Here is a 144,179-nt window from a genome sequence, read left to right as displayed (position 1 = left end):
GTCTGCTCTTATGATAGGTATATATGTGGGTCATCAGGGAGTTACGCGAGCAGTATACCCGCTCGCAGATGACGCATCTGTACTCCTCCTGTCGCTCGGCGTGCTTGTCGGCAACGTGGCGTTTCAGGGATGCTTTGCTGCATAGCACCTTGCCGCACAGCTGGCAGGTGAACAGCTTCTTCGCTGACTGGGTGTTCAGAGAGTTCAAGGTCAGCCCCGTCATAGAGGTGAGCACTGAAACACAACAATGCACCTCATGCAGCTGCAACCCCCACACTTAAACCCTATCTCATATCAAAGGATGACGCAAGCGATAAACTCTTTCTCTCTGTTCATCACCGTCCTCTTTTTCCCCATTCTTTCTTCCTGCTCTCCAACATTTTCCTCTTTCTTTCTTTCTTAAATTCGTCCCTTGTTATTTTCAATCTCTCTTTCTCCCTCGCTCGTTCTCTGTTCGCCCGTGCTCGTATTCTCCTAAACGACGCGGTAAGTTCAATAACGGGTAAGTAAAACGTGGAACGCTGTCAGATGAAAATGGATATCGCGCGTATTAGGTGGGCTCGTTTCTTTCACGAGGATGGAAAATGTAAAAAACACGTAAAAACGAATCCGATCGTTATACCGAAAGATAAATCTCGGAAAAGTCCTTTCTTCGATGGTGTCTTTTCAAATCTCGGCCCCGTCTCTCTCTCTCTCTCTTTCTCTCTCTCTCTCTCGCTCGCTCTCTCGGTCGCCCTTTCTCTCTGTCTCTCTCTCTCTCTCTCACTCATTCTTTCTTTCTACACGTTATTGTCGCGTTTTTACAAATTATTCACGGATCAGTTCTAGCTGACGCATTGTACGGAAAAGATTGTCAGAATTCAACGTTTCTTTTAGATTTTTTAAAACGTGCCTCCTTACATGATTCGCGCAACTTTTCAACAATCGCATCAACGTCTCTGCGATGCGATCACCTTCACGATCCTTCGTATTTCCGCGTACCTCGTGACCCTCGTTGGCATTCTATGGAAGTCCCGGCCTCGACCCACCCTATCGTGCGCGCGATGCCGTTCATTTTAAACGTCGCGGGATTAAACGGGACCAAGATTCGAAAAGGAAAAACAAGACGGAAAGGAAAACGAAGTGAAACGAACCCGGAGTGCACATTCGATATAGCGAAAGAAAGGGGGGTGGCTCTGGGGGTGTGGAAACTCTTCCGACGACGTTTCAAAATGGCTGGTCGCCTTTCGGGGGAGCGAAGTAAGAACTTTCAATGGCAGTTTTTTCTTCGAACCGCTGACGAACCCACCGCGAAACTAAAGCCTTCAACGAGGGTTAAGACGTACGCGCGCATACAGAGAAACAAGTAGAATGACTCCGTGTCTCTTCAGCCCTGTTGGCATTCCGGCCGTCTCCTTTGTGACTTTATGCATTTACGGCGTATGCAATTCAGATAAGAAGATAGAGATGCAACGAACGAACGGACTGGTGGACGAACGAACGAACGAACGAACGAACGAGCAAGCGGGCGAGCCAGTGAGGGGTAGATTTAGAAAGAGAAAAAGAAAAAAATAGGGACGGAGAAAGAAAATGTATATACTGTACTGTACTGTACTGTACTATACTATACTATACTATACTATACGGTTTGAAGAACGAAACGAAGCACAGACACGGAAACGAATTAAGCGTTAATATAAGAAGGCGCGCGGTTCATTTGTAATGGCCGCGTGCTCGTTAATTAAAAGAGATCCGGTCAGACGGAGTCACTGGTGAAGCGTTGTGCGCGATGCAACCTATGCGCGTATGGCTATATAATACAAATACCGTATCTGCCTTTTTTTTTTCTTCCTTCGCCCTTTAGCCATCGAACGCGAATGGAGGCGAGGCCAACCCCTTCGTTCAATGCCTTTGGCTGGAAAAAGCTTTTTATCCAATTTCTCGAGCTACGTCTCGTTAAACTTCAAGCAAAAGAAATTGTGAACAGCCTCACTGATGAGGTCGGTCGGAGGATTTCGATGGAAGAGAGATCGTGAAACGTATTCGTACACACGTACACGCGCACGCAATCGTGCACACATATTCACACGTACGCATACGCACAAAAGACGCTCGTACAGAGCGATAGAAAAGAAGGGAATAATACGGGAGAAGGTTGTGTGTGACGTAGATAAACAGAGAACGGGTTGTACAAAAGTTGCGTAGGCAGTCCTTTTTGTCCGATCTAAAGTATATATAAAAATATATATATATATATATATATATAAACACTCTCCAATCATTCTAGACAGATATGTACGTACGTATAACGTATGCTTCGTTAAGGGTCACGCCTTCTGCGTGAAACTTGACGGACGTGAGGAATTAAATAAAATTTAAAAAAATGTAAAAAAAAAACGAGAAGAGAAATAATAGGAGACGACGAGAAGGAAACACTGAGCATTCTGGGTGACACTTAAAGCATGCAATTCGAAGTAAACGTAATAAATGCGTGAGCCTGGCGAGCGGCGTGGCGGCTTAATCGTTCTCTTTCCTTTTTTTTTTTCTTTTTGCATACTGTGAATGGCCCTCGTTTCTCTCACGGTCTCGATCTTGTTCAAATGGATCGAGAATGCGCGTCGCCTCTTAGATTGCCTTTTGGCTCCAACATCTATACTGTGGTGCTGTCGTGTTCTCTTTTGCCACGATGGAAAAATGCGAAAAGTTTTGTGTTCTGACTTCCGAGGAAATCAACGTTTCGCAGGAGAACAAAGGCACGCGTGGTTTTCCTCGTTCGAGAAACCCTTTTTCGACCCTTTCCGCTGCTGAAGAATCGTTCTTACTTCGATCTCCACACACGACCATGCGCCGTCTGCGATATTTCCGAAGCGAGACGGCCGTTCACGTACGATTACGTTCGTACGTTCACGTGCCACGTGAAAAGAGGATCGACGAAAATGCGTGAACGGAATCGGACCCGCGATTTATCGAACGATCGTTGCCAAACGATCGGTAGAATTCCGGTTCGTGTCGGTTTTCCCATTGATACAGGCTCGAACGTTCAAATGTCGTAACTTACCTTCCAGCTGAAAGAAAGAGGCGTGACACAATGCGTATCGTTTAACAGGTTCAGGTGCGGAACACGAACGGGGTTAAAGGAGTGAATGTACCTGTCTGCAGGCATGAGACCGTTGTTATCGGTTTTGTCACTTTTCGAGGATGTGATAGGTGACTAAAAACGAAGAAAAAGAAAAAAGAGAATACAAGCGAATTATTAAACCAAATAGTACATTTCATATTATATAAAAAAATGTGGTGAAAATATATTAAGATGCATTTGACATTGCTTAAAAATAAAAATAATAATAATAACTATAATTATAATAATATAATAATATTAATAATAGTCATCAATAAATATATATTATAACCAGAACACCTTGGCAGATAACAAATAATAAGCAAGCACGGTAACGCTCGACATTATTTCGCTTAAGAAGAAACGATTTGTACCCGAAACGGAGTCGTTACCGGAAAGAATTCAGCCTTTTTTTTTTTATTCCATGTTCCCCGGATGTTTTTCATGATGTTTCGAGCCTATGGCACCGGTTGTGTTTTATTTCTCAATACAATTTTACATATCTGACGAATTTCGAATAAGCTCGTTTTTTCTCAGTGCTTTGCTGCTTCTTTCTTCGCTCTATTCCTCGTTCTCTCTCTCTCTCTCTCTCTATCTCTCTTTCTTTCTCTCTCTCTCTCTCTCTCTCCCTCTCCCCATTCTTCCTCTCATACTCGGAATACTCTCTATAACTCGGAATTACAAAATAATTCTATTCAACGGTATCGCGATGTGTATCGTTCTCGCACAGGTAATGATATCGTCGATGGTATATGTCTGCTCAGTATCCGTGGGTGATCGCTAATTTAACTCTATCGTAGGGTAATTGAACGAAATTACGGCTTACGTTATTATTTAAGAAAGCTTGTTGTACGAAACTGCTGCTTGCTCTCATGTCTGTATTGTATAATAGCTGCTTGCGTTAAAAACAGTACAAAAAACTCAGAGAAAAAAAAAAAGAACATTGTAAGATCCTACGGTCGCTATTGCATAAGTCTACGGGATAATAATTACAAGAAATAAAAAAAAGATACAGAACCTAGACGTGTGTGTAACTATGTATATAAATGTGCCTCTTACCCATGACCATAATTAAACAGTAGTAGTGTCTGTGCGCTAAAAGCCTAACGTGTAAAAAAAAAAAAGAACAAAAAACGAGAAGCGAACGAAGGAAACGTGGATATGTCAGATACAGAAGCGATAATAAAAATAAAAAAAAAAAAAAAAGATGGAACTGTGTGTGTCCTGCCAACGAATGAATATTAAAATACGCGTTGCGCCGATTCTGTTACATATGTACCGCTTTTCCCATTCACTCATTCATTTCTCAGTTGATTCGAACTGCTGCGGTGCCCTGCCAATCTGATCGCGTTCATGCTTTCCCTCTAACCGTGTTATAACTTAGAAATTAGATACTTTTAATTAACATTTGTTTGGTAACATCAGTCAAGAAACGTTTAAGATCAGTCCAATGTAGAGTCGACTAATTAGAACGATAAAAAAAAAAAAAAATAGAAGAAAAAAAAGAAAAAAAAAGAAAAAAAGGAAAAAAAGAAAAAAGATAAATCAGTCCAATTCAGTCTGAGACTAAAGCGTGTCGCGGATGGCGTTCGGATGGCTAACTACGATGATAGCAATCAGGTACGCGTCTCGAGTTTGTCCCCGGTGTCTCAGCTTTTCGAATTCGTCGTCGAACATTTTTCGTCTCTTCTACTACGTTTTCGTGAAACTCCATCCCTCGTCTACGCCCCTTCGATGAAAGAAGGGGCTGAAACAGCAGACGTTGCCAAGCGCGACACGTTCAATTCAACAATTCAGTCTTTCGAGGTTCGAAATCGGCTTCGAACGATTCATTTTGCACTGGCCAATCGTTAAAATTAGTAAGGAAGCACCTTCGCTCCTTGTCTTTGCGCGGGTTTCGCAAGGCCAACTACAGAGCGCGAATTCCGAGAACGGCGTGTATTATTCCCAACGGGTGACTTCGCGAGCCGTCGGTATATAATCATAAATTATTTAAAACCACAGTAGCACGGTCTCTTCATAACGCGTTAACGTAGAGCGAAATTAAACGAATGATAAACAAAAAAAAAAAAAAAAAAAAAAGAAAAAAAAGAGAAAGAAAATACTCAAATAAACTTCTACTAATATATAATTTGCAGTTAAATATTCATTCAATTTATATTAATTTCATTAATAATTTATTATTCTCATAATATAGCGCCGACCGCGGATCGGAGGGCGAAATATATATTCCGCAATTATATTTGGCCATTTTTACAGTAGTCACAAATCAATTTCTTTGAATAAATCTACTAGTTTAAATATTATCAATATCAGTTCTTTCCCCAGTACTGACTACTATAAAATTGTGTTCGTTACTCTCGTAATTTAAAGCTTCGTTCTTCCTCATTTCCTCTTTCCAACCAAACAAAGAAACACCACACTCTTTCCCGACATCGTTCCTTATTCCCCCACTCATTTGTTTGCATAAGAAAATGCTCGGCGTCGAACGTACTTTCGGAACACTGAAGAAAATTTGCTAAAGCGATTTCCCATTTTTTTTTTCTTTCTTTCTTTTTTGTTCTCGCACTTTCCATCTCGCGTCCATCTCATTCGTCGTTGAACCTCACCATCAGTCGTAGAAACGGAAATCACGAGTGTATACCACGCCGAAAATACGAACGACGCGGACCACTTAACAGAATATAACCTAATTTAAATTATCATAGCCTATCTAACGATGTACAAGTGTTGTCTTCGTGTTTAACGTGTATTCCATGTTCATCGATAAGTATATGTATATGTATATCCAGCTGTCTATGTCAGTCTGTATATGTCTCGAGTGTTTGCGCTCTCTGTGTGTGTGTCTCTGTGTATGTCTGGCTATGTCTCACGCCGTTTGTACAATGATGCACAGTGGTAAGTTGTAAAATATATCGTATGTGTCTATGTGTGCTCTGCGAATTATTTTGCGATCGATCCTCTACAAACGTCGACGCACGACGGGATCTAGTCTGTCTATATGTTTATCGTTCAGGACCCCTCGAATCCTTCCTGACGCGCGAATTATCGTTTCAGACGATGTACTCATTGGGTACACGGGTTTCACTTTTTTCCACGAAACTCTCAGCTTTTCCTGATCGTGCGTTTTATCTTCCATGATGTCGCTGAGACTCTGTTTATGAGATCGTAACGAAATGGAAATAAGAAAGGTGGAAGGAAACGACGTAAAAAAGCATCGAACGTTACCGAATGATCGACAAAATATGTATCTGAACGATCTCGTGATCATCAGGAAGTCCTCGCGAGATGGCTTATCAAAGTTCTACTAAAATATAGGTATATGCTATGTAGTCGGTTATATGTATATATGGCTATTATCGTTTAGTATATAAGTAACCTGTCAGTGTTAGTGGACCGTGTTTCCTCATTTCTCATCCCTTCCCCTATCTGAAAACCGAAGAGGTGTTTAAATTCGCGACACGGTTTCTGCCGCCTGGAAACGTTTCCCATGAAACGGTGTCGTCATCGCGGCGCCCCTTCTCCTCCAACCCTGTCATCCCCCCTCGTCTTTCCTCCGTTGACGCGCGTCTTGCCGCGATAACGCAAGAAAAAGAAAAAAGAAGAAGAAAATTCGAAAGGTGCGAGTAAGAAAGTGGACGACGTAGGCACGGAGCGGAGAAGTGGCAAAGAATCAAGTGTATGCAAATGAACGTGCCAAGGCCGCGAGGGTGAAACACGCCTTCCTTTCCTGCTTTCCTCGTCCCTCTTCTTCTTTTGAGTATTGCGAGTATAGAAAAAAGTCTCGAGAATGATTCGAAAACACGATGATATCCGATATCAGCGAATTGTGTGTCGAGATGACGCGCGACTTTACGGAACGTACGATGAAAACGAAAACATAGAATAATTAAGAAGAAGAAACGAGTGGTGTGTGTTGCGGTGATGAAAGATTTAACAGCGAAAAAGGAAAGTGAAATTAACGTTCGATGCTAACGACCACGACAACGATGAATAATAGTAATAAAAATGCAACTATAATCGTCCGTATATAATAGTCATAAAAAATAATAATATTTAATAAGATAAGGTACTTTACGTAAAGCCCGGTATATAGTATTTAAATGAATATGTGTCTGTGTGCAAGGTACCCCTCTAAAGCATTTTAATATGGAATGAATATATTAAGATAAAATATATATATTATATTATATTATATCAATATATCTCCTGTCTCTCAGTGTCCGTCGCGGAACGAGGACGAAATTCGTCGCAGAGGAGAACGTACGTACACGGTCCCCTCCACCACGGGTACCCTGCCACTGCGTAACTTTTTTGTCATTTTTGTTTACTTTTTACAACCGTGTTACCATGCGATCGTTATCGATCCGCGACGGAGGTTCCCCACTTGTGCTTCATCCGCGCGCATTTCCCCTGCCCTCCCCCCAAAACTAATTATTCCGCCCCTCTGTATCTCTCCCTCAACAACTAAACAATTAAAAATTCTCGAGTCTTCTGATTAATCAATATTTCGTTTACAGTCTTGTCGAAACGTTTCGGACGTTTCCGCCTAAAAGTTAGTTGGACGATGGTGTCTCCGACACCTGGAAGTATCTTTTCTTTTCTTTTTTTTTTTTTTTTTTTTCTTTTTGTTTCATTTCTCTCCCATTCCTTTGTTGCATTACATAAATCTAACTACTGTATAGCCTGCGATTAAGCCGTGTATCGGTACAGAATGTCGTTTAAGCGCGTCTCGAAGGCGAGTCGCGCGAAAGGACGTTGCACTGAACATTTGCCGTGTGATCGGCCCGTTCACGGGAATCTAAACGATTCGCGTTTGACTGGACGAGCCGACGATTCTGCGAAGCCGCCGATATCCTTCGAATCATCGCCAACGTACGCCCAGACTTCGTTTTTCATCGCGAAACCCTCGGTCAGTCGGCTGACCAACTCGCTTTCGTTAGGCTCTCGGGCGATTCGAAAGTTTCACACAAGTATCGTAGAAAGATCCGGAGAGTTACGCGGTATAAAAGTAGACGAAAATAACTATGCGATTTATACTAATTTTTCTGCACCACTACGCGCTGTAGAACATACACGATCACCGTCGTCCCCCAATTTCCTTCCAAGACTCCGCGATATAGAAATTGTAAAACTGATCAGGGAAAACGGCAAACCCGAAGTGTCGTCGTGGCAATCGTTTTAGATTCGTCGAACGTGCGTTGAAGATGACTCGAATCGATGAAAACGGGCATTCGCAACGCTGAAACAACGAGCAAAGCCTCGACTGCGGACGGGACGCGTTCGGAAGGTTGATTCTCTCACAAGCTTCCGCGACTATATCGATGAAAAAGATTCGTTTCGATTCTTCATCGAGCAACCGAGGAATCCTTTCGTATAATGAGAATCGCGACGATGCGCGATAATCTCACTTCGTAAAACGCTTAGCCCTAACAAATTGATAACACGTTAGTCCGGCCAAAGATGGAGGCCAAAATTTTCTGATTTTGTACGTTTCATCGTTCGGCCGTACAAAATCTCGCCCGGAGAAGTTCAACATTGGAACTCGGTGAAAATATATCGACACGTGTCGTCCCGTAAGGTGTGCACTCGACTGCCATGTTGGAATAACAATCGCCACGTTCATCATGTTCGTCTGGAAGCACTGATTTTCTGTTTCTACGAAGTCAGTCTCTTTCGATTTCCATGATATATCTCTCTCTTCGCAATACCGACGTTTCTCGGTCTCGCTCCATCCACGAAAAAGCAGCGTGCGCTCGTCGCGAACAGCATGCACGCGCGAAGTTAAAACTCTACTACGTTACACTTTCGTCTCCACCGACGTATCGCCATTTTCTCGACCGATTAAAAACTATCGACGCGAGATCACGTTACTGGTCCCATGTATCGCAAACGTTAACAGACAAATCGCCGAACTAACGAACACGTCGTCGTGACGACTAACCAATCGATAATAATTAACAACTAACAACAATTCCATTTATTCGCGCGGCTTACAGCCGCGAACGACGAAAAAAGGGACAATAACAAAGGCAACGGTAACGCGCGTTTTCGAACAGACGCGGAAAGGAAAGAAAAATGAGAAGAACAATCGCGATCCTTCGAGCGGCCATGCTGTCGACAAGTTGATCGTTCTCATTCCTTGGAGCCCCCACAACGTCGTCCATTGGCACCGTTTTTTTCCTTCCCTCGTGCTTTTTCTGTCTTTCTACTAAGCTCGTTTTACAGTGTTCCTCGGCACGATGCGAGCATAACGCGACGATAACCGGCTCTATTTCTGCCTACGATGGTAGATGCTCTTGTGATTGTTCAGACTGTTGAGCGTCCTGAACACCTTGTGGCAGAGAGCGCAGACCGCGCTATTCAGGGGCTGAAAGTGTTGCTGCTCTTTGTGCCGTTTGAGGGTGAGCTTCGTGGAAAGGGTTTTACCGCAAACGTCGCAGGTATAGCATACACCCGGTGGCAGCAGTGGATTGCCGTGTAACGGGTGCGATAATCTCATCGCGAGAATCGCCGACGGTGGGCCTGCTGGACCGTCACCGACCGATTTATTATTATTATTATTTTTTTCCATTTTTCGCAAACGAACGAAAGGGAAATGCCGATTGTTTTTTTTTTTCGTCGTTGTTGTTGTTAATCGTTATAGTTATATAGAGAATTAGCATTCAAGTGAATAGGCGATCGAAGGTTAGACAGAGATGGAAATGAAAAAAATTAAAAAAAAGCAGCGTGATACGAGAAAGAGTTAAATAGAATTTTTTTTTTTTTTTTAAGCAAAGAATGAGAGAAATGGCAAAGAAACAGTGAAAGAGCGAATAAAGTAATAAGTAATAATGTAGAGTTACGGAAGAATTAAGAGAGAAACAGAGAAATATATATATATATTTATAGAGAGAGAGAGAGAGAGAGAGACCAAGCACCATTGTCCGTTATAAATATCGACACCCAATTAAAAAGAAAAGATATTTTCCGTTACGAACCAATATTTGTGGCGTAGGAGGAGGCACACGGAGAGCCACGTGTGTGGATGGACCCCCAGCGCAAATCCGTGTTCGTGAAGGTAGCGGGTAGGTACACACAGAACAATGACGAACCAGAGCCGAACGTATAGCCGAGCGAGCGGGACCGGGAACAAACAAGAACAAAGATACGACTGCCATTAATATCACTGGACAAGATTAGTGTACGCTGATGGTATTCTTTAATGCGCAGGGCCGGGGGTTGATGAGGGTGGTAATGTGTGATCGGTAAGGCTAAATGCGGAATTCGTTGGCGTTCGTACGAGGTATGTAAGGTTGAAAATTAGGTAACATCAGAGGAAAACGAGTAGGAAAGTGAAAAGATCGAAGATCAAATGTATATTCGGGCTATTTGGATGGTATTTGCGTAGGATGGTAAATGCAATTTGATGGTAAAAAGGTGACAGATTGGAGGATACACGATAAGGAAATACAGATGCATCGAGGGGCCGCCGATTTGCACGTGGTGGCAGCTATTTCGTGGGTTGTTCAACCTCCGGCCACGAGAACATTTAATTTAATTGCGGCCGCTCGAAATTCTTTTTCTCCTTTTCCGTATGATCGTACCGATCGTAGAGAGAAAGGTAGCTCGTGGCTCTGGTTTGTCATTGACCATAGGTAACGCGACGACCGAAGGATCGTCGCCACCGGAAGTCGGGATTCTCTACGAATCTCGAGGCACGGTTATCGATGCGCGTGCACGTTCCTGCGCGGCCCTGAGCCGTGACTGAGTCGAGGTCTCCGCTGCATTCTCCGAAGCGTTTTCTTTCTCGCTCATAACATTCCTTTCCTGTACGTTCAATGGCCATATACGCGAAACAATCGAAGGTGAAAACCTCGACAATATTTGCGACGACGCGACGACGCGACGACGATACTCATTGTCAGCTCTATACTCTTTTGTCGTGTCGTATCGTGTCGCGTCCCGTCGTACCGCGTCGTGGAATGCAACGGAGAGGCATCTCGCATCTTTCTAGGTGGAGAAAGCGAAAGGAAGAAACACGACGGCGATTTGTTGTCACCAAGCCGAAGGACACGAGAAAAAGCTCCTCGTGTTCGTTCTAGGGCAAAGAAAGATGGAAGTAACGGCGAATACAGGCGGAGCAGAGCTGGCGCGCGTCCTCGGGACTGGCACATAACGGCGTATTCACGACGGTCTGACCCTCGGTGCTGTGGAGCGTGAACGCGTACCCATTGACTCGGGGACGGCCACGAGGCACCTCGGGCGGCGAATATACGTGTCACGGGGTCTGGGGCTTACGTAGTACGGTGGGGTATGCGTGTATATGGGTCGGCCGGAAGCGCACGCAGGGCAACGAGGTGTAACGCGGCCAAACAAAACACAGAAAAGAAAATATAAAACGCAGCCGAGGTTGCATAATAAAGCCGCGAAGGTTAACGAGACGCACGACGTTACCCGCGTGCACCTTTCTCCGATACGTGAAAAATAACAGGGGGCCGCTCTCTCTCAGCGTACAAAAAAGAAACATTTTATTCATATAAATAATCATGGATAAATTCGAAGAATAATATCAATATAATAATAATTATCATTCATTATCGTAATGCAATAGTAATAAAGATAACAGATCGTCGACGATAAGTTCATTCGAAAATCTGATTAATCATAGTTACGAAACGAGAAAACAAGGATACGATAAGCGTATACGTGTGTGAGTACTATTGGACGTACGCTATCCCCGAAAACCCGATAAGAGAACAATAATAATTAAAAAAAAAAAAAAAAAGAAGAAACAAGGAGAAGTAACAATATTAGAGACTAAAAAGAGAAGAGAACAGAGTATGTATCGTATATGTGCGTGTGTGTACGTATTTATAAACTTCTATATATTCGTGTAATTACGTTCGTATCGATAAATTCAGATATAAAAGACTTTCTTATTTACATGAATACGTACGCACGCGCCCTCTACGGCGTCTATTTTCGTTTCAACAGAATTTATATGTACATTCTACGTAATAGGCGACGCAGTCTTCGTCAAGAATATTCTACGATCGAAGTCGATGTTTTTTTGCGCCAGCTTCGATTCCTTTCGAAGGGTGAATAAAAAACGCGAGAGCTATCACAATTTTCATCTCGATATCGCAGTCGCAAAATAACAAAAAGGTAACCATTAGATAGAATTCTCGCGATAACAATAATCGTCGAAAAATCCCCAAAAAAGGAAAAAAAGAGACAAACGAAGTATATTAAAAATACAAACGCGTACCTTTCTAACAGAAAAACGAGAAAAAAAAAAAAAGAAACCCATCCGAGCGATCGATGAAACACGTCTCGAACGTAGAATAAATTAAGATTAATACTAAATTGTAACCGCGAACGATGCCACCGTTGCGTTGAACCAATCGAAATCGACCGAGCGAAATGCAACCGCTAATTTAGCAATCGACATTGATTGTCTCGACGGAATTGTTCTCCGTGGTGAATAACGCGCGTGATGTCGATACACATCGTTCTTGTTGTTTCCGGTACCGTTACAATTTCCCAAAAATTTCGGCGCACGTGTGCAACATGGGCGGGGGGAAGGAACGAAAAAAGCGTTTCGGTAATTTTCATTGCACCACATCCCGTAAGAACGGTATATTAAGTAACTTTCCTTTGGCTGCACCTTAAGGTACCTCTACACGTATTTCGATCGTCACATTCGTCGCTCTCTTGTTAAAGAAGACAGGTAAGAATCGCGTGCGAGCGGAGCAAAAGGAGCAAGGTCGTTCGTTGCTGTTCTCAGCCAGTTCCTTCTTCTCGTTCACGAGTCTGGACGGGAAAAGGGATGAGAGAGAAAGAGAGAGACAGAGAAAGATAGAGAAAGAGAGAGAGAGAGAGAGAGAGAGAATGAGAGAGTGAGAGAGAGAGTGAGAAAGACGGAAATAGGATGAAAGGAGACGGGCGACCGCGCGTCTAATACCTCGTCAACGTTCTATACGTAGGATAAGCGAAGAACATTACGATCATTAACTTACGTTACATATTATTAACTTATATATAATATATTTTCACGTTTTTGTACTGCGACTTTCCTCGTAACATCGTGCCAGGCGATACTCGCGCGACTACCCCCGATAACCACCCCTCGTAAACTAAGTAATACAAAAAAAGACTGAAAGGGGACGCTTTTCATCTTTCCTTCTTCTTCTTGCGAAACGGAATAGTTAAATAAAGAAGATCGAAACAACGAGAGAATTCACTCACGAATATGGAAATCCTGACGTTCCGAATCGTTTCTGCTCGACCCGAGCACCTACCTACTTATATACACTCAACGTAACATTTATATGTATATGTATATATATATATATCTCTTTGTAACCTTAGTAGAAAAATTAAACTTCTCGCGCGATTCAAGTGCTTCGAGGTCTAGCTTCATTTTATGTATCTTTTTTACGCTTTTTGTTCATTTTTTTTCTTTTCTTTTTAGTCTATTTAATTTAAAATATTCGTCCGCTCGAACGAAAATACGAGAAACTATAATAATAACAGTATCGCCTACTATCACAAGATCTTTCCCGCGACCCGAATACAAAGACGACATTTCCCTCGACATACAGCTCCCACTTCGTGGAGGAGACAAATGCGAGATCAATGATCCACGGTAGCGCTAGAGAACGTATGCAAAAATCGACAGCCTATCGTAAGTAAATATCATATCTCGTAATGAAAGGAACGGGACGCGTCTAGCAATCCTACGACGATATTGCCATGAAACCGATAACGTAAATTGGACCAGTGTGTAGAGGAGATTCTTTAACGACTCGTTTACGACGTGTGTGTACGTTAAACGTTAGCCGACGAATGTTTTAAACTCTCGTTCTGACGATGTACTATGATCGTCGCACACGTGAAACACTGGCACCGTTCTCGATCCCTAAATTCTCGATATATGTCGAAGAACGAATATCGAGAGACAGAGAGATCCAGAGGACCAAGAAATCCATCGAAGGTTTCATGGACCTCCGGCTCTCGTTTATCCCAGTCGTGACTGTTGTTGCTGTTGATCCTGGTGTTGTTGTTGCGGTTGTTGTTGCTGAGAGGTAACTCTGTCCGAGTGTTCTCTCTGCTCTCTCTCCCGTTCGCGCATCTGTTCCATCTCCTTGCGTTGCTGCTCGTTCTTGCTGTGTTGCCGATGATAGATGCTCTTGTGGTTCCGGAGGCTGTTCAGGCTCGAGTAAACCCGCTTGCAGATGTTACAGATCGGTTCCTTGCTGGGCCTGGTGTGCACGTTCTGTATGTGCCGCCTCAACCGCGTTAGGGAGGTCAGGATTTTGTTGCAAGGCTCGCATCGAAACTCATCGGACGCGCCGCTGCCGGCCAACTGACCTGGCGGCAGAACCAGACACAGGGGTTACTTTTGGTTTTGTGCTCGAACGTCAGGTCGGACGTAGGTCGGACACGTTAACACGGAACGAGGAAACCCGTTCCCCTCCGCTCTAGAGTCCTCTCTCTAGTCACACACATCGCGTGTCCCGCGATCCTCGTCAATTGTTCTCTTTCACTCTTACACCACCATCTACCACCTTTTTTCCGAGCCGAGAGAGAGAGAGAGAATTCGTGCGCCCTTCTCGATTAGTCGCGCACATTGCACCGTCACCCGACCAAGCCGTGCTCAAACTGTCTTTTTTTTTTTTATTTTTTTATGTTTGTCAATATTTTTGCGTTACTTTGGAACCACGTAATTATGCTTGCAGGTGCTACCCAGCATCTTCATCGTACGCCCATTCTACTTTTCATCGTTTCGTTATTACATTTTTATTGGACTTTTTACTTTTGTTACACACATACATAGTGGTACGGCGTGCGTGCTTTCCGGGGAAAGTACCTTCTGCTAGCGCGTCGTCTTACCATTGTCACCGTTTTCTACTTCGTCCATTCGTTCTTTTCGACGCGTGTCTTCCGGCGCAAATTCCTCGAAGCAGCCGCTTTCGTCGCGTCTTCAAAAACTCTAGGAAATAACTAGAAGAACGTTTTCAAAGATCCCTTCCGATGCGGTTACTACGTCGTCACGTGCAACTGGAAACAAATATTGGAACGAGATCGCTCGTTTGAAAATTTCGTGTTAACTGTGAACCGCGTCGTTACACGATGACAATGGCCACGACTAGATTGCAGAAGGCTCTTTGCCGTATCGGAAGGCAGCGTGTGCCGTACCGTTTTTCATCATTCATCGTTGTGCTCTTTTATTTTGTTTTTTTTTTTCTTACTTTTTTTTTAGCGCATTACGATAGTAGAGTGCAAGCAATTCCAAGATTCCAGTGAACGATCGTGAGCGATGACGTTAGTGTTTTCAGAGCACCAGAGATGTATCCATGTCGATGCGTATTATTTACAGCAAGACAGAGCAGAGTAGATCTTGTAGGTATACGTGTGTGGATATATATATACAAGAGTGTGATATTTGGTCTAACGGAATGATGCGATGAAGCGAACGTTTGGTTATAATATTGATCTCTGTTTCAGCGTAACGTATGATTCGCGAACGAGCAGAAGTCCTATCAGAGGGGTCGAGCTTCTTAACGACTCAGCGTTACATGCCACGGGTTGGTAATTATCAGTGAAACAACAATATTTCATTCCATCGAATTCTCCTTTATTTTCTCAATTCATTTCTAACGACATTCACGCTATTACTATGGGGCGACAGTTACGTTTCGCGCGGTTTACCTTAGCGTAACTACGATTCCGCGAGCGATCGATTCGTGTTGGCGGTGTATAACGTGGCAAGCGACGACGACGACGTTGATCGTGTCAGCGAGACATACTATAGAAAATGAACGGTAGCGATCGTGAGTCCGTGCATGAGAAAGGCGCAGAGACGAGGCGAGGGGTGGCGGACGGAACGATACGAGAAACGATACGAGAAAACGAGTCTCTCAACCGTATCGGTACCGAAAAATTGTTTTTCAAGGCTCGTAGATAGATGGGTTATAGTCCAATCGACCGATAAATAGATTCGTCCTTGGTTCGAGCGTTTCGCGAGATACCAGCCTCGCGTTTCGTGCGAAAAACCACTCTGCCGGCAAAAATTCGAACCGACGACGTGTTCGCGACTCTATTCTGGCTCGATCGAGAGAAATTGCACAGCCACGCGATACGCCCATCGATAAATATACCAGCAGCTAATCGATGGGAAAACGCTACAAGGTCGACTTTATCGTCGGCACGGCGATGAACTACCCTTTTGGCTGGATCTCTGGGGTAGATGAGGAAGAGCACAGTCGTACCACAGGAGAGTGGTATCGATTTTACCGTGGAAAGACACTCGCTCGAGCCATGAACTTGGCACGAAACTAGTCCAGATGGCGGAACTTATTATTCGAAGGGTGCGCGCGTAACGCGACACGATCGACTCTGGCAAGGAGGAACAGGACGTTCCGCGTGAATTCTTTGAGGTAACACGTATGCATAGGTTTCGATTCGCGACTCTCTTTGGCGTGCATCGAGGTAACTCGTTTTACGATCAGAAGACTAGGATTAATATTATCTCGGTAACGCAAACGTTTCAAACGAAACGAAATAACGCGACTACTCGATCAACGTGGTACTTATAAAATTATGTAAACGATGGTCGAACGTCTCTTTGCTTTCTCATGCAACGAGAAACGACGATTAATCGCGTTCCAGAAGGTCGTACGGTTCTGCCGTATTCTCTTCTCTTGATTCCGCGTTTCTTCGTGCGTAGATCTCTCGGGGCAAGACGGAACCTCGACGCAAATTCGGTCACTAAACCATGGATGTCGGTCAATACGTGACCTCGCATTGTTCCTCGTGTTCCTTTCGCTCTTTTCTCGCGTGGTACTGGCTCTTGTGACTGACCAGACTGTTTCTCGACTTGTAGCTTCTACCGCATTGGTCGCAGGAGAGCGACTGCGGTACGTAAAAATGCGTGTCCGCCAAGTGCCTCTGAAGAGACCACGCACGAGAGAAAGTCTTCTGGCAGAAGCTACAGTAAGTGCCGGTGATCGAGCGGCTCGAGTATTTAAGTTCCTGCTCGACCTGAGTTCTGGAGGCGTCGCGAAGTTTCGACGCCGGTTGCATGTTACCATTCTGCGTTAGCCAACGAAGATCGGCAAACGGGACAGTTTCGTTCAACGTCGTCCTTGGTTGCTGGTGTTGCCTGTTGTTGTTGTTATTGTTACCATTCTGCTGACGCGTCTGCTGACCATTAGCATTGTTGGCCGAGCCTCGATCCGATTGCAGATCGATCTGCTCGTTGAGCAGACAGGACTCGAGCTCGTCTATCTTGGGCGACAGAGGTTCCGACTTGAGCACGATCTGCATCTGATCGTTAATGTCGTCTAAGAGATCGATAATGGGCAGTTCCTGGTGCTGTTGGTGCCCCTGCATCATCTCGCACTGACTAGTTGCCGTACTTTGGCTCGATTGGCCGGTTTGCCGTTGACCGTCTCCGTTGGTAGCGGACTGCCAACCCCCGTCCTCCTCGGCGACCTCCCGGTCTGCAACCAAAGAGGAGGGGGCTGAGTCCATCGAGATGTCAAGCGAGATGTTCACGCCGATCGATTACCAGCGGATTCACGAGCGCGACGATCATCGTCGGTTTGCATGGCAAGAAAACCGCGACCGAGAGATCACAAAACGGATGGCAAGAGAGGGATGACGCGCGCGCGACAGGCCAAAGAAAAGAAGAAATCAAGAGAAACGCGGCTCGTTTCCCGACTAAACGGATGCGGACGCTGTTAATCGTTCGCCGGCTAAAAGGAGGCAAGAATCGTAGCGGAGTATCGCGAGCAACACGAAGACGAAGAACTGTGTAAAGAGAGCGAGAAAGAGCGATCGGGGAAGAAGGGCGAAAGGAGGGTTGAAAGGTGGACTAACGGAGCTGAGGAAGGTAGGGCGAGTGTACATTCATCGTCTCATAAAAGCCAGTATAACGTCCGCGAGGATGAGATGTCGATACAACGAGAGAGCAGCAGTAGTAATAGGAGTAAGAGTAAGAGTAAGAGCAGGAGCAGGAACATAACGGCGATGCTTCTTCTTTGCGGGATTTTACCCAGCCGGTTACCTTAGCAACGGAACCCCCCACGTACGACGCTCCTTCCCCCGTTTTTCCGTGGTGCCGGGAAGGGGATATATACCTAGGATGCGTATTATTCTTAATAACCCCCGTATGCCGTTGCGCTGTATTATGACTGATGTTGACTCTAAGCGCGGAGAGCCACGGCGATCGATAGCTCGCTACCACCGCGACTATGAGAAACAGGGAGAGAGAGAGAGAGGAAGAAAGAGAGAATATACTACGACTAAGGGAGGGCCAAGGGGTTGTAAAGAGGAGAGAGAGAAAGGTGAAGGAGGATAGGGCCGAGGGATCGGCGGGGAGAGAAAAATCTAAGTAGCTTCCGGATTGGTTACGCGAGTCTTACGAACTTTTGAAAGAGTTACGTGGACAGTGGTGGGGACGAAGACGGGGGTTGCGAAGCGAGGAGGCCGCCAGGAAGAACTACCCTCTCCTCGACCGCGGCCCTTTTTTCATCCGATGCGGTTGCGCGTTTCACGAAATCAGTGCGATCAAACGATAAGTCTTTTCGGATATCGGATCCTATTTAGTCACGGAGAAACGAACTTCCTCTACGTGAACGAAAAGGACGAAGAAACGCACCATCTCGCGACAGTTAACGGGACGTTGTCGGAAAATTTCACGTCTCCGAAGAATTTAGGAAATTCATCGAACAGACAGAAGAGATATTCCTTTACGTCGCGGTCTAGTTTCTATGTAAAGAGAGCGCGGTCGCGTCTTTCTACAAGGCGACGAATTGCACGGAACGTTGATCGAACTCGGTACCGATAAGAGGAGAGCGGCGGAGAGGAGGCGGCACGAACGCACCAAGCCAATTTCTTCGCGAGAGATACGTTCTCGCACACTGCTGGGCACTAGCGGCGAGGCACGAAACTAAAGTGTCTCAATGAATTAAGCACCGCGACCAAGTAGCCTTCACCTTGTCTTCGAACCGTGGTGTTACGCCTCTGCCACGGATCGCGAGAGTCGTCACGATACGTAAACGAGTTTCGCCGAATTTTCAATTCCCCCCGCGAACAAATACTCGGGTGAAAATTCGTCCTGCGAGTCTGTCGTCGACCGTGTAACCGGTTCTTCGCCTTCCTCTCCCCTATTACGTAACTCGCGCGAATTTGCAAAAAGTCAATGTCGAATTTATCGAGGGAAAGGTCAGAGATGCATCCGAGAGATGCGATGAGTTCGATCCGACGATCGGTCGAGAAACGGAGAAATTTGTCGGAAGAAGCGTATCGTTTTGGAAAGTGTTGCAGAAAAAAAAAAGATCCGAGCCATGACAGCAAATGATATAGAGCGAAAGTGTAAACGCCCCCTCTCTCCCTCTCTCTTTCTTTCTCTCTGTCTCTCTTTCTGGCTCTCCTTCCCCTGTCTGGCCCGTTCCTAGCCCCCCTGTCATCCCATACTCTCTCGTTCTCTGTCGTACACTCGTCTTCGTCACACCCGCGCTCACTGTTGCGCAGTTTTCGAGGTCACCTCAAGTTCATCATCGATAATAGCACAAGGCGAAAACAAGCAGCTAGACCTGGGCGTCCCCGATAAGTACATACTACAGATAAAAAATTCCATCGGATTTGGTTCAGAACGAACTTTCGTTTGGCCTTGGGAGGCGCCGCGTACGCGGCCGAAAGTAAATTGCCAACGCGGATCGTTGGCTACCGAAACGAACGACAAGAGGCAGAGAGGAAAGGAGACGGCCTGAAGGAAGAGAGAGAACGAGCGAGATGAGTAAGTATCGAGTAAATAGACGTATGCAAGGCGGACTCGCGGACGTCACGTAAGCAAGAGACAGACTTTCGCACACCATCGGAATCGACAACGTCGACAGATGGCAGCATGAATTCCGTGTTTCGCAAACAGGCCATTAACAAACGTTACGTAACCCGAAATTTCTTTCCTTGGCTACTATGTAGTTTGCCGATTCGATCGAATATGAAACGCCCTGCCTTGTTCCCCTTCCCGTTCTTCGGGCCACGTCGATCGCTTCCTACGAGGTGACGAAGCAAGGATTCTATTCGAAAAACGCGAACAACAAAAATCCTACGTGTAAAATCCTTCGAGCTGTGGAACAGTCGATGCGCGTTCCGACGAACCGTCGTTTTCATTATCGAAACATCGGAATACCAAAATATATATACGTGCAAACTAAAGAAACTGTTTGCTCTACATTCTACTTTTTATAACATTTTTATAACGCTCCATCGATTAAATCCAAGCCTGTTAAATTTCGTATCACGCGATAGTACTTTCGTACGACCGCGAACATTCGCATACGACGGAGATGAAATCTGTTGAAAGGAACACTCGAGTACTTCGATATTTTTTGCGGCCATCGTATGCCTGATTTTGTTCCAATTCGCCGAAACGGCGGTTCGTCGGGACACGCGTTCGTTGCAACTGCAGCCTAAGTCGTACGTCGAGCATTTCGCGGGACCGAGCGGAGCGTGAACCATCGCTTTCGTGCGAAGAATTCGGTCGGCCATTAAAAAAGGCCGAAGGAAAAACGAGGCGAGGAAGAATACGTGGCGGAGCGCGGTATGTCCGGCACTGAGAACGTCCCGTGAAATAAATATTTGCTCGATGCGCTGCAACGCGCCCTCTGATACAAAGAGACAGAGAAAGAGGATAAAGTGCTCGACTCCAGAGCTCGGCACCCGCTATTTTTATGCGGCCGGGTTTTACAACAGGTTACCGCGGATGCAGGCGTTCGCGGAAAAGAGCAGAAAACGAGAGAAAATAAAGGAAGAAAAAAAAGGGGGGATGAGGAAGGCGGGGGTGAGAGAAAAGGGAGGGAGGTGGAGAAAAGGGAATCGTGACGGTGGCGGGACCGTGGCGGCAGTCCCGCTACCAACACCGCTACGTATCGGCTTTTTAAACAATTTTAGTGGCGAGCGGGAAACGGGCTAAGAATATCTAGGCCCGGGGAAAGAATTTCTCCTCTCTTTGCGATAATGACATCGAAACCGGCCGAGAAACGCGGGCATAGACGCGCGCGGAGAGAAAGGAGCAGAATGAATAGATTTAAAATTAGACCGCGATAAACGCATCTTTCTCCGAGTGTCGGTCGCTCTATGCAAAACTTCTCTCTCGGGCATACGCTTTAAATAAATGACAACGAAATATATTGTACGCGCGCGTATAAAATGTTATATACAAGAGATGCTCGCGAATCGTACAACGACCTGCCTTTGGAAAAAAAAAATAAACGCATCGATCAGGTCGCACAATTATTTTAATTTCAAATGTTACGGCGCGAAATTCATCGTTTCGGACAGCAAAAAAAAAAAAAAAAAAAAAAAAGAAAAAGAAGAAAGAGGAGAGACAGACACAGTGTGAAAGGTTAACGCGATCGATCGCATAATTTTCATTGTTTCGCACGGTTTCCTCTCTCGTCGATCTATAAAACCGTGCATTCATAACGACATTATCGATGTAGCAGAAATGACCGTATACCAGAAAGTTCGAGAGCAAAATTCGTTTGGGAATTTTTTTCCGACGGCCTCGACGAATCTGCCTAGAAACACGCGGACCGCCATATGCTCGCAGCCGGCTCTGCGCGGAATAAAAAGATCTTAACCGTGTGAGTACAGAAGAGAGGCGAAGGAACAAAGAAACTCGCGCTCTCGTCTAAGGCTGATCGCTCGACAAGTGGTCGTACGTTGTACTTTCTATCTGGCACGATTGTTTTTTACGTAACCAGCCATTACGAATTAAAGATGATTAAGGAACGGGCGCTGTGCGCGACATTTACAAGACTAAAATTTCACTTTATCTATGTGTCGAAATGATAACGCGTTTTCTAAATTGATCTACGAAACTTCTAGACCTTGATCTTTTCCCCCGATTAACTTACACGATGTTGTTTCATATGTCGAAACTATTCCTATTATCGCTGGAACTATCAATATTATCAAAAATCTATTATCGTAAAACAGCATCGATCGTCGAAACGAACAAGCGGAATAAAATACTCAATATAATCTAACGTAGAAACAAACAGCTATAAAATCGAGTCAGGTGTGCCGTGTGTTCTTCCGTTTTAATTTTAACGCAAACTCGCACCGTTCGGTTGCCGGTCGTTTAACAAACGAAACGGAGTAGGTGGAAAGTTTCGCGGGACCGACGACCCTGCAACTATCTCTCGGCTGTTGGACGGCTGAAACCTTGCCAAAATCACGTCGCTGCAGTTCGTTCGGTCGAGCAAGAAAAAAAATTGTCCGTCGCGAGCGAGCATACGCGCGATAGATAGGAACCGACAAGCCTTAGCCGAGATAAAAACTGCGAAAAAACAAACAAGCATTCGTCTCGTACGCTGCAAGTGACCGATTAGGGAGGCGTGCTTGGCTAGAAATTTTTCAACGGAGAAATTTTCGCGGCCAAGAACGTTGCGCGCTATCATTTTTAACGGCACGTCCAAACAACTCGTCTATTCTTGCGTCGAAACGACGTAACGTTCTCTGCTTATTCGCTGCGCTTTGTTGTCTCGCGAGTGCAGCAAACCGAAATGTACAGAATTGAAAAGAGTAAAAAAAAAAAAAAAAAAAAGAAAAAAAATATAGAAAAGAAGAGGGAGATGACTTTCTGAAAAGAACGGACTGACGATCACGTCGAGAGAAAATACGCTGTGTTAGGCTCCGGGTCGAACAGCTTCGCGAACCAGCCACGTATAATTTAATGCGTCTAATGATTCGCACTGCGCCGCAAGAACGTGAGTGGCGTACCAAGGTCGTCGTATTTTTAGTTAGGCCAATGTTTAGTTGGCCACGTTGGTCGGAGATAGAGGGACCTTGAATTTTGCGGATAACATCTGTGGTCTTATCGACGGCCCCTGATAACTTTTTCAGTACTAACCTAGTATAAGCCAGTCGTTCAAATATTAATCGAGGAGGCGGGCGAAGCCGCACCTGAATTTACTTAACGACACTGTTAGAACGCATTTAAGACCTTCTCCTCTGACGATCGCGAAACCCAAGACGATGTATCCCCCATGATCGACGATATTTTTTTGTTTTCGTTTGTTTTCTCGTTCAGATTGCGCGGCTCTCGAAACTTTGGGTATTTAAGCATTTACGATCGTGGTACCTCTGCGATCGTCGTTCGTTCGTCTCCATGGCGAAGAAAAAAAAAAAAATAAATAAAATAAGAAAAAGGCTACGTTTGTCTAATCTAGCAGATAATGCATCTTGCTATGAAAACGAGAACGCTTCGTATTCCTTCGGCAAAGTCGAGAGTACGTTGAAACGTTTACCGTTATTAAGCGAGTTTACCGTTAACCCCCGCCCCAGCGAGCGCGTTCGCTCCACGACCCCCCAAATATGCATAGCGTACAAGCGTGACGTACAGTAAAAAGAGAGCAAATTGTCCGTCCCAGCGAGTGAGAAAAAATGGCCAATAAGTCGGTAGATATACCGTAATGACGTTACCATATGGTACACGCACGTCAGAGTCAAATGTCTCTCGAATAATATAAAAGAGTGTGACAAAATTGGACGACCTATCACATCCTCTTTCGTAATTGGAAACGAACAAGCTGCAAAGTGTCTCGTGACGATGTGTTTCACGATTATAATTACGTACAATTACGGTGTAATTGCAAACTTTTCAAATTGGTAATACACGATAACGTCTGTAAAATATATAATGATAAAAGAAAAATATATTTTATAATTACGTTGCTCGATATATACACATATATATATATGGTAATATGCGTATATGTTTACATGTGTAAAGAACATATAGATATATATGTATATATGTATAATATTCGTAAATATAAAATTATAAGCAATGTCATAATGCTGTCGTATCGGCGATATCGCGGCAGCGGCGTGTTTTCCGTTAACAAACGTTAATGGGACGACAACACTGATACAAAACTTAACGATGATTTGGACAATACGAGCACGGCACGTATACATATATATGTATATACATATACATGTATGTATGTATATATATATATATATATATATATATAGAACGAAAGATCAATCGTCGATAAAAGTGACATTTGACGCGATTCGCGAAACTCAAAGTATTAATAAATCGGTAATACTTTGGCAAATTTCTTCGAGGATTTATTAGGTGTACACAAAGAGAACAGTCTGTCGCTGCATCGTTACTCATTAACTTCTTCTGTACTTTCTTTTGCCTTCTCTTTTTTTTTTTTTGTTTTAGATCTTTTTCTTTCATTTTCTACTCTTTTATCGTTTCTTTCTATGAAGAGGGGTCTTTTCGATCTTACTTTCTCTTTTTTTTTTCATTAAACATGGTAGAGATTGCGGCAGATACTTTGTACAGTGATGCCAAACAGTGATGGTTTCTTTCATCGCTTTGTGCCAATTAGAATGATCGTAGCGAATTCGACGAGTCGAAAGAACGAATGTATCTGCTGTTCTTTGCCTGTAGTCATCCGCGGAGAGCGTCTCCGCTCTATAAAACGTATCGGTCGCGTGTAATCGCGGCATGTTTCGTTCTAACCTGGAGATACTGGGAGCAAACGAGGCGCGCGATTTAAACGGATTTGCTCCCGGTTTGATTCGATCGAATGGCCGAACGTTTATCCGTTCTTCTCCGAATTTTCTGAGCAAACGTCGAAAGATGAAAGGCGAAGCACAGTTAAAAGAAAAAAAAAGAAGTAAAAACGGATGATAGGTGAGCAGATAAATCCCTTCTAACGTCGCGAATTCGTTGATAACCGCGGGAACGTTATGACATCATGAAATGCAAATGCAAGGTAAATGGTATCATTTAAGTAATGATGATATCAATGATTTTTGTAACGCATGCCAATTAGAAGAAGTTTTAATCGTCCAAGCAGACAGTAGTGCTCTTTCACCGCAACCAAATAAAAAAAAAATATATATATGTATGTATATATATAATATGTATAATCATTCTTATAATTCGTGATTTGTTAGTGTTTGATATAACTGCACAAGTCTTTTAGTTACTTTATATTAGAGCGAACCGCTACACCGCAGACAAATGCGGCCACGATGTATCGACTGTCGATAGAAAATAATGGAACAGCATAGAAATGCCCTGTGAAAAATCAACAGAAATCAAAGGTTCGAGTCAACCCCAAACAGGATCGTGCGTGACAGATTTCCAGAACGACCATACGAACGACGATCTATGTATATATGTACACGGGGTGGGGGTTGTTCACTTCTCTGTCGAGTCCTCGATCGTTGATATTCTAATGATTTTTACTAGGGCAGAGCTAATAGTAAATATTCTTACCTTGCGAAGTTCCTGCCAAGTCCGGTGGTTGCAACCCGTGGCCCAATCCTGGAAATTTCACTATCGTCACACGTAGCAACGAACGTTCTTTCGCACTATCGACCGAACAACGGCCTGTACGCAACATCGCAATTAACAGAGACTCGATGGAAAGAATCTTCTATAATCGTCTTCTAAAACTACTTTACGTATAAGGGGGAAAAATATGAAAGGAAGGATAAAGAAAGAATAGAAAAAAAAGGAAAGGTGTGAAATAAGTCGGTGTCCTGTCGAGTTTCGAACGGAGAAACCAAAATAGGCGAAAATTACAGGAGGGAAAACTATAAAAGGCAATGCAAACGGGGTTAAAAGAAAATCGTGCTCGATACGTGTGTGAAGGGTAGACGATGAAAATTGGTCAATGCGTACAGGCCTAGTAGAAACGCGAATGACGTACGTACCTGACAATGGTGTATGCTCCGTGGCTAGCGCCGCCATACTGAAATTAAAGCTTCCAGGCGTGGGGAAGATTTTCGTTTCGGACAAAAAATTCGGGGTGGACGTGTGTTCGGATTCGGCCTCGTGCTCGTTACTGCTGGCCGACGCGGGTGGCCGGTCCGACGCCGCAGCTCCAGAATCCGACGAGTCTTCGTTGTTGCCTCCGTTACCGCTGTTACCACCTGTCAGCTCCAACGGCTCGCACTTGATGTTGTCTTCCAGGGGGCTGTTCTCCTCGTGCACGCCGTTACCCTCGACCTTGCTCGACAGATGGTTGTTCTTCACCATCGAGAAATCCGTGGGAGTAGCGTCGTTGTTGTTGAGAGGCGGCGACGGCACCCTCGGCTTCTTCGCCGACTCATCGTGCGGATCCGGTGTTCGTCTCTCGTTCCTGCGTATCTGCGCTCGACGTAGCAATTGCTGCACGGTCGTCGGTGTCGGGGTTACTGGTGTGGGCGGGGAACCACCCCGGGGGAAACTCTCTTCTGATTTTTCGTGAAAGGGAAGGTGGTTACCACCGGCAGCCAACGCGCGTACATGGGATAGCTGCAATTAAAAAAGAAAAAAGAAAAAAAAACAGAAGTAACGAAAAGGAGCATCATGTTCGCCGGTAAAACGGTGACGGGTTGTAAGGTTGAAAGAGGAAAGTGTAATCAAGGGAAGAGATCGTCGACGAAGAAAATACTCGATATATTGCTCGACGGTACCGCGCATGCCCGCCAGAACACGATCACGATTGCTCGCTTTCTATTTGTAACGCAATCTGGTTATCTTTGTTTGCTTGACCTAGGACAATTATGGATTGGAATCAAGATGGATACACATTCTGCACCGAGATAAGGTGTTCTTTAGTTAAAAGTCACGTCTCTATCAGAGATAACATTCAAAGCATAATCAATTTGCGAGGTACCGAGGCTCGATATTACTCGGATATTACATATGGCCGATGGGTTGCTGTGTGTTCCACGAACGCTAGAGAAGAAAATAGCAAGGGGAAACGATCGGTGGAATGCTTACCTCGTCCCTGTCTGTTTGGTCGGCCTGTTGCGTAAGTCCCGATACCCTGAGGACTTCGGCAGTCTTCAAAAAACTGCTAAGGGAACGCTGATGCACGTTCACTTCCCCGTGATAGATGAACTCCACCAAAGCGTGCAAGTCGCTGAACGCTACGTCTTGAAGTACTATCACCGGGTGTTTACACGGTGTGCTCTGCAAAAGGGCAAGCAAGGAGGAAAAGAAGAGACATTTTCTTGCGATGGTTACACATTGACGTTGCACTCGATACATCGCTGGTACGGTGACAATAAAGAACGTAGATTCACAGGATGGATCGGCGCAAAATCGCGGGACACAGGATGAGATACGATGTCTATGTCTTACCTTGAGCAATTCTCTAAAATAGGGACTGCATGCGGAAAGTACGACGCGGTGCGCTTTGAGGCTTTTGCCATCGCAGGCCAATGTGACGTCCACAAAATCTTCATCGTCCCTTAAGTTTTCAAACGCCGACGTTATACTGCTTTGGTAATTGTTCCATCGCAGACAAAAGTGTTGCGTATCTACCATCGTTATATCTATTCACCTATAATCAGAAATAATGTACGCTATTTAAACCAGCGAAAGCTCGACACTTATCTTATCGCTTAATAAAATATGCCTTGGCTGGCCGAGTCTCGACCAAGCAACATTTTATAACGCGAAATCTAAGGAGATTGGTCCGATTCGAGATGCGCGCTAGCCTTACGAATATGTGCACCAACGTCGGCCAGGAAACAAAATTCGAATGCTGAAACTTTCTAGTTGTGCACGATAAATCGCGAGTCGATAAGTCTGCAAGTCGATAATTTTTGATAACCGTTATTTCGAAATAAAAAGCACTGTTGCAACAAATAAATAGGTATGTCGCGAGCGAGAATCGCGCCTCGATCTAAACATCTTTCTAAAATGAATACGTACGATTCAGACGAAATAGAGGGAGAGAGAGGAGAGACAGATAGAGAAAAATTCATCTATCCGTAAAAGGATGAGCAAAGATTACATAATATTTCGGTATCGACTGATATTTAACCAGTGTGTTTACCATAGGTGTGGCATTAGAACAGATGTTAATTTCCTTACACTTCTCGGAGCCACGAAAACTTATATAACTGGCGAATTAATACGCAGATTCGTTTAATAGGGACGAGATGGACCAGAGATGTCGTGCACGAACATATGTTATTAATTCGAATGGAATGAAAATACGGGAACGTAAACGTTCCCGTTGCCGCGCGTGAGCTGTAAAACGACACTTTGAAGTTTTGCGGTATTTTTACGTGGCACCGAGGAGAACGCGAACGACCAGAGAGAAAGAGAAAAAGAGAGAAAAAGAGAGAGAGAGAGAAGAAAAGAGAAAGAGAAAGAGTCTAGCGTACCTATATTCCGAAAAGTCAAAACGGTCTTTGCGGATCTCGCGTGCAAACGGGAATATGTATGTGTATCATCGACGCGTTTCGCTGGGCGAAACCGTGCGAAACGAGAAAAAATAAAATATCGTCTGTACGACGTCGAGAGTAGAAGAATAAGAATTAAAGAGTGCATGGCGTAAAAATAGAAGCGAAGGATTACACTACTTTTTATTTGCACCATACAAGAAAATTAGGTCGCCAAGCTGGAGTGAAGCCAGAACATACGATTAAATAATTCTCTTCGCCACTTATAAAAGCGCAAGCATTAAATGTATGCTGATAGTGTTATCTTAGCAAAATGATAAAAAAAAAGATCTTAAAACAAATTTACAGTGCTCGTTGCCCGCGCCGTATGTGTGTGGTGTATCGCCATGACAAAAGCTTCGATATAGAACGGAATTAATGATGGTCGATTGTTTTTTTTTTCTTCTGTATTCTATAACGCGTTATTACGATAAGAAGAAGTATGGATACCGTATACTATTTTACAACGTTTCCGTTGATAATCGTATCGCTGATTCGAAAGGTATTTTTGCGTTGGTCGACTCGCCACTTCGAAGAAATAGTAATTAAAGTACACACGGTCGCGCACAATAGAAACCGTACACCGACAAACCGGTAAATAATATTATCCCGCAATATTTTGGATACGCTCCAAACGATTATCGCCGCTAAAGCAAAAAAAGAAGCGAATAATTCCTTCTTCTTTTTCTTTTTCTGTTTTTCTTTTCTTTTTTTTTTTTTTTTCTCGCAGATACACGTTTATCATAAAGCCCGGCGCGGCGGTGCGATTCGGAAACTGTTTTTAGACTTTTTAAGTTCGCTATCGCACACTGCTAAATTTATATGTGACGAATTCGAGATAAGTTTCGCAGTGAAAATCCTCGCAGCAATTTTGACGATAGAACCCGACTGGGACGCACGCCGATCTAGGCGAAAACACCGACAAAAGAAACTTATTTACTGCATTACGATACACAAGGCACGCGTATTTTCTTTCTGAAAAAAAAAAAAAAGAAAACAAAACACCATAACATTTTTTAACGTTTCTTAGGGTTGAACCGAGTGCCACGATTATCGGGAATTATTCACGAGAAGGCGATCGATCGAGGATCGACGCGCACAAGCACATTTTTCGAAAACTGTCAAACGATCGCGGCAGTAGAATCGAAACCGTGGATCAAAGTGAGAAGAGGATAAGACCGGTGCACGTTATACGATACCTTTTCCTCAGCGATCGCGGCTAAACGGCAGTTACGCTTTTCGTATTTCTAAGGCACATTCACCACACATTATCCAGAAAGTAATCACAGTTCGAAGAAAGTAGATGCGTTATCGCGAAAGCACACCTATCACTCGTCATGCCGCGTAAGCTAATGACCGAAACAATGAGCCGAATTGAAACGCTCTGCGTTTTATCTGCACAACGCCACCTCGCAAAAAAGTGCGCACTTCACAAGTTCGCGAAAAAGTCCCCTACACACGGCCACTAGTGCTGCTTCGTCGTGGCGGAAAGTCATTCTCGACGGACGGGTCCGGAATCGACGCCGGTCCACGACGCGATAGCGTCGTTGTGTTCATTCCTCGCGCTCGATCTTCGACGAGCACGAGCAAAATCTGCGATTGGCAGAGAGATTATCGATCGATTAATTTAATCGGCGAGGACGCGTGCGAAACGTGATCGAGTTGACAAGACGGTCGCGCGTCAAATGATCGAGGAAGGCGTAATTTAGCCGGCGGGTAAGAATGCCGGAAGAAACGAAAGAGGCGGATAATAGGAAGAAAAAGAGGAAGGAAGAAAGGAAGAGAGGAAGGAAGGAAGAAAGGAAGGAAGGAAGGAAGGAAGGAAAGAAGGAAGGAAGAAAAGATGGAAATGAAAAGACAGAAAGAAAGACGAGAAAGAAGAGGAGAGCGAAGGAGGGCGCGGGGGAGGAGCGGCGTGCGGTTTCGCGCGTGCCACGACGCGTACACCGGACAAAAGAGGGAGAAAAAAATGTCAAAGGAGAGACAGATAGCGCGTTAGCCGTCTCTCGTTCCCTGATTTCAACGGGCAGAGAATGGCGATTCGTCGATGCTGACCGAGGAAATCGGCAAGGATCACATGTCGCGCACCGTCACAGAGCAAAAGCAACGAACGAAGGAACGAACGTGTGCGTCCAAACGGAGAAAGAGAGACACGTAGAATAGAAGAACCGCGAGTTGTTGGAAAAGCGGAAACGTCACGATCTTCGGGAGGAGCACGTTGGAGCGCACAGCAGTCCACCGGTGGCCTCTTTCTCCGTCACATACCGTGCGAACTAACCCCCGAAACGTCACGTCACGACTGTGCAGCTGTGTGCCTTCGTCGACGCGGGCGTACGTCGCGGCGCGGCAGCGAGGCCGCACGAAAACGTACGAAAAGCCGGCGATCGCCGGTACGACGAGCGAGAACGACCGACAAGAGGGAGAAAGAGGTATCGTCTGACGAAGAAAGACGTCCAGAGAGACACACATACACACGTATTAGCGTAGGGAGGCACACACAGACAGGCACATGAACGGATGGACAGACGGACAGATGGACAGAGTGACACACAGGCAGAGAGGGACAAGAAGAAGCGGGAGGAAAAAAGAGAGCGGGAGGACGAGCTGAGAAAAGATAGGACGGAGGCGTCGGGCAGATTTGGTCGGGAATCGCCAAGTACGCGAGAAGAACGCGTCTCGAATTTTTGCCACCGATAACGCTCTCTTTGCCATACCTACGGCGAATGAGTTTTCTATCGATGTACAAAGTAGAAGAGATCGTGCACGCGTATTCGCGGCCGAGGAAAGGTGACGAGGTTTACCTTGCGGCACTTGTCGTGTTAGACACGTCGCTCACGTGCGTTCCGTTCCTCCTGCCCCTCTTTGCTCGCGATTCAGAAGCGCATCCTTCGAGCGCAGGCTGCGCCGCTTTTTCACGCGCTCCGCTCCGCGCTTCCTCGCAGGCTGCCGCGTCGAAAAAGCAGCCTCGAAGCGTAGCGACACACGTGTCCCTTGGGTACGATCGCGAGGTCCGCTGCGTGTTATCTCAAAACCGGTGAGCGGAGAGAATCGGCCGTGAAAGTCGGCAACGATGACAACGGCGACGACTACGATGATGATAGTTGCGGTCGCGCGCGGCAGCGACAATAGCGGTATAGCGCGCGTTGCCTAAAAAGCAACCACTCTTTTCTCTTTTTCTCCTGGTGTCTCACTCGGTCGCGCCGCGCCACACACACGCGCTCGCGTTCGATCTGTGCGAAGACGAGAGGAGAGAAGAGGGTTGTGCCGCGAGAGGATAGGCCTTCAGGCAGCGAGACACGAGGGGAGAAGTCTGGAGCTCTGCTCGGCGATACAACGCCCAAGCAGTGGCACACTACGCGCGCGGGTCGACGTCGTCGCGGAAAGAAAGAAATAAAGAGACAGAAAAGGAGAGAAAGAAATAATATTGGGAGCAGCGAGAAGAGAGAAAGGGACGAAGAACGAGGGGGAGGGGAGGTGTATCGCGTCTTTTAATCCATCATCGTTTTCTCTGTCCGGTTGGCTCGTGTGCCGTAAATCGTTCCCGCGAAATACGAAAACACCGGCAACGCGGCTGTCAGAGGCGGCGATCTCGCGGCAACGCGCGGGAATTTCGAACCGGCTCTCGCACGCACGACCCACCTAGCCACGTGTTTCTCTGTTCGGGATGCAGGCAGCCACCGTGACGCAAATTGCCGCGCGCTTCACTCCGGAATGCGAAGCCTCTCTCGCCGCTACGTTCCACCGAGACACCACCACCACCTCCACCACCACCACCACCACCAGCCAGCATCAACCACCACTACTACTACCACCGGAGCCCGAGCGTGTAACCCGCGCGCGTGGATTCGCGGATGATCGCGGATGATCGCGGAGACACACCAACCGTTGACACGTCGTGGAACAAAGTCACTGTCACGGCGGCGCAACACGTTCCGCGAGCGCGTTTCGAAGAGGGAGGTGGAGCTCTCGTGCGAGTACGAGGGTGGAGTGACGGAGACAAAAAGAAGCGACAGAGAGAGGAGGGAAAAAAAGTAAGGTGTGCGTAACGTAACGTAACGCAAGGTAACGTGCCGCGTCGTGCCGTGTCGTGTCGTGTCGTGTCACGACGACACCACGAGCTGAGAAGCACCGAGAGTACGGCTGCAGCTCCGAAGTCTGGTTAGAACTAGCGCAGGGGGGAGGGGGGAATGTCGCCCGCCGACCGCCGTTATTCTTTATCGGAGCATGAGACATCTGTCGTAATAAGTGCGGACTAAAAAATAGTGCGTACGCAGAGAGAGAGAAAGAGAGGGAATGAGAAGAGAGTAACGGAGAAAAGAGCCCGGTGCCTCGATGGTGGGGAGAGCTTTATGCCTGTGGTCGCATCGGCCGTGCCTCCTCTTTCACCCCGCTGTACCCTTGCCCAGCCCACCTCTTTTCTCTTCTCTTCTTCTCTCCTCTCCTCTCCGATTCGCTCGCTCCTTCGCAACCCCCCTCACTCCATTTTTCTCTCTTCGTCGCACTCACGACTCCCCTCCTCCCCCCCTCGGTTTCTCTTCCACGGGCTCACCCCACTTTACCCGTTAGCCCACGAGACGAAAATGCGCAAAGCTAACGACTTCCAATTAAAAGCGCTGGAGCTGGAATTTTAAAGGCGCCACCACTGCCTACTTCGGTTCGCGCGCTTTGGCTACACCGGATTATCGTGGATAGACCGCCGCGCCGCCACGCCGCCGCCCCGACTATCCGCTTCCGACTTCCCCGATACCATCGTCCTAATCGTCATCGCCGCGGTTGCAGTTTCCTGACCGCTTATCGAAATTTCCTCGAAATACGCATCCGATCATCCTATGAAATTCCCGAAAGATTCGATATCCTCTCTGCTCGTCGCGATTCGCGTTGTTGCCCTTGTTACCTCGCTCGCCGATCGCACCGCAAACATCGAACGAAAACGCCTATCGAGTTTCCCCGTAATCGTTCACCGATACGTATGATACTTTAACGAGGGACAACGCTTACTCTCCGTCGACTAGATAGTCTAGCCATCCATCTATTCGGCAGCCGGCCTGTCTCGCGATCCCTCCTGCCATCCTGCTCCTGCTAAGCTCGCGCCCGCAGCTACTATCCCCTCCGCCGGCACCGTAGGCGACCCCACTCGATTCGCCCCTCAAAAAATCATTACGCCCTTCCGCGGGCTGCGCATGAACGCGGTTTTAATTCGCTACTAGAAAAGTAAAATGTAAACGCCGTTGGATGAGAGGGACGAGGAGGAGGGGGTGGGCCGAATGGGAGTTGGTGCGGGCTTAGGAAGGACGAGGGGACGAGAGAGCGAGGAAACGGGCGAAAAGGGCGGAGGGGCCGACGAGAGAAAGACAGAGAGAAAAAGAGGAGGGTAAAAGCTGAAGGAAAAAGCGAACTACGGAGCGAGATAGTACGAGAAAGATATAGCGGAGCGAAAGAGAAGAGAGCGAAGTTTCGCGGACGTAGTCGAGGACGAGGCGAACGAGGACGAGGAACGCGACGACTGTGAGAGCGCGACGTAGGACAGATCCTTTTTCCACTGCCGCGGCGGAAAGAGGAGGATCGGAAGAGAGAGGACGACGGAAAGATAGAGAGGGAGTCGGGAGAGCGGAGGATACGCTCCCCTACTTCTCTAGGGGTTCCATTGTAATATTTATTGATTGGATTCCTAGGAGCCAAAGCTGAGGGCTGTGGCACCTATACTTCGACTAGATTGCCTAGAAATGTTTCCGTACGCTCGGCGAGAAAGCCCGTTTTCCCGATTCTCTGCGTTTTCTTCGCTCGAGTCAGCCGGTTCGGAGAAACGTTCCACTGACCTTGGTCGAATAATTCACGGCAAATAGCCGTGAGCGGGATGCGGCTCCATCGGTTACCGAATAAATTCCATCCGTGAAAAGGACGCGCTCTCGATTGTTAATTTCCACCTCTGGCAAACAAAAAATCGAAAAAAAAAAAGAAAAAAACAAACACGTGGGAAAAAAATCGCGCGCACGTAGACGTTAATCCTTTTATACCGAAATTGATTCAGTGGCAAAATCTATCTAAATAAAACGCGTTTATCCTATCGCGTTAAATCGTGTCTGAAAAAAAAAATCGACTAGCCAAACAAAATGAATCGTGGCCCGCGGTCTATTTTCCCGAATAAAGTAGCTCCGCTGAAAGAACAGCACGTTTCTCGCCGGATATTTCATTTTTTCTTAAAGGCCGATCGCACGGACCAACGGAAACCGGGCCAAACGCCAAATAACGAGCGAACGATCCAGAGAAAAAGGCCCGGTAAACCACGTCGACGTTATTCTCATTCAACGATGCGCCATTGAAGCAAACGAGTACATCGCCTTTTTCATCCCCTCCACGATCTATCGGTGAACGATACGTCGAACGTTGTTTCCTGCGGAACACAGGAGTCCATGAGTCAGTTGGCCTTGAACGCGTATATTCAGGATACCGCGCGTCGTTCTTCCATCGCGTACACGACGGCTACACGCTTTCGCGTTAGTAAAATCGAGGTTACGCCTGAAAAATTAATGAACTCGGCGCGAGAGAAAACATAAGGAAACGCCGATAAATAACGGTGGCGCGTGCTGCGAGATCGTTTGCGCGCTAACGAACGCGTGATGTGTTCAGTCGTTTGCCGTGAAGAGAAGCGTCGCCGCGTTAAACGCTGAATCGCAGTAAACGTCGACCGTGGATAATGCATAATAACGAGGAACGTAAACCGGCGCGCTCGCGCGCTCCATCGCTTGGTCGGACGAGCGAGGTCGGGTGTTGTAGTTTGCTCGACCGAAACGTAGGGAAAATGCAGATGTTTCGACCGGTCCTTCGTGGCCACGTACACACAGTTTCGCAGCTCCACCTGCGTTAGATTCGATCGCGTGATACACGATCCTCTCTTTGTCTCGCGAACGAAAGCCTTTACGGTGTGTGCAACCTTGCAGGTGCGCGCGAATTTCGAGGACGGTTTCCGAAGAAGAAAAAAAAAATCTCCTTTCCCACGTTCGGAATCGATAGAATTCTGGAATTATTTATGCCGACCCCGATTCGCGTTACGTATCTTTAAATATGCAGAGGTCAATATTTTTAGCAAGATTCGCCCGTTTCAGCAGCGCAAATCCGATAATTGGGTCGAAATCAGAGGATGACTCGATTCCTATCGAGAACGGCGAACCGTTGCGTATGTCACCTGGTGATGTGTGCCGTTGTTCCGAGTTCAAGGCTACCCATCGCGGAACACTGGACCAAGACATTCCTACCCTGTAACCGCCCCTACCGTCCCACCTTTCTTTCCCTCCATACCAGTTCACTCACACGCATTACCAACTCCCCACCAGCCTACGTCACGCGTCTGCTTCTCCATCGACTACCCCTCTCTGACCCCACACCCTCGCCGTTTAAGTAACGAGGTCTACGAAATCATGATGCTCTGTCGTCTTGCCCCTGCGAGATATTGTTCCATGAAAAAAACATTCGTCGATCGGCCGAAGAAAATATATATTTCATACAAGAGGACTATTTTAGACTTTGGAAAGAACCGCCGGATAATCGAATCCTTTGTACTTGATAGAGCTACGCGGTTCAACGTTTACGACCAACGTTGCTCAGAATTTTTCCCCGATATCCTTCCCCGCCGATAGCAACAGAGAGCACATCGAGAGACTGCTCTCCGCGTTCTGCCTTTTAAACGGATCGCTTTGTCGCGGCGATTCAGTCGGTCGCCAGCGAAGATCTCGATGTTCCGCGATTAACCCTGCACCGTTAGACCAATTAACGAAGGGCAAAGACAAAAAAAAAAAAAAAAGAAAAAGAAACCAGCAAAGAAGAAAAAAGAAAAAAACAGGAAAGAGAAAGTCATTTGTTCGTGCTCGTGGTGCCTGGTACACGAGGAAGCCTCAAAAGCGCCCTTTTCGGCAGGTTTGAACCCCGGTGTGCTCATTAACCCGGCGCACCTGCCAGTTAACGCGCTTGCCAACAACCGGCGCATGAATTCGTCCCAATAGACAGAAACTGCAGCGATAAAGAATATCATCCTCTTTAGGCACGACCGTACATGCGTCCTAAATGCACTCTACACACGCGAGGCTTTCGTGGGGGGTGAGGTAGGTAGCAGGGCAAGAATATGCGGGGTCTAGCCTTTTTCTCTCTTTCTCCCTCTCTCTCTCTTGTTCCCTTTCTCTGTGTGGGACTGCATCGTACGTACCCTCTCCACCTTTTTCCTTTCTCTCTTCTCCTCCCCTTCCACCCACCCTGCCCCCCGGTTCCCTCCTTTCCATCACCTCCCTCGTTCCTCATCCCTCGTCTCTCGCTAGTGTATTTCGTTCGAACCGGTACCCTTTCCCTCCCTCCTACTGCATTCGCAAACATTTGGTGGCCGTTGACCTCGAACGGGCTAATCCGCCGGCAGCCAAACAACCAATTATTTCTTTTCATCGGTATAGTCGTGCTGGCCGATACACCGTGAAACGTGGGAATGTGTTAGGAGCCGACGATGCCATCGCCGCGTCAGGTGAGAATTGCTCGGTCAATTTCCTGCGATTCTACCTACCTCGGATTCGTTTATAGACAGACACGTTCGAAAAGCGACAAGTATTTAAAAGATTAACGACAGACCCTGGTTACTCGACAATGCACATACGGATTAGTTACGTATACGTGTACCGTTGATAGTTTATTTTGCAACGTCATTGCATCCCGACACGGATGTTCAATGGTACGGTATCTATAGCTTCGTACGAGGTGTTAAGAGCGATTAGCAAAAAAAAGTAGCAACGAAGAGTCGAGAAGAATCGAGGAGAATCGAGGAGAAACGTGGAGAATCACGGAGAATGGAAGAACGCCACGCGCCAGAAAGGGAGGCACATTTCCCTGTCTGCCTAGTAATAGACGCGCGCTACTTGCACCGCGGCCTAGTGCGTGTCTATTCCGATACTGTCCTCTTCCACTGCAACTACGGTTAACTATTGCTGCACTCGCGCTACTGCAGTCGGCGCCGATAGCTGCGTCATTACTTCCACTGTTCGTACGGCGCATCTCTAAAACCGCGTACTCTAACGATTCCAATTTAACTCGAGAGTACTTATTTAAAACTGCATTATCTCCAAGAGATGATTCCTATTCGTACTACTTCGATAGATCCTCCAGTGCATTGTTTGCATTCTGGAAAACTCGGCTTAAAATGGTTTTCGCTAAAAATACCGCGGCTTCGCGGGTCAGGTCGAAATGAAATCCGTCCATTCTTTTTCGAATCAAGGCTAACTAGTCGAGCGATACAAAATTTGCGCTCAAGACGTGTTACTTTTCCCAGGTTGTCCCCGGCTCCGATTTGCCGACCCACTTTTCCACCGCGCGATTAATTGAGACACGATGATCCAACGAATATTTCTGTCAGCGCTTAAAAATACGGAAAATAGGTCACCGCCTGTATTTTTAATTATACCGCAGACGACTACGTAGACGATGTATCCGTCAGCATCCGTGATCCTTTTTGATTCTCGGCTCGATCGAACCCGCGACCAGAGAACAACGAGACCCATTCGATTTAAGGGATCGCAAAAACGCGAGATCGGTTTCCATGGAATCCCGGAAGCGTGTCAGCTTCTCTCGAACGGATCGGGGAAGAATGGTCAGAGGGAACGGGGTTTCGGGCCGAAAGCAGTTCTTGCACCTTCGCCGGGACCGTTATTCTTCGAGGCGTCGGCCATTGAAGCACTCCGGAGAGAAAGGGCCAGGAGACGCGAACTTTTTCTTCGGGTCGTTCTGTAAATGGCGCGCGTTCAACTGCCAAGCAACGACTCGCTGACAAAACGCGGCGAATAGGCCAACCGACGAGGCAAACCGCGCGACCGTGACATTTTTTTCATCGAGGCGGTTGTGGGTGCGCGCAAGTGCACACATGTGCGTGTGGCACAGGACGAAACAAAGAAGCAACGAAAGAACCGCATACGACCGTTCGCATAAATACCCGGTGGTGACTCTCTCTCTCTCTTTCTCTCTCTGTTCATCTCTCACTCTCTCTCTCTCTCTCTCTCTCTCGTTCGCTATACCCTCGTCGATATAACTTTGAACGGTCGCGTGAGACATATGATTCGTCACGATCAGCTGTGGCCACACGAATTTTAAGGTGTCGCGGACTCAGCGGAACCATTGTTTCCCTCTAACTCGCCGGCTGTCAGTTACAATACGCGATGGATACTGTTATACCGTAATGATATGCGCGCAGCGCTAATTAATCGGGATTCCATGCGACATCCGGCCGCCTTTACGCGGAAAGAATTTCTACCGGTGAAACGTAGAACTGACGCGTCAACCTTGACGCGTGTGTGTTTGATTTTTGCCAAACTTTTCCGTCTGACTGGCAGCGGCGTCGATGTTTTTTTGTCGACAGGCGCCCCGAAAAAATCGACGCTTAAAAACCGACACGCTGCAACGACACGGTTTCGATACTGAAAGTCGATGGACTCGATGGTTCGGTGTTTTGAAATTCAAATTTTTTTCCATACTTGAGTCGGCTACACGGTGGACGCGCGTCCGCGAAGAATCGACGCGTTCTTTTTCCTTTCCTAATCGCTCGTTTCGACGAGTATAAAGTTCATTCTCGTCGGTTGCCAGATCAACGCGTACATTCAAATGCATGTATATTCGCGAACGTCTCGCCAGTGCTTCTCATAATGGGCAGTGTTTCTCTGTAATGTACGCGCTAGGAGACTGGACGGAGGCTCCGTGATGAATTTCAATGAGCAGCCACGCGAAATGCATAGTTGCCTAGCAGCAGAATCTGGCCGCGATAAGATACAACGCAGACACTCTTCCCCGCCCGATCGTTTTTTAGAATCGTATAATCGAATAATCGTGTATTTTTAATCTGCTCGTAAAAAAAGGAAAAAAACTTCTCTCCGTAGATAAAGAAATGCAATCGACAGATCGGAGAATTAAAAGAAACGAAAATTATAAACTACAAACCGCCGTGTATTTGAATAATCGTGTACAATTCCCGGACGAGGATCGTAAATCGCGAGGCAAAGGCCGCCGTTAAATCCTCGCCGAGGTTATTCTAGCATCCGGTTCGCCTAAATAACGTATTCAAGCCGGAGTCTAATTTCACAGATAACACACAGCCGTCGTGTAATCTAGTTACTAGGCGTCTAATCTAATCGGTCGATTCGGATTATGTGCATGCATACCTGCGCGTAGACAGTGTGCGTGCGAGTACTGTCGAGGCGAAAAATTTCGATCGGTTCCTTGGCTTCGACCATGATTCGTCTTTATCCGAACGAACGTAGCAGAGTGTGCGTCGTTCGTTAAATCTAATTAGATGCTCCTTTTTATTTAAGAAAACAAAAAAAAGGAAAAAAGAGGAAAAGGAAAAGAAAACGCCTTCTAACCTGAACGATCTCGTATTTGCGAGAGCGTCGCGTCTTTGACGACTTGCGACTTTGTCACCATCCACGATTACCCCGGCATACGAGAAGGAGATTCTTCGTCTTCTCCTCCCTTCTATGACGGCAGCAATTAAACGTTTATTTTCGCGAGCTACGAAAGCCGGCCTTTATCTCGTCGCGTATTGTTTCGTCCCGATTATCACGGCGGGAAATCTCAACGCGTAATAATCGCTATCTCTGCTCCGTAATTCGTCCTCGATAGAATATAAATCGACGCGGAACGCGACCGTGTTTCCTCGACTTCCTGTTTCGTAATATCTATCGCGGCCAACCCTGTACACGCTGCTTATTCTCTCGGTAAACTTGGTAAACTATAGACAACGACGATCGATTGCGGATCGCCTAACCGCATATCGATGTACAGAGACGAATCGGAGTCGGGGCAGGACGACGAAACGGAACGAAACGCACGACGGTGAATTGTTGCGGTGAAACGAGGATGTAGGTAAGCGCGACGATGCTGTCTTTGGTCGAGATATAGTTTCGCGCTGGAACTCGACCAGAGAGAAAACGGGAGAGCCGGAGAAGAGAAAGGGAGGAATAACGGGTGCGAGGAACGAGCGGTACCCTCCGCCGTTCAAGGAGAATAAACCGTTATCGGAGGATATACCCTTTTCCAGGTGCAGGTGCCCGCCAAGAAAATCAAGAACGCGTTATCGCCACGGTGGATCGCGAACAACCTCGACGCTATTATAATTTTATCCGGAACTAATTCACGTTTCCAGCGTATACACAGACTGCGCTCGATGCCTGTCGAAAGTGGAAAAGTTGGGTAGAAACTAAAGGTATTCTCGTGCGGTAGCACGAGAAAGAACGAAGAGCAACAGATACCACAGTGGATGAAGTCGATCGAGTACCGGTTTTGCTCTGGGGGCAAGCGAGTCGAGCGACGTTACCCTGCCGTGAAGCGAAAACCAGGCCAATTGCAAATTGCGGGTGTAAGCAGCGATATCGCGTAGCGTTTAGCAACGACAGATTACTTGTCCCGATGCGTTATTGTTTCACGAGCGGACGAAAGGGGTTAGAGGGACGAGAAAGTGTAGATTATTCGAGCGAGCAAAAGTGTGTCGTTAGATCGGTGAGAATAAACTCGTCGAAGCGGGAAACAGCGTTTCGAAATGGCGCGAAGTGGTACACGCTAAACGAAGCATTTTGCCGACTCATCGAACGTCTCGTTTCGAACTAGCGGCGGCGGGTTGCTTAAAAATGGCATCGAGTGCACGGTCGTTCGTTGGATTGGTGAAAAAATCCGATGCTCGTTTGCGGGACGAGCTCGTTGAAAAGGCGGTTTTGCCGATAGAACGACTAGTGTGCCACCGTGGTTCCTTCTCTCGTATTTTGCGTCGCATGAGTTTTGCACGCATTTATACGCGCCCGCGCGTGTCTATATACGTGCATGTGTGGCTGCGACAAAGAGTGCGTAAGCTGGCGAGTGCGTGCGAGCACGGCTATGTACGCAGCCAGGAGAGAGCACCTGGGCATCTATGCGTCATTGTGGACGATAAAAAAAGCCGTAAGGCTGGCATAACGCAAGGAGAACGTCGACAAAACAGCGACGCGAGAGACTAGTAAAGCTGGTTTGTCTTTTCCCTCTTTTCTACGGCCGCTCCAAGTACGCCACAATAGCGATCGTCGACGCGTTCTCTTTCGACTGTTTTTGGTTCGCTCTGTCGTCCACCGATCTCTTTCGGAAAGAAGACATTCTATCGAAAGTATTTTAGGAGCTTAACCGCGAGAAACGCGGTCCTTCGATGACATATCTCTGTATCTGTATCGCGAAAATAATTTTCAAGGCGAGGAGGAGGAGACCCGAAAGGCGAAAGAAAGGAAACTAAAGAGAGACGGTAAACGACAGTTTGAACGTTCGTGTAGCATCGTCGAAGTCTGTGCAGATCTAAAAGAACGGAATACGAAAAAAGGACGGGTATCCTTCTAGCGAGGACAAATTCGATGAGCTCGTAGGCGAGCGCCGAGAAACCTTCAAGGCTCCTGGATCATGGTTCCAAACTCACGTTCAAGGATCAGCTTTGTACAGAGGAATTTTTATTGGCTTCGTCTGACGCGCGCATAATATACGCGTGCAAGTGACTCGGTGAATTTTTTTTCAGAAGCCGCGTTCAGCGCGGTTCACCGCCGAGGGAGCGAAAGAGAGAGCAAACGAGATACGCTTTTTTATTTTTTACCACGTTTTGCCTCCCCTCGCCTCGTTCTCTCTCTCCTTCCCTCTGGTAGCTCCATCCCTCTCTCGGTTTCTCTCCACTCTCGTCACCCTCGCGTTTCCTTCTTCTTTCCCCGCTGCTCGTTCGGTATCGCGAGATCTATTTATACCTAGTCGGTCGGTGTTTTCAACTTGCAGCGGCATCGTGTAACAAACGCGCGTCGCTCGTAAAAATAGGGGATCTGCACGATACGTTGCACGTACAAGAGTGAAGAGGAGATGGGAAAAAGAGAGAGAGAGAGAGAGGGAGAGACCGACAGAGACAGACTGACAGACGGACAGAGAGAGAGACAGACGAAGACGGACGAAGGAGAAAGAGAGAGGAGGAGCGGGAAAGAGCGAGAGAATTCGTGAAGCGTCCGGAGAGTCGTGCGTAGGGTCGAAACGACATCGTGAGAGCGCACCTCCATCGAGGTTCCTCTCTTTCGACGTTGCAGAGAAATCGAGGAGAGGCGGAAAAGAGGAGGACGAGCTGTGGCAGCATCAGCAACGACAGCAAAAGGAGGAGGATCGAGATCCGCGACGTCGATTCGATGGTCGAGTAAAAGGGAACCACGTAACGCGACGACGTGCGATCGTAGAGACTCGCGTGGCTCTCTAGATCGACGTGACCTTGCGGATGAACGCTGGATTTCCTAGTACGATGATTTTCGTTCGTTTTTCCTAATACATGGTGGCGAGAAGCAACAGAGAGCCCGATAGCGTGCACCGTAAAAGCGAATGATCGCCGCGATCGCGCACGACCAACTCCGCTTTAATTGAATCTGGCCAACGGGTTGGCGATTGCTTTCCGCTCGCGCGCACACGGTAAAGAGAGAGAAGGAGAGCATCGTATTACGAGACGTGGAATTTTTCGTGAATGAACATCGGAGAAAAAGAGAGGAAGGAAAACGAGCGAGTAGAACGGAAAAGAGACGACGAGGTGTGGCGGAGTGCGAGATGGAAAGAGAGGATAAGAGAACGAGAGGGAGAGCGGTCGGTACGCAGGAGCGACTAGGAAAACCGGGCAAAAAACACGGAGAAAACGAGAGTGAACGAGGAGCAGGGTTGAGCTTAACGTACGTACACACGGTACTCGTAACACGCGGGCCGGAGCGGCGTGCGCGACAAAAGGATCGAGGCGCTCGCAGACGGATTACGTCATTTCCCAGGCAACCTCTAACGTCTGGCATTATATTCGTCTAGTGATCGTCTAGCCGCACGGCAATCCCTCCATGCACGGACAAACACGTTACTAACTAGCGGCGCTACGCGCGTCTACCTTTCACGGTCGCGCTGCTCTTTACACGCGCTATTCTACGCTATACATGCCGTAGTAAGTACGTATCTGTACGTACTCTAGCGCGACGGGTTAACTAGCTGCGCGTAGACACGCGAAACGTGTCCGTGAACACCGACGAAATCGTGCTTACGATACATTCTCCACTTGGGTGCCTGATACGTGTGTTTGCGTGCGTTTCGCATACACGCAGAGACACGTTGGAATAAATGTGCACACGTAGCCGCGGGAAACGTAGGCACATGCAACGGTCGCGCGCACACCACGCGACGAACAGACACGCGATAGTAAGGTTATGGTGGTGTGCGTGTACGCGTGCATACTACGCGCGCGAACGCGAACGCGAGTCGCGACACACACGCACTTCTATCCATTTCTCTCGCTCTCACGGACACACGATCTGTCGTTTCCTCTGTGCCACACGCATACACGCATTCTCTCTCGTTCTTTCTCTCACACAGCCGGTCGGTTTGTCTTTGTCACGCACACGCTCTCTCGCTCGAACGTACTATCTATCGGACGCGTCTCTCGCTTTAGAAGCCGACAGGCGGCCGAAGGCCACCACTCTCAGCTGTGGACGTACCTTGATCGTTGAGCGCGAAGTAAAGTGTGGGGCTCCTTTGCCCGGTGTCCTTGTCGTCGATGCTAAACCCACCGTTTGACTGTCGGATGCGACGATCGCGACGAGCTAACCTTCTTTTGCCGTCCTCCGCTGTCCGTCCTCTCTGTGTCGATTTCTGTGTGCCTGTCTCCTCTCTCGCCGTCTCCCGAGACGATCCACAGACCGGGAAGTCTGAATTCCGCACGAGATTCCCTAAGCCACGCAATCGTCGTTCGTGGTCTCGTGCGTTCCGGAGGATCTCGGGGACACTGGTAGGTCCATCCTCGTGAAAACGACGCACGACCAACGTACCACGACAACTGATCTCGTCGTCGTGCAACTCGCGCGTTCAAATTCTCCTCGTATGTCGTCGACAACGTGATTACGTTGAACAACGCGCGAATCCACACGAATCGTGTCTTCCACGACAACAGCGAACGCGAACACAATCGAAAAAAGGTGTCGTTGCTTTTTCTCGGTCAACCGTCACATCGGTCTTCCGTTTCTCCTTAGCTGGAAAACCACGCCGTTTGTTCCTGCCTCCGCGATGCAACAAAAATACAGACACACTTATTACTACTTTTCGCTGGCTTCCTCTTTTCGATCGTATCTCACTTATCCGTCCAGTCTGCTCGCATCAAGACGTTCGTCGATAGTGGATCTTGCACGTAGTCGAAGCAGTACGATTGATCCAGATATATCGATACACGCGGATGTCACTCGCGGCTCCGAAGGACGAACGGGTCGAAGAAGACACGTCCGTGAAGCAGCAAATCGTCGTAGCAATCGTCGTAGCAATCGTCGTAGCAATCGTGTACGTAGCGTAACACCCGTGGTCGCGTATCACGAAGAAGGATGATCCGTTGCCGAGGATTTTCCCTTCTCTCCCTTGTTCAGTGTTCGCGACGTGCGACGTGTGCAACTGTGAATCACCGTAAATAGGTATCGGCGACGATTCTCATCGACGCTCGAAAGACGTCCGACTATTCACTGCTGTTCCTTTTCTTCGATTGTTCTTTCTTCTTCCGCGTTGTGTTGTCGTCGTGGACGGAGATAACGCGCGAACAGAAAAGGAAAGGAAAAAAAAAGAGACGATCGACGTTTACGCACTCCCGTGTGTGATCTTCGAAACGACGATAACGTTGCGGCCACGAAACGCGCAAAATGTATGAATGATCGGGCGGACGAAGATCGACGAGATTTCGAGGAAAAAGATCTAGAACGATGTATCGACGAACGTAGGATCTCTATCGTTGACCAGTAAGGAAGGATCCCGCGGTAAAGTATCCGGTATTATCTTGCGGGACGACACCATCGAGCGAAGGACCAGCTCCCTGCCGCTTCTTTGGGACACACCGGGGGACTACCTAGTCGTAGAGTGATTGGGAACGCGACTGGCCAAAGCACTTGATTCGCGCGCGGTTCGGTTTGCCCGTTGCTGCGCCTCTCCCGTGCAGTTTTTTCGGCGGTCTCGTGGTATGCGTGCATGCGCGTGCATGTATGTGTGCGCCCGCGCGCTCCTGTGTGTGTCCCTCGGACTTTTTCTCTCTTTCTCCTTCCTTCTCGTTCTTCCTGTCCCTCTCTCACTCTCCTCGGTGTTACACACGAGCGTGTTTCTTTCTCTGCACGCGCGCGTACCGGCTTAGCTCGCGCGCTCGTATTCTCTCGTCCATACGTCTGAATTTCCGTAGGTGTGCACGGTTCCTCTCTCTACACGCTAGCCGCGTGTCCGTGTGCGCGTTTACGCGCGTCCTCTCTCCGCGTGTATCTACACACGCCGTCGATGATGAGATCGTGTGTGCAAGCGTGACGCGGACGGTTACACGTAAGTAAGTAGTTGCGTGGCTGCGTGCATGCGAGCGTGCGTTGGTGCGTGCGTGGTGCGTGGTTCGACGTTGTCGTCGTCGTCGTCGTCGTCGCGTGGTGTCGTCGTCTTCGTCGTCGTGGTTGCCGTCGTTGTGTGGTGTCGTCGTCTCTCTACACGTTGGCTCGGATCCGCTCTCGTCGGTGCTGCGTGCGTGCGCGCCCTGGGTAGGCGAGGGTATAGTTACCGAAATGTTAACCTCGTGGAACCACTTTTTATTGAGTGTCGCAAAATTCATAGGAACCTCGCGAAACGAGGAGAGGGGCAGTGGCCCCCGTTCTCTCTCTTTCTATCGGTCCGTCCCTTTCTTTCTCTCGATTTTCTCTACGTTGGCGGGGTTAACGCGTGAGAGGGGCGGCAACCCCCACCTATGCTCGCGCTCCTGCCCCGCGTCACCCCTCCGACTACACTCGACTACCCTCCTCCTCCACAGCCACCTCTTCCTCCTCCTCCTCCTCCTCCTCCTCTTGCTCTTCCTCCTCCGCCGCCGCCGCCGCCGCCGCCGCCACCACCTTCTCCTCCTCCTCCTGTGCCTCTTCCTCCTGCTCCGAGCAGCCTGGTCCTCGCCAATTCTTTGGCCCCACCACTTCCTCGCTAGTGGTCCCCCAACCCTCGCTTTTGTCCCTCTCTCTCTCCCTCTTGCCCTCCTCGCAACTCCTCTTTCATGCAACTCTTCGTTCGTTCGTTCCCCTCGCCCGTCTCTCGAGTCTCGACCGTTCGCCTGCCCTCCCGTTCTGCCTCTTCGTCTCTGCGTTTCTCTCTTCGTCACCCCACACCCCGAACCTCGACCCCTGGCCCGCGTCTCTCTATCCGTGTCCGTTTCTCCGTCTTTTTCTCCCGACTGCTTTTCGCGCGCTTTTCCCGTTCTACTCGCCACTGCCTGCACCCTTCCTAACCCTCTCTCTGTTTCGTTTCTTCCTCATCCTCCCTTTCCCCTTCCTCCCCCTACTATTCTCTGCACACCCTTCTTGCTGCTTCCTTCTCTCTCGCATCGATCATCCGTCTCTCTTCGTCCTTACCGCTCGCGCCGCGCGATCTCGCTCTCTCTTAAGCTCCGTCTATCCTTTTCCTTCTCTCACTCGCACCCCCCCTTTCCCCTCGTCCTCTACTTCGAACCCTATCGCGGCATTTAGCCGTACATAGCCGAATTTACGTACGGATTGCTGGACATCAAATAGTCCTGCCGATTTTTCCGCCAAGCTGTGTACGACCTACGGCTCCTCGCAGTTACTCGTCCAGTAGACGTCTCTTTACGGACCGATCTTGACCACCAGTTTCCTCCCATCTCTCTACTTCCGTCGAAGAACGTAAATCCATCGGCCCAGTCATCCAAGGATATCCGATCGAGATTCTTTTTGTCGTCCGTGATTTCTATTGACGCGCGTCGCTTTAGCGCCTCATCGAACCGGCAGACGCGGTCGTTTTTACAAATGCATCCTCCAATCGCGTTAACTCTGTGTTTTGTAACCAGCCTCGTTTAATCCATAGGGTATCTGCCAGCCTTGTAATTCCGATGCATCTGTATCAATAAGCTGCAAGATGTTTACTTTCGCCCGGTCCCATGAACGCTTTTGCCTCGAAGCGATAACACGTGCATGAAGATTCGCGTCCTTCGATCGAATCAACCACGCGATCGACGCTCTCGTTCTAATCGTTTTCGCCGTGAGACCGAATCGCGATCCAGGTATTTTATCGCGCGACCAAACTTCGTGGCTTCGCTCGAATTTAGGCGGGCAGCGGTTATCTGAACGAGGATGCGCGGCATCGTCGCGCGCCCGATCGTTTCCCAGAAAACCGTACTAAACCCGATCAGCGTCGACCTTAATTACAAGCTTCTTTGCGGATACAGTGAGGTCAACCGAGACAGCTACTTTACTTTTAAAACGCTAATGCAACGATCCTGTCTGGATCGAGTGGATCATAAGCTGCAGCTGTCGAAGCGACGATTTTGCGGTTTCTTTTCTAGTCGGTTCCTAGATCCACGTAGCAGTTCGTGTAACTTCGAACGAAGACGTTCTCTAATGTCGTGGTCTCTTTGTCCCCTCGAGCGTCGACAGGATCGTCGGCAGGTGCTCCACGCGAGACCACGGCTATCTCGAATTTCGTTTATGGGTCGATCCGCCTTCGAAGCCGCGTCCAGCCGAGTCCCAGAGCCAATTAATATCTTGCGGGTCATTAGCGAACTCCCGTTCGTCCGCCCTTAATTGACCGTCTTCTTCGATCACAGCGTGTGCACTGCTGCGAACACGTACTTACGAATCTAATTGGTGGGCAAGATGCATGCGTTCACTTCGACTCGAGGTCGAACGTTACCCGTACACCCGGTCGCGAAAAACGTCTTCATTTTTTTCTTACATCATCGTATTAACCATCGTATTAATCGTCGTATTAATCCTTGTATTAAGCATCACTACGCTCGTTAACCAAGAATCTGTCCAATCGTCGCAATCGTCACGTGGTTACGACACCGCTTCTTTTTCTAGAGCATTTGCAACGTCGATTCCTTTCTTTCGTTTCGCTCGTGTTAACGCACGGTGTAGTTTTCTACGTATCGCGAAAAAGAAAAAAAGAAAAAAAAAAGAAATGAAAGAATGCGGCGTTCGTCAGTGTTTGCGCATGTGGCTGCGACCTGGAAAAGAAACGGCTCGTCGTCGATAAAAAGTTACCTCTGCATCGGGTAGATATGTATGCCATTTCTAAAAATACCATTTCTGAAATAGCGTTTTCGGCCGCGCGTGCACGTACACGTTCGCAGAAATCGCTCGTGCATCGTCGTCGCTATGTATCGGCTATGTAGCACGTAGCATCGTGTTGCGGAACAATCGCTTAATGTACGAGCCCGTGAACGGAAGGATGAAAGGAAACGAGAAAATACAGGAGCGGATCGAGACTCCGAGGAATCGGATACCTGCTGGCTCTCGGGATCAAACGATTCCGAAACTCGCGTACGATGACTTCTAATCCGCGACTCTCTTCCACGTTCCGGCTTATCGACTTTCGTCCGCTCCACGAATCTTCGCAACCATCGACTTTCTTGCGGTCTCGAAAGGTAAATCGAGCCGGATCCCTGGTCGACGAGTTTCGAGCGGCTGCTGCCGAGTTTCGTATTACCTGTGACCGAAATTCGTTGGTTAAAAAAACGATGACAATTCCGATGGCGAGAATTCCAGAATTCAATTTGTACGATTTTGCACCTGAACACACGAGGGTGGACGAATCAATGTTCGTGCTTTCATCGCCACCAGCGTTCCGTCTTTTTTTCTAACCGGTTAATCCGTCTTTCTAGAAGTCGCCTATTATCGTTACGACGATGCAGAATTAAACCTATCGCTTTCCCGTGTACCGGTATATTTGCGGTATGACTAACACGCATACGAGATAAGATTATCGTCTTGCGCTCGTCGAGATCTCTGTTGCCTAACGTGCCCTTGCGGTTAGACGAGCAATATTTTTTTATTGCTTCCAGGAACGAATTCAGACGTCGGTCGTTCATCCATCGATGCGTCATTTTTTTCTAGAATGCGACCAATTAACAAATTCTCTAATCTCCGCGGATTGCGCTTCCTCTTTCTCTCTATCGAACGTGTAGGCCAGAAATAAAAAAGAAAGGAAAAAGAAAGAAAAAGAAAAGAACGTACACCCGTCCCGTCAACGCACATGTGACATAAAATTGGTCGGGGTTGGATCTTTCCACGAATCGTCGATCCCTGCGCGTACGATCTCGGCAGGGATCCTTGACCTGACTCACCCGATCGTCCAGAGTGAAACGAACTTCTTCTCGGTGCGTTTCTCCTGCATAAGCTACCGTTGTGCCGACGTGAATGAATTATAAATTATAACGCGGTTGCTCCGGTATCGCTCCGATCCTCGCCAAATAAATCTGCCGGTCGCCGTTGTATGACGGAATAGGATGATATTGCCGAATGCAACGGGACGAGGTAGGTAGGAGAATTCGACTCGCGTAGCTCCGCGAAACCGGGGCGTGAGTATGGTCTCTGAAAACTGGTTCCTCTTATACGCTCGCGCCGATCGACGGTCTTCCTTACTTTCTCGTCTTTTCGCTTTTCCCCTCGTCGATGATTCCTCCTCTCGCCGCATCTCCTTTCAGGGAAACGAAACGAGAAAAAATAACGAACCCATGAAACGAAAGAAACATACGAGGAACGAGTTAATCGAGCCGGGCGAGGCCGAAGAAAGGGCAAGATATTGCTTCTATTTCTTTCAGAATCGTGCGTCGAAAGGAGGGGAATGGATGCATCCTAGATGTGGTTGCATCCTGCCGCGTCCTTGAACCACCGAACACATCTAGCTTGACGAACGCATCGGCTTAGGATCGCGGCGCCTTCAGGCAACACACGGTCCTTCGCACGGGCCTTGCTAGCAGATTGGGCAGGATGGCTTCCTGCGAGTTTGCTAGTCGACAGAGGGCCATGAACCCCGAACAGGTTGCCCCCTTGGACGTTCACCTCCTGTGCCTCCTCGACACCCGTTCCCCTGGCCCTTGTTCTTGCTCTATCTTCCTCCAAAGGGTCCGTTCGCCTCGGATCCCCCCTCTCTTCTACTCCACGTTCTACCACCATTTTTCTGGCCAGCTTCAAAAGCTAGCCACCCTGGCCCCAGGGACCCGCGTTTCCCCTCTCCTTGCCTGTTTCCTCGTCCTGCTGCCGTCACCTTGCCCCTCGCTCCTTTCACCGACCAACGTGCCAGCTTCGCCTCTTACCCGTGAATCTACGCTATATTCACGCCACTCCGGTGTTAGATAATCTTTCGTGTTAAAAATCTCGCTGGCCCTCGTGGTCCGTGCTGCGAGATTCCTCTTCGGCCTGATCGACGGTGTTCCTCGTTTAAAATAAACATGCCACCATTTAAATCCCGGATTTAGTTCGAAGAAATCTAATTTCCGGATTGGACCTTTTCCTCGACGTGCTTCCTCCTATTTTCTGTTCTCGTTTTTCCTTTTCCTTTCCTTTCTTCTCTCTTTTTTTTTGCCTTATTATTTATATTTATTTTTGGAGGATCACTGGAACGAATAACGAGCAGTAATGCTAATTCAATCGTTACACATATTTTCTCTCGTGAAATCGACGCGGATTGCGAAAATTGGCGAACGAATTGGAAGCGACGAGAAATGGAACGTTTTTCGTGTTTTTTCGCGCGACGCCCGCCAATCGTCGCGCCATCGAAATATTTTCGAAATTCTTCGGACGCGTGCCGGCTCCGACAGGATTTTCGCAACACCGCGATGGCGACACGTCGTAAACGGTGGGCAACGAAAATTGCTAACGTATTCGCGGTATGCGTTTGCACGCGGCAAACAAGAATAGGACAGCGTCTGTTCGACGAAAACGATGGTTCCCAAAAGGCTGTGAATCAAAGTCGACGCGATCCCTCGTATAACGTCGATTATGGACGATTTGTAGTCTCGAATGCGCGGCTACTCGTATTCCTCGTGTACCTCGCGTCTAATATTACCGCGATCGATCGCACGCGACTGTCATTCATCCATGAACCTGGACACGGTCGATTTAAAAGTCGCATGTCGACTTTCGTTGATCACTTTGGCCATCGATGAACGCAACAGCGACGAATGTTAAAGTTTGGGAACCGCTGGACTAGAATGCAGCGACTCGTCTAAATATGCACATAGAGAACTCTGTTAGGCAATCGCGCGCGCCTTTCCTAGAGCTTCAATTACGCTGACAGTTGGCGATTTCGCTAGCTCCTTGAGTAAGGCGTTACAAAGGAATACCATACAACCGTACCAGCGCGATATAAATTATTTGTATGTGATCGTGCGCGTGCATAAACTACATACCGGCGTTTGCAGCGGTTGCAACGTTGTCGCAGCAGTCGAGAGAATGGGAAACGTTCAATGAAGAAATAGGCGTTCGAGGAACTGGAACTGGACCTCTTGTCGCCGTTTTAAAAGGTTTATTACCAGCTCATCAGATTTGGCAATCGAGTTCGGCCGAACGATGCATCACTGTCACTGTCACTGTCACTTCGCCTCAATCCGCCTGTTTCCTTGCGCCGCGCACTCGTTACCAACCATCGAGCTCTCTCGCTGCTTCATCCAGCAACTTCTTGCTTCCTGACCCTTGGCCATTCAGTGAAGACGCCGGTCGTTGAACTTCAGCTACGTATTTGGGACGAGCCCTTCTCACCGAACATCACGCTCTGTGTATCGATATTAAAAATAAATCCCTGCCCCCCTTTTTCCTTCCTCTCTTTCTTTCCTCTCCGTTCTTGTCTCGTTCGGAGAACGTAGATTTCACCGATCGAGCAATAATACAATTATTCTTCTATTTCGTTTTTAGTTTCGTTTGCACCTTGAATATCGCTTAAGCGACTGAACTATCCGCGCGAAGCCGGCACAAGTAACGTCTAGAACCGGGATTGGATTTCCAGCAGATCGTAACTGTTACGTCGTAACATACGCGGCTGCTCTTGAACACCTTTTCTACTTACGCTTGACGTAATCTACGTTTTCACGTAGGTGACATGTTCCCAAAATTCGGAACCTGCGCCACGATCCTGCTGTACGTAGACGCGCGTACCTTGCAGCTGGGTTCCACGAAGCTCGTTCGAAATTCATGGAACCGTGCAAAAAATCTCGCTCGATTATCTTACAAGATGATCTGTTTAACTCTTGGAAATATTCTACCATCAAAATTTACGATACATTGTTTTTTAATCGTTTTGGTGTTGTGCCTTATTTTTTCGTACGCGGTTTGCGGTATCCAGTCGAAAAGCTATGACAGGCGGTAAAAATATATATCAACGAGTCAAACTTTTGACGCGCCGAAGCAGGAAGCTCTGCTGGCGTCCTAGCAATTTCGCTCGCTGCAAAAAAAGGAGGAAGAGAAAAAGAAAAGAGAAGGAGAGAACGAGGATACCGGGACCCTAATTCACGATGCGGCTCCCAATTATATGCGTGTGCATTCTAACGCATAATGAAGAACCGGAAACGCCTTCCCCCTGCGTTCGTGATTCGAGCGAATTTTTGTGCACTCTATAGACGAGCCCCGTCGCTTAACCGCATACGTTCGAGTTAATAAATGAAACGTTACGGTCGTAACGAGCGCCGGATATCCGATCAACGTAAGCGTCCATTATAATAGCAACAATTGTAATAAGCTGGGGTAGTTTCGAGTTAGATAATCTTTCGGCTGTCTACAAAATCCACCGAACAGAATCGCGCAGTATCGTCAAGATCGCAAAGTGTGCGCTTCGGTATCGTCGTTTAGCATCGTGGTCGCTACGGTTTTGTAATTAGGTAACGACGATGACTCGATCAAAGTCGGATTTCAGCTGGTTCGTCGGCCAAACGATAATTGACTGTGATTTTATTTACGAAAATAGAGAAAGTCAAATTTTAAGGAAATGACGGTACGCGTTCGAGTATCGTGGATGTTGTTTTTGCAATTAGGAGATCGAGGTAGCCATTTGGTCGACGGCCAACTTCAGCTGTTTCGAGCTTTATTCGCCAAGGTGCAAAAAATCAAATTTTAAGGAAAAGGAACAAAATCGCGCAGTCCCTGTCTCGGTATCGTGGATGCTGTTTTTGTAATTAGAAGATCACTGTGGTTCGATCGAGGGGCGACTTTAGCCGGTTCGTCGGCCAGGTGATGGCCTGACTCGGACTTTATTCACGAAGGTGCAAAAAGTCCTGTAACCGCGTGCACCTTGAGGTAGCGGCATAAGTTTCTACAAGTACGTATCGTGCATATTGCGCGTGATTGGCTGAATGCAGCCGGCGCGCGACATTAAACACGACCTCGTGCACTACAAAGCGGGTAGTGGAGCAACACAATCTGGCAAACATTCATCGGATAAGCATGAACGTTCGGCCCGAAGCCGGGTGATGCAAGACTGGTTATGAAATCGCTGAAACGGGGCCCATAGAGGCGCGCGCGATTTTTAGACTTGTTTGCAGATTTCGCGACACCGTTGCATAAATTACGCACATAACCGCGCTGATCGTCGTAAATTTGCCACGATGCCTAACTCCCGTTTCCATGCAACGGTTGGCGTAGACGTTCGTTCCCGGGCAAGCTTTACGCGAACGGAACAGGTTCGTGAATTTATCGGGAGATTCGCTGATATCTCGACTTTCACCGAAAAGCTGCGCATCTCGGATTTGCCTGTGTTTCTTCTCTTTTTTCGCTCTCTACCATCGATTCCCGCGGCAAGTCGACGAATTTACCGCCTGTCGCGAAAACGCCAACCAGTTTCCTATAAATAAGGTTACGTGGAATGTTGCAACGTTCGACGCAACGAAATGTTTACGAAAATTGATATTTCGCCGTGTGCTTCCTTTCCTTTGCGATCGAGCACTTGCATTATCGAACGGTTTTTAACGGCATACGACGTGAATCCGTTTCCTCGCGAAATTCGTGAATCATTTTTCTCCATCCTATCTGTTCTTTCCTTTTCCTTTGAACGAACGAGCGAAAAAATGAGAAAACGAGAGAGGCAGAGAGTCAGAGAGAGAGAAACACAGAGAAAGAGAGAGAGAGAGAGGGAGAGAGAAAGTGAGAGATGGAATAGCAAGAATGAAAAATAGGATAAAAACACCGATGGAAAAACGAGCACCACATCACGGCATAAGTTAACCCGCCAAATCGTGTACACAGCTTGTTAAATTCACGGACGATGAAAATCTGCCTTCTATATCGCGTATAAAAATCGATGTTCACGGTTAAACGTTTTAAATTTGTTTCACGCCAGACGCTTTTTAATCCAATCGAGTTTTTCGCGGTCGTGTTTTTATTTTCACGCCACGCGAGATCATCTTCCTTTTTTTTCACCTCTCGCTTTTCAGCTTTTTTCCCCGGCTTTTTTGCTTTATTTCTTCACCACCGATCAGCGGTGAAATCGGACGAAAAACATTTTCCGCAGGATGACTATTCCGAAGTCGATTTCGATCGATCGGCCGCGGCTGACCGCGATTATGTGATTGGACAGTGCGTGGGAACCCCTCTTCCCGGACGTAAGTGACTGCATAATGGACGATTATTATGCGCATCCTTGCAAATTTCGTCAGAAACGTTTGTTAAACGTGGCCGTAACGCGTATCGCGCGGCCTACGCGCCGTGCAAACAAACCGACGGATATATTTCGGCTTAATAATACGATGCGGTAGATGTAAGATAGTTATAATTAGGTGTGTACTCGGTCTAGCAACGCGCGAGCTTACCCATGTGAACTTCCTTTACGCAGTTTTCGGCCATACCCGAAACGTTAAGCCGTTGTCGGGACTCACCGACTATTCTTCGCTTCGTTGAACATTCCTACGACCGGCAACGTACCCTATCGACCGTCGCAAACTTTTTCCGCGCCTATGCCGTACGCGTTCAGCGAGAGAATCGCTTATACGTAAACGATCTTTCAATTCATTGATGTTGAGCAAGTAAAGATATTCGAGTCAGCCGGATATCATAGACAGGATAAATTTGCTTTACGATTTGTTGAATTTGATTAGAAGCAAGTTCGGAACAATCCGTGTTCGATATATTTGAAAATAGGTTATTTGATAGATTGTAAGCGATGGCGATGTCCCTTTACGTAATGATGTTCCAGTCATCTTCTCTATTGCGACACAGTAATAGAATTATAAATCCGACGGTTCTGCTAAATTGCTTCGAAAAATGTCAAATGGCCAACAGCTGCCTTCTGCAGCTGCGGCCCGAATGACTAAAAAGTTGTAGGAAATATATTTCTAGAAATTAATATGTTTCCGAGATCTACGTTCTTTACGACTTTATTACGTGCGAGTTGTTAGCTGGACATGCGGACGTCGCGCGCATCAACTCGGGTTAATCGCTACCTGAAGAAGAGCAGACAGCAGCGGTTAGCTTGCATTCTCCCAATTTTTCTGTAATTAACTTTTAATTATCTCTATAGTGTAGTTTTTTCCAACCACCTCTGTAGATCGCAAACTTGAAAATTCTGCAATCCAGGTGTTAGCCCCATCCCTCGAATTTTCACCGGTCTTAGAAAATCCAAATCTGAAGCTACGTTTTCACGTGACAGTAAATCGTGACTTTTACGCTACATGCCAGGACTTTTGTCATCGTGAAAACTAGACTCGCGTGGCCGTAGCATTGCATTTGCTTCGTCCTGCGGTCTCACGACAAGGAAAGCCCTGATTTTTATCGTCGCGTGAAAATGTGCCTTTATGCAGAGGCTTGTCAGTCTACAGTCTGTCATCTACAGTCTATCAATCTTATTAGAAGCAATAGCCGGCAGAAATAAATACGTTTATCCGAAATAATCGTCACTGTCTCGTAAGCGAATTCACGAATTAAACTCGACAAAGTCCACGCCCTAACTAGCTCGCAAACCACCCCGTTAAGTTACGGTGCGACGCGCAAACATTCTCGTTTTTGATATTTTTAATTAATTAGTTATTGGACTTAAAGTGCGCTAGATTTTCTCACTTTTTCGTCGTTGCATCAAAGACAGTAGCGTATCGTATCATAATGCGATATAAGTGTTACAACGAGCTTGATTATTCCGTGTAAAGCTTAAAATTGGACTTTAAGATGTTGAAAATTTGATCAGCCGACTAATCTTATTCGATTCTATTTATAGACGTTAAACTTTTGCAGTCATATTTCCGCCCTTCGAACGACAAGAATACAACGCTGGCTAAGCGAGTTCCGTCTATGGTGGAGAAATAATTCAACTTTACCTCGGCGAATAAAATATAAGCCGGAACTCCCGCGCGGGAAATCCGAACGAGTGTTACGCGTGCCTAGCAACTAACCTGTGTCGCAGCAAGTCACGGATGCATGGAATTTTTCAATAGACATAGCAAAGGGAAGTTCTATGCATCCGCGAGTAACGTCCCAGGATGAAAGGGGATCCTGGAATTTCCCATGTGTCGCACGGTGGTCGACGTTCCGCGTTTCCGCGCTTATAACGCCGACCGAGTTGCCACCTTCGACCGATCCTTTCGTCCAAGAACCGTCCGGACATTAATTACCTCTGGTCGTGTGCGTAAAGGCGATCAACGACCGTGCTTTCGATCCTCTCTCGAAGCGTTCCCGTGGTTTCTCACGTGAGTATCGTAGCGTGCTGAAATGAGACGGAACGGACGCGAAACGTAGCAGAAATCGAGATGTCGTTCTCTAGAGACTTAAAAATGCCAAAGGATAGAACGACGCTTAATAGGATCTTGGTTGGAAAACAGAATTTTACCCGGAACCTGATGCTATTTTAAGCCGACCGGTGTTGCAATTAAATTCTCAGCGCGATACACAGAGTGCACGGAGAAACGCATCGGTCAAGGTAAACAGGGGCGTTTTATTATTTGCGCGGCTACTTTGTTTGCGAAAATTACGTATTCGCGCGATGATCATTGTAGCACCGTTACGTAGTCCCCGGGGGTGGCGGATGTAGCCTAGAGGGGGATGAGAGAAGGCGGGGTTATGGGGCAAGAGATGAGGCGAGCCGCGGCAGCTCGGGGACGGGGATGGTTGCGCGCGAGATCTCTGTTATTTTAACGTTTTTGCGAGGTCGAATGGACAGGTACCGTGCTAACCAATTCGTTTGCTGGCAACGTTATAGTTTTGTTCGAGTGGGCGGATGGGGCGGGGGCAGATCGAAGTGTTATTAATGCTGGTACGCGCGGCGGGAGGCAAACAAAAATAATTAATATTTATCATTCACGATTTCCGCGTGCACGTCCAATCGGAACGCAATATTCCCTGGAGCGGACGCGCTAATGCAAACGCGCCGCGGTACCATCGAAAATTTCGTTCCGTAGACCATCCGCGTTAATTCGATAATGCTGATCACGCTCGACGGCGGATGGCTCGCACATTTATTTCGACGCTCGCGCACTCCTCTTTTTTGATAAAATTGCAAAAATATAATGCGCCCGGCTCGTCGATAACGCGCCACCCGCCGAAACGAGATACAGATCCGGCCACCCCTTTCCCTCCTCGCCGCGCTTCGCTGATCCTATAATCACCTCCCGATTTAAGCGATTGGCTTTTTGAAAAATTAAAAAAAAAAAAAAAAGAAAAAAAAGATAGGGCTGTTCTCTCGAACGACCGAACATATTTTTCCCCTCCCGACTAACACCGACGTTAAGTCCTGTACAACTGTATTTATACGTTCACGAAATCACCTATGAGGATCCCTTCACCCTTTCTCCCTTTCTTCTTCGTTGTCGAGGAGACGATCGTAAACGTATTCGTAGATACGGATCAGCCGCAACCACGAACGACCACCTCATTGCCGAAGCTTGTGGGAGAACGCGAGCCGACAGGATGCAACGAAACAATTGTCCGCGGGAAGAATGGAAAAATTTTTTAGCACGTTCACGAACCGTGACCGGACCGAGCCAAAATTCACGGCTCGAGGATCGGTCCTCTGTTTCGTCGCGCCGCTCTCTCTCTCTCTCTTTCTTCTCCTTGTTACCATCGCCAAATAGCCACGTAAAGTGTCCGTACGGGTATTCGCAGATCAGTCAATAAGTAACGGTCATCTTCGTTTTCCTTCAAGCGTGTCCTCATAGAATTTTCCATCCGATTTCCCGACACTGTCTTAATGCTGCACCCTTTGCCTCGATATCCGTATCGAAACGATCTCAGTCACACATCCTTCTTCCTTCGTACATATACACGAAGATCGCGCGATAATAGACGTGGACCGTAAGGTGGATGTTTCCATCGTTGAAATTTCTGCAACAGGATTTGCCCGCAACAATTCCGTAACTGCATATATCTCAAATTTCAGTGCATCTATTACATAACACTATATGTTTAACATAACATAATGCGCGTTTGACTGACTTAATCGAGTTGACACACTTGCTATCTATACATCGACGATAATATTATATCTACATAGGGCGCCTCGTAGGCTGTAAAACTACCCTAAAATTGTCATTCTTTTCACGATGTAAGAACGCCTTCGGATTAATTTTTTATCCGCTGACCAAGACTTTTCGAAAGACTACGCGAACCTGCGTTTTCTCGTAACGCAAGTGTCCTATTTTTAACGGGGCTGGATGTAAACTTCGAATCAGAGCGGGCAGGCGGGCGTAGCGCAAAGTTTTCTGCTGCAGCGGACCGCTCTATTAATACACTAGCGTGAGTGCAAGTAGCATCAGCCGGTCGCTACTATTTTTTTTTTTCCAACCATCGAAGATCAAGAACCCGTTAAATTCGGCGTAGTTTACAGGCTGAGCGTAAGGCTTTTCCCGGCCACGGGTCACGGCTATTTCTTTCTCAAATCAAACATTCTGGAAATAAAGTTTGGCCATTCTGCGAGACCGAGCCTGGTGCACACGCAACGCGCGTGTACCAGCACGCAAACTTCTCCGCTTTGTAGCGTGCACGTACACGCTTGTGCAGCCCGTGTGCACTGTGCACGCACGTAGCACGCCTACACGCGCACGCAGTATAGTCACGCACGCTGCAGGGAGTTCGGCCCTAGAGAGATTAAGGCCGTTGCACCGGAACCCTCGAAACACTCGACTTGCACGACTGCGCTACCTACTGGCTACTGGTTATCTGCCCCACAGACCATTCGATGCCATTCAGCCGATTTTCTTCCACCGTTCCGATTCCTCAATTCTCATTCTACCTCGGCGATGACGATCGAAACCGAGAACATTAGGAAGATTACCATTAAGGTTCTCCGCTGTTACGTTTATCAAAATTCTAATACGAAATCCTATTATTTGTACAGCGGGTAGAAATGATACAGTAAAATAGATTAATTTTCTTTAGCCATACGAAGACTCGAATCATTAGTCGTTATTAAGATTCGAATACTTTTGAAAGAGAAAGGAGGGAATAGTTCCGAGTTGATATGGAACTCGTAGAAGAGATTCGAGGCCCTTGCTTCTTTAAAAATGCCCCCAATTATATTTCTAGATACTGGAAACCCGTCGAATTTCAGCTTTCGGTTGATTCTATTATCACTAAACCATGATCACTTATATAAATTCGTATTTTTATGAATTCTCCTCATATAATTAAGAAGACGAAACGTAGACAGAAAATTGTTCCACTTACTACATATCGTTACGAGTACTGCGTCTTAGTATGTTTTCCCTTGCTATCGAGCAATCTCTGAGCTTCCTGTCCATGCAACGATCGTTATATCGTCTCCGCTTACAGCACGTCGAATCTGCGTCTGTCTTCCGATTAGAGTCGGACTATTGCGAGCCATTGCTTCGATCTATCGAGAGTCGTAACGAAGCGATTAAGGGTAAGTAGAGAAAGTCGTGGGACAGATGGTCGTCCGACGACTGGCACAGTTGAAAGGATTAACTTTTGAGGTAGAAGGACTATGCATCACGGCCGGCGAAAGGGCGAGCTGCGTGATTTCGATTGTCTCCTTAAGTTGCTACTTGCTAGATCGCGCGTCTTACCAGCCTCGTTGTTTCTAAGTGGCTAAGTCAAGTGAAGTAAAGCGAACATCGAAGGACGAGGGCAATGCACCAGAGTCGATGCACGCAGGGCGGGTCTTTCGCGGGCAGGTGGTCCCCGGCTCAAAGAACTTTTGTCGGGGCGTTGATCTTCCCGAGCACGGGCTACGAGGAGCAGAGTCCCTCTCGGTAAGTAAAGACACCTCTACGCGAGGACGTTAGCGCGAACATGATTTCTTTGCAGATCCGATCTCACGTTGTACGAGCAACGATCTTGGAGCGGTTTTGGAAAGAATGCCATTGAAAACCAGCGAACAATAATTATTATTTAATTAACGAGTTTCGTTTACGCGTGTGTGGTTTTACAGACGGATCGTTGTTTAGCAAATCACGCGTTCTTCTATTTTTCTCGTAATTCGAGTATTCCTGCTGTTTTATTATTATCCAGGTTATTAGATTCCTGAGACAGCGACGTCTTTCCGAGACGTCATTGACTTTGGATCTTCATTCTTCTACCGGTTTCCCTTTTAGTCGCCTTTTACGACACACAGGGATTACGTTGAGCCTATTCTTCTCGCGGACTTACAGGGAGTCGATAAACCTTGCAAAAATCATTCTCATTCTTTGGTTGTTAATAAAATTTCGTAGACTCGTCATCTCGAAGTTCTTTGAAACCAAAGAATTAACGAAAATGAATTCGTCGCGATCCAATACGCCCTTCGTATACAATTGGTTCGAGTTTTACCAAGAAAATCCTCAATCGACCATGACTTTGCATTCGTGCAAGATAGCGATGGAAGAATTTACGAGAACTACTTTTATGATTTAACAGCTCCCCGCAAACCCGCTGATCGAACATCGACGAAGTTTCGTACGAAATTCGGAGAACCTAAAGTCTGAATCGAAATGTGGAATTAATTGATAACAAATACGATAGAAATCTGATAACGCCTGTTTATAATAATGAATTTTTCCACGGATTTCCACATCTATGCTTTACGTTTGGCGGTTAGCCTTGTAGCCCATGTATTAACCGTAATGTAATTAGGTTAATTGCACTAATTCTGAACTAGCTTTGCAATAGTAATTTGCAATAATATATCCTGATTAAGAATGTTTTTTCTTCGCAGATCTCTAATACCACGTCGCGTATTCCATTGGTAAATCTTGACCAAGAGAGAAGTAGTCGATCAGGCTTGCTTTCGAATATTCCTACGCCGCCCTGTTAAAAATCGGCCGATTCTCGCGTGAAATTCGAAAGCGTATAGCAGACAGGCCCCGGAAGGTTCTATGTTCCCCGAGGGGGCGTTTTATCGAACGAAAGTTGCACAGTGAGCATGGGAAGGGGGACGAGGCATCTTGCAGGAACGTCTTGTGTAACGACGTTACGCCTTCTCCTCTCGAGGCACCATAGAGCGAGCTGTGCTGCCTTCCGTCCTCGAATCCGATGGAATAAATCCCTTCGACCGGTTGTGCACTTACGTCAACGTAACTGCGCCTTGCTATCGCTCAACGCTAAATATTTATCGATATCAGTTATTATTCTCTATCAGTGTCCGACTGTATACGTTGAAGGGGAGGAGTATGAAAGAGAAAGGGCGATTTATGAAACTTCGAACTACGTGCATAGACCTAGAGAAGTTTCTGTCTATCAAGCAGTCTATTGGTTCGAATTGCATAAAGCTAGGGAGGGACGTTTCATCTGCCAAGTGGTCTATCGATCGTGAATTGAATAGAGCTAACGAAGTTTTAATTGTCAGAAGATCTATCGATTCAAATTGCAAGAGAAATTCTGTCTGTCAAGTGGTCTATTAACCCGGACATCTTCAAAGATTTACGCTCGTGTCTTCTCGCATCGTCTCGATGCACGCGTGTCGCTAAATCCATGTGATTGCGACGCGTGATTTGACGAACTGTCGTTCCAACGAGAACGCCGAAGCGTTCGAACACGTATACAGATTCTTACGAGTGTGTATGTACTTCGGCGCCGGGAAGTTTCATACGCCAGAAAGACAGTTCGTCAAAGCACGCGTCCAACGTAACCATAGCGTAAGAGCTAGCGGTTGACTCGCGAATTCGTCGGGTCATTTAAATTCCGTGGTCTCGCCAATGGCGAGCCGTTGCGTTGATCTGCGAGAAGAATGCGAAGTCGGTTGAAAAGCTCTCTCGGTTCTCAGGAGGAATCGAGGACGGGCCCGACGTTCGAAGCCGAGGAAGGCGAAGAGGACGGCGGCAAGGGCTTCGTGCTAGCCGTAGTACACGAGGGCATCGTATTGCATGCACGACTCGCTGCTAGTAAGCCGAGACGATTGCACGGAATGGAAGAAAAAGAAGGAAGAGGAGAGCCGAACGAGGGAAAGAGAGAAAGAACGGATGGAAGCGGAACGCACCGTGGCTCGGTTCGACGCGGCGCGGCACGGCCTCAAGCGAACCGAGGAGCCAGCCGAGGGGCCAGGGGGACGGGTAACGTTGCCGAAAACCGACTAGCGATTGCATTAAATAGAAGAAGCACGATGATTCCTCCAGCGGTTGCTCGAGGAACGTCTGAACTCCTCGTGGACGAGTAGAGCGAGCGCGGAGGGGCTAGAGGGTAACGAAGAACCCACGATAGGGAAGAGGAGCACGGGGGTATCCAGAGGATGAAAACGGAGGCGGTGGAGGAGGAGGAGGAGCGGAGGAGGAGGCCAACCAAAACGGCCGGCCGAGGGGAGAGAGGAGCCTCTAGAAATTAGGTTGTTGCACCGGGCCATGGGTGGGAGAAGCCCAAGGCCCTTGTTACCTTCCCCTACGTGAATTTAGGCCGTTGCACTTTTCGGCCCGGTATGGTGGGGGGCCCAAATAGGAGGAATGCGTTTGGTGGGGCACCGAAGCGCAACGACGAGCCACGGAGGGATAGCGCATTTAGGTGCAGCCTCGATTCGGAGAGGGGACTCTAGCAAAGAGACAGGGCCGCATCTGGCTTGCAATTTTTTCTTGCGTCGATTTCTTGCGGAGCCTCGGTCTCCTTTCTTCCCGGCGTGCCGGTTTTCCGTTCGATCTCGTTGTATTTTACGCACAAAACTATGTACACCGCGTATTCTATTCCATCGAGTTCGTTTCGCAGGAACGATTGGAAAATACCGGTCAAACGATCGACGGATTCGGTAAATAAATAAAGAAACGTAAGATGCTTCTGTTTTTTTTTTTTTCTAATTTTTCCGAGAAACGGAGGAAATTATGTAGGAACAAAGCGTCTAAACAGAACGTTATCTCATTTTGAAAGGATTGTACTTGACACGTTTCTAAACGGAACCATGACCCGTTTAAATGGCCCACATAGCAGGCCGTCTGGAAGTTTTCATGCAACGAGTGGCCAAGGCGTGGCTTCGCGTCGATTTCTTGCACTCGGAGCGTCCGCTGTGTTTGATTAGATTCGTCGCTCCAAACAGAGAGAACGCAGTCGCGAGTGTCATAAGAGAAGTCCCACGCGCTCTAACTGACTCGGTCGCTTTATCGTCGAAAATTTATCAAACCGCAAGGAAATTTCAATAACACGGCTAATCGTTATCTAGTATGCAGCGTGATGCCCCGCGTCGCTCCAAATACATAGATACCAACAATCTTCAGACGCGACGAAATTGGGATACGTATCTTGCATTATCCAGAAATAGCTGGATTTTCGTACCAAATATGTACTTGAACCTTGCGTTGTATCTTTTTCTCGGAACTTTTACCCTTCTAACGTGCAATTTCTTTTCTACCAATTCTGCCATACATACAACTTGGCAAATTAAAAGACGTTAGCAAAATGTGGCGAACGTCGGTGCGTACGAAAATACGGCAGAAAAGTTATAGAACGATCGTAGGATCTAAGAGGAGGATGTGGGAAAGGAGGAAGGTTCGAACGGCAGCAAGGTAGCAAGAAGCAGCGAACAGGGTCCGGGCCAGAGAAACGTAGCCCCGGGAACAACTTGCATTTAGGCCGTTGCACCTAAGGTGGGGTTTGCCCACGCTGGTTCTCCGATACCAGCGATCGTGCAAGTGGGTATAAGTTATATACCTACATGCCTATTTGCGAAGAAAGCGGGCAAGTGGACCTAGCAACTAGAGGGGAGCGCTCGGTGAACTGGCTTTGGGAACTGCATATACGAAGAGAAGGGAGCAAGGGGAAAGAGGGCCAAGCAGAAGCAGCAGCGCAAAAGTTAAAGCAGTAGAAGAAGGTGATCGCGATGGTCGATCGTAGTGGTAGTGGTTGGCTACGAGTACCGTAGCGTGGTGTAGAAGTTCGAAGCCGTTGCACTTGGGCCCCTCCGTCTCGGTCTCTCGCATCGGTGCGGGCGGTTAGAGGGACGAGGAACGGGGCACCGATGCATTTTGGGACTATTTGGCAGCGAGAGACCAATGGTACGCTTTGCAGCACGGGGGGACAGGGGTTGGTTACGGGGTAGGGATAGCGATGGCCGTTCAATTCTCTCTCTACGCCTCTCTCTTGCGAGTTTTCAAGCAACTCGCTCGTGAGAAGACTCGTGTCGCTACGAATGTCGGATGAATTTTAAAATGCCGGAGACACGTGGAAATCTCGAGGCACTGGTTTCGGTTAACAGCCTTCGATATCGTTCGACATCTACGGATCGAAGTTGCATCGTGCTTAGATTATTTCACTTCGTGTTACACGGCCATACAAAGCACGTAGTCTCGTTTTTTTTTTCTGGCATGGTCAACGTCGTTCGGATTTAGTTGCTTCGAGAATGGAAAGAAGTTAGGAGGGACGGAACATTTTCGTGGTAGTTTTCGATGCAACGGGAAAGCTCCCATGATGAGTTCGAATCGCGTTGAGCCCATCGCTAGGTAGGGGACCGATCGTCAAAGGGAAAGGAGGTTCGAGTACGCGGGGCCGTGGCAACCAGGAGAAGATGCCTAGCAACGCTTTGGTGGGGAGAATTTTTGGTGGGCGGGGGCGCGAGCCCGAGGGGAAAGCCTAGCATGCATTTTAGGTGCACGCTCGGGCCCGACCATCGAGGAGTGGGCCCAACGAAACGAAAGAAAGGAGCCTGCACCGGTGGTGGGGGGTACGTAGGGTTCACGGGAGGTTTTCGACTTCTTTGGCCGCAAGAACGCCAACTAGTTTTTACAGTGGTTCGCAAATTTTCGTCTTGGTCACGGTACTTTGCGTCTTTGCTACACCGACTCTATTCCCCTTTCTTTCGTATCGTTCTCGATCGCCATTCTTTCGATCGAGTATCAGGTTAATTTATCAGATTCCATTGACGATGTTCGTTTAGCATCACGCAACGCCGCGAAAACTTACGACCTTTTATGAATTCCGCGCGAAACCAATCTCACGTTGGCGATTAAAGACGATCGTTTTCCATGGTAAACGATAGGTTCCCGCAAAATATGACGGGATCCAGGGTGTTGCTGTCGGACAAGGTGTTTCCATGTTCGTGACACTCGATATCCACAACCCCTGCTTCGTAGGTACGCGATAAACCGGCGACGGTTACGCGATTTTCGTGAAGCTGTTGGCGCAGCTGTCGCGTCACGCTTTGAGAACGCGTCTCGAGGAAGGAGGAGAAAAAGGAGTAGAAGAAGAAGAAGAAGAGAAAGCACGAGAGATACGTCATAGGCGTACGAATTTTATGTAGCCCATAAAATTCGAGAACAACAGGCGTTCGTTTTACGCGGCATTCTTTCCTCCAGAGATTTGATCGTGGCCATAGATTTCTATCGAACCGATCGCTTACGTCCAAACTTCCCAGCCGCCATGTTATCGGGCGAAAAAATGGCGAATTTCGATTGCATCGCCGCCGCGTCTACATAAAATATGTAACTATTCGCAAATTCGACGCGTGATACTTTCAGCGTGAATTTAAAATCGTGTCGCCACCGGGTGAATATCAAGCGAAAATTCTAAAGCGACGCCTTGAAAAGTGCGCGTCGAATATTTCCGTTTCCGACAAAGGATTTATTGGTTTGCGGGGCGGAGAAAAGGACCGATAAAACGTCGTCGCTGAGCATCGAAGACCCGGTGTTGACCACTGGTACACGCTAATTGCCGCACACACGCCACCAAGAACGCGCGTATACCGGTAGAAAACCAACCTCTACACGCGAGTCGGGCGTTATCCGAGATTCGACCGCGGATATAAAGCCCGATAAGCGGACGTCGTAAGCTTATGGAAACGAGTCGGTTGCTCGAACCTGTCGCACCTCGAATATAGCCGACAGTTCGTGTGTGAAATTGTACAGGGAAATCGATAGACGGGGCTAGACCCTAGACTTCGAGTATAGGCAAACATCGTCCAAGAGTCTATAGGCAAAAAAAAAAAAAAAAAACGCATTCTTCGTAGAAACTCTGATAGAATGGAAAGTCAGCACTGGTAGAGTCGCAAGTGTAGCTTTGATACCGAAGAGAATCGTTCTCTTGGACAAGTGCACTGAACGAACGATAACGTCTGTGCAATTACACTTGTCACTCGGTATCGAGTAAGTGCAGGAAGAGCACTCTTTTCGAGAGCGGATAAAGCGCACCCTTAACTTTTTCAAAATCCTTTCGAGTTTCGATGACAACGCGTGGAAGGATCGATCCCGTGCAAGAAATCGAGTTGTTCGATAAATATCCGCGCTGAGTGACGGACAAACTCCTCTCCCCTTGCTTTTTCCTTTTGTCTGGCCTTCGAAAGGGCGGGTTTCTCATTTCCTCTGTCCGGTATCCCCGGCATTCGCGCTGCTCTTACACTCGTCTCCTCGTTCTATCGACCAACTCGTTCGATTGTACGTTGCTACTCGAGCTCGTTGTATCGTCGAGCAACCTACCCCAGCCTTAGACCCACCCCGTTTGCTCGGCTTTGCTCGGGGAACCGATACTGACGTAGGTGTTTCGTTTGCCGCTCGAGCCACAAGTGGTGCACCTTGTTGCTCGCAATCGGAATAATAGCGGCTTGCCTTTGCCGCTGCCAACGGGACGCCAGAGACCGTTGTCTACCCTCGAACAATACTAGCCTAGATATTTCTGGAATAATAAAGCGTGACTTAACCAGCCACCGTGCATGTTACTCTCTTTACGAGATCAAACAAAATTCCGATATACGTGTCTCGTCTTATCCGACGAGAAGGAGAAATATATTTGGAAAGAACAACTGGTAGAAAATATCTTTCGAGATTCAACTTTCGAAATCGTATAATCTAACAGCGAATTAATTCGTAGAAGAGATCGTGTTAGAGCACGCTAACCAAGATATTCGTTTAAAGTTCGTTTCCTTGGTCTTCTCTCTCTCTCTCTCTCTCACACACTCTTTCTTTCCTGTTTCTCATCGTGCCTGATATTCGTCTTCTTCTCTCGGCGTACTCTGTTCTCTGTATCCCCTCACAGCCGCTCCCTAGCCCAGGAGAGCGAGTACAGACTCCTTCGTAAGGAGGCCATATTTCATAAGACTCACTGCTTTCCTCCGGCTGCTTTCCTTTCCTCCTCCTTCTGCGCCGCCGCCTCCTCCTCCTGGTGAAGCCGCTGCCGCGGCGGCTGCTGCCGCTGCTGCTGTTCCAACTCCTCCGGTTCTTCTTTCCCTTTCCTTTTTCCTCTTTCGATGGTCGAACGGTCGAGCCAGTGGAGCCCCGTGCCGCTGTCAGAGTTTCTAGCAACGCTTGCGCGACCCATTCCCATCTCGTTTTCCCCATCCAATCCCATGGCCGCTGCCAAGCTCAGTACTGCCAGCCGCCGATGTAATGTTTCTTTTATTGATTTTGCGGCGACCCGCGGAAATTATACGGCCCATGGATGTATGCACGCCCTGGCTCGCCTCGTCTCGCCTCGTCTCGTCTCGTCTCGTCTCCTCTCGTCTCGGTTCGACTCCGTTCGCGCACTGGCTGCCCGGTTGACTGACTGCTGGCTTGGCAAGCACGCCGTCATCCCTGACAACGATAACGACAACATCGCCTTCTCAACGATACTTGTTCCACGGTCCTTCGGTCGCTTCCGGTTTCGCGGTTCACGCGAACGACTGATGCGAAAACACCGTGGAAATCGCTAGGTTTCTTCTCTTTTCTCGCCTCGATTTCTGGCCGCACGATATTCGTCGATCGAAACGATGTTTCGTCGAAGCGATCGTAAAGAAAGGAGAAACCGAATAGCTTTCGGGTGGGCGACGTCGCGCGTCGACGTCGATAGGTCAAGGACGCTCTCACGGTTCCCGAGGTCAGGTCGACAAATCACCCTTTCCGGGCCGAACGTCCGTGAAAAAAGAGAGAGAAAAATAGGGAGCGATCGGGAGAGAATTCAACACCCTTCTGGTTCTCTCTCTCTCGCCCATCACAGTTCCCCTTTGACCCTAAAAAAATACAAATCGCACGACCAATCCCGGTCACCATCCCGGCGTTCGCCTCATCGGCCACGGAATTACGTGACTCGCCTTCAACGCTCGGATAAACGGCCGGAACATATGCTGGAAACGGTCGGCGTGCCACGGGAGACCCCTTCATCTGCCATTTGACCCTGTCGCGACGATTTCGAGCGGACCGTTTTCGAATCGTGAAAAGTTCGATGGACCAAACTTGATTTCGCTTTAATTAATTGAAACATATTTATTGAACCGATCACTTACACGAATTGGCGGCAGCAACAATTAATGATTTTCAGTCCGTGTCCCGTATGTATGCCTCTCGAATCAACGACGGCCCGTTAAAATTAATAAAATGTGTCTGGTGAAACGGCGTGCGCTCGCCATTCCATATTGTCGGCGAAAAAATGGATTTATCGTTGCGACCGAAACTCCGCGTAACGAAAAATACGCGCCGCGTGTATCTCGGATATCAAACTATACGAGGATAACGTACTCGGGCCGCGGAGCAGCGAATTGGTTAGATTAAGAGCCGGCTCGACTACTAATTGCCTGATAACGGGCGTACAAACGCCACGATCATAGCTGACCCTCGCGTTTAGAGGCGGCCGATCAATCATTCTGGCTATTTACTATGCGTTTGCCTTCCGTCCTCTACCCTGGGCCCTCCCTGCCAACCTTCAAAATTCTGCGCGTTTCTCTTTCACCGTCTTCCGCTTTCACCGACTCGCGAATCGCCTGCTCGCGCCGTGTACACGCGCTGACCGACTTCCATACGCATTTCCACCACGCATCTACGATAGTCTTTTTCATAAAAAAAAAAAAAAGAAAGCTCTACCTCCGTCAAAGCAATGGGTTCTCGTAAGCAAATCCGTTCACTGTAAATTAGTTCTCAATGGAGAAAAGAACAGAATTGCGATAAATATCATGGAAATTCAATGACTAAAGTTATGTCATGCAGTGGGATTAATAGAGAAACAGTTAGATAAACGGACGGCCGGTTGGCGATAGGGGAGAACGGGGGTGGAAAGGTGAGAGGTTGGTCGACCACGTGTGTCGGTGCGTGATGCTACCGGCGTCGGTACTCCGGAGCGTACGTGACTCTCGTTTTCGCCGGGTGCCGTATAGAAAGCGAAAACGGGCTCCTACCTACATTTCGCCCATTCACGCAGAGAGCCCGAGAACGAGGCTGGAGGGTGGTCGAGGGGCGCGAGGAAGGTTGGCAACGGACGGCGAGGGGTAGTAGCGAAAAAAGAAAAAAAAAAGGAAAAATAAAACGACGAAGGAGGAAGGAAAAAAGCGTAGAAAAAGGGAAAAAGCAGGACGCTGGTAGGCAAGCAGCGGTGCCACTATCGGCAGCGACGCGGCGAAAAAGGGTGTTTTGCGGAGAGACACCGAGCGTACGGTGAACCGTACATACTAATAGGCAGGCGCGCGTACGGATACGCGGGACGAGCTCGTGCGTAGGCTACGTTTGCAAACGGATACGCGTCCGCTCGAGGGTGGTCGGAGGGGAATCGCGAAAAAGGGTGTAGGTTCGTCGCGGATGAGTTGTAGGGCAAGGGATACGGTGGGGTGGAACACGCGACGAACCCGTGGAAGAAAGGGAGAGAGAGAGTTACGAGAGCGAGGAAGGACAGAGCTGAACGACGCGAGAGGTAAAGGGGAACTAGAGAGCGAAGAGTAGAGGAAAGAGAGCGAGTGAAAAGAGAAAGAGAGCAGGACGGGCAGAGGAAGAGGGTGGAAAAGCGAGAAAGAGAGAAGTTGAACGCGGGGTAAAAAGGGTGGCTAGGGGGCTGGAACGAGCGGGAGCGGGATGGGTTCGTTGCCAGGGATGAAGTACGTAGGTATTGATCTATTTAAAGCCTAGAGTTCCAAACGAGGTCCTTATTAAAAAGCGGAATGAAACAAGGGGCGCTTCGCCCCCGCGTCGTCTCCACAACCCTCGTTCTTCCTCCTCTCTCTTTCCCTTTCTCGCACGGCACACCTTTCGGTTTCTTCCTTCTACTTTCTTCTTGCGTTCTCCACGCTCGATGCTATAGGGTCGCCTTGCCAAGCAAGGGAGGAAAGTTGCGTAGCGAACTGGTGGCAGACATTCGGCAGCCCTTTGGACCTCTCTCGAGTGCCCACCCACGAGTCGAGAATCGTTGCTCGTGGGCCTTCGTGGCGCTTGTCGTTGAAAAATCTTTCTTCCTTCCCCTTCTGTTCCTTCGTCGAGCTAAGAAAATAGGCCGACGATTAACGACACCAACTCTGTTCCCTGTTCTTTCTTCTAAGCGGAAGTCACCCTTCGAGCAGCTGACTCCAACTCCGACGCTCGTAGCTCCTTGTTGAGAACGAGTAGGACAAACAACGATAGGAAATCCTCGAAACCGATACTCTATAAAGCAAATAAAGAAAAACCAAGGGAGGGTGGCAACGAATCGATTCGTCGGAAAACGTTCGCAACGAAACCCGGGTTCGAACGATTCGATAAAAATCATGGATCGCTTCGGACGGATGTTCGCGAGGATGATCGCCTTTGGGGCGCTACGGCATCGAGGAGACGCGTGTTTCGGCTGTCCTTGAACCGAATGGGGAAAAAACGGAGAACCGGCAGGGTGGAGCGCGTTAGGCCTGGCAACTCTCGGTCGGATATAAAATTCAGGAGTTTAAAGCATTTTAGTATCGATCCTCGTTTTTAGTACTAGACGCGAAACTCCCTCATCGGCGGTCGGCTGGTGGGGATGTACCTGGACCACGATGGTGGGAGATTCAACATCCCTCTGGCAGCCAGCCCCTGTCGCGGGTTGGCTTGCCAGAGAGCGATGCGTAGTTACACTGGCTGTATAAGTGTGTAAATGCATAATAAAACTCGCGCGCTGAGCATCAGAGAGACGTAATTCCTGCACCCCTGATTTTACTAAAGCGGCAAAAAACATGCATTTCCATTTGACGCGTTTCACCCCGACTGCCTATCGCGCTAGTTCCGACCACCACCCTTTACCTTCTCGTGCCACCTCCTCGCCCCCTCCGAAGCCTCCGGCGTTCGCGTAATTCGATGAATTTCGTTTATAAATTAACATGACCATTTATAATAATTAGTCGCATTACCGTAGAAAGTATATACCTATCGTTATTTTGCCGTAACAACGAATGCATTTCATAATTATCTCGACAGTTAAACAAACACGGAGGAGAGGTCTTTCTGTTTCTATGATAATTGCGTTCCCTCTCCCCTTACCCTGCTGCCATTGCCACGCATACGCCGGTGCTCGGTTGTCGGGCTTGTCGTAAATATTCGATTAATAAATTAAACCAAGGAAAACGACTATTAATTGCATTCGCTCGGCATCGACGCAATATCTACGCGATAAGCGGCGGCGGTCCAATATCGGACAACACGACGCTTCGAGCATCTGAAATAGCCGGTTAATCCTTACGTTCGTCCGACGAATCGATGAATCGAATTTACTAAAGCGGTCACCGAGCATTTTCGCTTTAACCTTTCGGAAAATCGGGAATTTTTCGAAAGAAGCATAATTCCGTGGATAAGCCTTTAGATCGAGTTTCTCGAGTTGTCCTTACAACCGAAAGAAACGAAAACCGCTGCCGGTTTTCACGAAAGAACGCATCTCGTGATTATCGATAATCTGTCGCTGGTTTCGCGCGCAACTTACGGCACGTTGCGTTGGTTGACTGATGGTTCGTGGTATTACCGTTCATCGGATCCTTTTCCAATCGGGTGTAAAAAGGATCTCTCCCGGGACGGAGATGTCGATGACACCGGTCGACAAGATTTTCGCGCGTTTCTTTACGCACCTACGCGAGATACACGCACCGCGAACCAACCCTTCCCGATACCGTGAACCGCTTTCTACCCTTCCCTTCTTGCACGCATCGATGACCGTCGAACGCGTTGCGTTTCTCCCCTGGCCTGGATTTATCTATTAATAGCGGAACCTCGAGCTTTCCTTTCCTGTGCGTGCGAAGGAGACACGCGTTTCGATGGGCGGACGACTAGAAAATACGATGGACGGTCGCCTGCGACGATCGAACGATTCTCGGCAAGAAAAATATTTTTCTAACGACACCCCTTCTTCGTTCGCGCGATCCCTCGCGGCAGATTTCCTGCATAAATCGTCCACGGTTACAACGTACGAGTATTCTCGTCGAAGAATATACGATAGCCGGTACGGTGCTCGTCGGGTATGGACGTTCGCGTAACTTCCGTGAAAACAGTGAAAATAGAAGGCATACCGCTCGAGAAAGGAAAGAAGCTGTTTCCGTAAGATTCCAAGCAGCGCAAACACACCGGCATTCTTGGAAAATTAGTTAGAGAAACGCGAAAAAAAAGAAATATATATATATATGCATTACTCGAGACTGCTACGGTGAAAGAACGTCGAAGGGGTGACGCAGGCAGGCAGGCAGGCAGGCAGGCAGGCGACGAAGTTGCCAGGGGTAGCTAAGAGGCTTCAACTTTTTTTTCAACTCGTACCGGTGGTAGAGCACGATGCGTATATTCGTTGCTTGCTCATATCGGTGCCGCTTTTCCCTCTGGCATTTTCAAAGGCACGCGAACCGACGCGTGTCGGGGAACCTACGAGTGGCTCGTCCTCTCATGGACGCCGCGTCGTCGATCTTACCGCGACTCCGATTGAAAGCGTTCCTCGTAAATCAAAGGCTACGACGTTTCGCGTATACCCATAACTCAACTTTGGCAAAGGAGGAAAAAAATTGGCGCGAGTGTTACTGCGATTCCGATCGTTTCGCGATATCGGACGGACGCCGGGGATGGCAACCGATGATAACGAATGTCATTCGACGGGTATTGTTGCGCCCGATGCGCGCGTGTGTAGGATCATCGGCGATCTATGCGTGTATAAATTACGCGACCGTATGATATTCGACGGGCAATGGAAAAGTTTGCAGAACGAAAGAGATGAGACGCGACTAGTACCAAATTCGACGAAGAAACCTCTACCCACGTAGCCGACATTTTTCCTCTCTCTGTTTTTTTTTCTTTTTTTTTTTTTTATTTTCTGAAAGCTATAGGTATAATCGAGTACCGCCGCTTCGACGATTTTCGCGAACATTACACGCACCCGGTGTTGGCAGAGTCCTTTTTTTAGACGATCCTGTGCACGTAGGTGTACGCGTACATTATATTTCTGTACGCAGGGAGAAAATTATGCGCGTAGGGAGGAAAAGAGAAGGGTAGCTCTCGGCATCTCGGTGTGCTCATGCATAATTCAATCAGAGTTAGACTAGAAACGTCAATACAGCTCGCAGATTATTTCTTTTCCCGGGCTGCTGCGCTCTCCCGCCTAGTCTTGTTCTTTCTCTTTCTCTCCGGCGCGTTCTACCTTCTCCCCGCTGTTGCCGGTCCAGAGAGAAGAGGAGCAAAAGCGAGAGGGGAAAAGAGATTTCTCCTTCTGGCGCCTATCCGCCACCCCTCCCGCCGCGCCACCCCGCCCGTGCCGAACCCTCCTCCATCCCCACCGCTCTTCTTTTATATTTTAATCAACTAATTCTGCGCAATGCGTACATTTATTGCGCCCTTTCGGTCGGCGGTATCCGCCTACCCCTTCCCGCTTAACAGCCCCGGCTCGCCGCCACCCTCCGTCACCCTCCGCCCGTGGTATACCATCCCGCGTTTTAATTGCAAATCTCACCTCGTCCGCTGATTCGATGGGATTTTTTCGCTGCCGGCCAATGAGAACGATCACGACCGATGCCGGCTTTTGGCAAAGTCAATTTTTTGTCGCTCTTCTTTGCCCCCTCGGTGCCCCTCAGCCGCCCTCGACACGCCGGTTATACAGGCGGACCCCCGTTTCCACCCCCTCGATCATACCTGGCTCGCCTATCGCCAGGAAAAACACACCGTTGTTTCTCTTTATATCCCCTCGCCGCTGCCCACCCGTCCGACCACCCAACCGCCCATCCCAACCACCCTCCCCCCCGCTCCCGCTCACCATCCTGCGATTCGTAATATTGTTAATTAAATGTCGTAACTCCGCTCTTTGTGTTTCACAGGGCATAATGATATTAATTATCCGTCGCGACTCGTTCGTTCGTTCGTTCGAACGAGTTCCGATGCGTAAAGCCATTATTAATCGGATGTTAATAAATAGCAAGCGGCGCTAGCGGAGAAAAATTCCTCGGCCGCTATGCCTGTTCCGACGAGAAAAGGAGCGAGAGAGCCTTAAAAAACGCCACCATCTCTCACCACGTTCGTTCGGCCAATATACACGCGTACGTGTAGGCGCACATCTCGTCGTTTCTCCTCGGGAGAGCGTCGCCTACTCTCGGAGAAATCCAGCCTGCGGGGAGGGAAAAAATATTGCATTACCTTCTACGCTAATAGTTTCCTTTGACGGCCCATCAGCGTCTGCCTTTAATCTAGGCGGCCACAAAGGAACTCATCCTTCACCCTCTCACGCGCCCGCGCTCTCGCTCCCTCTCGCACTACCCTCCGCTCTCACTCTCGCTTTCTCGTTCCTCGGCGTGGAAGCGCGTGTACGCGTAAAGTACGCATTTGTCCGTGATCCGCGGCACGCCGCGCGCACGCGGTTGCTGTCAGTGGAAAATAGCAAAAAAAAAAGGAAGAAAAAGAGAAGGAAAGAAGGAAGTAGAGGAAAGGAGAAAAAAAAATAGAAGGGAGAAAGAAAGAAAACTCACGCGCGAGGACCGACCAGCGCGCGACGAGAATTATCGCGGAGGTCGTCCTCGGTTGCTGACGAATAGAAGCACGTGGGGTGAAAGGGGTAAGGGCATGCCGAGAAGATTCGAGCAGGGCAAGGAGCGCAGAAGGGGGTGCTAGAAAAGAAGGGAATGGGACAAGGAAGGAAGGAGAAAGGGAGGAAGAGAGGCCGTTTTTTAAACACAAACTCGCTTCGGCACCGCGAACCTCTGTGTTTTACACAGTCGAGGGTATGTTCTCCTCTTTTTCGCGAGCCCTGCACCGTCCCACCCTCTCATTCAATAGTACCACCCTCCTTTTAGCCTCGGCTTCTCTTTTTCTAACCGAGTTCCGGTATCTTTCTTCGACCTTCTATTCGCAGCTCTCTCTACCTATCTCTCTCTCTCTGTCTCTCTTTCTTTCATAGTGCTCTAACTCTCTCATCCTTCAGTGATACGATTTCACCCTCTTTCCTTGCCTTGCCTTGCCTTGCCTCGCCTTGCCTTGCCTTGCTTTGCCTTCCCTCGGGCATCGGGATCCCTCCCACCCTCGAAGCGACTACCTTTGCCTTCGGCTAAAGAGGGAAATGAAAGCGAAACTGTTCAGCGATGCTCTCACCCGACGTTGTGTTTCTCTCTCTCTTTCGGTCCCTCGCGCGGGCTCTCGTCTCTCCTTCTTCACCCTGTGTCGTTCGCCTCTTCGTATTCTCTCCCTCGACGTGTATCTCTCGCTTGCTCCGACTCCTACTCACCCTCCCTTTTCCTTCCTCCCGTGTGTCAGCCCTCCTCGTGCCACCCTTCTAATTTTTCCACCTCTTTCACTAAAATTAAAATCAATAGTAGCACCACGTGCCCGGGGACCCCGCCAGGAACACCGCCACCCTCATCAGCCGCCGCGTCCCTCGAACCCTGAAAACTGCTTCGAAATAGTGCCTCGTATCGATACACTTTCTCTCGATCGTCGCGTGATTTCACCGACGTTCTCTCTACATACACAGCGCTCCGCTCTCCGTCCTTTTTTTCCTGTTTGTTGTTTTTTTTTCCCTCTGCGCGCTCTCGCGTTGCTCCTTTTTTTTCTCACCGCGTCGCTTTCGCTGTGGAATTTCGTTAAAATCCGTTTGGCAGCGACCGTGAGCGGCGGATTTAATCCCGCTGTAGCCGCGGTGCGTATAACGCGAAATATTATTGCATACACGCGATCGAAGAGAGGACAAACCGCCTCGATTCCGGAGCCGCGAAACGGTCCCGGAATCACGGAAGGATAATCGGTGTACCTGTTGTACTCGCGTAACGGCGACCCATTCGTTAAATCGAAACGTTTTCCAGCGGCACGTCGGTGATCCGATTTGTTAGTCAAATTGCTTCGTTCTGGCAGAAATACTTTCTCTCGATCTTGTCTCTTCTTCTCCTCCACTGTTCTTCCTTCTCAGATTTTCCTCCTATTCCTACGTGTAACAGATAGCTCGAAAGACGATCAGACAAAGAAACCCGGATCAAATTGATTACTTCCGATAGACTCAACACGAGCATACGTATTGGTCGCGAGCATCGTACGTACAAAAGATCGGCTACCAAAGCGTGACGATGCTATTTCTGTTCCGTCCCGCTAATCGTCTTTCCAATAGCACATGCTGACAAATGCAGGTAAAAGAACGTCCGATATGATTGGTCGACGAATCTTTTCTTCTCCTCGATTTCTTCGTTTTCGATACGACCTGCTGCGTAACGTTTCGTCGTCGAATTCGAGTTTCGTTACGGTCTCGTCGTTATCCCGGAACGGGAAAAACGGATCCACCGAGGAGAGAATAATCGGGGTAAGTGGTGTCTTTAACCGGAAACGGAAATCCCCGGTCGAGGGCCTCGGGCCGACTACCTCGGTGCGCCGGACGAGTAACAGGTAAGGTTCGATCCACGGTTAAAGCATACAGGTGGCCGAGCACGCTTTCATCATCCTTTCCACGTGCGACCGTGTGTGCGAGCGTGCGGTTGTCCATGCCGCGAGTCTGTGTCCGTGAGGCACACGGCCTCGTATGTTTACCAGCACGAAGACGAACACACGCGACGGAGAGTGTGTCCGCCATCGGATAAGAAGCTGCGAGAGGACGTCGACGAGCGATGGGGTTGCCAGCGACGCCGATGGTTACGTATCGGAAAACCCACCCCCGGTCGACACATCCGGCGAACACAGACGGTTCCGTTGCACCCTTCCACCCCGAACGAGAGCGAAGGAATTTGGTCGAAGGGTGGAGAGGACAGCCGCTTGAACGACAGTTATTCCGTTCCCTCAAGATCGGCGACCTTGTGTGTCCTGTTTGTAAACAAGGGGATCGACGACGAGAGGGTGGCTCAATGGAATTCTTTTGTTCGATTTCGATCAGGTGTCGTATCCATCTACGAAACGCGAATCTAAGTTGAATAATACGAACAGCTGCTGGTCGCTCGTTGGATTCTTTGTAGACAAATTTCGTTGGTCTCGACGTACATTTTCTACATCGTTAGGACGTACGCCGGGGAATTAATCGTGGAGTAAAGAAGGAAGCTTCTAATCAACGTAATTATCCAAGTAACAGGCTGATGGCTAATCGACTGCCAGCTGACTGAACCCATCACTTTGGCGTGCCAATCGACAACGATAATGTGTTTAGCAAATAATATGTCCGTTTTGTGACCATTGTCCGGTTCTACGTAATGGTCGTGCTTAATTAGCAAAACCAATTAAAATAATTAACGTAAACTCTAATTTCGTGTCGCGTATAAATTGGCCGGTCGTTGATGTATTAAAACGGTTACGAAATGTACATCGAGAATCGCGACATCGATATTATTGAAAATAAATATTCCTCTCTGCCAATTTGTTCGCGTTTGTCCGTGCACCGCGTGGGAAGCAACCTCCGTCGCTCGGCGCGCTTTTTTTTCGTTTTTTTCCCTCCCTCTGTTTTTTATTCCATTTTTCCCGTCTATTTTTTAATAATCCCCCGATACTTTCTCTGTCGCGCATCGATCAAAATCCAGCTGACCGAATTAAATCGATTTCGAGTTCTACCGCGACTGACTGCCGTCCCAGTTCCGTATTCGGTTTCAACGGAGAAGAACGATCGATGGGAACGAGCGATGCGATCCCGAATGTCGTTCCCGTTTCGCTTCTGGGCACGTTGCCGCGTTCGGTGTTGTTTCGCCAAGGATGACGTGGCGAATGCTTGCGTCGGTGGGCAAACGACGATTAACAACGAACCGTCCCGCGGCAGCGACGCTTCCAAAGCGTCGACAAGGACGGATCGCGCTGTCAAAAGCCATTCTCACGGCAAGTGCAACGCGCGTCGTTCTCGTTACGAGGCTGAGCAGTGCCGTAACCGGTGCTCATACTTTTCACCCGGCTGAATCGTTTCTCCGGCACCCCTCGCGACCATCTCCTGCCGCCTCCCTCTTGGTCGGTGCCTATCCTTTTATCACACCCCTTCGCTCCTCTGCCGATTCCCGCGGCAGCGCCACCGACCTTCCTTCCTCTCTCTCTCTCTTCCTCCTTCCTCTTCTCTTCTCTTCTCTTCTCTTCTCCTGTATTCCGGGATGCGAGCGTGCCGCCCCCACCAGCGCACTCCCTACAATGCGATGGTGGTATTGATTTAAAAGTACATTCGTGTTTTCATAATGCCGTATCTGTACCGACGCTCAAGCGCACCCTTCTCTGCCCTCCGTCGCCCCGCGCTCCTCTTCTTTCTCTTTCTTTCTGCTCGTCGTCCTCTCTGGCCCACCTCCGTGTCTCTTCCCTCTGCGTTCGACTCGCTGTATCCTTCTCTTCTCTCGCTCGTTCTCTCCGCCCGCTGTCCCGCTCACCCTTAACCTCCTGTTTAGCCTCGCTCTCTTGTCACCCACGCGTAGATATGAACGCTCCCGCCCTGCGGCCACCCCTTTTTCCTTCTATTTTCTATCTCCCGCGTTTCCTTCCGTCTTTGTCCATCCCGACTGCCATCCCGTTCTCTCCGTCCTCCTTCGGCCGGTCGTCGAAAGGACGACACGAGTGGTGCGATTAAATCCGCGTTAATCGCCGCGCCCGATAATTCGATTTCACGGGTAAAAATAATTGGCCAAGAGCGCGGTGCCGTGCGTCGGTGGGCAGTCCCGTTTCGCTCCATTCGCGGCCTGCGTCAACCTCGCGGATGGTGGGACGTCGGTGTGAAAGTTCGTCGCGAGTTCGTCGGCCGCTGGCCAGGCGAGATCGTTGCTCGCAAGTGGGCCGATTTTTCCTTCGGCATACGCCCGTTTCGGCCCATCGTACGTACCCGATAAACGAACGAAGCCGCTGGCTCTTCCCACCGTGCCAACGCGTTTCTCGTGAAATCGTCTTAGCGAGAATGAAAATGCAAAAAGATATGGAAATTTGCGCGAAGGTCCCGACTCTGGTTACGACAAAACCACCCGGAGAACTCTCGCGGCTGCGGCTATAGACTTTCCACAGTTCAACCATCCTGTCTCTCGCTCTCTGCTACAAACACCTGCCTCGTTTTTGCAATCGTCTTTAATAAACAGCAATTATGGTCGCGCGCACGTATGCCTTCTGCGTACCTCTGCCTATTGCTCTCCGGTACCGCTCACTTCGTGTCTTTCACGAAGTAATTGGCCTCGCCTTGGAAAAATTATCGAATAAACGGCCATTATCGATGCCGTTTGAAATTTTCATATGCCGCTGTTCCTTACGCCTTTGTTAACGAGCAAACTCGCGTATCGTTCACTAGCAATTTCTTTTTGTCTCTGTCGCCAATATCGAGCGATTATATCTCGCGTCGATACGCAGGTCTTCCGTGCTTCGAATCATCATTTCGCTCGTTATCTCGTTTGACGCATTAAAAGAAAAAAAAATTGTACCTTCGAAATCCCCCGATCGACCGCGAGAATAGAGAGCCAGTATTTGGCGGCTCCTCCCACACGCGATCGGAAAGGGTTGTCGGCAGATGGGCATTGGTGAATTCTAAATAGCGGAAAAATGGTGGGGATATATTAGCGGTTTTTACTATTGATTACCGAATTAAAAACGCGCATGTATAATTCAGTGATATTTTACGTTTCGCCAGATTCACCGTTGGCGCCGCCAGCCTCGCACTTCGATCCTCCTCCTTTAACTCTCTTCCGCCCCCGTGCAACGTTTTATCAGTCGAGGCGTTCGCTTTTAACCCCCGAGCTTTTCCATCGATAGGTGGCGCGTAGCGTCGAGGGTGCAACGAGTAAAACAGTTCAACCCTCGGCTGCAGAGCTGCTACTAGGTTGGTCGATGGTTCGTACTGCCTTTGGGGATGCGCACCCGTTACGATCGATTTTTATCGGTTACGCGTTACCGACGCGGTGTTATCTTCTGTGGCTAATCGCAGACAAACGTCGTGCATAATATTAAATCGAGAAATAAGTAGTAAGTATTTCGATAGAACGAAATTGTAAAATTAATTCCACTTTAACAACATTTGTTGAAATAAAGCACGGAAATAATTGAACTGAAATGGTCGATCAATTAACTTGCCACGCAAACTCACGATGACTCAGGGTTCGTGTCCAATGGTTTATTTTGCAAAATAAATTGACATATACAATGTGGTACTTTAGCGAAAACGAATGTCCGTCCACGCGTTCGTTCTAAAGGACTTACATATGTGTTTTCAGCGTACAAATATGCAGCACGATGGACAATGTTCCTTTCGGACTTTATTTCGATCCACCCCCGAGGAAGGGGCCAGAGGATTAAACGAAGATAGGAGCGGTGCTGGAAACTCATACGAACGAGAAAGGACTGAAAATTCATGAATCGAAAGCTCAATATCATCCAAGCCCAAGTGTTTTTTTTTTTCTTTTTTTTCTTTTTTGTTTTTTTTTTTAGCTAACTGATCTCTGTCACCATTCGCTGCTTAATTATTACGATTCGACTTTAATTGATCATATGGAACGGTTGTGTGTCGGGATCTCGGAGATCCGCGTCTCGCTTAATCGTTAATTAAGTCTTTATAATTACTTCTTGACGAGTCTCTACGAGTAATTATCTCTAAAGTATCCTTGCGAAATGATGATGCGCGATGCGATAGAACATCAGAGCATTACGTCGAAGAACGGAGAATGGAGAATGGATTTTCCCTTATAAACTTGACCTCGCGTCGATTTTCAAGCGTCCAATACCTTCTATACCTTGGAGATTCGTATTTTCCCTTTGACGCGACCCATCTTTCACACACAGACACACGCACACAGAGGACGCTTTTAGAGCGGTCGAAATCGGCGCGAGGGCGACCTAAATAATCGGTCGATCAACCGCTATGCGACCAGCTACTTGCGGTGTGAATATTTCTAGAAATACGCGAGACATTCAGGTCTTATATAAAATTTATAGTTGTCCACAGTTAGACCTCTAATACCATCTAGTAACAGCCACACGAGATTCACTAAACCAGAAAACTAGACTTACTTCGTTAGCGATGTAAAAGCGAGAGAGACTCGGCGGGCATAGGAGTACGTATGAGTCGTGAAACGAATCGATTCTGTTCGGGGATCGTGTGTGAGTATGATTAAATCTTTAAGTTATGGTACTTAATCGCTAAATATGTGCTACACACTATTATCTTACGTGGACCGGTGAATACTTTTCGATGGGGGGGGGGATGTTTCGTGTTATTCGCTTTTATCGGCTCGGGCTCGATAATGGCTTCAAGTGTAAGAAGCACAGACGCATCTTAGAAACAGAGTTTCGTCATTTTTCAAAGTGTTATTCATTCACGGATTCTGGACCTGTGACTTTTAATTTTTATTTGAAAGAAGTACGAATACTATATCGATATTAATTGTACGATTATATCGATTATATGAACGTAAGAGTGTTGCAATTGGTCGAGTGTTAATCAAATAGTATCCTCCGAAAATGACGAAAATTCTCACTTTCAAAGTACAGTTTAGGGGGACGTCGATTCTCACCGGAAATGTAGTGGCGCGCGAGTGCCAATGAGGCGCGACGAACGAAGAAACGAGGACGTAGGAGCGCAATGACTAAAGAGAAAATCAGCAAGCTACATCCTCGTCGCATAGATCCATACGCAATAGCACCATATTAACAACAACGTTCGCACTATGTAACGGAAGCGTATAAAATCTGAAATATTGGTAACGCAGCATTTGCTCGAAACGTACAGGTAATAATAAGATCATCGAGTATAGTCGTTTGGCATACGTTCATCGAGTTGCCCTCGAGAAACCTTAAGGAACTATTTTGGCACTAGAATCCACGTAACGTTAATCTTTAAGCCTCTTTTCGACTTCCTCGAGTCGCGAACCTCGTGTTTAACGTAAGTATGATTTACTGATACAGTGTACTTAGGAGCGTTTACTGGTTCTGATTACTTCCAAGTAAAATCTTGCGTACAAGATCTACTAAAACGACCATCGTCCCCGAGATTCGAAACGTACCAATGTCTAGAAATTTCAATATCGACGTTTTAGAAGAATTTAATCCTGACATCTTCGAACTCTAACTTTCAACCCCGTTTCTACGTGAATAATCGAAAACATTTGGAATATTAAAAAAAAAGCCTTCGTCCGCTAACTTAAAAGGCCATAAATCACACGCATCTCGATGATCCTTTTTACTTTTCTTTGAACTTAAGAAACTACGATACAAAATGCCGATAGAGAATTCTTAGACACGATACTTCATCGAAACTCGAAGACTATGCTCGAAATCTTAACATCTACCAATCTGGACACTTAATAGCGTTCCACTTACGATGCTTAATTATCTTCTATTTCGTACGTATGTTCTCGGACAATAGAAAATTCTTAACAAATCTGGTTCGTTTGTAAAATTGTTTTAGTCCAACGGAATCTGTCGGTATAACTCTTAGAATGGTTTACAAAATTCGACATATGTATTCGTTCTGTGATACGGTCCTCTTCTCGAGTACATGTACTCGCGTTAGAATGTCATGAAATTCGCTCGAAGATTCTCTCGATCGGCTCGATGAGGAGACTTCCAAAACTTTACTCGGATATCGACGCTTCGAGCCGCGCTATGAGACTCTGCAGGGGAGAAAGTCGTGCGTGGTCAGACAAGCAGACGGATGGCGCAGGAAGAGGGATATAACTGGCGTGTATTTAGCAAATCACTGCCACCCAGGACGGTTTTCTGTCTTTGACAATTACCCGGCAACGTTTTTAAATATCGAAACGCACCCCTTGCGTTTGTCTATTCAATTCTATGGTCCCCCCATGCTCCGAACGTGATTATCTCTTTCAACCAAACGACACGCTTTTCGTCTCGTGATAAGAATACACGCGATACGAGACAAGGACCCTTTTAGAAAAACAATTCCACCAGGTGTAACGCGTTTCTCGACGATGCAGCGAGCGGACAACTGTTTGCAGTATGCGTCGCGGACAACTGCGGTGCTCTATTACCCGATGCGGTTGCGGTTGGCGCGCACACAGAGCCACGGACGCGGAATCGCGGCAGCGGCGCGTCGAGTTCGTTAGTCGACGATTGTTCTCCGCGGTTCGCAGATCCTCGCTTTGGTAAATTTAACGGGCGGGCAGGGTTTATGGAGCGCGCGGAGAGAACAGAGGGGGAGAATTGAAGAAGGAAACGGACAAGAGAGAGAGAGAGGGAGAGGAAGACCGGTGGGAGAGCGATGAGTTAAGGGCTGGAAACTGGAGAGTCATTAGGATATATTGTCAATTCCAAGCGCCTCTGCCGGCAGCGACCTATGAAGCACAGTTTCCCTTGGATACGACCAATTTGCCCTGGTCACTCTATCAACTTCCACCGTGCTCCAGTCCTCATCGATCCGTCGCCGTGATTTTCTCCCTCGATGATTTTATCGTAGGTAAACCCAGACGCGACATCTTTTTATCGCTCTGCCTCTGACCGATCCCCTTTTTGCTGCTGTGTGAGTTCTTCGAGCGACACCGTTACAGCGAGCTGGGAATACCTGATGGCTCGACTGTCTCATTGATACCATGGTACTTTTCTGAAAGCCTCTGCTAAAATCTCCTGGAACGTCCCCGATGAGGCGTCGGTGAGTTTTGGCGTTGATGAGATATCTACAATGACTTTCTGTTGGACTTTTCGTTAAATAAAAATCGTTCTCGACGAGGGTGGAAGCGTTGTTCTCCGATACCAAATAAGATCCGCGACCACCCGTAGCCGTTGTTTTGATTTGGCTCTGTGCGAATACTCAGAAGGAAATTTCTCTAGACGTCGAAATTTTTGTAGAAAATGGTTATCACACGGACGAGCTTCGACTTTGACGCGTCACGTTCGACGCGAGACTCGACCTCCTTTGTCCACGGTCCTCGAATGGGCAATGGACGTCTCTCGATGCTCGTTCGATGGTTCGATGTTATGCTTTGAGATGTTTTACGATAAAGGCGCAGCACACCATTATCTCCATTAACTTTCTTTTTCTTCGATTGGACTTACTTCGTTTTGTAGAAGCTCAAACTTCGGACTTAATCCTGGGAGTATGCTTTTAGTGCTGGTCTTGATCTGACTGTAAATGTCCAACGACTTCTTGGGCTCCAGGTCTAATTCCAGGGTCTCCTCGATCAGTCGCGGTGGAATGCTTCCGCTGCGCTTATGACTCGGCACAAAGGTGCAGCTTTCTGGCTTCTGATTCTTCGGCCTGCCTTCCTTGTGCTCCGGTGTTAGGGTGCCGTTACCCAGCTTCCGTTGCTGTTCCTGAAAAGTGTCTTCTTGGACGTCGTCCTTTAACAACGCTCCGGTTATCACGGGTTTGTTGATCTCTGATTTTCCAAAGTCGTTGGTCAGCGCTTTCTGCTCCATAATCTCCAGTTTATTCGGGGTGGCGCCATTCACTTGGAGGTTGGGATTCGAGCGAACCGTGTCTGTGGAAATACTGGCATCCGTTGAATCCTGCTGGTCCATCGATCCTCCGGAACCCTGGGAAACGTCCAGATTGTTCTGTTTTCCCGTTATCGATGGCTGGAAGGAAGAAACACAATGTTCCATCACGATCTTCCTTTTCTCGCTTAAAATCGTCACTTACGCTTTCCTCCGCATCCTTCTCCATACTCGACGTTTTCGACGCGCTCAGTAATGCCTTTTCGGTGTCCGGCGACTTATCAAATTCCACCCATTTCGACCCTCCCTCGAGTTTCCGAGATAACGTATCGGACTCGTAACTACCCCCGTACATCGGGTAACCCAGATGGCCCGCATCGTATTCCACTTGATTTCCATAACGATAGCTGGGATTAACCGAGCCCTGGCTAGAGATCGAGAGGTCCGACTGCGACAATCCTGTGTTCGTGCTACCGAATAATCTTGCGTTCTCGAACCCTGCATCATACAGGCATACTTTTTACTAAATATTTCTTTACAAAACTTTCCTCCTTTTTAAACATTCTTTGTCTACAGTGGCTACAAAATATATTTGCACATATCCTAATGTTCTGCGGCGAAACGATTTTCCATCCGACTCTACATTTTCTATCTTTATACTACTGAATTTTCATAGTCGTACGAATGATACGAAATTTAATATATCTGGATTTAATCGACTAGCGTCTAAACGTTATAAATTGTAACATCAGACGTTACAACTTATAATAGATACAATGGTGTGCGAATACTTTTTGCAGCGACTGTACGTTTCTTTATCGCGTACGATAACATGGTTGTATTATGAAAGCAACGTACCTGGCGCTTTATCTTCTGGAATTTCTTCTCTGTGGACCAGAGCCTGCTGATCGGTAACGCTGGCGGTCATGTCATCGGTGGATCCTTTGTTAGTCTCGGTTTCCTCGCTCTGATAGCTGGGTTGCACTTCGACAACGAACGAGCAGCCGTTATCTTGGTACCTGCGATTTTTATTATCCTCCACCGTCACCTAAAACGCGCAGACGAGCGAGCTTCATTAACTTCTTCCCGCGGCAGTTTTCATCAAACCGCGCGTATACGGCTTCTACGCCAGCGAAAAGAAAACGTTTATTGCCCCGTCTCGTAAAAAAAGAAAGAAACGAGGAATAAATACGTGGCAAAGTATTAATCAACGGTAGGGTCGTTGAATTCGCTTGTAGGGTGAAACGGAAGGGCGGAAGGGGCCAGATCGTTTGACGAATGATCGTGTCATTAGCGGGGTTCGTTTTGCCTGCTTCGCAATCTCACCTCGACCTTTTACTGCCGTTTCAACGGTGCAACATGATCAGGCTGTGCGGCTCAAAGCACCCCGCAATTACGAGCTCGATGCATCATCAGCTGCTTTACTTCGGTTATCTATTCAAGACGACAAAGAAACGAATCGCCAAGAATAAGAACACGTTGAACGGTTCTCTCGATCTGCGTTTAGATATTATTTTCTATAAAAGGATTTCTCACGAGCGACTGACGCTCGCGTTTCATGCATACTGACGCATTTATAGCCGTATAGTGGTAAACATAGTCGCGAGCATTTACGACAAACGTAGTCCTTTCTTCTATAAACGACTTTAAAATATTGCGATAATTCTGAAAGCAAGAGAATCGTTACGCCGACGTCGCGGAGTTCAAATCAATATCAGAATCCAAATTATCCGACATTTTATGCGAAAGAATTGACTCGAACGATTTGAATATATATACGCGAGATATTAATTATGATTCTGATTACAATTGAGTAATGCGAAGCAACTCGCCGTTGACAAGCGAAACGAATGATTCCGATATCCAACAAAGGCACCGTAGCGTATTCACGTCAGAACTAGGAAATTAATTTCCACTGTATGAATTTCCTAGATGATGTTTCTAGTTTACTTTAGTAGTCTACCATGGCCGTCGGCCGCGGATAAATGCAACCGCGATCGGAGTTACTCGAGTCAACGGACCGCAGAATTAGTTCTCCCTATTGTTTCCAGTCTCTCCTATCCCGACGCATTTCTCTGTGTTTCGTTCACGACTCTGGGCATCGCAAGCAACGTTTCCCCGCGGGGCACGTCGCTCACGCCTTCCGAATTATCGGCAATGCCAGAGAGGAAACGCATCTTCGAACTCAACATCGAAAACTTTACAGTTTGTTCTCGCTAGCTGGTACGCCTTCGACTATCCAACTCTCGTAACCGAAAAAGTACGATATCGTTGATATGATTTTGCTTTTACGATACATAAATTGTTACAGGAGCAACGTATCGTTTTATTCCTACGAGCTATTCCAAGAAAACAATGTTCTATCCGCGCAACAACCTTAGCCATTCCATCGACGATGGTTCGCGATCGATAAGCTTTCTATGTAGGTTCGTGTCGTTGAGAACAGGGCTGCCATTTGGAGACGCGTGACGCCTTTGATTTCGCGGTTACGCTGTCTAAAGTTTCAGCCGAGCGATCCAATTACCGAATCCCTGGGCAACGAATTACTTCGACGCGTGATAAATTCTAATTAACCAAAAGTGTGTAAAGCATGTCAAAGTTTGACCCAGATTCTGCTCCGTGGCTTCTAAAGTAACCGGAATCTGGCAGATACGTCCCCTATCAGGGAGTTACGGTTACCCGTCATCTCGAGGTGGTTAATTTAAAAGGTGGAGGGGGCGGTTCCATCGAACCAAAGCGGCGAGCCTTTTAGCCACGTCTCACGTCGCATTTGCCTCGCGGGCGTTCTTCGAGAAACTTCTGAGAGTTTCAGCAAAAGGATGGAATCGGTCGTGCCGATAACACCTTTGTCCTGCCCCTTTGAAAAGGACAAAGAGACGCGCAAGGGTAAGAGGAGACGCAAAGTGGCTTCTATTTCTCGATTCCTCAGGAAACTTGCTCCCAGAGGCATCGTATAACCGGCTCCCGAATCACGTAGTTTTTCACCAGCCCTCGGCAAAGTGGTGACTCGCTTCAGAAATCGACTCCGTCAGCTCAGATCCTACGCGACAGATCCACCAACGAATCGTCCACCAGAGACGCCACGTAAGTTTCCCGATGACGCGTGACAGTAAGTACTGGAATCCTAAGGATCCACCGAGGGAGCAATTAGGAAGACATATACAGTGACCTGCGAAATGTTTTCACTGCTTACCATAGGCAACTTTCATACAAAGTATCGTGAAATTCCATTAGTACTACAACGAAACATCGATCGTCATGATCATATCGGTCAACTTTCGAGCAATCTGACGATATACGTACTATGTAGAAATTACAGGACGTTTACCGCGAACATATTTCTTATTATCGGTTGCTACATAAATTTTGTTCGTGGTTTCGTTTATATAGAGCATTCATACGAAACGAGGTCTTAAAGGGGACATTTTATTCCACGTTTTTCGACCATTTTTGTGTGTAAGATAACCTTCTACCGATTATTTCCTCGTACACAGTCAGTAATTGAGCGAGTTTATACAAACAAATTTCCAAATTCGATTTCATCGAGAAGAAACAAATATATTTCATGCTCTCGATTTGTTCTTTTCCGTAGAATCTTGCTGCTGATTACACTACATTTAGTGGCACACCTTGTATAGGAGGGACGTGTTTGAGAACAAGGAGGGGCGTGCCACGTGAAAAGGAAAATGGGACGACGTCGCCATTCGTTCCACTTTAAAAGGATCTCTCGAAATCTCAGGTAGAAAGGTGGAACTCCGAGCAGCTAGGACCGTTTTCGAAAAGCAAAGTGGCTAGAAACAGCCGTAATTCAGGGATTTGCACGCTTCCGCTTCCGAGTAACTCGCGAACACTGGCGAGGACTCGAGGCTAACTTACGCTCTGTCACCGTAAGTTCCCGACCTAGTACAACTCTGGTTTCGCTTTGCCACGATTATCAAAGATCGTATTTTACGATCCATCGAGCGTTCGCGCAAACTTCCTGTTTATTCCGAAAGAGAACGGAGAACACGCAGTTGCAAATTGAAATGGAAATTCAGCGACGAATATGTTTTTAGCAAGGAAACTAAAGGCGTCGGACTGGTGGAAGTATATCATCGACGATATTATTTCATTACGATGTTGCACGTATAAATATGTATTGAGATCACAAGGGGAACGCTTCGCCGAGAATTTAATCTTCCACGTAATAAATTAATCGATGCATAATAGGGTGCGAGATTACCGATCACGCGTTACTGATCCCGGATGCTCTACTAAACGGATGACGCGTAGTTCGTGTCCCTTCTACCTGCTATTTATACATCGGCTGCTAGTTAATAACCTTTTATAACCCAAATTTTTTTATATCTCTCGAGCGAGATCAACGCGAGCGGCGTTAATTGAAACTAATTATTTTTCTCGTCAGGGGAAGTAATTAAAAATCGACGAATTAAACGAAAGCACGATGGAAACGTTATCGGGAACAATCGCAGGACGCGCTGTTAATTGCAAAGTTTCGATCGAGTTTAACGAAAGAAATTCAATAACATTTCGAGCATAACGTTGAACAGGGCAAATGGCAATGGCAAAGCAAATGGAGACATTCCAGGGTCCAATAACCGTATCAGGGTCTTGAATACGTCTAAACTTTAGATGCAATTGCATCTTCGTGGAAACTCTGTAGACTCGTGATGGTAATACAACGGGACGATTCAACGAGGTATACGCTAAGGTACGTACGCGACAGTTAATTTGTCGAATAAAGTTCAAATACCTTTGGCGACGATGCAAGCCGGGTCACGGTGCACCTCTTTAAGGATGCATTTAGTTCTTAGATGGCTGGAGAAAACGAAGAGTTTCCTTTTTACAGGGAAACTGCGCGGAACTCGGTGAATAGATTGACCCAGATCAAAAAGAAAAATTTAAAGAAGACGAGTTCGTTGGTAAATCAACTGCGCAGTATCTATATATTTTTGTACTTCACGAAAGTTCGTTGACGTCATATTTCTTCACATACACCGTCGTTCAGAAGTATTGAGTAACTTGTTTATTTGTGCCACAAGAAATATATTTCTGTTAGAAATTAATAAGTGATTCACGAAAACAGGTTAAGCGTCGCTTCTAATTAATAATTCATCGTTAGTTTGCGTGTTATGTTAGAATTTATTTGTGCTCCTTCTTCCCCTCTTACGTTACTATTTCTATTCGTGAGAAATGAATAGAATAAAATATTTGAATAATATTATCGAGGCAATAAAGTATGTGATATTTTAAAAGGTCAATCCGATCGTTCTACCCGGCGTGATGACATTCGATATAATGTGAAAGAAGGCAACGAACTGGATGGCCTTCGAAAACGCGCTTCAGTCAAAAGACACGGCACTCGTAGCCTCGATAGTGTGAGTATTTCTCGAATTCTGAGGGTATTCCACGGGACCGAGGGTGAACACCGCGACTTGGCGCCAAGCCAAGTATTACGTCGAAGTATCCCGAGCATCCACCCCTTGAACCCTTTTTCGTTTCCTGTCCCCCTCCTATTTGTCCCGATCCACGAACAAACGCATCGCATGGTTTTTACATTCCTTTAAAGAGGAAGCGCGCTAAGGCGCTTGTCGTGGCTGAAATAACCAACAGCACAACGGATCTGTCTGTTTGTTCGTTTGTTTAGTCTATCCGGTGTTTTTTCTCAAAGTAGCTGCTGCTTTGTCGAACGTAAAGCTGATATTGTTGGCAACGTATCGATTCTTACTGCCTTAGTCTGACAATAGACGTCTCGTTCCTACCGCGACGTCACTGGCCAACCCCAAAAAGTCTTTCCTTCTAACTTGTTTGCCAGAGGATCAGATTTCTGACCCTTGCATTTGCCAAGTGAAAACGAAACGTTTCACCGGTTTATCGTCGATAATACCCTTGAAGTATCCGCAGTGATAATCTTCCCATTCTCTTCACCGATACCGTTCGATCGTATCTTTTTATCGTTGCGGAAGCACGAACGTTCGGCTTTCATGTAGGTACATGTCCCCAGTCTCGGCGAGTTAATTTCGTTTATCTGTCGATTAACGGACTTGCTGTCCGTGTGCATGTTACGAAAAGACTTATCGCGGATTTAGGGATTCGATCATGAGATCCACAGATTCGGATCCACGCCCTTTCGTTGTTCGATCGCTTTCGACGGCTTAGGTTGCGCGCACTTTGCTCGTGTATTCGTGCCGTCTGGGTGGAAAGAAAGAGGGTTACGACCTAAAGATGGCCACGGACAGGGAATCGAGAAGAAAGGACAGAACTGAATCTCGGAAAAAATTTGTCCATCGACGTCGACACCGTCCACGCTTCTCCGATTCGTTTCGATCGATTCGATCCATGAGATGAAATACTTTCAAAATGAAACTGATTCGCAACTGGTCATCCTGTAAATATCCAGCTGGGATTACGTGTATCTAGCAAACGGTGTTTCGATGAAATTACACAGATATCCAGGTAAGGGGAGTAAAGATAGTCGAAGCTCTGACCCAGCGGATTTGGCGAATCCCTGGCAAGATGAGTTTCCACGGATAAGTCTGAGCCGGTAAGTAGGACGATAGGCGGAGGCGAAATTGCCTGGTAACCTTCGACCTTACAGGGCCGTACGAATCCCGATAATTGCGAGCCTGTTATCCCTGTCAAAGAGGAGCCACCGGCTGACCCAGCTGCGCGAATCTCCGGCTGGCGGATCGATTTCACGATGTCGTGGCCGACTCGCTCGAACAAAGAGAAATATTAATCCTGTATGGCACTGATCCGGCATTCGGTTAACCGTTAACGCTTTACATCGCGTGGGTACGACACAGAAAAATGTGATAAACCGACGTACTGTACACTGATCGATTCGCAGGAATCGCGGATCGCTCGATGTTTTCATTACGAGATAAAAGATAGGAATTCGCGAATCTTGATAGAAACGAACACGCGCGTGCTTGGCGATCGGGTCAATTAGTTTAAGGCAACGAGCTATCGGCTGGTTTTCTCCGGCCGACATGTCAATTTGTCAATTTGTCCACCTTTCCGCACCTGTTGCGCCTTTATTGTACATGGGATGCCGATTACTCGGTTCCAAAGACTTTACACGTTACCAGCAGACGAATCGGAAACCTTTGTTTCCTCGTATCTTCGAAGATCGACCGAGTTCTGCAACAGCCAGCTGTAAAGGGATCAATCGATGTTCGTTAGATTCTCCGGAGAACCATTTCAGACACCGACTATCCGTTTGTTGCGAAAGCTTACGTAGCTCCTTGAACAAACCGTGGTTCATCGATTTTTACAAATTAATACTATGACCTCGATTTGCCTGAATCAATTAATTATAAAAGACTCGAGTAATCAAACGGAACGTTGTCATCTTTGTCAAACCGTAACTGCATGAAATATAATAACGTGTTGCACATTGTTACATGTACAGGTTCACAAAAATATTTCACGAATATGTTACGTATAATACGATACACGTTTTAAAATTTCATTATTACCGTAATGAGACTCGACTAGTTATGAGACTCGTTATTAGTTAAAATCTACACAAAAATTACAGGATATTTAATTAATAATCAGCAAAAATATACCTGAGGTATATTTAAAATTCACATTCATATTCTTTTGCTAGCCGATATTGTTCGGAAAATCGAAATCTTACCGTATTTTGTTTCTCTTCCAAAATTAATTAACTAGGGCCTTTTGTCCCTAGTTTCGATCAGCTTCACCTTCCACGAGGATTAACATACATTTCCATTATTACGCGAACCATGAAATGCACCTTGCAATTGGTTTTGTCTATTCTGCCGTGCGGATCGCTAATGATGCAACCTTCCAATTATCAATGAATTGCGTGTAATTGGATCAGCGGAAGAAATCCTTTATCCGTCAACAAAATGGAATCCTCCCCTCCCCGGTACTTCAACCGCGAAATAATTTGGATCGATGCAACATTAACGTCGACAGAATCCCGCGAATCGACCAGTATTCTCCGAAATACCATAACACCTAATCCTTTGACGTAATATTTGCAATTCTGTCGTTAATTATGTCTAATATGCTCACTGCTCGCTCCTCCGTTTCCACGATAAGGTGGTTATTCTTGAGGGTGAGTGTGATGATGTTCCCGTTGGCGTTTTTATTGGTATGATTCCCCGGAGGAGTGTACTCCACCGGAGTGGCGCTGGCCACGTTTACTTCCTCCATGACCTCGGTCTCGCAAATGTACCTGGGTCTGTCGAGGCCGTTCACCAGCTGAAACCAAAAGAAAAAGAAGCTGAGATATCTGCTCCCCGTAGTCTCTTCTGTGCGGTGGAACTCCATTTATCTGAACTTGTCACCGGACAAACAGTTTATGTAATTGGATTTCATATAGTAAGGGAGCGTCAATTTCCCTCCTCTTCCCTCCCACTGCCTCTTGTTTTTCGTTTACGTAATAGGTGCTTACGTTCAGACAGTTAGCTCAGTCGGACGTTAATTCCGTTCCAATAAATGAAATCTTGCCTGTAAATTCACGTAACGTTACTATTAGTATGATAGTAAATGGGATAAGTACGTTCATACTGTCAAAAAATACAATCGCGCAATTATCACAGTTGTATCATCGACGAGATAAAAATTCCACTATATACGTGTCTATCGTTATGCATGTATTAAGTCAGAAATAGATTCTTTTAGGATCGATCTGTCTTTCGTTCATCGTTAAATCATATAAAGCAAGAAAACCGGTCGATCGAGTCGGTGTTTTCCACGAACACGTAATCGCGTGGGAGTACGGTTGCAAAGTAGCAAGGTTCACGGCCCGTGCTTCAGTCAGAGTCCGATTAAAAGTTTTTAATCTGAGAATTTACAGCGGCGCGAGCTTGACGCTGCGCGGTTAGCTAATTCGCCGAATCTACGCTGGATTTACGAGCTTTGCTCGGCTAAGCAACCCGTTGCTCGAGGCGTTAATCCTACTTTGAAACCACGAGACTTCGATTTTCGCCATCGCGTCGCTTCTTTCCACGCTGGAGAATTTTTCTGCAGCTGGAAATGTAAAAGTGGGTCAACATCTGCGACATTCTATCGGCTTCTAGACTCGAATGTACGTTCGTCACCCTAGTTGATGGATGCATACGCATAGCCTCCGGTTTCGTCGAGCCACAATTCCCGGGCTGATCCCGAATAACGGAAGAGCAGTTATCTGTCAAGGAAATTGACAGCGAAACGGGACACCCGGGCCGCAGTTACCCCGCGTTCGTTTCCTTAGGCGTCCCTCCAAGCAGAAATTCATCACTCGCTTCCCTAACAAATCGAGAAAAGGAAGATTCATCGAGCAAAGTCTGTTCTTTTACGATTTTATTTCTATTCGACTCTAGCGAGGTGTTCGCCGAGGATAGTGGGTAATGGGCGTTGGGTGACGCGACAAGTACGACGCCCGATAAGAACAGATAACCGGAGAATGAAATATCAGAAGGCACGCGAAACATTCAACGGCTTCGTTGCAGAACTGTCGATCGCGTTATCGACGGATCAAGCTTAACGAGGAGCGCTTATCGCGAATAATCTTTCCGTAAAGGGCAAATACCATTGGAGGAGTGTCGTTTTACAAGTGAAAATTCTCTTCTTTTCTCGTCTTTACAACGTTGCACGAAACGTCTACTGTCAGCAGATTTTTTTTCATCTCTGCGACATTCTAACCGATGTAACGCAATCATTCATATTCTCTTTAGGAACAACTTCTTGTCGTCTTCGTTTTCCCATAGATTTCCATGACGACGTTTCGTCTGCTTAGAGGCATCGAGATCGTTTTATCTACCGCGATATTCCCGCGGGTTGCGACCACGCATAGAAAATGTCAGGAAACGGCGCAGCCGGCGTATCGATAAAAATTTAATATTATACTTAAACTCGACACAGGAGATGTATAGTCGCTCAAGCAAGTATTTGATCACTTATCGTTTTACGTGCATATTGTGTGTGTGTCATATAAAATATTTCGAAATCCCGCTGTATCGCATTGTTATGTGGCACGACTATCGTGCTTATGTGGGTAAAATTTGAGATGTTTCGTATAATACGTACGACATGTTCCCAAAAGATTTCGACGAATACCTTCGCGCGGAATTGTACGTGTTTCTTTTATGCTCAGAGTCTCGCGATTGATTTTCCACAAAGTGCACATACTCTGACAATTTTCCAAGAAATATTTCGATCGAAACATCCTGTTTTTCAAAAGCGGATACGCTATACTCGGTGCATCTCTCGTCCCGAGCAGTTCTTTGTCTTCAGGACGGCAGTCTTGCCAAGCGGCGTTGCAGGGTGCGACCCCATTCTCAACCCTCCCGATCGAAGGCCTGATTGGTTCATTGCCTCGTTCGCCTCTCGATGATCGTCACTGATTTAGAAAGGGTGAACGCCGGGGCACGTTCGAGGGTTCGTTAAAGGGGCGACATCGAGAGGGAAATTATTTCCGGCCTCTCAGTCCGCTCTTAACTACTCCTTTATTCCGATTACGACGCTTACGGAGACCGACTCTGTCAAGAAGATATCGCGTCTGCTTGGTATCTTTCTTCTAAACGAATTACCATTTTGGTTCCAACGAAACAGAAATACTTTCTGTCGTTAGGAGTGCTCGACAGAAACACGAAAGAAGCTGAGAAAGAAGAGGTTGGAAGAGGATTGCAACTAATTAACCCTTTCACCATCGATGTCGTGTACGCAATTACTCGGTGCTTTAAGACGTTATTGATTAATCAAACGATAAACGTGATCGAAGAGCACAGGAAACGAACGTAAACATTTTTGTAGACTTTTCCGACGTCGGTATCGTCCGATGTCTAAGATGTGCTTGGTATAACCTAATTGCAAAGGAGATTTATAATCGGAAGATAAAAACTGTCTGATAAATTACCATTATTCCATCTTGAGAGGTAGCCAACCGTGAGAATTCTCAATTTCTAGAGCATCGACTCGGCTCTCCCGGAAATATTCATAGAAATCGTGTCGCACCATGGGAACACGGCGTGTACGTACGTTTGCCTGGAAATTCTTATCTCGTTCCTCTATCGTTCTTTACACAAGTCTCGCTCGGAATACATACCGATATAGTTCGTGGAACATCGCAAGGAACAACGTTCATCGATCGAGCGAATTCTCGAATTCGGGGCGAGACAACGTTCCAGAGAGTATAACCCAGTATCCACGATAGTGGTCTTTTCATTTAAATAATTGGTAGATCGAGTGTACCGCAGTCCAAGATGAGTCTTGGTATTCAAAAGGTGCGTCGGAAGATAACACGGTGCTCGAGGTTGGAAAGCTCGACACACTCTCGAAGCGGTGTCGCGTACCTATCGGAACGAGGGCAAAGAGGATCGCGAGAAGGAGGAGGTAGATCACGATCTGCCGTGGGCCTCCGTAGAGAATCAACGCGATTTTGTAAAGATCGAAAGCACCAAGAGTGGGGAAGATTCCTCGTTACGAGCAACCGCTACCTCCCTAATTGCCTCGATGGGGAACCGGGCCATCTGTCTGGTCGACGTCCACGCAGTTAGCGTAAGAAAGTTAGCGCCTATGAGCCGGATACGCGGCGGTGATTACGAAGAAACTCCTCTTGTAAGAAAGTAGCCCGACAACCAGTAATTTACCGGAAATTTTCGCTACAATTTTATCGACACGCGTATCGATTTTTGACCATTACCCGGCCCTTATTCGCGGGAGTCGCAAGCTCCGCTGCTGGCGAATCGACTTCGGGGAACTCGACGGGAGAAGGGAACCGCTTCGAACCGGGTACGTATCATCTTAATTGCCAGCGCGTATCGGGGCTCGTGGATTAATGTGATTAAACCTGATTACACGTTTCATTCCGACAGAGCTGTTAGTTCGCAGCCGATCTTAGCTTTTCGTTTTAATTGCTATCGGATAGTTATCAACCTGAAATCCCCGGTATGCGGACGAGATACCAGTTTTATTCGTTTACCCGATTAATGGGATGGATATCCCTTTAGGGTACTGGATAATGAAATGATACGAGTATCGTAATTTCACCAGCATCCGGGCCTCTTATCTTAGACGAATACTTTCCATTTTATTCTTCTTTTACTGTCGCCTGCTCGTTCCGTTTGTCGATCATTCGTAGCTGTATTTCGCTATTGAATGTTCACGGAGCCTAAGAGTGACACAGCACCGTGGCCTCTTGCGTTTACAATAGTTCGAGCTACGTCTAATCGTAACACTTTGTATAGCAAAAAGTTTCGATCTCGTGCGTTGTTAAATGAATAACGAAAATAATAAAATTGTTGGTAAAAGATAGCTTAAAAGATAGTAAAAGATGGATCGTTAGCTCGTTACACAACGTTTGAAAACTAAAGAAACGGATTTCATTCATCGCGGATGCGATTGGTCGGATCGATAATCAGGCAGATTTACGTAACACCATATAAAATTTCGCTGCCAACTCCTCCGTCTCCGATTTAATTGCGATCAAACGATTATCGATTCGAACAGCGTTACGTTATGCGAGGATACACAGGGCTTGTTCAGCGATACCGGAATTAGATTTAAATCATAATTATGTAATAGACGTCGAGTTGTATGAAATTGCAGTAATTGTCGATCCGACGATAATTAATTCATAGCGTAAACCGAACTGTTATAAAATTGAAAATGATAAATAGATAGATAGCCTATAACGATTCGCATATTTCGCTACGATTCAACTCGTTATCCCGCGTCGTTCGCGCGTTGCTTCATCTTACGATGTTACGTCCACGTTATCTAATGTCATCGTGCCTATAACGAAAGACAACAAGGATAAAAAATCTCGATTCACGCTCGTGTACGACGTACGTTACGTGGCTCACGACGTACACAAACCTCGAATACTTTCACGCGCGTATACGAGTTCCAGACAACGACCTCGAGAAGAACTCGAGATAGAAAAGACGATAGTTCCTAGTCACGCTCGGCTTGGCTAGACACAGGCTAGACGTAGACATAGACATAAATTCCTAGAGTGGTTGGCCAAGGTTGTTTCATTCGAGTGAACGCGTGGCTTGTCTAGCAGGCTTTGAATCGCGATATCGCCGGTCAAAGGGACCGACCGTAGGAAACGGTAATCCAGAACAGCACGACGACACGTTACGATTACAATTTCAGATCGCGTCGGCCGCCTCTACAGCTGGCCGAATGAGAAACGAAACCTAGGCGCACTTCTTTGCATAACAAGACCGCTTCGGTGATCGGTCGGTTAACCGTCTAACATAAGTGGAACGTTCCGAACGTAAACGGACGAACGTTAGTCCTCGAAAAAAGAGACAGCGGATCGGTTGCATTGAATTCGCTGCGTTTAATGCGTCGCATTGAATTCGTCGCATACGTTGAAAAGGACTCGGAACGAAATCGCCGAACTTCCACAGAAATCGCGTGTCGAAGAGTTCGTCTGTTAGGATGGATTTAGTTATCGGTACCGAAAGGCAGCACTACACAGGTGTGCGTGTGCGTGTGCAGGCGCGAGTTTGAAGCGCGTGTGCGTGAACGTGCGTGGCTGCGGTTCGAGTGGCTTGTGCCAAAGGGTACTGACCCTGACCCAAGGGGCATTGCTCCTACGGTGCGTTTCTCCCGTTCCTTTTCTGTTAGATCGCTCACACCGGCGTAGCGACGGCTTAGTAACGATGTCCGGGCATCATCGGGAATCTTTTTTACATGGATGCTAAACGGCTCGCCCGACAAACTAGTCGACGCTGTGCTCTCGGCTCGATTCTCCTCGAGACCGGCAGAACGAGGAAGCGATCGACCGCCACTCCCGACCACGCTCTCCCGCGACCAGTTCGATTGGAATGCTCGCTAAATGTTGTCCGCGCCTTCTGGCGATCTTTCCGCTGGTAGAATCGAACCAATTTCAATTAACCGGACGACCGTCGGTGAATAGCGTTCCTAGAATTTTTCCTCGCTTTCTCGTAGTTATATCCTTCGTGTTTGTTTAAATGTGTTTTTCAAATATTTTCCTCCACATTGCTCCGCTTTTATAGCTCGTTTTTATAGCTCCTTCGTCAAACGCTTCTCTCGGACATTCTTTTCCAACATTTTTTAAATACTTTCGCTATACGTTTCTTTTCAACCAGACGTTGCTTATATTTTACAAACAGCACGCGAATGTCACAAAAGCGCCCGTTTTAAGTCTAAACACTCCAAAAGTATCATCTGGCGCAAGGCATTCGATATCGCAAGTTTCGATTTATGTATGTACATAAAAATATTTTACAAGTATGTATAAAATATCTGCGTACTGTACGAGTTACGCGATGGTTATCGCTGGATGTTTAGATCACTCGGATCGCAAGACGAAAATCACGTTTCCAAACATCCTCCTACGAAGATACAGCGCTGAATCGCGGAGAATGGAGTTGCATCGAATTGAGGACAAGCGATCGCGGTCTCATCCCATCTTTGTTAGAAAGTATTCGAACAAGCGAGTTAAAAGAAGAGCATAGTCCAGCGATTCGCGTTCCGATTTCTCGGTGGTCGTTCGCCTTCCCCATAAAAGGTACGGCTAAAATCACTCCCCGAGCCCCTCGTCTCGCGATTCTCTCCCTTCCAATACGTCCTGTAGACGTACCGTCAAGAAAAGGATACCACGTAGACGAGTTCTGGCCAGCCGGTGTCCCATATACCAGGCCTTTCACCTTTGCCGCGAATCGGCGAGTCGCGCGAGCCAGACTACCATCTTTCGCAGCTTGGTCCGCGTGCGATTTTTTGCCACGTATCTCGCATTGAAATTTCTCAATGGCGTCCCATTGAGACATTCGGCAAAAATGTATCATTCGTAGACAATGTACGAAAGGTTGAAAAAATCCACGTTACGCGTTCCTTTGACTCTGCAGGTTCTATAGAATCGCGAAAGAGTCATTCAATGATGCTTCCAAGAACCGAGAAATCGGTCGAAAAGGTATTCCCCGTAGACGAAAGACGAAATCTTGTCCGAATTACTCGTTCTTTTTGATTCGTCAAATTCTAAAGAATCGTGACGTTCGAGAAGTTGCAACTTATTTCGCTGCGATTTCTTTTAACGCCGCTCTCGCCAGACCACCCAAGCTATTTCGTGTTTCACGCGTATGCACGCTCTCGCGACGTTCAACAGCTCGCCAGTTCGAAGAATGAAAATAGTCGAGACAGGCATTCGACGGGTGAATGAAGTCACGCGATAAACACGATCGCGTAGGCTGTAAACATCGTGCTTTCGAGTATTCAGAAATCCTGCGGTTTCTTGTTACGCAACTACCCGATCGATCCATCGATCGTCACGGTGATTGTAGACCTGCTGCATATCGATGAACAAATTCAAGCTAAAAGGCGAATAAAAATATTTTTACACCGTTGTCAGGATGCGACGCTGCTATATGCGAGCTATTTACGATTCGACTGTCGATTTAACTATTACAGTTGCTGTACTATGTTTTATGCGAAAAATATCTATCAATAACAGATTCTACCTCAAAAAGTAAATTTACTAACTTCGATAATTAAGCGTCAGACGATGTTAGCGTGCGGTAGCTTTTTCGCGGTTCGACGTCCGTTTTAAAACACCGTACGTTGTTACGATATCTCAGGTTTTCGTTCGAATACGTCACAGGCAGACCATATACGGTCGCTCTAATTCGGCCTTGAGTCTAATCCTCGTCGTTGACCGCTGGTCACAGACCCCGACTAACGTCCGTTGCAAATGGCTCTCGTTCGGCTCGGTTAAAAAATTCGCGACGCAGCTTCGAAGCTATCGTAGACAGCCATTCGAATTCTTCTCGAATCTGGTCATTTTTTTATCATTCGTGATTACGAGAATCTTGTACGAGAAAACTTGCAAGAATTTTAATTAATCAATTGACTCGGTCTCTGTAGTGTCGCGAGCGATTCTCGTTATCTCATCGACGTCGTAAGATGATCATTTAAAAACAAAGAATACGCGAATATCGAATACTAAGTGCTCGGAGCAGTGGCAAACGAACGTTTCCTGATCGAAAGTTAGAACAAAGAATGGGAATGCTCGGAAACATATTTGTTATCAGTTAATAATGATTTCTAGGAAGCTAACATACTCTGACAAGACGCAACCCGGTCGTAATTCAAACATTGCTCATCCTCTCAACAGGGAAAACCCACTGTTTTATGAAATATGTAACGCTAAGTTAACGAATAGAATAGACGATTCAAACTGCGATGCAAAGAATATTTTATTACAACAATTCGATATAAAACCCAATCTGACAGAACGTTCGAGCGGACGACAAAAACACGATACTTAGTCTGAAAATTAAATGCGAAAATAATTCTCACGTGGAATTGCTTCGACGACGTAGTGGATTTAAAAATTACTCTTTTATGAAAGGAGCGAAATGTGACTCATCGTGTTTCCCTACCAATAGTCTTTAAATATAGTGATCTATAATCGAGCATTGTTGGGTCTATAAATAATGATGAGAGGAAAAAAAAATAAAATTTTTCACAGTAGAATCATCATTGGATTTAAAAGTATGGTAGAGAAACGATATTTTCGTTCGCATTCCAGCCTGCAGATTCTGGCAGTACGCGACGTCTATTCATAGGACAAGTGGCTTCTAACCCACGTAGACGGTCTCAAGGTTACCGATGCTAGTTCAAGGCTAAGAGATGCCAAGCGGAAGTCTGGCACTGATGTGTTAGGAATACATCAAGAATTAACGTGTCCAAAGCGTTCTTCCAGTGGATGGGAACGCATTAGACGGGTCTGGTTGGCCAGTTGCGCGGTAACATAGGTTAGTGACACTGTGAAGGTCGTGCCTAGCACAGACAGACTGGGCTGAGTCAAGCGGAGTCGAGAGGAATTGAGTCATAGATCGTGACGCGATCTAATGGCGTTTACGCCAGCCGCTTAAAAATATGCATTCGGTCAGTCGATAGTTTCGCGATTCTCGCGAAAATACCACGCGTTAACGCGTTTCCAACACGATGCTACAAGAGCCCAATGGCTTGTTTTATCAACGAATTAACAAACAATTTTGTTGTTCGAGAAATTTTTCAATTATTATTTATCTACTACGCGGTCGGTTCCAATTTCCAAGATTCGTCAAGATCAGGCTCGTGATATTAAAAGTTTCGCTTGTTTTCGTGAAAGTGACTCGACTGGAATTTTCCAACGTCCGATCAAACGCATCTACCGAGACGGTGCGGCGTGTTAATACGCTCGCTATCATTTGGGAATTTCCTCGTTTCGCGACACGTTTCTGCATGCTGCGCTAGCGACGTTCCGTTCGGAATCTTAAATACGATTCGAAAGCACCGCGTATCCCGATGCACGTTCCAGTTAATTCCATTAAAAGTTACGCAAATGCTTGACGTGTTTTGATATCCAGCTTAAAATCAGGACGCGCTATTTTATTTCAGAACGCGAGTTTGACGGTCTGGATTCGTTCAATCGCGACTTAAGTGGTTTAATTTCTTCCATGTTTGATACGGCTCAGACAATGAGTCAATTGATGCCAGAAAGAAATAGATTGAGTCACATTCATCGTGACTCACTAATTCGACCGCTAAACATAGAACTTTAATTTCGTATCGGAGTAACAATCGAACAAGGAAACTACGTGGAACCTGTCGCTGTCGTTTCGTTTGTTAATTTATTCGCTCGCCTAACCAAGTAGCTCGATTTCGTCGAGCCACGTTATCGCGTCTCGTGACTACTAGAGACTCGTTTCCAGGAAACGCGGAAACGTCGGCGTGATAAAGTTCGGTCTGGTGGTCCGCATAAACGTCGGGTTTACGAGTACGCAGACGAGACTGTGCAAGTGGCCGCAAGATTAGACGCGTCGCAAACGCGCCTCGATTGCTTAGTCTGCGAACGAGTGTTTACGTTACGCCCACGAACAGACTCGTCACGGCTCATGGCTGCCCACCGAACGTGTCTGACCATGATCGTCCACCTCCCCGATTCATCACTCTACTTTCGAATTTCTCCTCTCCTAACGCTGCTCACGACCAACGCAGCCAACACCGAACCGTTGCAAACGTTTTAACCAAATATTTTGCTTCCTGGAACGTGCATCTATAAAAATGCCGCCACCGCTACCTAGACTAAGTGTAAAGAGAAACGAACGAAAACACGCGTATGAGAAAAATCTCGAACGAGGAGAAATATTGATCGAACCTTCGAAGTTTCTCATCCTGCTAGGCGAACAAATTGCTGCGATTGTTTCAAGAATGCAGAAGTAAGTTTAAAATGTTCGTACGTTGGACGCGAAAGTTCGATATAAAAATATCTAATTTAATATTTTAAAGTTTCGCGTCGATGCAAAGATCTAAAGAGCGGAAACCTCGGGCGATTTTCCGATATCTTCGCTATAAAATAACAAGAGATGTATAGTCAAAGAGCGTAAAAGTTAGTTGGAAGATTTCACAGTTTAAACTTTCGTATACATTTCAACGCCGATACATTCAGTTTAAGATCTTAAACTTTTGTATAAATTTCGAGGCAGGAATATTAAAAATAGCGGTTTCGTGAAATTTCTAATGGAAAATGAAATATTCTTAAAAAAAAAAGAAACGCGGAGACGTTACGTTAAACTTTTCGCAAAATTCAAAGTAAATGGCGTGCAACTTTACGTAGAATAGTAGATTTTAAGAATGTAGTGGCTGGACGGTGACGCGATGTACCTCGCAAATCGCGTCTATCGCGATCGCATTAGCAGACTCCTCGAGAGTTGTCTCTCCCTTCCAGCAGTAACGTGCTAGACACTCAAGGATAAGAATCTTTATTTAACGACTAGTTTTTTACCAACACCGTTAGAGGTTACAGACGGTCACACTACTTTGGAGGACGTTTGCAATTAGAAAGAAACGATCTAACCCGTCGAGACTCCGACATCGAAGATAATCGAGCTATGTTTGCGAAGAGATTGTCGTTCGAGCGTACAAATTTGCACACGATTACGACATTTCTACTCGTTCAAATTCGCATTTTTTATTTTGAAACTTCAGAGACGAACGTTAGGGTACGTTCTAGCGGAGAAAGATTGTTAGTACAGATTAACTTTTATATCAGAGATTAGATAAACTCTGTCGTTTGCGCCACAAGATAGTGATCGAACTTTGCTTGCAACAGTCATGGATAAGTAACGAAGAAACTCGATACTTCTTTATCGGAATTTCTAATTAAAACTACGAGCGCAATATCGCCAACGGAATCGCACCGATTGTCGAAACAAATTCCAAATTATCAGCGAAAATTAATTGCGAAAGTTTATGCAATCGATGATTCGTTGAAAAATTGCATCGGCAATTAATTCTTTGAATCGCGTAACGAACGAACGTTGTATTCGTTTCGACTAATTTGTTGAATTCCGCTGCCGATTTCCTGGAAAGTTCGCATTGTTTGCGTGGATAGGATGACGGGACGTCGCGCGGCCCATGAGATTCGCTAGCGTAGTTCGTGGTAATAGACGGACAGAAAAAAGAACCAAGGCCGTCTCGGGAGGAAATAATCTTGATTGACTAGAATGAGCCGGCAGCCTTAACTTTTGCTTTCTAATGGTAGGGTCGCAGACGGTCGCTTCGAGCTAGCCTCGTTAGAACGATCAAGGATCCTTATTATTCCGGCTTAGTTGCGCAACTTTGCCGTAACGCTCGCCCGAACACCGGTTCTGACCATTACGTAAGTGTCTAAGCAAGCCTAAAAGGCTGCAAATGTGGCCCCGCAATGGCAGACCTTAAATGCCAACTGGATTCTTTAGCTAGCAACGACAAAGTAACAAAATAGCAGACGTTATTTCGCCTTTCTTTTATTCATACGTTTGCAACCCGTAGCCTCGAAAAACGGAAATCTGATGCAATTTATATCAACTGGCCGCGTTCACGTGTATTTCTTTCTTTTATCCTGGATACATTAAAAATATTTTCCACCGGTGGAAAATCCGTATTCCTTCTTCGCAGGGGATCGACTTTTCGTTATTCTCGCTGCCAATATCGAGTCTCGATCACGTTCGTTCTATCTTCGTGACGCATGAAATATGGAGGAACCATTCTTCCGCGCATTCACCGGCGTCCCGCTATTTCTTTTCATCAAACGATAAAGAGCCGTCGTTGAATATCTGAAATTGTACGGTCAACGGTACGGGCTTGATAATAAACGTCGATTAATTAATTTAACCTTCTTCTGCCGACGTATTTCGTTAACCAACACTCACAGAGCCCCGTGAATACTTTCGAGTTATTGAAAAAAGAAAAAAAGAAAAAAGAAAATATCGCCGTCTAACGAGTCTGACGGAAACGAGTCTTTTACGAATAAAGGACTCGTACGGCAGGCCAGTGAAATTGTTGCTTAACACACTTTCCAGCAGCCAAGGACGGTACAACGGTTTCCGGCCGTGCTTCAATTATTAACTGGAACTTCCTTTGTGAGACCCGCTCCATCTCGATTCCTACGTTTTTCCCCAATTTGCCGTCTTTTCGGAAATTTACGAGATCAGCCGGTATACGAAACTGAACACACAGAACGACTAGATAACGCGGAGGAACAAAAGACCGCGAGCCAGGTCTGGTTTTGAATTTTAAAACGCAGAGAAACGTCCGGCCGACCGGTTTGCAGTCAGAAATAAAGAGGTAAACAAACGGACGGAAATAACGTGCCAGGTTGTTCCCATTACCATTATTGTGAGAACGTAATTATTCATTTCGACGTTTCAAAGGCTGGCTTATCGTCGCGTGAAAATAAAATCGGCTTTGATAGACCGCAACGTTCAACTCGCGCACCATGTCCCATAGCAATCGCTTTCATCGCAGAATTTCACACAATGTTCCGATAATTTTCATATTTCTCTAAAAACTACAATTTTTGCCGCGACTCGTTTGGAATGCAAATTTGATAAAAGCAAATTCCGAATTCACTCGCTTTGCCATCTGGCGGATGCGACATTATTCGCCGAGCACGCGTCAATAACCGGTTTCGATAAGCCTCAACCATATTTCTCGCATCGTTAAAAACAATTATCTTTTTGTTTAAAAAAAAAAATATGTGTAAAAGTACAAGATACGATCATGCGACTAACGTATCAATAAACGCAAACGATATCGATGAATACCCATTTACGTTCTATAACTGTGAAATGTTCGGCCGTACAAAGGATTCTTTTTTCTTTGTTCCGACTGACTCACGAAAGTATTTGGACACTTACCATAGAAATCTTCTACGCGTTATAAAATATCTTTATTCGTATTTATGATACATTCTTAGTTTTGTACAACGCACACGATATATCGATAAAAAGTTTCTACGAACTTTCAAACGCTTTCATGAATTATCGTACGTTTTTTATCGAAACGACTCGAAAGTAGAAAATGTACCATCTTCGTGTCAATGTAAACGAATTACCAACACTCCTCCTTTCGTTGATCTTGGCCGACTTTTGCACGGTCACAGCCGGCTGTCAGTTTCGTTCTATTCCGGTTCTAAGGCGGACTCGTGTTAGAAACGCATCGATCTATTTCACGACTCCAACTTGACCAAATTATCGAGCCGTACTCGCCACGATCGAAGGACGTCTAATTTTCCTGCGGGCGTCGATCCACGCTCTTCGAGGTTGTTTTCTAATGGCGCAACGTGGTATATTCATTACCAAGGTCCGTTGAGAGACAACGACCTCGTCACGAAACGAATCAAGGTTCACCGTGACGTGTACAGAGAGCACAAATGCTTTTTTCGTTCTCGTACAAGCGCCATTATCGCCTAACCTAAATTCCACGAGATGTTGGGATGTCGCGGAACATGCCTTTGACGCGTTTCTGATCGTCAGACTTCTTATTTCCAGCAGTGACTCTCCGTATCCTGTGATACGAGCCCGTTATCTGACGAGAGAAAAATCAGGACAAACTACATAAACGAATCGTTTCGTGCCGGATTCTCTTCCTCCATGGTCTTGTCGTCTGATCTCTCGAAATGCTAGTTTAATCCTCTGGAAGCTACTGCCCGTCATTCGTCTGGCATCGTCCTGCGTTTCGTAAGGAAATTCTAGGATTAGAGACTGCGAGCAAATCCAGAAGCGAGAGAGAAAAAGAATTTCTCTGGCTCTCGTGACCGTGTGTTATTTTTGTCGCCGGTATTTCAAGCTGTCCAACGTAAATCATCTTCGCCTCTGACGTTTTCTCAAAATTTCGCATCTAAATTGAGAAGCTATCGATAATAATCAAGAGGAAAAACAACTCGCTACGAGGAAAGTTGGTGGCGAGTGGTAAGAAAGTTCGTGACAAACGCGTCTCGCCAGCCTCTGGCCACCTATTTATTATTCCATAGAAACTCCGGCGTTAAAGTTCCGAAGAAACATTGCTAACACTTAGCAAATTCGTCGATAAAATATAGCGAGTCGGACGTGAATAATTAAGCCATGACCTCATGCCAGGAATTGTCAGCGAGGATCCGGCGTGGCGCGTCTTTTTTTAGCAACGTATCAAATCGCAATCTGACTTTCTCGAGGCCCGGTTAGTAGAAAACCGGCTAGTAACTCGGATAGAGGGAACTTAGTTCTCCTTAGTGGGCCGCCATAAACCAGTCGCCCGTTATGCGAGTAAACGTTGCGCCGTATACCGTTAGTATACAGAATAGTGGTAGCACAAGCAGTCGGCCAGGTAGTGCGAGTATTATGCCCACGTCTCTCGTATAATACCCAAAAGCAATCTTCGTCGGAGAGGTCACCGAGACAAAGACCAAAGATGGCCCGTCGCGATATTCCGCCGCCAGCTTTGCACCGTCCACGCCATTATATCCTACTCCCGGATGGCGAATCTCCGATTTCTGTCCAGGGAAACCGTTGTTAACCCCCTGAATATCGTCCAACCCCTTTGACATCTTCCTTATTGTCTTCCTTATAATCGACCGCTTTCTTCTCTCCACAGAGCGAACGTCTTAAGAAAGTGGAATCTGCTTCGTATATCTGCTGTCTTATACACGCTGTCTTCTATACCTTTGTATTACGTAGATCAATCAGTAAGTAAGTTTTCTCCGCTCTTCGACTTCCGTTCTAAAAGAGCAATACATTCGCCATTGTATCCATTGCTGGTATTAGGACATTTAGAGAAAAATAAGGCAAACTCTGACGAATCGTTAGGAAATTATTAAATCTCGTTTAAAGCCTTGGAATTCGTATTATGTTCGGTGCAACGAAAATCTCGCCTACTATATACAGTGTCCCAGCAATCACGATACGGATTACAATATCTACGATACGACAGTGGCTGGAAATCATTCGTACATGAATAACGAAGCAGAGGATGCAACGTTAGAATGGCGTCGCGAAATCGGATGCAAATTCATTGAAGACGCGATTCATAAATTAGTTGCTCGTTACGGCGAACGCTTGTAGAGACTAACGAGGAACTGTGTTACGAAGACGTAATTAAATGTAAGTTCACGCGATCAATAAAACTATTTTTTCAAGAGTCAGAGTCTCTAATAATTTCACCACAGATTTATCGCGACACTTTGAAATTACCGCTAGGCGGAGAAAAGTTTCTCCACTCAATTGGCGAGATAACAAGAGTGGATAATTCTCGGCTGCGTTAAGAGAAAGAAAATTGTTGCGAGGAACTGGTGAGAGTCGGCCCGAAGGAATTTATGCGAAAACTAATGAAAAATAGAAGTACGACCAACCAGAAAAAGAGAAAACGAAAGCGTTAATCTGAGAATTGCTGTGTCAGAGACGCGGCCCGTTGCTGCATCGAAATGAGTTTTTAAATTAAATTTTCAAACATTGCCCGCTACGTTGTTCGCCTTCCGAGGAGCTTTAATTAAATGACACGGGCCGTGCCGCAGTTGCCGATACCGCGCTTGCTTTTTCCACGCTTCCTCCTCGCGTTTTTTTGTGCGTAGCGCACGGTAGCTCGAACAACAGTTGGTCCCAAAAAAACGCGGATGAACGATGGTTTACAACGGAACACGTCGAAAGATACAACGAAGCGATCGAGAAGCGAACAACGATGGTTGGAACTCGTCAAACGAAACGAATCTGGCACAATAATTTATATGCATGATAAACGAATCGAGGATAATAATAGCCTTCTCGAAAATTGAAGAAGAAACCGTCCTTTGCAGACCTTGTTACAAACCTATTTTATCAGAACTTATTACGTGTGTATGTAATTTTAAGCTTCTTTCTTTCGCTAGCGAGTAATGGACAGTATCTGTTAATTATTATCGACGATAACAATAATAACATGTAATAATAATGGTACCAATTATTATCAAAACGAACTGTAGTCATGAGTTGCCTGGACACATCCGAACGAGAACACGGGCAAACGGAATTGGCATTACCGATGAAAGCGTATTTAGACGATATATCGGTAAAAAATGGTACACTTTTCTGAGTGCAGAAATTCAACCTCTCACCGTTCTTCGATGACGCGTACCACGTCAGAAATAAAAAGTAGAAACGGTGGCGATTAAACAGTTTGTCTGTGACAGGGATCGAACCTGTCGTGTCAACTCTTCAAAAATATCTCGAACGTCCTTTTAGTCGAGTATAATTCGACAAAATATCTGTGTGGAGGACACTCCACGTTTTCGATGCGTCGCTCGATGAGTGGTGCTCATAAACGTTCAACGCCGAGATTGATATTCATCGAGAGTTCTTGAAAATGTATTAAGTTCGTTGAACATTAATCCGAGGCTAACCAAACTATCGTTTAGAAAAACATCTCGTAAATTTAAACAGCGTGCGTTTGGGCTTCGAGTTATATAGAAAATATATATCTAGAGCAAAGAATTTAGGATCGTTCGAATGATTTAATTAGACGAATCTATTTCTTGAGTGCAACGAATGCAAGCACAGCTGCGAACATTGCAAGTTTTTCTGAATTTCTGATATCCCAACAAAAAGGAAAAGATATTGATCTTTCGTAATCGTATAGCGAAATAGAATATTCTGCATCACGTTCCATACAAATAAACGACCAAATATACCACATGTTCGAAAATATCGTATCATAAAATATTATGACGCGATCAAATTGATTTTTATAAGATATAACGAAGAGACTGGCGTTTATAATTAACATATCTGGTAAAATTATTCTTTTACTTGGCCTTTATCTTCGAATACTTAAAATCCTAATCCGATAGGACGACTTCTGATGTTAATATAACTAGTGATATTTGAATTGTAATTAAATGTAATACGGTAGAACCTCGCTTACTGAAACAAAATTTTAATTACTGCCACTGAGTTAAATGAAATCCTGCCGATAGAATTCATTTATACGAATATTGGCTCGTACGAAGAAAAAATCACAATTACTTAAAAGAATATTAATACGTATCGAAGTTACATGAACTATTTATCTAAATGGTAAATGGAGATCAACTTTACCAAATGTAGTAAACAGTAAAATATATTACTGTGTTTTTTAAAAGATAATATGGGTAAATTGTAGTCTGCTGATTTCAAAAACGGTAATAAATGTTATAATTGTCAATTCGTCGCTAATATACCGTTACGAACCGGCAAAAATATCAGAATACTGACGAACGATAACGTACGTACTCGGAACATATGATCTATAAAGCGTCTGTGTCGGTACGGTAGCGAAAAAAGAGTAAGAAGGAGAAGCGTATCGTCGAACTATAATGAGCGGTGTTCACTGAATTGGCTACTAGATTTATTTTCGGGCCGCTTTTATTATAAAGGTCAAGCGAATTCGCTCACGGCGAATCGGCGAATCTCTCATTCGTGTTTTCTCGAACCTCCGCTCCGCCTCCTATAAATGTTGCATGAGTGTCCAAAGCAACTGGCATTAATAATTTAAGTCTCACGACGAAAGGAACGCGGACGCGCTCGTTTGGAACGTCGCGAGCACCGTGAATGAAGCTACTCCGGTTCGTTGGACCATCCAGAGAGTTCGGTATCCCCTCGGTTCTCGCGATTTTAGTCCGACAAATTATGTCATCCCTCTTTGTGAAACGCCCTTTCTCTCCTCTCGGTCCTGTGAACGCGCGTTAAAATAAATTTCCGCGACCCTTCGCGATACCTGGCCTCCGTTTCGTATTCCGAACGGCGCGCATGCAAATGGGCCCGATTCATTTGGGGTAATCCGCGGAACTCCAGCAGTCGAAATAAAATCGTTCCCCGACGCGATCGTGCGTAGACCTGAAAATTTTCGAGGACGAGCAGCGTCTCGTGATTAGATAACGGTTCGAAACAGAAATTCTAACGCGTGGAGAACAAAACACGCGCAAAACAGTTTGAAACTTTAATCTCGAGATCGATCGCGATGTTATCGTTTAATTTTCGCGTAGAATGAAATTCGAAATGAAACGCGCTCCTAACTTTCTCGCGTTTGAATCGGAGCTCGCGGTATGAATCTGTTGTTTCGATGAAGCCACGCGTAAAGCGCTAGTCTAAACGTCCGTGCCGGCAAAATACGTTTCGCAGTTTGGAGTCTCGGCCGGGTTGTTTGTACGACGTCGGTCACTGAAATAATATTGACATAGTACTGGCGAGTGGACAGAGACTTCCTTGTGGTTCGTAGTCGAGATAAGTTAATCTCTATCATAGTCTGGAGCGGTTCGCGAACGCATGGCAAACAAGCGGTGTTATCTCGGCGCGGCTCCTACGTCACCCGATAAACCAGACTGCGCCATTTCGCTCTAAAAACCTAAATCTGCGAACGAATAGTTCACGTGGCCCGTTACATCTACAGTTTGCTCGCGGAATGGCGGTGTCGCGCGAATCGATAACGCCGTTTCCCATTTTTCCGCCTACAAAAAGAATTTATAGCTCTATCCGTGAACGTCTGTTCGTGCGTTTTCGACGATCGAAACTGGCAAATCGCGCGTTTCAGCCTAGTCAGATTAGTCACGTAGCTGGAACGAGAGGTGACAGCAAATGGCACCGGCAATGGTAGGTAGGTACGCGCCTATCGATCCAATGAATTTAGCAAATCGAGTAGTCGAGCTGTCGTCTACTACCATCATCGACATGCGTGACATTTCGTCTTCCGCGTTGTTCGAACGCGGTTTCGTGTACAGTCCAGGATCCGCCAGGAGCCCGTGAAATGAAAATTACGAGGGGACAAGAGAGTGGACCGATGCTGCAATAAAATACGAGAGGGCTATAATCACGATTGGTGCAAGATACCTCTAGCCTGGTCGCGACTCCTCCGAGTGTGAACACGCGCGCACACATCGCCAAAACTTTTTCTCCTTCTTTCTCTTGGCTCCCCTCTATCGGCCTTCTCCGATATACCCCCCTTCGAACCAAGCAGATTTCTTTCCTCTCTCGTTTTCATTCTATACGCTTCCTCCTTCCTCTTCCTCCCCTGCGGAGAGGAACTTTTTGTCTTGGCCAGGTTTCGTGCCACCGCTGCACAACCGAGCCGCTGCATTTCCGTCATGCACGCTTCGTGAATCCCGTCGAAACAGCGTGATTTCCTTGGGCCTCTTTTTCCCCTCCCCTGGGCCGTGCACTCCATCGTCGAGAGGAGAAGGCATTGACTCCTACCGAGTGGATCACGAAACCGAAGGAAGGAACCACGATCTAGAAGTCGTTGCATCTGCCCTCCGGTTGCTTTTATTGCGTCCAACACGGCCTCCGCGATTCGTTCCTCTTTCTTTCCAACGGACTATCGCGTTGCGTCAGACATTAAGGGAGCGATCGTTCCTTTTTTATCCGGGTGACAATTGCGCGCAATACACGGCACCGGCGAATTCCCTCGCTCGTCTAATTTGGCTCGCAAGTACGCTTTAATCCGTTGGTCTTCTACACGACGAGAGACGAGAGGCGAGAAAACAAGGGAAGAGTACAAAAGGCGAGAAGAAAAGGCCCGCACCGGGTAGATCAGCGAAATCCCGAACGGCGAATCATAATTTCGTTGAAATTGCGCGACGAGATAAGCGAATCGTATACGCGGATACTTATCGCGAATCCCCTGTAAAAGGAAAAAAGAAGAGGAGAAAAAGGAAATTCCTCATTTCTCGACATCGGTGCTGGCATCAGTGGAACCGGCAGCAACAGCAGCAACATCACCGGCATTACCAGCCCTCGTCCTTTCCCCGTATCTCTTTCGTATTCCTCCCTCCTCTCCTTCGTCTATCCGTCTTCTTCTTTCGTTACCCGGGCCGACTCGTTCTATCGTGACTCTCATCCCTCCGCTGAACTGAGCAAAGAAGTTGTCTCTCGGTTCCCAAGTCGAGTTATGCCTACACGAGAGGGAACAACTACCGCGAAATAACCGACTATCCGAAAGAGCCGACGGTAAATAACTATAATTTCTTTTGGACCCGGCTACATTCGGGGGTTGAGTAGGTTGGCCAACAACACACGTACGACGATAGAAGGACGAGCAAGAGGAGGGAAGGGCAGGGGAGTCGAAGAAGTGGCTCTCTCTTCGCGCGGCGAACCAACGAACGGCCAGAAGAAGAGGAGGAAGAAACGCGAGGAAGAACGGGCCAAAGAAGACAGAGAGGAAAAAGCGAAGGGAGGTGAGGAGATGGAAAGAAAAGAGAGAGAGGAGAAGGAAACGACGGAGGCGAAGAAGAGCGGTTAGGTCCGCGAGGCTGACCAGAAGAACCAGAGAGGTGGAGGGGATGAAAGCGGGCCCAACTGAGTGCAACGACCCCTTCTGTTAGGTCAGCTACCCCACGGACGAAGCAACGCGAGTGTGGACCGGACGAACGGACAGACGGACGGGTGGTCGGCCGGACATACGGATGGACAGATGTACAGACGAATGGACAGTCGGATGGACGAACTTGGAGAATCGTGTAATCGCGCGACCAGAGTAACCGCGTTGCGTTTCTTCGCGGCCCTCGCGAATTGTTTCCGATTTCCAAGCACACTCGGTTCGATGAACCGACCGTTCCAAACTCTCTTCTGTGCCATTAATATCGTTAATCGTACAGAGTGTTAGAAACGAGGATCTCTGACTCTTGACCATCGTTGTAATTTATCGTAGTCACCTTCATCTTTTCGTTCGTAGTCATCTTCGTGTTTTCACGATTTACGAGTATTACGTATTGCTCAAGTTTCACTACTTTGCGAAACGCTTTGTGTATAGCCAAATTCTTGAACATTAGATCCAGCTGTCTTAGAGTAGAGAAGTTGACAGTTATAAAAATACATTTCTGCAAAATATTTCCATATTTTTCATGCTTCCATCAAGGATTCGGGATTCGAGGCAAACGGTTGGCGAACACGAGGGCAACTTGTTATCGAGTTACGGATTTCTCGAATCTATGCTTCGAGACTGAAATGAAATTTTCACATGTAAGTGGAACAAAGGGCTCGCCGAGAATCCTACTTCCAGATATACTTATTGGTTTCTGCTCGACAGAAGTTGAAGGGACGAAACTATAATATTGGGAACAATGGTGGGATCTATCAAGAGTAGGAAACACGGAATACAGAGTCGCAATGCGAGAGAATATCGAGAAACGCGGTTGCGACACGATCCAGAGATCGATAGCCTCGTATCTACCTACGTTTCGTCGGCTGCAAACTCGAGCTGCGGTCTGACCACGTCGATAGTCGCGACTCAAACTACTTTCGTTGTTAGGTCGAATTGCTTTGGAAGCGAAACGAGTCGCATCGTTTAAGATCGTAACACACTTGCATAGGATGTATTTTAATTGCGATGACAGAACAATGGGCAAAGTGTATAGAATTTTGACAGGGCCCGCATAACTTTCTTCGTGAATCATGACGACCGGACCGTTCGAATATAAGCGCGTGCCTTGAAAGATGCAAGGCCACGTGGCACTTTCGTCCTAACAATGCGCGGACAAGTATGTCGCATGTTTTAACGAAATAACAAATAAAATAAGTCGACAAAAATTCCAACGTCGCGATGCAACATTCGCATAAACATGAGTAACAAAGTGTTCCGTGCCTACGTATTGCTACCAAACATAATCTTGCTGCACGTGTGTCTTATGCCACTTGATTTGCAAAATTACGACGCAACGGTTTCAGCCATCGCGTATTAAGTAATAGAGAAATAACGTCAAGCGTTATACTTGGAAATAAATTGGTCAAAAAGGTATACCGTGTCTGACTAAACATCTACCAAGACGCCTAAGAAATAAATCCTTTGTTTCATGTGGAACATTTGTTCTTAACTTATCCATGTATAAAAATGTGTCTCTTCCTTCTACGTGATATCTTTTATGTAACTAAAAAGTTCGTCTCATAAATAAAAGAAAAAATGAACGCTTCCAACGACGCATCTGCAAATGGATTTAAAGGTGGCGAATAAAACTGGCTGCAATATTAGCCCATTGGCGAAATACTCGCTCCTTCGGACGTGACTCTTGATGCGCGATATACGCCACGTTAAATCCTTTTAATACGAACGTGGCCGCGCGCTGCGCCCATGTAAACAGGTGTACGGAACGGCGGCAGCTCGAGCGGGTTGCATCCTTCCGAAAGAGAGCAGCGCAACGTGCACGGCAACGTGCACGCCAATTTGCACAGCTCTACCTTGTACATCGTTCCAGCTTGCGCAGGACGAGTAATCACGAGAGCTGTATCCTTCGCGAGATGCGCGCGTACATCGATTTACGTTGCATTCTCTCGCGCATTATCTATAAGCTCCGCTATAAAGACATAGTTGGCAATTATCGATCGCGAGAATAAAACGAAGAAAAAGTTCGTTACGTAACGAGTTCCCATAGGATAACCGAGCGTGGCTCGGCATTTCGCGTTAAACGTAACCTGCACGGTGCGTCACGCGTCGTGGCCTTTGCAACCTCCTGTCACGCTTTGTCGAGTTTATCGAGCCGGTTGATACCAATCGGCTCGTTACAGCGCGAAAATCGATTAGCCACGATCAGCGGGGATCTGTTGCTTTTTCGTCTTGTCTCTCCCCTGTGTCCTCTTTCTCGTTATGTCTTCCCGTGTCTGGCTACGCAAAAAAGTCCGACCCGCGGAGAAATCTGCGAGACTACCTCCGTGAATTTCGAGATCCCCAACAACGCGTGCCTGCCTGCGTAAGATGGAAAGCACGAGACTGGTCGATCGTTTCGACGATCGTTGTTGGAGTCCGAAACGTAGAACGATACTCTGTCGGCGTAAAATTGTAAAATAACGCGGCTCCGAACGTAGGACGAGGAGCGCGATGCTACCGTGCCGGTCGTGATCAACGTGCTGTGCAGTTGCAACGAGAAGCAGCTATGAAGAGAAAGGAAGTGGGGGTACCGATGGCAAGGCGCCAGATAAGAGAACTCGCCGGATGAAAAAGTTATAAATAAGCGTTGCGTTCGACGACGTGTTCGTAGCTAATGCAAATACACAACCGTGGTTCTTCTGACAGTGATCGCAGCCGTCATTTTCGTTCCTTTATTTATCCTGCAGGATAACAAAATTCTGACTCGCGTTTGGGAATCAGATTCACCGATTCGATATAATTCGCCCTACAATTGGACATTCAACGTTCTTCCAACTAAACGATCTTACCCATCTCGCGAGCGAGGCGAGCGGATTTGAAAAACTCGCGCAGCGATGCGTCGAGCGCGATGCTGCAGCTTTATTTTTGGGAGAGTTTATATCGTGCTGCAGGATTTTAATAATAGGCGGCGGTCTATGGGCGGGGTCGAGACGAAATAGTGCTGGCCGTTGTAACGCGAGCGCGTTCCTTGCTCGAAATAGTAGGCAACCGTGTAGATCCGCGAACCACGGCCATCCATGGCGTTATCAAACATCAAACATATGTTTGCAATCTACGGTACGGCGATAATGAAAACAGTTTCAACGCAGCGTGGAAAGTTTTCGGCCAGCTACAAGTTTTGACTCGTGCCTACCTTCTGACTTGGTTTCTGGTATTGAAAGACTGTCGTATCGGTAGGGCCTAAGTAGAACCGGACGTATAAAAATTTTACGAGCGACGCCTATTGTCCTCCACGCGGAATACCATGGAGAACGCTGATCGACGTTTCATTACGAGCCACGCGAATCTTCACGACTTGCCGAAAAATACCACAAAAAGAGAAATTCCACAAAATCTCGGGAAGCAGTGGGAAAGAATAATAAAAGCGGAGGAGCACGGCTTATTCGCAAACGGAAATAACTTTGCCGTATTCGATCCAAAAACAGTTCCTCCGAATTTTATTTCCGTCTCGGAGAATCGTTTGCCTATCAATCGTGACGGTTCCCGTGCTCCTTGCTCCGTCCGGAGGGGACGATCTGCTAGCCAAATATTTTTCGAGCATCGTACAAACACAAGTACGTCTATGGCACATGGCATATGTATGCAGACTTGCAAGAATGTGCAACGAAAGGATACTAAATAGAATCACGAGGAAACTTGATCCTGAAGGGAAGCTGATCGCTGCGTCGCGATGTGTATCAATCGGAATGAAGAGAAATTGGGACGCTTTAGGCCGTGAGCAACCGATTAAGGTCTAAGGCAATTGCAACGGTGGTCGGAGGTCGATTGCGAGTCGGCTGTGCGAAGTCGAAGGCGATACCAAAGTCAGGAGCGAAGCTGAAGCCGAAAACCAAAGGCAGGGAGGCAGAGAGTCGAAGCTGGAGCCGGAGTTGCAGCCGAAGACGAAGTCGCCTAGCAGGGGCTAAGCTGGTAGGCCTGGCAAGGGGGTGAAGCGGAGTCGAAGGGGGCAAGAAACTGTCGGTGGGCGGCGTGGCATCGGGCGACGGCGACTGCCAGGGCTCCCGAGGGGCGAGAGGAGGCCACCAATGACGGCAGTATAGGGGCAATGGAGGGCAACGCACCCAGTCAGCCTTGGCATGAATTGAGTCTAGCAATGCGAAAGTAAGGTTAGCAGGCGCATTAGCGCCGCGTCCAGCTAGTTCTCCCCGCTTGCAGCCAAGTGCATCTCTCCGGAGTGCCGGCCCGTCCGCTTATTTTACCGTGGTAGGATTTTATCTCGACCCCGGACCCCCGAATCACCGCGTTCTTGGGCCGTGCGGACGAATTAACCGAGGGTTCCAACGTTGTCGATGCTGTCCAGCCGGTGGAAAAAAGAATCACGAAAAGAAATTTGTCTGGATAGGCAATTTCGACAGTAGAGAAATATCCCTCTATCCCCCCCGTTTCTCGCGGGTCTGACAGAGAAATGAGTCGCTGCTACTACGTTGGCATGTAGCACACCGCGACCGTAAAACCACAAAACCCGAAGCTCGGACTGGCAAGAGTTTTCCAAAGGAGCTTATTGATCCGTCGATCGGATTCAATTTCGTCTGAGTTTACGCCTTCCATCGATGTGAATCGATGCGAAGAAGGATATCTTGCGCGATAGCCTAGCTTCCTCTGAAGCGAGTCCCTGTCGCGTGGAATTAAACTAGTGCACGAGGAAGATAGGATTAATCGACATTTTCGCACCACCGCGTATCGTCGATGAAGAGACAGATGCTTGCGTTTTCGTAAAACATTCGCGTGACTCCACCGCGGAAGCGAACCTGGTAGCGGAAATAATTACCCTTATTTATCTTACAGTTACTCAGACAGGTAGTCCCCGTAACAATGTACCATATTCCCCCGAAGTTTGGCCGAAAATTACAAAGCCAACAGCGAAAACCGTAGTTCCTTTTAAAGATGCAATAAAATTTCGTTTGGAGAAATGGTAACAGCTTTTCTGTCGATCTTGCATTATAGGTAGGCCTTGAGTAATCGCCACAAACGCGTTGCAACTAAATCTTGCGACATCTTTGCCTCGCACTAGGACATAAATTATTCATGCTCGTAAAAATCTCAACCTTGCGATTCTTGGTGAAATCCGTGGTGGCAATAACGAACCGGACGTACCATAAATTTCCACGAAAATACCTTGACGTTCTTACGTGAACACGGGTCATGGAAATTCGGTTGGATAGGAAAAGATTAAATCTGTTGCGAAGTAAATTCGCTAGAGAGAGGGCCGAAGAGATCGTGCGAAGCTGCATAGCCAAGCTGGTGCAGCCGATGCAGGCGATCGTGTCGGAAAAAGAGCTAGAGGCATGCAGGAGTAGAAACGGGAGGATGGCGGGGCAGAGAGGTAAAGGAACGGAGAGGTGGTGGAACGGAGAAAGAGGAAACCGGAGAGAGATAAGAGCAGATAAACAGAGACGGACGAATAGCGACGCAAATGAACGCTGCGGAGGAAGCGAGACGGCGAGAATGCAAGTCGAACGAGGAACGAAGTGCAACGTCCGGTAGTGGGGGAGCTAGTTGACGATGGTGGGGACGGCGCGCCGCTTTTGAAAAAACCGCAAAGCTTTAAGAAGGCGCGCGGTACCCCCCACCCTCGAGTACTACGCGAGCAACTAGCGGCAGACATAGACAAGCCTCGCGCTTACTATTACTGGAAAATAGTTGGATCGAAGTGGTCGAGGATCGCGCTGGAAAATCCTCCAAGAAATCGATCCATCGGTGAAAGTGTTCTGCGCGCAACCGAGGTCGGCCGGTTTTAACGGAAGAACGTTTTCCGATTCGTCGATCGTTCCGTGAAAGATGAGATTACGTCCGCTCGGCCACGATCGCCGTCGGAAAAACGAACAACGAAACGAACGACGATGCACGCATCGTCGAAACTCGTCGATGGAAAATCCAGAGGGAAAAAGCACTCTGCGTTCGATAGAAAACCGCGCGAAGAACGTGGCGATCGAAAATCGGGCAACACTTTGTTAAACGAAATTTTGGAGATCGTCAGACGTCGTTCGTCGTTCAAGTGCTGTGTCGTCGATTGGAAAATTCGTTTCTTTCTGGATTATTTTCCGCCAATTCCTACGCGACGCCATTTTCGCCGACAATTTTTCCATCGACACACAGACGAGATCGAAACGAGGCAGAAACCGAGAGTATCGAACGGCAAACACTTTGTCCACTGAGCTTGATCAAAAGTGGCGATTGAGAACGCTACGTCCTCGACGATGTTGACGCGGACCCATCCTTGGTAATCCTCGATGTGCCGCCACGAACGAAGGGATTTCGTAGAAATCCAATTACCACCTTTGGAATTGGGCACACACCATTGCCACCCCGAAAACGTCACGAAACTCAACCCCGCCGATGTCCAGTCCGCAAGAAAGAAATTAAATTTTCCGTATCTTCGTGGTTCTCCTCGATCTTCGCAACTTATCGTCGCGAGGAGACTGACTCTGGCAAAGAAACGAGAAATTGTGTTTCGATGATGAAGTGCGCGACGGTGGATATCGTCGACGATTTACCGCCACGATTAAAACGCGAGAATATTTCCCGATCGAGACAGTATTTTTTCCAGTCATTTGGTAACGCGAAATTTATTAGATTCGCGGCCCCAGCAGAGAGATTTATCGCTCGGTTGTGCACGTGGCAATCGTTTAACGACGTTGCATAATTTATATCGGCAGTTTTGCCTTCGTATTATAATTTTAGGGGTTGAAGAGAAGGGCGGGCGCGTTCGATTGACGGGTAATTTATTACGTGACCCAACTTCCTGGTCACGGTGTTCTCGAAGATCGAGTGTTCAGAAATTGCTTTTTCGCGTCGTTGTAGTGAAAACGAATTTCTCCCTTCTTAACGAAACTTATCCTTTTTATATTCCAAGTTCTTTCGCTCTTACAAAGGCCAATGGTCTCTTATAATACGCGAACTTCGTTATTCTGTGCAAAGTTCAACGTTGAATTTTAAGATGTCCAAGCGTAGGTGATTCGAATAAACTTCCCTATATTTGCCAGAGCGTTGGTTGGTCAGAAGACGCTTCTACCGCAACTATAGCCTTATTCGACTTTCTTCTTACATCTAGAGGCCGTGCCTCGCGTAGCTCACCGTAAAAGGTCGTTTACTTCCCCCCATATGGAACCTTTTAAAACCTGTCCGCGTTATTCGATCGCGATTATCGCGCTCTATACGGTCGATATTCCTCGAAGCGATGAGACGTTAGCGACATATTCGAGCTTGATGATTCTCTCGAGTCGAGAGCTTGCGGGCTGAGCTTTGTAAACTCGACGATTGTAAAATTATTCAACGGCCTGTGTCGGTTCACCGCGCGATCCGCAATTGCATTTAGACAGGTGGCCACGTTATGACATGCCGAGCCCGTAAACCGCTTACCCTGGGTGGCGATACGCTCTCGGAGCACGTGGAAAATTGGATCGGGATCGTACGTATGCAGGCATTGTTAACATAACTTGCACGTGTGTCACGCGCCCTGTGTATGTTGGGCGCGTCTCTCGCACGTACGCTTGTTCAAAGGTACCGTCGGAGTCGGGGTTTTCGCGCATAACTAGCTCGAGTTTCCATAGACGCTTTCCTCAAAGCGAAGAATGCTCTGTCTCTTGAAAGCTCGATAGTGTTTTCTCGCCGATATTATTTGGATTGTTATTTCTGGTACTATCGACCTTTCGATAGGCAACGACGTTGCATTTCCATGTTTTCACGTTTCTTTCGTCCTTTGTATTTTTCCTTGAAATTCAATTCACCGGAATAGCGTTTCAAAAATCAACACTCCAATTTGATCGTACACACGAGAAATCATCTCGCGTCGAGCACGCTGCGATAAACGAGTCAAAGGTTTCGAAATCCTGGCTCGGTATTCTTTCGCTGGAATTCTTCACCTGAGGAGCCACGTCTTCGCATCATTTGCGAGATTAAAGTGCAGTTTCAAGCACCTACCATGGCGGGCCGAGCCTGTGCCTGTGCCGTGCACGTCCGACAGATCTAATCTTTTATCGTGGCACGTCCCGAAATCTCGGTAATCGCACCGATTCTGCCGACACCCCACCGTGCCTACAAACCAGCAAACCACGTTTCTTCGTCCTTAGAATCGCGAGTGCGAGTGCGTGAAATTTTATTGATTAGTTAGCCAAGTGATACGAAAAGTCCCGAAGATAAAAAAATAATAAAGAGCATCTTTTTATTTGGTGCGCGAATAGTTGCGCAATATTTCTACGAATTGCAGTTAAAAGTGCGGTGAAATGTGAGTGAAAGAGTGAAACGTGTAGTACGAATGAAATAAATGCGATTCAAAGGGGTTACATAAAAAATAAGAGAAATCGAGTCTGGTAGGTGAAAAATATAGTATGTTCGTGTAGGACGTTCGCATTCTACGCGAATCTACTGTATTACTGTTTATCGCCTGAAACATGGACAGAGGTAAGGCACTACCGTCAAATAAGGAGTATACGATGAAAAATAGAACGAGCAGCTATGAACGAAACTGCGTCATTGATTAGAGGACAGTTGGTCGCTTCGTAACAGCATAGAGATACAATTTAACCAGTCGGATAACATCTTCCATTTTCTTTAGGGATCGTTTGCCCGTCCAAAATTGCGAATTAATGTTGCAAGGGTTAAAGAAGTAGGTCGAAAGAGAAAGAACGAGGGATGGCCGTGATTAAACTATCAAACGGTGCCGTAATAGCCTTCATACGTCAAACGAGATATTGGCTGACGCGCTTAGGTAGACACATTGTCCTAAGATGATGCGAATCTTCCCGATCTACCGTGAGTCCGTGGAATCGACTATGTAACTAAGTTAATGCGAGTATAAATTCACCGCGGTGATCCCTTAAAACGACCCCAGCAATCCCGTAATACCTTTCCTAGGGAATAGAGTAAGATAAGGTTATTTGTGACGGTAGAATATTTGGATGAAATTTTCCTTGTAATTTATCAAACTCGATTCAATTACGAACAAGTTTGAAGCGAAAAACGTGACAAGCCACATTTTCCCTCTTTTATAGAAGAGCAACTTTAAAATTCAATACGTTTATACATGTCGCGTCAAAATTATCTTTCCATTTAAATATAATGGAATTAACATACGACGTAATATCTCGCGATATACAAATTCAATTGCATTGTGCCAACTTTTACATTTCACTTTTTCCGATATGTCGAAGTTTAGCTCACTGAAATAATCTTACTTTATTCTACTCCATTTCCTTTGAATCTGATGCAACTTCTCATTCGGAATTACTCGAAATCGTGTTTTCAGTTTGAAACAAACTTTCGACAGTAGCTTTTTCAAAACCGTCCGACGTAGAAACAACGTTAATGATCGAGAGGTGAAAAGTCGAGAGATTTGTCTGTAAATGGGAGTATCGCGTAATCGATTCTGGTTAGAACGATGCTCGAATTTCCTGCATGCAAATCGAATGCAAGCCTGAGCCGTACGTGCCAGACGAGGATACCCACGTTGCTTTCGACCTGCCAGACCAACTGACACATTGGAGAAATCAGTGCACCGTAGACTGTAAATCCGGCGTCTATCCAGCGACAGATCGTGGTTGCATCGATAACTATTCATAACCTCAAGTTTCTCCTAGCGATTGTGATCACTACTTAGTAAACTGACTCGAATTACAGGGCGTTTCTAATTGTTCGTACGCCAGCGTGAATAGGCACAGAAATAATTAGATTCTGTGTCTTCCGTCAGCAGAGGGGTACGCCAGTTTTGTCTTAAATAAACCGACGAAGCAAACAAACAAATTGACTATGAAATAATTGTACGCGAAGAACAAGCGCTTAATTGCTATGATATTCCTGAGCCTAATGTATCGCACGATCTATGTTGCAAGGCCATAAATAATAGAGCGCGCGGAAGATAACGCCAGCATGTAACGAAAGCCGTGCTTAGAACCGCATTTAATGAGTATTTATCGGTATTAAAACGATTACACGGATTACCAAGCTGCATGGTTCACGAACAATTATACGTTTTGTCGTAACGATCGAAATCCGACGATAAAGGCCGAATAAATTAACGAAGCGACGAAGCATGTTTAGCAGGGTGAGTTCGAAATATAAAGTTAATACAAATAAGTCGATAATCGTAAATCTACAAGAAGTATTGCTCGTAATCTGGTCTAACATCGTATAATTTGGCTTCGAATTACGAAAAAGTCAGGATAGATAATAAGAGCGCAAGCTGGCTACTTAGTAACTCGAGCATTAGAGAATGATGCACGGCATAGAAAGGAGCGCGGTGAGTGCGCGTCGCCATCTGGCATGCATTGTACGCGTTTCTGTGGATAATCATGGGCCGCGGTGTACTTTGTGCAAAAGCGTCGTTTCCATTCTTGAATGCCGCTCGTTACGGATTTGCGGTCGCAGCCTCGTTTTCTTTAGCGACTCGTTTGGTCCGCGAGCACACGGCACAACTCCGGTCACGATAATATTTTCGGTAGGAACGCGATGTGGTTTATTCCCCGTTTCCCTCTTAGAGAGTTTAGAAAGAGGTAAATTTCGATCGTTTAGCGAACGCCAAGACCGAGAGCAAATATTGGCACGGGCCACCGACAAAGAGATTTCGACTTAAAGATCAGAAAAATCGCGGCCAACTGCGAGCGACGCCAATGCAGCGGGTGCCCTTATGCCCTACGGGTTTCTGCTGGGCGGGCAAACGGTGGCAAAAGGGGCGGACAAAGTGCTTCACAGCCGGTGAACTTTTGTGGTCCGCCGCGGCCACGTAAGAATCGAGGACGATGTCTTTTCGTTTCGCGTTTCGTTTAAAAAGGCTTGGGGGAACCACGTTCTTCCACTGCAAGATGCTTCTTTCACGATTTTCCGACAACTCCTCTCCGACCTCGTTTCCGATCAATCCGATATTTTTCCTATTAAATGTGCTTTAAAGAAGTCTTTTAAAACTGAAAGAAAAATAATAAATATATTTTTCTTGATATTCTAGTTTCGATGCTAGTTGACAGCTCCGGAAGTGAATACTTTGATATATTTATATAGTCGGGAAGAATTGTCGAATCTAAAGATACAACATCTCTTGGAAATAGCTCATTCTTCGAGCGTACATGTTTAATAAGACAATGCTACGAGCGATCATTAAAATATTCATATCCTTTTTTGGTGAAGCATTTCGCATACCCAAGAACGAAGTAATTTTATTTTCTCAAAAACTAACCGTCGTCGTTTTAACTAGACACCTTTTAGTCAAGAAGCCCTCCTCTTTTTCCTTTAGTTGCCCGCGGCGTCGTTTTCGTTGTCCGATCTGGTGTGCACGTAAAGCGAGGGGAAGAATACCGACGTTGCGAAAAAAGCGAGCGTTGAGCGGGCAATTTCCCATTTCAGCTGGAGCGCCACATTTTCCTTGACCCCGACTACGTAATGTCGTACGTCCATTTACGTCCCGTACAGCGATTCGCATGAAGAACCAAGCATTCCTGCCTCTCGTTAGATTCTCGAGTCCCTTTTTCTAACGCCTGCATACGTTCTTTAAACGTTAGCTCTCTTTCATCTAGAGCATCTCTGTTCGTAGAAATTGCACCGCAAGACAAGATGCTAGACACAGTCCCAATGGACTTGTCAAAGAGAGTAAGTCGACCGAAAAGTTTCAGAAACTTTGTTCCTATTTCTACGCGATCGTTATACAATAACAACGAACCGACCATGTGTTCTCGCTTGTCTTCCGTTGGTAATCTCGATGGGCCAGAAAAAGGAAAAATCTTTGAACTAGATCGAGCACAAAGTTGCAAAAAACGAAGTGTCGCTTTACGTTCCGGTTGGCGAGCGGCGCGCGATTAAACGACGCCGAGCAGGAGAGAAGCGAGCTCGAGGTAAGCGAAACACACACCGACAGGAAAGGTGGTTCTCTCGCGCAACTCATCTAAGCACGGTGACTGTTATCGAGCACGCGTGAAATTAAAATCAGGTCACTGCCGCTGACTGCTACCAGAACGACCGCTCTCGGTATTTTCAGCCCGACTTGAACGATCCTGCTTTATATACGTGTGTGATCGCTTACACTGGTCGGGAGCGGTGCACCGTGTCACCGAACGGTCGATAAAATTAATGGATAGCACTACGTATCGTAGACGAACGCTTTTTCGTGACGGTCTATCGAACAAACTATTTCAGTCAGCACTATTCTCCATATTTTGTTTCTCCATATATTATTTCTCGATTTTAAGACAGAATAAAGCCGAAACCGCACTCATTGATTTCCACCTTTCTAACGACATTCCCTTCGAGAACTGGGGCAATGAAATTTCACGCAAAACAACTTCTGAAACATTTCTCTGTAAGAAACGTTTACGTATAAGGTTAAACGTCACCGCTGAAACTAGTCCATATATCAAACGCTTTTTCAAATCCATCCTTTTAGTTGCGAAGCTCCCTGGTAAATAAAAATTCCCTTTAAACTTTGCAGGCCAATAATTTCATGAAAGCAGGATTGCGAAGTGTGTGACGGAGTCGAGATTTCATTTCACAAACTGCGGAACTCCATCCGGTAAAGGGGTTGCGTTTCAAGCATCGTTGTGAACCTTGAAAAATGCCATCGGTGGCCTCCATTTCATCCCTACAAAGTACACATAATCGTTCTAATTACCCGCCAGCTATGTTTCGTAATTGATACTGGCGGTTTAAAAAATCTACAACCTATAAACCCAATATTTTACACTCGGCGCGCCATACTCGCAACGATGTACGTATATTTAATATCAAAATCAAATGACAAGGCAGAAATTGAAAATATAAAATCGATCGACGATACACTGAATCTTAAAATTGTTCCTCTCTAAAAGATACGATCCTGTGTTCTCAACAATGGTTCATAATGATTTTTCAACCTCGTTGATCCTAACCGAAGATCCTAATTGCGAATGGACCGTTTAACAGAGTTTTTCGAAGTCGCGAGTCGTCTGGTAGAAAGAATCCATAAACGGATCATTCGGTGATATAAATGTTTGAAACTGCGGAAGAAGATAAGCGGAGGCGTCGCAGACATGAAAAGTCATCGTAAAGGGCGGGACGGTTGATCGTAAAGTTGAAACGAGCCGGGTGTTCAACGACGCGCGAGGCCTGTGCCTGCGAGTCATTTGACCCACATTGTTCCGACTTAAAGTCGATGTAGGGACCAGCGTATGTTTGCAATGGCCGCAGAGCGGCTACAGCAACGAAGCATCATGTTCACCGTTAAAAACCGAATGCAAACCGCAACGACGCGACACGAAGCGACGCGACGTAGCGTAGAGCCCTCCGTAGATTTCGGTTCTGATCGTGCGCCGTTTTTGCATATTCGATCGATGTCCGATAGGAACTCGTTGCATTCCGAACGAACGAAGCTTGTGTCAGCTGCAGTCGATAAATGGCGGCGCGTTTGTCTCCTCCGCTTTCCACTTTTCTGGACTATGCTCGTCACCAATGCGCTCTTAACGCCGCGTTGCTTTCAAATTTCCAATCGATGTATCTCCTTGTCGATTCGTTCACGTTCAACTTCACGATCCATGAACTTTGACGCAGATCGATAAATATTAGGTGTCCTCTCCTCGCATTTGAGAACGCACCAACCGGACGAAGTTTGCGCGCATTTCTTATCGCGATCTCGACGTTAATTGATCGTACACGGGTTCACGAAAATATTCGAACGCTCGTGGAATACTTGTTCCGAGTACACTATACATGTCGCGCGAAACATTTCCACACAAAGCCGAAGAAGTACATAGAAGTTAAGATATTTATTGGAAACATACGTATACTTCACAAAAATTACAACGTTATTTTAGCAGCTAATTATATCGATCAATATTTTAATATTTTAATGAGATCATTTGTATCACTAATTGTACGTTTAACCATTCGTAAGTCTTTATGAACTGTATATTCGCAATACATATCCTGTAACTTCTGTGTACATTTCCGGATCGATTTCAAATTTAATCAACGTAACCGTGACAAATAGCCGTCTCTAATTATACCGTTAATGAAATTTCAAAACGTTTGATAAAACACGTAATACGCGAATAGAAGGTTTCTACGAGTGTTCGAATGCTTCGATGCGCCACTGTACGAGGGCCAACGATCTGATCGACGCCTGAGCAATGAAAACCGAACGAGCAAAGTGGCTGCAACGAGCGGGCAGAGTTGGGCGCTAACTTTCGATTGGATTTGAAAGCCGGCCAAGTTGAAACCGACTTTCCAAATTCAAGCGGAAAATGTTCGCCAAACAAGGAGATACGCGAACGAATTCGCGGCGGGATTTATCGAGGGCCATTTAAAATATCACGATCCGCGTAAACGGGAAGAAATCGGCTTTTAAAACACCGAGATTTCGTTTTTAAGAGGGATTTACTTTGGCCAAAAGGACCGAATGCTTTCTCTGGGCGCGAGTGTTTTCTTAGAGATACCAGGCCGCAAACTAAATCGGAGATAATTACGTGGCCGTGCAAACTTTGAGCATAATCGTAACGCTTCATCCTCGTCCAACTTCGCGTGCGTTTATCTGGAATATAATAGGCAGACACCGGAAGGGATTCGAACTCGCCACGCGAACATTTCTTCGAACGTTTTCGTTTGCTGATTAATGGAGTAACCGGAGCGAAAAATGAGATTTCGCGTCGACAAAAATTCGCGTTGTTTCCGATACGAACCAAAAAAAAAAAAAAAAGATAAAGATATTCCTCTGAATGCCGTTGATGCCGCATAATGGGAAAGCAATGTACGCTGTGTTGTTGTACGTGTCACGTCCACTCGCCGGGCAACCAATTCAAGGGAAAGTCCATTATATTTTTTCCTCCCATTCGCTCGCTACGAGCCGACATCCCCATCGTTATTTTCAAGCTGAAGTATTTGTTAAACCGTCGCGTGAACTCGTCAGTTTCGTCGTGTTTTTGTTAAGGTTTGACGGATTGATTCGCGTCAACTGACGATCGATAAGGAAAAATATAACGCAACAATGTAGAGACTGGAGCAAGCTGTAAAATATCGCACGATTAGGATACGAGTGTCATATTTTAAATTCTATCACACGTAATGAAATTAATATAATATATCGTTAATATAAGACAATATGAACAATACTAATATAAGACAATATAAGACAATATTAATATAAGTTAATATGAACAATATAATATATTTATATGACGAAAGAACAATTTTAAAGTCCGATATCATATGAAAACTCTTAATCAATGTTATATCTGAATTATCCGTCATCTCGTCGTATTCTTAAAGCGTTAAAAATCACGTACATCGCATTATCTTTTAAATTTGCCTGCATAGAGCTATTGTAGCTTGGTTTTATTGTTGAAGCTCGTGAAGAAAAATGAGCCCAAAGTCAGGAGACAGGTTGGACCGAGATCAGCAGCAACTGGAGCGTGAGAATTCCGTTTTCCACGCTCGAGAACGTGGCTTGGTTTTCTAGCGGGCCGAACACGTTTTATTTATTCACCGAGCGCTGTCAAAATTAGCATCGTGCGCTACCAAATTATCGACGGAGGATCGATTTCCGAACGCGTCAGGGACACTTCTCGGCCGAGCCAGGTGTGTTCACTGACCTAAACCCTGACGATCCCTTGAAAATTGCACGGAATGAAGCTGGTGAACGCGAAGCGACCGGTAAACGCATGCATCTAGATAGCGGGACGTAATATACTCACGTCCTGGGCAGACAGAATCCTCGTGGCAGACTGAATGGTCGTGCTTCCCGAGTGGGGTCGATGATGCAAGGATTCGGCGGTATTGTCTCGAGAGTACACACTCCTATACCAGGGCAATCCACTTGAGCTGTCTCGTCTGTTTCGATATTTCCTCCACACGTGCCTGTGAAACAGAACAAAACCTCGTCCTTCTCTCAGAATACTCGTTCCCTATTCGTCAGGCTCAACTATGCTTATTCGTGTTTCCTTCATTAAGAGGCAAAACGTTGAATGTGACTACCAATCCAACTTTCACACGCTTTGCAAAGTGACAGAGATCTTTCCATTCTCTGGAGAACATTGCCATTTGGTTAGTGCATACGGTTCTCGTACTAAATTTAATTTTTAGTTTGCGATTATTAGACTGTGGATGTTTATGCGTTTAAAAGAGCGCAGAATACATATAATATGAAAAACGTAGGAAAACTAGGAAGTGTACCACTCGTCGAGATAATTACTTGGTGAAAAGAAATTGCTACTTTATTTTGTTTCTTCAATTTTGCTCGTAAAATTATAAAGTATAAAAACCCTACAGTCTAGTAATTAGTACTTGGAATAAAAATTTGGAAGCCATTTCGTGTTTATGGCGCTTCAAAGTGCAAGAAACGTACGTTTGACATTTTATGTTGCAGAAAAAGAACAAAAATATGTAGAACTTTCCATAATAGAGTTGATTCAATTTATATACGAGCGTTTCTATTTACACGCTCGTTACTATATGAAATGTCTTTTGTTCGAAGTTTAAATCTGTCAGGTTGATATCACGCATTAAATTTTAAACCATGTCAAAGAAAAAATATTTTATAAATAACGTGTATTTTAAAATTCATGACGAAAGTCTCAATCTTAATTACTGAATAATGAATCTTCAGGAATAATATTCGTCTGAATTTCTTATAATGTGAATCTAAATTCGGAAAAATTATCATTAAAGTGAAAAATTAAAAATATCTCCTATTCCATGCAAAATAATTTATTAATATACGAGCATGAATTACTTTAAAAGATATTATTGCTACGATAAGAGATTGTAATACCTTCATTTCAGGAAATTCCAAATCATTTAGTCATTTCATAAATTTATAAAAACAATTTTATGTATATAAAGCGTCAGAGACCTTACTTTTGCTCAACCAGACAATAATTCAAATTGATATGTATTGAAGAGGAAATTGATTCCTGTAATTCAATGTATTTAATGGAATTTCTCGAGCTCAATGTTGCCATTTTATTTCAGATAAAACAGAGCACATTTTTTCATAAAATAGAGAATAAACTAAAAAAAAAATACAATCGACAGTCAATAATTGAATTCCCGGTAAAACATCGACCAAAATCAAAGTGTAAATCCAAAAAACAATATACTAAAAAAAGCTTCGAGTGCAAAGGGTTGCGGTCAAATATTTTTAAAAGGGCATTGTTTCGACCGTATTAAATTGAAATAAATTTAAAAGAATAAATCAAAATCACGCAAAAATTAATTGACCTAATATTTGCCAAAGGTTCGGTTAAAAAAAGGAAACGAAACGATCAGAGAATTTTCGAATAGCAAAGGACGTATCTTCGCGAATAACGTATGGATTACGCGGTGCAACGGAAAAGTTGCAATACTCAGCAATGAAACAGCGCTTTCGAACAGTTTGTCGACTTTCGATGAATCAGTGACAAACAGTGATTTTAATTAGTAATCATTTTCCCGCGTTTGAACCGCATTCGTACGTTTTAGTCCCTCTGGTTTATTTGCATAGAACGTTATGGCAATTATTTCGACAGGAAATCTCGGAATCGTGCCGTTACAGTATAATACAATTTCCATTGAAACAAGACCTGGTTGCACGAGCTTCGAAAATAATTTGAATACATCTACGAGCAGTTGAACAACTGTCGAATAAATTGTTCTCGTTCTACTGAATAGACCGGGCATAATCCTCTGCTCGTGGTCGTAATTTCAGCAATAACGCAGGATTATTGTTTCCTCCCTTGGCTACGACAAAAATTTGCGAGTTCCCGCACCCAGACAGATCCGTGAAATCGGTTTTTATCGCAAGGATGGCGTTAACAGAGTCACGACGTAGGCCGGAGTTAATTTTTCGGGATCAAGAGATTCGGTGAAACTCGCGCTATTCTATTCGCGTACATCCTACACGACGATTCCACCGAGAGCGGAGTAAAATATTATCGGCTAAAACGCTGAAAGTCCACGTTGACAATACAATCTTTTACGTAAGGTACTTTAAAAAGGTACTTTACCTCGATGGAAACGATAGCCTTCGTTGACTTTGCCCGAACGTTATCGCCGACGCATTGTAAATGGGGTGCAAGAATCGCGTGGGCTTAGACGTCGATACATCGTAAGGGATTAGAGATTACTGGTGGCAGCCAAGGCGACAATCGATCAACCTGTGTATTTCCTACGGAGGTGGTGTGATAGTAGCAATGGTTCGACAGTGATCGAGTCGCGTGTGACGCGCACATCGGCTTTGTCTTTAATTGCCCCATTAATCAACGTCGAGGCTTTCGCTTTCGCGGCATAGCCACGAGCAGAGTCGTCTTGTTCGCAGTTATAACGCGACTGACGCTGTACCGTTAACTTATTCGCTGACTTAACGGTTTTTCTGTGCTGCTCTTTGTGCGGTTAGATGCTGATCTCGCCTCTGTCCCTTAACGCGATTTCGCGTGCACGCGATGCTACGAGCCGACTGCGTTGCGAATTTAGAGATGAAGAAACGGCACAAAGCGTATTGTTGCGCAGGTGTGCGCCTTTTCAAAATTGGAACGTACGAAAGAATATTTAAATATAGAGAGCGTGTTTCACCTGTCCTCGTGACAGAGCGTACTCAATTAAGATAATCTTCGGTGCTTTTAAAACTATTCCAGCGATGAATAAAATGCAACACTGTAACGTATCGAAAATTCTCACCTTTCTCTCCTTTCAAGAGTACACAAGTACAGCTGTTTGCGCGATATAAAATCTCCGACGATAAGATAGGAAAGTATGGTTAAAGGAACGGGACGAAAGTTTGCGGCACTTTCCTAAGCATACGTTGCGAGACAACCATGTTTCTCTTACCTGACGCCAAAGGCGATTCCCAGCGCGACGATCAACGGCAGCAACGTCGAAATACACGCTAGAAAAACTGTCTGTATATCTGAAAAGCCAGCGAGTATACCTGGAAAAAGTATATTCGTTAGGATAGTACGTGAAATCATGGTGTTTTAATCGGTCGTAAAAATTAAGTAATTCGATTTAACTGATACGCCGGGTATTCATATGATACATTTCGGTCATGGCCACTACGACTTCGCCAATTAAAATATACGAACTATACGAAACGAGAGAAATGGACGGATGTACGACTTTCCTAACAGTGCGCGTAGCGCGTATATTCCCCTAATTACGACGGAGAATGTCTCGAGAGAGCTGCAAGATGACGTCTATGTAATCTAATCGATGAGTAAGTTTGCCCGCCGTTCTAACTGATTAGCTTTTCCATTAAAATTCATCAAAGTAAAATAAACTTTAAGGTTACAACCTTAATTCCTAATCTATTCACCAACCTAACCCAAACTGCAACGTCAACGATGCATCCCAGAGAGATAAGCCTATCGTCCATCTCGCTTCCATTGACCCTAAAAGTTATGATAACCGGACAGCATCGAAACTGCTACATACAATGAGCGAGTGTTCGGCGAGAAGATCATCACGGAGGATCGTCGAACACGAGAAATGGATGAACTGCTATTTCCGAAAGTTGGCGTCGCTTTACAGAAGGTCGCCGTGTCTGTGGAAGAAAGACACGCGGGGTTATTTGGACAGCGAGTACAGACATCGTGCTTATAGTCGCATTCATCGAGCCATGGAGTTGCCGGGGGTGACTTTCGTCGAGATAGTCTTGAAGATTCGCGAGATGCGCCGCCTCTACGTGAACGAACTAAAAAGGTTGCTGGAAGCCAAGTCGTACGGCCGTTGTTACGAGATCTCGCTACCATGGTTCTACAATTTGCATCAATTTCTCTACCCGTACCTGGATTACGACGAGGCAGTCGAGTTGCATGTTCGTATCGATGAACTCGTTACCCCATTAGCATGAACGGTGGCTCGACGGTTTTACCAATAACTTTGATGTAGTTTCTTGTTACGGGGCTCCGCATCTAGACGTATGCCGTGTAACGTTTTTAATCCTCCGATTACAATGGCCCGGTCGATAGATGAAGCTGATGCATCCGCTGGTTCTAACGGAAAGTTCCGATAAGCCGAGATGGATTACGTTCAGACGAATAAATTAAGTTGTATTGAAGCGTTGCGCACGACGAATATTAATGTCTTGTAATCTGTGTACTCCATTGTACTCGGTTGTAGTAGAAAAATTTATTTTAAAGTACTAATTTATAAACATTTTGATAATTAGCTAGTAATCTTTCGCGTAAGAGTTTCGTAATACCGACGAACAGGGGTCTACATGTAGGAATTTAACGAAAGTCTCGGGTAATATCGTCTAACAGACTCTCGTAGAAAAATGTCGACGGGCGCGGGGAATAAGAGAATTTTTTAAAGTAAAATACAACCTCTGAAATGGCTGTATACGAGGATTCTTGTCGCGGAGCCTCGTGCACAAGTGCAGGATATAAGTCGACGGTTATAAATATTTAGAGATAGTTTTCCTATTCCGTGCAATATTTGCGCTATTATTTTCCCCCGATGAAACGATTCGTCGTTGGATTTCCACAGAACGTAGACGAAACTTTTGCCAAGAATGAGAACTGCAGTTGCTTTCGATGCCTGATATCGAGTAGAAACACTCGTATTGAACATTTCTTACCGTCTAGCACACAACGAACTATCCCTACTCTGAATTCGATTAGTTCCCCTGCCGTCTCCTTGCCAGAGGTCAAGACTCACCCTCGAACTTTCCCTCGCTCCTGCAGCCGAATTTCCTATACTAAGAAACGACTGGACAGATTTCCTTCCCGTGCATTCTGCACAACGACCAGTGGATGCACTTCCTGCTGCGAGAACTTGGAACATCGTGGAGATATGGCTGAGAACGAATTAGGGGACACGCGAGAGGTTGATCGATAATACAAAGTGTGAATTTATTTAGATAAGAAACAAGTTGTGGAAGTTTATGCAAGTTCATATTTTGAGGTAAATGCAATCGAGAAAAAATGTACGCGAACAAACGTTTGTTTAATTCGCCAAATATTATGAAAGGTATCGAGGATGTATCATGGATATTTATGTATAAATATTTTAGATATAAATGGAATTTTTAGAAGACGTACTCTGAGAGGCGGATTTTAACATTTAATATTTAAACGGTGAAGGAAACAATTTTTTAATTCTGTTTCTTTTTTTCTATCTCATAAAAATATAAATTTGTATAAACGTCTACAGTGTAACGGTATCTTTAAAAATGCAATTTGACTAAGAAGCGAAAGAGTCCCGAGTGAATCGCTGAAAAATTTAAAGAACAGCAAGAATTCAAAGAGAGAGATAGAGGGAGACAGAGAGGGAGAATGCTGAAAATTATCATTTTTATTTTATTTCTATTTATTATTAAATATTATTCTGTTTATCTTGTTTTATATTTAATGAATAAACACCTGCCTGCAATCCAATATTTCTATAGAAATAAGAAATTAATCCTTCTACTTACAATTTAATGCGCAGAGATCTGAATTGATTGCCAGTGTAATGAAAATTAAACTAATTATCTTATCGTCTTGGGTTACTCATAAAAAGGAAGGTTTAATTGCGTACACTCTCAAAGTTCTACATAAATACAGAAAACTCGTTATTGAAATAGGTAAAGTGTCACGAATTTACAATCTGCGGATTACATAGCACAGCATCGAGTGACGATACTTGCGACACTGGCTCGGATCAGTTGGAAACTTTCTCGATGACTGTGACACGTTGTCTCAGGAAGTTGGATAAACCGTATGCGCTTAAAGCGCAGGCAGAAATTCAACAAATCTTGGAGAATATGCTGATAAAATCAAAGGTAATCGAATCATCGGCTATAGAAGCCGCAAGTAATTAAAAATTCTCTCATTTTACAGAACAGTTCACCGAAAAGGACTCGTTTACGCGAATCGTCCTACGATTTGTGATAAAACGTATTCCGAGATCCAAAGCAAGGTAAATTTACAACTTAAACATCCGAAGAGCTGTCGAGTTAAAAATACTTGGTACATTGTTTCAGATCCAGCACGGAACTTATTGAAGAAATCCAACGTTCGATCGCCACCTCCCTCCGTTCATGCATAGCAGGTACCTCTCATAAATATTACAAAAAATCCTGATGGCATGAGTAGCTCGCGGGAAGCATGAATATCTAACGACAAAAAGCTTCAATCGGAGACTGAATTTCGTCGTATATCATGGTTCTAGCGCGCGGATGGTATCGATCCGACTTTGGTAGACCGCAGCGTTATGATTAGTATTCAGCGAGTGTCGCAGTCGGCCGGTCGGACAAGGACGAAGATGGCAAGATTTGCTCTGGCAAAACGGAGGATGCGTGCCACACAGCCTGTCCCTGATAACAGGTTATCCTTTGATCGAACCCCCTCTCGCAAAAAGTCCACGTTCCTGCCGTTATTGCTACTAAACCGAAACGCGATCGGACGAAGTCGCGTTAATCCTCAAAGCGAATCATCGATTAAGGGATTATCAAAGGTTGTATCGAATCTCATTCGCCGTCGACAACGAATCGACGCATTGGCCTGGCTTCGAGATCGATTAGTCGATGAAAAGAGTTCCGTTCGGAATCTTCAAGTTTTATAACAGGACCTCAAAAAAATCGACGTACTTTCAACAACTCGAGCCTTCGACTTTGCAAGTGGAAATTCTTGCCAGCAATTCGCAGCAATTTTTCGTGAAAAAACAAGTTGGTGAGCGGCGTGGCAATAAATCCAAAGAGCTAGCAGGATTAAGCTTCGCCGGAAACTATTTTGCGCACCGCGAGGCAAAAGGAACACGGGAAAACCCGGAGATCTGTGGATAGTCTAGCGAGCAGTCGAGAGGACCTAGAACGAACGGGCAACATTTAGACCAATTCTCAAAATCCCCTTGATACCCGATGAAACAGGATTCGAGTGTGCTTGGTCGAAAGACCTCCCAACGCGATGACCGAACGACTCGCAACTACCTGGCCTGTCTCTCGGCGCGTTTCAAATGAAATAATTGTCGGAACAGTTGAACACTCTCGGCGACATTTAACGCGGAACATGTCTAATTCATTGGAAACTGTGGTACACCGCTAACAAACGTCCAGATCGTTTCCAAAGCGCACCTGGTTGCGCCAAACGAAGGCTGATCGAACTTCGCGAATCCTGTTAACACGTGGCTTTTCGCGATCTAACAGCTGCAACTCGAAATACGATTTTTATCGTGGAAGGGACATCAAAGCGAATTCCATCGTTCGCCAAGCGGAAAGGACGAGCAAGGAAAAGGGGTAAGAGAGAGAAAGAGGGAGAGAGAGAGAGAGGCAAAGGCGGACAAGGTTAACGGCGCAAGGAGAAATAGTCGAGGCGATTGGTAAGTGGCGTTTCCGGCCGAGAGCGGCGTAATGCAGTCCCATTAGGTTCGGCTTTGACCGGTATAACGCGCATTAACCGTATTCACAGGCTCTTATTACTTACTGTGATCGAGCTCGTCGTGTTCCATGAGGTAGCCGGTCGCGTTGTAGATGTGATGGTCGGGTTTAGCGGTACTGGTGACCGCAGCTCCACCCGTTACTGTCGTGGACGGATTAGTCGGAATTGCTGTGCTAGCGCTAATCGCGGCTGCGACCACGCTAGGTGGCGACGAGGACATCGTTGATACGAGATTCATCGTGCCCGTCGAGGTCTCAACCTCCGTCGCGTTCAGTTCACTCGTCATTGTTCTACCGTGAATGTCCAACCCTATGCTCGCATATCGCTTCTCTCGAAAATTTACGAGTCGAGTATAACCGCAACGCCGTTATTATTCCAAGGCTTACCGAACGGTGCTAACAGGAGGTCATCGGTTCGATCGATCGGTCGAGACGGTCTGTCGTCCGATGGACGCGATCCAGCATCCAATTTGCAATTACTATTCAATTTAGATTTAAGCTACGCTGATTAGATCGGTTCGCCGCACGACAACCTCTTCGAGTTCAGGGATGCAAACGAACTGAGACCGAGTCGACGGACCTGAAATCGAGTTTCTTGCCACGCGAATCCGGACTTCCGTGCTTTGCATCTCTTCCACCGGTTGATAGGCGAAACCGAAATACGCGATCCGAACACAATTATAGCTCGACCAATGTCATTCAGCCTGAACTCCTTCAAGACTACCAGCTAATTGGATTCACCGACGTTCTACCAACCAATTAACCAACGATCGTTCACACCTCGGTACACGTACAAACAACTTGAATTAACGAGCTTCTACGATACGATCCACCAATTTCTACGGTCCACCGATAACGTATGGAATGTCCCTGTTCGTTCGGATCTATCAGGACAACGATCGTAAATAGTTATTGTACGAGAACGAAGGAAACCTTTGTAATTTTTAGCCGACCTGTCGGTGATTTCTCACCCCTGACTGGCTTTCGCGAGTGGATTAAAGCCGACCAAAGGAAGAAATCCTGGCAACCGGAATGAGAAACTTATTTGCTCCTTGTCTATGTTGCCCTCTATGTTTCTCTCTTCGTGAATTCAGCAGACGATTGTTCCACGGTTCAATTTCACCGGTGTAGAAGACGATTTTGTTGGTATTTGTTAGCAGCCAACCGAGTGTCGCTCATTCTCGCTCTGCTTTCCTCCCGAGAGAACCGGCTTCTGAAACAGAAAAAAGGAAGTCCTTGTAGTGGATTGCCCGTGTAATTTCATTTCCTGCGGGGGAATTCATCGACCGTTGTAAGATTACTCTCGTAGCAGTTAGGGGAAGGGGGCGTTAAAGGGCGCGTTTCGAAGGAACCGTACAATCCGTCGCGCGATTCCCGAGACCGTCTCGACTTACGGTTTACGGTTTACGCGCCTCCGTCGCGGCGACTTGCTCGGTCATTACCGTCGTTAAATGCGCCATGCTCGAGAGAAATCTTTTTCAAGGTCATTTCACGTCGGTTCATCATCTCTAGTGTTTCTGTGTCGCCTCCATCCTCCTTTTATCGTCCATAAAGTACCATCGAGGCACCGTTTCTAGCTGCTCTGCGTCATTACCAACGCCATTACCATGCTTTTTTCTTTGCGACAGTCGTTGAATTATGTAACGATAACTATGAAAATCGCATGGGCGCTGTACGATAAGCCCGTGTAGTCGAAACAGGAAATAAACTCCTAGGTTTAAAATTACGAGACTTTTAAAATGAAATAATAGATCGAGCAAGTTTGAAAAAAAAATGCTTAATCCCAAGATCAAGTAGAACGTGAATTTCGTTTAAATGGGGTCGATTCAATGTTCCAAATTATTAAATTCCTTTCCTGTTAAGGGCGAAAAGGATAACTTATGTTTTTGCCCATGTACTCTGCGTATCGAATAAATTCCATGAATGAAATTCTGTAATACATATGAAACACACGACTGTCATATTCCACTCCCACACCCGCTTCTGAACCCCGTCGATAAATTCTGAAGCTTCCGGCACTCTTCATCTCGGCCCACTTCCATTCACCCTCTCAAATCTGTCTTTGTCCTCGTGACCGTATCTTTCAGCTTCCCCTAGGCTTCTTTTCCGCTTTCGACTCGTCTTATAAGTTCTCTACGTACGCATCTACGAAATATTTTAAACGAGAGTAATCGCGATGAATCGTGTCAGGATGAATCGCGCGAGGAATACACGCAAGACGAGCTTGATTTTCCGCCGACGACGCTGATCAGTAATAGATCAATTTGGAATTCAAAGCAGCTAGGGATAGACGATTTTGAAATATATCGTCCTATAATCACAATAGCTTTTCGCAACGCGAGCATACCCGATAATTAAACTTGGCCGATAGTTAGCGCTGCATTGTTCCGCTAACAGTTTTCCGGGCATGCAGTAATTATTCATAAGCGTAAGTTCGTAATGAACGTATGCACGCGCGTTCTCGGCCAAGCTTGAATTTCGGTCACCGTAACCAACTTCGGTGACCCTCTGTTTTCCAATTTTCAACAAACCTTCGTTTTCCCACCGTTCTCATTTCGTGAACATTTCGCGCAATTTTCACCAAATTTTCACTAAAATCACCTACCGTTACCGGAACCGTGAAAAAAAGCGCAGTTGCTACGGAAAATTGGCAGAAATTGGACTTTCTTCGACTAATAAAAGTCGGAGAACGAAAGGAAAACCCTCGACGCACAATTTCATTGGATATTTAATATCGATAATTGGCACTCTATGTCCGTGGCGAAGCATCGTTAACACGAGCCATCGGTAGTTCGAACACGACTTCGCATTAATTGGCACGGCGCATTGAAATTGCAACTGCAGTGCGGTTGCCTCGAGGACACTCCTGCGAGCTCGGAGGCGTCGTCGCAGGATACAATCGCCCGCCAGTTCGGTTGACATCGTATAACGAACTCGAGTTCAATCTTAACAACGTAACGTAACAAGCAACACAGACGAGATTATTAATCGAATTGAAAAGCGATTCCGTCGACATTCCAACAAAGTTACCGTCATACGCGCGTAGCTTTCTTTCTCATCTTTTCGATGAATGCCCGAAACACCGACCACGGCTAATATATCACACTTCTGGGTATAAACGTTCGCCGATTGAACGATAACAGGTGAGTAACAGCGATTATGCGACGCCCTGTGTATTTTCGCGACCTCTTTTATCGTCATCCCTCATTTACCTCGACGCGCAGAAACTTCCAAGAATATCCGATGAACGTGACGTCTTCGGCCTGGAAATTATTTTCCAGGTAGCAGCTCCTTGTACAAACTATGACCGAGTCAAATTACGTTCAGCTAGAGTACGTTCGTGGAAAGTCTCTAGCGTACTGGTTCATCGAGGAGCGTTAGAGGGTGAAGAACATTCAACGTGCAAATTTATGGAAGGAAAAACGAAATATTCTCTTTGTCGCGGTGCAAAGGAAACAAAAATTTCCGACGAGCAGCAGTCGCGTAATCAACGGGAACGTTGCCTAGCTGTCGCAATCAACGGTGAAATCGCGGAACCGCAGAAACGTAGGTGCCCGTGAGCCGAGATTTTAATGAAAATTTACATTCACCGCCGGTGTTCCCGGAATGCCTGTCAGACTCGGTGAGTCGTGCATCTTCCCGAGAAAATCAGCTTAACTCGGTTACCGTGTGGGAAGAAGATGATTCGCGATGTGGTTGCTCGTAAGTGGACGAAGGGTCGAACAGGCGGGCAAGACGCCTTCGAGATTCGTTCTCTCGGTTCGACGAACATCTGGCTGTTATAGCGGTTTAGTGATTCTTATGTAATGCGGCTTCCCCAAGATCGCGATGCCGATTTGCATAATCGAACTCGCCCGTTTGGTCTCCCATGCTACTAACAGTCACGCCAGCTAAACGCAGTTTCGGCATCTGCGGCGTTAATAAGAAACTTTCTCGACATTAATTCCATTAGGTTCGTTTAATCGAGGCCATGGCAGCGACTTTCGCGACTGTCTGTTTTAACAGCCCGCACAGAAATACCGATCGGCTTGGCCTAAGAGACTAGGTAAGTAAATACGAATTTCTAAGGGCACCAGAAGTCGTCGACTCGTTATTAGTTCATTACACAGAGCTAGTTAATTTACTCCGAGTCTATCGACCATTGCGTGGAATAAATTTCGCGAGCTTACCCGCTGGGAAGATGGCGAAACATTTTGGACTTTGATCTTCGATACTGCTCCGAGGCAGGAACACGCTTTATAATTAACTTTTGCCGGAGTTCCTTTTGCATCTCGAGTTTCAGCCGACGCTCGTTAGTGGACGGAGAACGGCACTCGCCTCGATTAACTATTTCCTTGTCTGACACCGATCGGTGAATCTATCATTGAAAAAAATCTTTGGTGTAAAGCGAATTTTATCTGTGAGTTATAGCATGGCATGATAATGATAATTTTCGGCAACAGAAGAGCTGAAAATTCGATGATTTTATAATTATCGTCTTGACGATCGATCAAATTGTTGGTACGTTTAATCAGCCGACAAGTTTTTGATCAATCGCCCATCGTGTTACTACACAAGCTACGCGGCAAATAACGAATGATCAATTAAATTACGCGACCTTTGCCAGTTTAATAGCCCTAATTACTAACTTAACGGACTCAATGCGCTCTCCTTGTACAATGAAAATCACGCTTGTACGGTCGAGATAAAAGCTGGCTCTAGTCGATAAATTTCTGCCAAAGCATGCTTATTTAATCGTATGCATTTGTAAAAAGCTCGCGCGTATAGAAACCGATCAACCGATCAAAAGCAAAGCAGAATAATGAATTTCGTTAGGCTATTTGGCATTCTATACAGATTCTGTGCTATAGCATAGTTAATCAATTCTGTAACCTACTTGATAATGTTCTATATACTACGCTATCACAATACGTTAAAATAAATAGCCTGTTAAACGAAAAATACAAACTTTTGGCGATTTTGTTGGAAAAATAATGAATTAATTTTTTCTACCGATAACACGTATCTTTCTGTAACGTGGCTCTTTTCCAAGAAGCACATTCATGACGTTTGATTCGAGGAGTATGAAACTTCGAATGCACTTTATTCGAAACATGAAAATCTGAAAAGGCAATGTAACGATCGTTTCTACTGACTGAATAATTCGCTTCGACCGATATTAACCCAAAAGAAAGTCGACGACGAACTAAAATCCGAATCCCAGCGGATCGAGAAAGTCACCGGTGAACAAAGGGCGCATCATCTAGACCGAGCTTCTATCTTGTGGTTGAACTAACCCCTATTCTGTCCAAGTAAATGATGCGGAAACTCTGAAGCCTGCATAAGGACGCGCTCTCCTGAAAATGCACCCGAAAATGAAGGCAATTTACAGCCACGTAATTTGCGAATGTCCGTGGTGCTCCTTTATCTAATAATAATGAAACTTTGGCACCGTCTGCTAATAATTGATCCTGCATTTCAATTTAATCTCAACGTGTAGGAACTTAATATACATATAATCTATATGCTATGTATATATACAATGTACAATCCTTCGTGACAAAATTTCTAGCAAAAATTGGTTCGACTATATTTATCACTGTACAATAATTTTTCAACTTGAACGAGATAATACGGTAACTTTGGAAGGTTCTGATAATTTTCTAAAATATGGCTATTCAAATTTACTTAAATTTCCATACGTATCTTGAGATCTCCGAACGAGAGTGTAGTATCATAAAAGCCCGATGCTCCCGGTGGACAAATTTTCAACTTCTTAATATTTAACACACAGTTTTCATGAAAACGTCAAACTGGCGAAACTCTCTCACAAAGTTTTTGTTTATTTCTAGTGAACCAAGTCGATCGTATATCTGTTCGCCGACGTGCCTGTTATCAATGATACAATCGCGTTTACGACACTGGAAAATTCTCCGGAGTAATATTCCGGCAGAATGTTTCGCAACATTGCATCGCCCGTGGCGCAGGATCCTGCCGACATGGTGATTCATGGAAGCGGTTGGTCAAAGGGCAAACGAACTGCTTACCGAACTGAAAATTTATGTATTCGAGATACCAGGACTATCATAGGGAAGGACGCCTGAGAAATTTGTTGAACGATCGTCGAGGGTTGACCGGTCCCTCGTTTCGCGTACCATAGAATTTGAAAGAAGCATTACTTTCGACCTTGTCTTTTTCTTTCATGAAAAGCACAAAATCGTCTGAGATAAATGAAAACATCGAAACTTCTACTCTCTGTCCCTCCCTTATGATAGAACTTTCATCGAAATATCTTTATCAATTCAATCTCTTTCTTCCGTGAAAACGAAATATCGTTTAAAAAAAGAAACGAAATGATCGAAAATTGCTGTTTGTGTTCCTTACTGGTAATAGAACCTTCCCCAAAGTAACCGTTACTTTTGATTCAGTTTCTCTCTACCATGAGAACCAAAAGTCGTTCCAGAGATAACCGAAAAAAACGCGAAGATCGTTCTCCTGACTGGTAATAGAACTTGCGATGTGTTGGATCGAGCCAACATTCCAACTGGCTACGTAAACGAGTCTCGAAAATTCGCGTTCCGCTCCAACAAGTTAGATCGCTATCGAATTCCGTATAAGCGACGCAACAATGCCGTAATGTTTTCCCATGGAATGACGATAAACGTTTTATAGGATAAAAAGATAGAAGGACAAAAAAGATAGAGAGCGGAAGAGAGACGGGGCAGAGAGCAGACGTATCGAATAGCGTTTTTCGCGAGAAAATGAGATTCCCAGACTTTTCTACAACCTGTGCGAACGTACTGCCTCCATTTCCCTAGCCGATTCTATGTTTCAAGGCGCTGAACGTGTGAAACGCACAGGCGCAGATGCGAGGACGTCTAGGAAGTTGCCAGTGGCAAGTCGAAACGCGCACAATTCCAGAGAATATCGATCATGAAATACACCGATAAGATCACAACGAAGTTCCGTTCGAATGGTTTTTCAAAATTTGTCAATCGTAAATTCTTGGAAAGCATATTCCGAGGTCGAGACACACGTTGCCAGTTGTCTTTACGATCGCCAGACCCAGCTAAGGGTAGGTGGGTCGAATCCCCAGAATCGGTGCGTAATTTAATTAAATCGCGTATCGTCGGACATTCCACGGTCTGGTCGTTGTACAATTAAACATGGTCTAACGAACATCGAGCGTAGAAGGGATGCAAGGTCGACCCTTTTGGCGAATCTACGCTGGCCTAACTTTCTGCTCGATAAGATTCTTCGATCGCTCGTTCAACTTTGAAAGACCAGCAAGGATAGGCTTGGATACGCTAGAGAATGCAAGTTCTTCGTGTACACCTTATTTTTACGTT

At 46.3% G+C, this 144,179-nt stretch overlaps 3 protein-coding genes across 22 annotated transcripts in view; 1 reads left to right on the top strand and 2 right to left on the bottom strand.

The window, feature by feature from the left end:
* LOC100651260 (broad-complex core protein isoforms 1/2/3/4/5) overlaps nt 1–45,973 on the bottom strand; it is a 55,749-nt gene extending 9,776 nt beyond the window's left edge. Inside the window, exons 1-7 of one of the 17 annotated variants that reach the window (XM_048411413.1) lie at nt 43,870–45,973; nt 31,156–31,501; nt 27,264–27,465; nt 26,901–27,092; nt 25,847–26,429; nt 25,407–25,466; nt 15,698–17,586 (exon numbers count right to left, since the gene is read on the bottom strand). In XM_048411413.1, the coding sequence (XP_048267370.1) occupies nt 16,871–17,586; nt 25,407–25,466; nt 25,847–26,429; nt 26,901–27,092; nt 27,264–27,449 (1,737 nt within the window). In that variant the 5' untranslated portion in view covers nt 27,450–27,465; nt 31,156–31,501; nt 43,870–45,973 and the 3' untranslated portion in view covers nt 15,698–16,870. Of the gene's footprint in view, nt 235–11,648; nt 14,453–15,697; nt 17,587–25,406; nt 25,467–25,846; nt 26,430–26,900; nt 27,093–27,263; nt 27,466–29,553; nt 31,123–31,155; nt 32,115–43,869 lie in introns of those variants that run through there. The other 16 variants (XM_048411411.1, XM_048411416.1, XM_048411414.1 and 13 more) reach the window with 16 other exon arrangements.
* Nucleotides 45,974–80,649: 34,676 nt separating this feature from the next.
* Nucleotides 80,650–137,138, bottom strand: LOC100647394. The gene is made up of 7 exons (XM_003400165.4): nt 136,898–137,138; nt 132,324–132,423; nt 129,215–129,377; nt 92,988–93,176; nt 85,797–85,986; nt 85,144–85,436; nt 80,650–85,079 (listed from the first exon to the last, which is right to left on the bottom strand). Exons 1-7 carry the CDS (start codon nt 137,136–137,138, stop codon nt 84,528–84,530), a joined length of 1,728 nt encoding a protein of 575 aa, XP_003400213.1. The 3' UTR covers nt 80,650–84,527.
* LOC105666405 lies at nt 132,417–143,129 on the top strand. Of its 4 annotated transcripts, XR_007226073.1 has the most exons (7): nt 132,417–132,708; nt 132,779–133,308; nt 135,061–135,258; nt 135,322–135,395; nt 135,460–135,527; nt 135,648–136,793; nt 136,883–141,822. XR_007226073.1 is itself a non-coding variant. In XM_048411233.1 (5 exons), exons 1-5 carry the CDS (start codon nt 132,928–132,930, stop codon nt 135,695–135,697), a joined length of 771 nt encoding a protein of 256 aa, XP_048267190.1. In that variant the 5' UTR covers nt 132,417–132,927; the 3' UTR covers nt 135,698–141,822. The 4 variants fall into 4 exon arrangements, 1 of the variants encoding a protein (XP_048267190.1); XR_007226072.1 differs by lacking the exon at nt 136,883–141,822 and adding an exon at nt 142,683–143,129 and having other exon boundaries at nt 132,417–133,308; XR_007226074.1 differs by lacking the exon at nt 136,883–141,822 and having other exon boundaries at nt 132,417–133,308; nt 135,317–135,395; nt 135,648–135,710.
* Nucleotides 143,130–144,179: the final 1,050 nt, after the last annotated feature.

The sequence above is a fragment of the Bombus terrestris genome, chromosome 13 (genome assembly GCF_910591885.1).
Source record: "Bombus terrestris chromosome 13, iyBomTerr1.2, whole genome shotgun sequence".
Classification (NCBI taxonomy): domain Eukaryota; kingdom Metazoa; phylum Arthropoda; class Insecta; order Hymenoptera; family Apidae; genus Bombus; species Bombus terrestris.
Note: the sequence above shows the minus strand (reverse complement) of the source record. Positions and strands in the feature narration are given on the sequence as shown.

Coding starts and splice junctions, on each gene's coding strand:
- LOC105666405 (XM_048411233.1), top strand. CDS start 132,928: ATGAGCGAGTGTTCGGCGAGAAGATCATCACGGAGGATCGTCGAACAC. Junction 135,259..135,321: donor ATATGCTGATAAAATCAAAG/GTAATCGAATCA, acceptor TTTACAGAACAG/TTCACCGAAAAGGACTCGTT. Junction 135,528..135,647: donor CCTCCGTTCATGCATAGCAG/GTACCTCTCATA, acceptor TCATGGTTCTAG/CGCGCGGATGGTATCGATCC.
- LOC100647394 (XM_003400165.4), bottom strand. CDS start 137,138: ATGACGAGTGAACTGAACGCGACGGAGGTTGAGACCTCGACGGGCACG. Junction 85,437..85,796: donor TCCAGAAGATAAAGCGCCAG/GTACGTTGCTTT, acceptor TGTATGATGCAG/GGTTCGAGAACGCAAGATTA. Junction 85,080..85,143: donor AGAAGGATGCGGAGGAAAGC/GTAAGTGACGAT, acceptor TCTTCCTTCCAG/CCATCGATAACGGGAAAACA.